Source organism: Tenrec ecaudatus, chromosome 17, assembly GCF_050624435.1.
Source record: "Tenrec ecaudatus isolate mTenEca1 chromosome 17, mTenEca1.hap1, whole genome shotgun sequence".
Classification (NCBI taxonomy): Eukaryota; Metazoa; Chordata; class Mammalia; order Afrosoricida; family Tenrecidae; genus Tenrec; species Tenrec ecaudatus.
Genome location: NC_134546.1, coordinates 31577138 through 31721316, shown reverse-complemented (window position 1 = coordinate 31721316; position 144179 = coordinate 31577138). Strand labels below are relative to the sequence as shown.

At 42.9% G+C, this 144179-nt stretch overlaps 1 protein-coding gene and 1 pseudogene across 3 annotated transcripts; both read left to right on the top strand.

Moving 5' to 3' along the window:
• Nucleotides 1-81420: 81420 nt before the first annotated feature.
• On the top strand, nt 81421-82240 carry LOC142430360 (peroxiredoxin-2 pseudogene; annotated as a pseudogene).
• Nucleotides 82241-89598: 7358 nt separating this feature from the next.
• THUMPD2 (THUMP domain 2 tRNA and snRNA guanosine methyltransferase) lies at nt 89599-138765 on the top strand. 3 transcript variants are annotated; one of them, XM_075535478.1, is made up of 10 exons: nt 89599-89784; nt 96882-97017; nt 99935-100344; nt 101201-101278; nt 102862-102914; nt 111914-112001; nt 120926-120997; nt 121741-121855; nt 134305-134413; nt 137452-138765. In XM_075535478.1, exons 1-10 carry the CDS (start codon nt 89632-89634, stop codon nt 137774-137776), a joined length of 1539 nt encoding a protein of 512 aa, XP_075391593.1. In that variant the 5' UTR covers nt 89599-89631; the 3' UTR covers nt 137777-138765. The 3 variants fall into 3 exon arrangements, with proteins under 3 accessions (XP_075391593.1, XP_075391595.1, XP_075391594.1); XM_075535479.1 differs by lacking the exon at nt 89599-89784 and having other exon boundaries at nt 96887-97017; nt 99898-100344; XM_075535480.1 differs by lacking the exons at nt 121741-121855; nt 137452-138765 and having other exon boundaries at nt 134305-134412.
• Nucleotides 138766-144179: the final 5414 nt, after the last annotated feature.

The window sequence follows — 144179 nt, the reverse complement described above, 5'->3', positions numbered from 1 at the left end:
GGGCCACCAGGTAGTCCTCTGTAGAGCAATTCAGGCAGCAAACAGCAAGGCAGGTCACCAACAGTCAGCAAGGTGACAGGGTTCAATAGTCCCCAGCTCAAGAGATATAAATTCCAATAGTGTCTTGAAGGAAACTCAAATTACAGTGACACAGTCCATGCTCTAGGTGTCCCACAGGTAGTGTAGCTTGCAAATTGAGGCAAAGAACAAGCAAGGCAGCCGCACCCTGGTTTGATGATTAAAGAGCAAGAGACGAGAAAGGTGAGACTTGCCGAACCATTTATCTCTCTGCCCTTCGATTAATCCCACCTGTGTTCATTGGCCAGGTTGACACAATAAACGTTAACTATCTCAGACATATTAACTTTGGACATCCTATCAGGAGGGGCCTCTCCCTGGAAAAGGACATCATGCTTGTTATGGTAGAAGGGCAGCAAAAATGAGGAAGGCCCTCTGCTAGACGGAAGGACACAATGGCTGCAACAATGGGCTCAGACATAAAAGCAACTGTGAGGATGAAGCAGGACCGAGCAGCGTTCTGTTCTGTTGTACATAGGTTCCCTGTGAGTCAGGATGACTCTATGGCGCCTCACAACAACATACAATGGTGGCGGAGACCCCGAATGGTGTGAAGGATCAATTAACTCAGCTGCTAACACAGTGGTTGTGATCAAGTTTACCTAGAGGTCCCTGGGGTTGAAGAAGTCTGACAATTTATGTAAGCCGTTGAAATCTCCCTGATGCCAGTTCACCACTCATCATTGAATAGTCCCATGACTCCATGGCAAATTGTTTGGGTTGATCTATAATAGGAACATGAGCCAGAAGGGAAGCTGCAGGTAAATTCCTCATGGTGCTGTGTATTAGACAGTGGGCTGCAAAACACAAAAATGTCCACTCAAACCCACAATCTTAGCAACTTTGGAAAGCATGACTTTCATTTGGAACGGACTCGACAGCAGTGGCTCGTTTCGTTTTTTAGGTAAGGTGAAAATCAAGGGCGAACAGTGCTGTGGTCAGATCTCCATTAGCAGCTGTTCTGCCATTAAGAAATTAGATCTCAGATTTTCTCTTTCTCAGATATAAAACAATTCAAACATTTTAAAACAAAAGTAACATGCAAACTAAGAACAAAGCAGCAAAAGAGATTCCTAAAAGGCACGAGTCCCGTTATTCTAGAACTTACAGCTCCAAGTACTTCATTTTTATACCTAGGGGTTGGAAGCCAGGGCTGGGTGGGGCAGGGGGAATGACTTCAATGCAAATAAATATATTTTCTACAAAGCAAAACATAAACCCACTGTCATTGTGCTGATTCGGACTCACGGAGATCCTGCGAGGGTTTGCAAGGCTATCAGTCTTTATGTGAGCAGATAGCCTCATTTTTCTCCCTTAGAGTTGCTAGTGTGTTTGAACTGCCACCCTTGTGTCCAGCACTCACCCAGCAACACCGCCACAGAGCCGACGTTGTTTTACAAACTTCTTCATTCAGTCTCAAATAGAACAAACAAAAGACAAACAGGAACTATCCACATGAGAGAAACCGTCAACGTAAGGACAGAATGCACAGATAATGAACAAGGAAAATTATCTCCAATGATGGTTGGTAGCAGACCAGTTCATCACTGGGGCAGGTACACGGAAAAGACCATGATTCAGATATGTATGCAATCACGCACTGGAAAATTCTACAGGATTAGTTCTGGGGCCCTCTGGTTTCCTGGTTCCTTGAGGAATATGACTCTTGCCCACTAGGTCTTGGTACCCTCCCCTCCATTAAGGGACCACCAAGGCAAGTCTCCTGTGGACAAGATTGTCCCTCTCTGGTCTGGCTAGAGAAATTGCAGTCTACTTTCAAACACTGGTGAAGACACAGTTTGTGTTTTGGGTTTTTTAAAATTATTTTATTGGGGGCTCATACAACTCTTATCGCAATCCATCCATCTATCCATTGTATCAAGCACATTTGTATGTTAATTGCCATCATCATTTTCAAAACATTTCGTTCTATTTGAGACCTTGGTATCAGCTCCTCATTTGATCTCCCTCCTTCCCCCACCCTCCCTCCCTCCCAAACCTTTGATAACTTATAGATTTTTTTTCATGGCTTACGCTGACCAATGTATCCCTTTACCCACTTTTCCGCTGTCCATCCTCCAGGGAGGGACTTATATGTAGATCATTGTGATTGGTTTCCCCTTTCTCCCCCAACCTTCCCCTTACCTTCCTGGTATGGCTGCTCTCAATATTAGTCTTTAGGGGTTTATCTTTCCTGGATTCCCTGTGTTTCCAGCTCTTATGTGTACCCATGTGCATGCTTTGGTCTAGCCAGATTTGTAAGGTAGAATTGGGGTCATGATAGTTGGGGGGGTGGTGAGGAAGCATTAAAGAACTAGAGGACAGTTGTATGTTTCATCGGTGCTATAGAGCACCCTGACTGGCTCATCTCCTCCCTGTGACCCTTCTATAAGGGGGTGTCCAATTGTCTACAGATGGGCTTTAGGTCTCCCCTCTGCACTGCCCCTCATCCCCAGTGATGATTTTTTGTTCTGGGTCTTTGATGCTTAAGACCTGATCCTATGGACACCTCGTGATCACACAGGCTGGTGTGCTTCATCCATGTGGGCTTTGATGTTTCTCAGCTAGATGACTGTTTGTTTGTCTTCAAGCCTTTAAAACCCCAAACACTATATCTTTTGATAGGCAAGCACCATCAGCTTTCTTCACCACATTTACTTATTCACCCACTTTTGTCTTCAGTGATCCTATCAGGAAGGTGAGCATCATGGAATGCCAGGTTAATATAACAAAGTGTTCTTGCATTGAGGGAGCACTTGAGTAGAGGCCTAATATCTGTGAGCTACCTTAATACTAAATCTATATGCACATAGATCTATTTCCACATCATCATCTATGAATATATTTACATATATATATGCCTGTATTTAGACCTCTATAAATCCACTTTGCCCCCTAGTTCTTTCCTCTATTTCCTTTTACTTTCCTCTTGTCCCATTATCATTTTCAGCCTTCATTTGGGATCCTCTTATTTAATTCCTCTCAGTTACATTGCCCTTAATCAAGCCCTACCAGGCCTCCTACAAACTCCTTGTCATCAATTTTTTATCACTTGTTGTTCCCTTGTTCCTGGGTTTGTTAACACCTACTTCCTCCCCACCTCCCCTCCTATGCCCCCCTGGAACCATTGTTCCTGTTGTTTTCTCCTCCAGATTGTTTATTCCGCCTATCTTATCCAGATTGACCTGCAGAGATAATAATGTGCACAAAAACAAGACAGAGCAAAAACAAAAGAAAACAACAACAAAACCCAACAGGAAAAAATAGCCTATAAATAGTTCAAGGTCTGTTTGTTGACCTTTAGGAATGTTTTCCAGTGGAGTCTGATGGGGTGTCTTGCTCTGGCCCCACAGTCTGTTTTTGGTATTACCCAGGGAATTCATTGCTCTGCTACCTTTACTGTTCTGTTGCACTCCCTTAGTGTTTCCCCTCAGTGTGGGGGAGTCATATCTATCGGGCACAATTCCCGCACTCTCTCCAGTGTTGTCCTGTAGTGCTATGGGTCAGTGAGGGATGTTGTGTCTCATGGTGGGGCTGGCCCTATGATGTCCTCTTGTGCATTGGCTGCTCTGAACAGGAATATCATCCTCAGAGGTTGGTGGATCAAGATGTGCTCTACTCTCTCCCCCCCTTTCTTCTGCTCCTGTGTACTCTAATCAGACATGTCCCTCTCCCTGAGCTGTAGCTTCAGTGCTGTCCTCTGAAGTGAATTCTTCTTTGGGAGAGGGGGCTATCCACAAAGTTGGAATTGGGGCCAGCCCCTCAGACCTCTCTATTGGTTCCCTGCTTCATGCCAGTATGTCACATTCACGTATTGGAGCACCAGGTTGAAGTCTGGTCCCTCTTTCCCTGTGGAGATATAAACAACACTAAGTTTTTTACATTGCCAATGCATCATCGGAATGAACTCCAAGGAGGCTGAATCGATGTTGAAACTGAAAGCAGAGTTGGAGCTCCCACTGCAAACTACAGTCTCTACAAATCAAGCGCTTTAGATTGGAATGGAAGTGCTAGTACACAGGCAATCCCGGCAGCAATTCCTACAGAGACCTGGCCCATGGATATCGTGTTATCCTCACGAAGATGATTTTAAGTAAATACACCCACGTTTTCAAACAAAGAAGCCAAACCCAAGTGATTTATCCAGCTATTAAGGATTTACCATTTTAAACCAGCTCTTCTGAATACATCCTTTGCTCTTCACATCATTTGCTGCCAAACTTGCTTATGCGTAGAGATCTGCTGAAAGCACATTAAAATAGATTCCAGAGGGGGAGCGTTTTGGAATCTGTGTTTTAGATTAGCGCTCGGTAGCAGCCATTCTCGGGATCTACATGCAGGAACGGCTGTCGTGTGGTATTAAAAATAAACTTTTCACGATAAGAAATTTGTGCAGTTTCAGAGCCAGGGACCATTTGCTGTGCAATGCCCGCGGGCGCAGGACCAGGCAGTGTTCCATTCTGCTGTAAACAGGGTCACTCCCTGTGAGCCTGAATCAATTTGATAGCCCCTAAACTCGGCAGCAGCAGCAATCACCAGCAGAGTGGCTTTTATAATGCAGCCGGTGCAGAGTGGAAACAGTTCAGGTCTCAATTTCTGGGAGAGTTTGGGAGATTGGCTTGGATTTCAGCTCCTTCCTGGGAAAGCCAGCTATTTACCTGAAATGGAAAACCCGGGCTTCACTTTCCTGCCGTGTTGCTCAGCAGGACCTAGCAGCAGCTCCATTTGAGGGCCAGGTTTGTCATCAGTGGACATTTCCCAGACGCTGTCCATGGGGCTGAAAAGTATCCATTACTGAGTCACTCGTTAAATTGGACCTCACTTAAGTTGAGCTTCTTCCCTCTCTGCATGCCCCCCTCCATGTTGGCTTGCCCCCAAATATAAGAAAGCACTAAATTGCAGAGCATCTAATCTTGACAGCTCATCTCAAAAATCAGGTGAGCACAGCCAGAAACATTTCCTGTCACCTCTGAGCACCCGACCTTTGTCCCCAGTTGTCCTCTCAATAGTCTCTCACTAGCCCTGTTTACTTCTTCCTCTAACAGGAGCAGCTTCATCTGTTTGATTTTGAGATGGTTTCAGATCCTGAGGCTCGGAATTCTTATTACTGGAATACATCTAGCCTGGCTTCCTGAATGTCACGTGATCTGGCACGTTGCTTTTACCGCCATCGGACTGAAAGACCAGTCCCTGAGGGGGACTTCATGTTTGGTAAAGTAGAGGGCAATGAAAAGGAAGAAGCCGCTCAACCAGATAGGTTGACACGGTGACTGTGACTATGGCTCAAACATCAGATTAGTTCTGAGGATGGTACAGGACTGGGTGGCTCTTCCGCTCTGTTGTACATGGGGTCACTGTGTGTCAAAAGTGGCTTGATAGCAACACCACAACAGCTGTAAAAGTAAATCTAGTCTCCGTCTCTTTTGTACCTTAATGAAATATGTCCAGTACTAGCCAGGAACACCCAGATGGGAGGTGAGTTCAGCTGTCTGTGGTGGCTACAATTATGTGTCAATTTGGTGGACCAGGACTCTCCGTGGGGTGGCAGTTAGGCCATGCTGTAAGTTGGCAGGTCTGTGATGATACAGTTTGGCAGTTGCTCATTGAGGTTTCCTCCTGTTTGGGGATCTGATACGATCACTTTCCATTTTTGCCTAACAGCGTGGTCTTTGGAATTTAGCCATGTGGGTAAGTGAAAGGAATGGAGGAGGTAGTTGGGGATCACATTTCTTCTTACTTAAATCTCGATGTGTTTCCATTTCACAAAATCCTCAACCCCTGACCAATCCTCAGACTGCACAGCGTAGGAGAGGAGAGTACTTGGCCACACGCTTGGCAGGTCTTTATGTGCCTGTGCTAAACTGGCTGGGACTTCTACCTGTAGGCAGCTTTGGGGTGCTAGCACAGGCCGATATGGTGCTTCTTTAGCTCACTGTGCACCTGTCTGATCCGTGCTCAGGACTCAGTTCCTAGCATTTGGACTTCAGGCCAATGGGTCCCTGAGATGAAAGGTTTTCTATTTCTCCAGTTTTTCTCCAAAGTCCAAGAAGGTAAAAGTGTCGGCTGTAAAAGATGGGTCTCCCCAGATGCCCACGGCATCCGTGCCTCCTCAGGAAATGTTTTGCCACCTTGCCAAGACCCCGTCTGTCAAAGCAACCTTGAAAACAGACGGCTTTCCTCCAAGGGGCTGCCTCGTTGTGCCTTGAGAGCACTCACACTTTCAGACACTGTGACTAAGCAAAGTCTAGAGTCCTGGGTTTCCTCCCCCTCCCTCCTCCCAGCAGAACAATTGGTCTGTGCTTTTCAGAATGCTTGCCAGGAAAATGCCCAAGCTCCCGAGATGCAAATTTATGGCAAATGGAGAGCACCAAAGAGTGGAATTAGAGAAAATTTTCCCTAAATGTAAAATCTCTTTCCATCAGAACGTGAAAATATTAGGCTGCATCTAGTCAATTGCTCAAAAGTATTTAATTTGATGGTTATTTCTATTAATGAGTGCACAATTATGCCCCATTGTACGATGCTAGAATAATGCCCAACTTACTCTTCCAGACGAGAAGAAGTAAAAACAAAGTCATATTTACTGTTCCCTTAAAAATTAGGACTCTCACAGAAAATGCTGGCATGAAAGACATAGGGCTACCAAATTTATAATGATGGACCTCCCACAACAGCTTCCTGAGTAGTCCCAAGCCAACCAAACCCTTTGCCATTGTGTCACAAGTGAGTCATAGCACCGCTGGGGACCGAGTAGATGAACTTTCCATATAATTCCTAAAGCTTCAAGCTTTACAAAGTAAACTCACACCTTTCTCCCTCTGAAGGGCAGATGGTTTGAACTACTGACCTTGTGGTTGGCCCCCAATGTGTAATCAATGACACCAACAGGGCTCCTTAGCATGACTGCTGTACACCATTTACTTAACATCCCCAAAGAAAGGATAAGAATTCTCATCATCTTAAAAAAATCATTTTATTGGGGGCTCATACAACTCTTATCACAATCCATACGTACATCAATTGTGTAAAGCACATTTGTACATTTATTGCCCTCATCATTCTCAAAACATTTACTCTCCACCTAAGTCTCTGGCATCAGCTCCTCATTTTTTTCCTCTCCCCCCAGCCCGCTGAACCCTTGATAATTTATAAATTATTATTTTGTCATATCTTGCCCTGTCCGATATCTCCCTTCACCCACTTTTCTGTTGTCTGTCCCCCAGGGAGGAGGTCACATGTAGATCCTTGTAATCGGTTCCCTCTTTCCAACCCACCCTCCCTGTGCCCTCCCAGTATCACCACTCTCACCACTGGTCCTGAAGGGATCATCTGTCTAGATTCTCTGTGTTTCCAGTTCCTATCTGTACCAGTGTGCATCCTCTGGTTTGCCAGATTTGTAAGATAGAATTGGAATCATGAGGGGAAGTGGAGAAGCACCCAGGAACTAGAGGAAAGTTGTGTTTCATTGTTGCTGCGCTGCACCCTGACTGGCTCGTCTCCCCGCGACCCTTCCTTAAGGGATGTTCAGTTATAATACATCCGAGAGTCATCATAAACACTCTGTCACAACATGATGTACCAGCAAATTTTGGACTCTAACAAACAGTGAAATACATAATGTATGCACACCACACTGTGACAAATCTTAGATAATGTATATGTGGTGATTAATTGTATGTGTCAATTTGGCGAGGCTATGGTTGCCAATGATTTGGCCAAAGACTAGGGTAGGTGCTGTTCCATAATGTAGCCTAATGTAATGTAATACAATCCTTATCCACACGGTAATTTAATCTAATCAATCACTTAGATGAAATCAAAATTCCATTGACTATCATCTGCCCCCAGACAGCTAGGGGATATTTTGGCAGAACGTAAACTCCATAATCTATACTCTTGTCTGAACTATAGATCTTGCCAGCTGGAGTCTCTAGCCTGCCCTCTGACTTAGACACATTGTACTTGCCCACCTCCACCATCCATAGGTCAGTCCCATGCTGTGAATCTCTCTTGCGTGCATTGTTGTTATTAGGTCCCATTGAGTCGATTCCAACCCACAGCAACCCCAAGCACAACAAAACAAAACACTGCCAGGTCCTGAACCATCCTCACAATTGCTCCCATGTTTGAGCCCATTGTTGTGGCCGCTATGTCATTGAAGGGTTTCCTCTTTTTCCATGCTCCTCTACTTTACCTACCATGATGTTCTTCTCCAGGGACAGGTCTCTCTTAATAACAGGTCCAAAGTATGCAGGATGATGTCTTGCTCTCTTAGCCTCTAAGGAGCACTCTGACCATTCTCTTCAGAGACAGACTTGCTTGCTCTTTTGGCGGTCCATGCTTCTTCCAATGTCGTTCACTAGGACCATAAGTCAAACACATCCATCCTTCTTCATTCTTCCTTATCCATCATCCAACTTTTATATAAATATACACAGATATGTAATATGACATCACTAACTTTTCTTAGGTCTCATTTAAACTCATTTAGGTAGCAGCCAATTTACATAACTCAGTAGAAGTGGTTATGTACAAAAATTGCAACATTTCCCCAAAAGTCCTATCATGATTTCACAACTAGAGCTACATTTCTCATGTTGGACCCATAGTGGAGAATTGTTGCATTATCACCATTTACAAAGAAGGAAAATTTTTTAATTCATCAAAAAGAACTTTAAAAAAATTGCTACAGTTCCCCAGTCCTAGCCTTCAAAAGAAGTTGAAAGCCAAGTCTCTGTTTTGTGTGAATTTACTTCATGTGACAAGAAGATCCCCGAGGACTGAAATGCTTAGAAAAGACATTGTGGAGGGCAGGGAGCAGAACTGAAGGTGGGGGAGAAGTTGTTACTGAAACTTGCCCCTCAGGAGCATTCTGGAAATACTTCTTCCAAGACAGAATTTATGGAGTGGAGAAACCATAACGTCCGAATGCTCTGTGCCCAGTACGTGAAGTAGTCCTGAGTTTGAAGCCAATGTCTTCCTTTGTCGCGTTTTATCATAAGAAAAACTGAAAACAGTTCATGTGTGCCTCAGGCTGGGTTCGGTGGGGAAGAAAAAGCACTAAAGTTTCTGAGGGCGTACCCGCCCCCAAAAATGAAGCTCATTTTTGTTTTTAATGTGAGGGGGACAGTGCATTTGGAGTTCATGCCACCAGGTCAGATTGTTAAACAAGTGTTCTATTCAGAGGTTCTGAAAAGATTGTAGAACAGCGTGGGACACAAAAGACCTGATTTGTGGAAGATGCAGGAATGGTTTCGCCACCATGACAATGCACCTGCTCATGCAGCCATCTCAGGGCGCCAGTCTGGGGCGAAAAACAGCATGCCTCTCTTGCCCCAAACACCTTAGTCACCTGACCTCACTCCACTCAACTTCTTTTTGTTTCTGTGAATGAAGAGGGACATGAAAGGACAGGGATTTGAGGAAATAGAAGTGGTGAAGAACAAAATGAGGGAGGTGCTGTCAGCCATCCAAACAGATGAGTTTGAAAAGTGTTTCCAGCAATGGAATCACAGATTTGACAAAAGTATTAGGTGTAATGGAAATAATTTGGGAGGTGATAAGGTTATTTTGTTAAAAAAAATTTAAAGACATGGCTTTTAAAAAATTCCTGTTTCTGGGGGGGGGCGGTTTCCCCCTCATACATATTAAAGAGATAGACTTTTATTTCAAAAGCATGATTCAAGCAGTAGTAATGACTGGGAAGTTCAAAGTCTGTGGGCCAGTTATCCAACTGGAGGCTTCTTCTGACCCCCTAGCTGCAGAGGCCCACGAATCCAAGGTCAGCAGAGAAAATGGCAGATGACTGACCCACAGGCTGCACAAGTTAACAATTCTTAAGATTAGCTGACATTTTGGCAGACTGCTGGCTCAAGTCCAAAGAGCCAAAGCTCAGATGATAACCAGGCAGATGTAGTATTCAATCCAGCCAAAAGCAAAATGACTTTTTCGGTATACACTGTCCATATACATTGAATACATACCACATCCCTAAAGATAAAGTCCCCTTCAATTGATTGGCTGCTCGACATAAATCTCATCATGGAAGTGATTACACAGTAACTGCCAAAACACTGAGCACCATACCCCAGTGGAGATGACACACAACTTTAACCATCACAATTGTTTCACACAAAAAGTAAAACACGGTAAGCAATAGGAGATCATCTAGAAATCTCCATTGATGGTACAACCCAGATATGACCGCCCAAGATCACGGTATTGTACCAATCTGATTTAGAATGAAGACTTGATCATTAGTCATGTTTTTTAAATATCTTCCGAATAGAATAAACAGCACACTCTATTCTGAAACCTTCCTTTCTGTTGAGAGAAAAGGTGTTAATCATCAACACCTTAAATATCTCTGATTTGCTAATTAATTTCATTTTTGTTGAGGATATACACAGAGGAACATACACCAAGTCAACAATGTCTGCGTGTCTAACACAGTGACATTGGTGACATTATTCAAATTGTGCAGCCCCTCTCTGCCCCCCCCTTTTTCTGAGTTGCTCCTAACTCCATTGGCTCGCTGAGTGCCCCCCTAAGCGCCCTATCTGAGTTGCTCCTGATTCCATGACTGGTTGGGTGCCCCCTAGGTGTCCTATCTGAGTTGATGTTGTCAACTTTATCCCATATAAATACTTCTTACAAGAATAAATTCTCAAGACAGACACTCTACTAGTAATTCTAAGAAGACTAAGGGGGGATGCTTTTGGTTGAAGATTCAAGGGTTCATGATTATCTCAGAGCATTTGTTTCAGGGAGTCATTCAGCATGCATGACCCAAGGATAGCTGGGTTTTCAGAAAATTTGAAATTAGGTCCTCTTTCCCCCCTTTTGGTCAGGATTCTGCTACACTATACATTTTACCAAGACATTCCATAAGCGTAGCTGGGTGCAATTTACTTCTTTTGGCCTTGTTGCAAAGAACATAGCTGTTTGTAGAGTAAATGAACCACCCATTCCATTTCTTCCTCCTCTTCCTGTCTCTCCATCCCTTGTTGCTCCAGGAGAATCAGGACCAACAGTTGTACCTTGGACAGTGCTTGCAAATGCCTTAGAACTCAGATCATACAGAAATACATAGTAGGTCAATTAACTGCGATGTCCTATCAAGTCCTGGCCCTAACCTTCTCAACCAGTGTTTCCAATATCACCAGAGCGATGACGCTCTCCGGGAGGCTGCAAAAGCAGATACCCACACTTTGTCCTGGGTTGTGGGCCAAACTGCAAAAAGGAATTTTAGCAGTAGGAAAAATAAATTTCGGGACCCATGCTCTACACCAAAAAAATTAAATCCCTGACGTGTTCAGTTGTACATAAGCAGCCTCAGAAGCTGCTCTTTTTGTCGTGGACTTTGTGGTACTGTGGGATAAGCATTAGACTGCTAGCCACAAGGTTAGTAGTTCAAGCTCATGAGCTGTGCTAAGGAAGAAAGATGGGGCTGTCTGCTCCCATAGAGATACACAGTATCATGTATGTAGGGTTGCAATGAATGAGAATCAGCTCAATGGCGGTAGGTGTGTGGTACATACTACAGCATGGCTAGAATCTGAAGACAGTATTACACTTAGTGAATTAAGTCAAGCATAAAAGGACAAATATTGTTTGGCCTCACTTATATAAAAAGAGAAGAACGGGCAACTATATTGGAGCCAATTTTTTTAGTGGTACCAAGGGTTCCTTAAGAGAGAAGGGGAAAGAAGAGGTTATTGCTTATGGAGTACTGAGTTTCAATGATGCAAATATCACATTGATTAAAAAGTAGGACTGCACAGCCAATTAGGGTAATTGCTGGCAGTAAGTTCTACCGTGTTATTTTCTTAATGACACCATCGTGGTCTTTTTTATGGATGCACAGAAAATCTGTGTCCTTGGTGAAACACCCAATTACTTACCAAAAGGTTAGCCGTTTGAACCCATTCAGAGGTAATTCCGAAACCAGACTTGGTAGTCTGCTTCTGAGAAGACCCCGGAAGAATAGTGCGGCAGCTCGCAAGAACACGCTGAGCTGAACTTGAAGGCTTTTGTTGTTGCTCTATCATTTGATGGGGCAGTTATTTACCATCGGGTACCCTTATCAAGATGACAACTTCCAAAGCTGTTTCTCGGTGCACATTTCTGACTATTCCCTCAAGGTCAACCTTAAAGAGAGATGTCACTAAAAAGATTTATTCCTTCTTTGTGGTTTGCAATTGAACTGATCTCTACATTTCACCGTCTGCCTGAATTGTCAACTTCCTTTTGTGCAAGTGGAGATGTCAGACTATATCTGTCTTTGTGAATCGCCCAAGCATCTAATTCACTAAAGAGTCTGTAAGAAAACGCTTGAACTTGTCTGCTTCACTAACCACACGCAGCACATTTAATGCTGGTTTTCTGTGAGCCCCCAGCACCTGGACAAAGTTTTCTTTACATACAGAGAAGGCCTTGATGGTTCCGCATTAAAGGCCATCTCCCACGGGCTTCCTGGGATCAGTGCTGCTCCCGTTCAGCTTTGCAGAGAGCTGATTAGCTAAATTGAGTCCTGTCACTTGAATCACACAAGAGACTTTCCCCACATTCCTGATGCTCTTTGATGGTTGAATTTCAGCTACTTGGCAGTATTTGAACTTTTCCCTCCCACCTCGGACTAAATGGACCTTTAATCAATTTGCTGCACGTCGAGGCAAAGAGACTCTGGAGTGGATGGTGTTTCTGTGCACTTAACATGGGCCGAGATAGATTGCAGCCATCCAAGGAGCCAGGTTCATAATGGCAGGCATGACAGGCAGTTCATAACCTGCAGCGCTGCGATGACAAGCCCAGTTCCTGCATGGGGCAGGATGGAGAAAGCCCGCACATTCGATAGTCCAACACAGGCAGGCCCCTCATTGGACCACAATCATTTGGTGAAAGCTGCAGAGCCCGCTGCAGTGTGCCGCTCGTGGAGAGGAAATGCACCCCACAGTAAAACTGAACGTGCTCGTTTCTCTCATCAGCACATAGTTGCGTGCAGGCTGGTCCCTGAATCTCCAGTAGGCCCAGGTGGTGCCATTCACCAACTTACCTGGGCTTGAGAAAAATTGTGTTGCTTATGTCCCCAGGTGATCTCTTGATGTGCTGGGTTCCCACTTTGTCCAGTGAGGAAAGACATTGGGATAGACAGAGAAGTGATGTGGCTTAGAGGAGAAGCAGGTGGAGAAAAGGCATGGAGGTGGAGCACACTTCCTCTGCCTTCTTCTCCACTGAGCCCTCAGCATCCACACCTGCGCAGTAGGGACTGGGGGACACGTGGGGGCACTCCGTGTCTTCTGATTGGATGTGCTGAATCAGCAATCCCTTGCCTGTTCTTACTTACCACCTTTGGCCTTAAGAGGACACTGTGTCCTAGAAAAGTTCCTAGAAAAATGTAAAGAATCAAAATCACTGAGAAGAAAGGAAAGGCCTTTCAGCTGTGTTGGATGGTTTCTGTCACGTGGTGACCCCATGCGCGTAAGAGCAGAGCTGTGCCCGGCAGCGTCTTCGATGGCTGGTTTCTGATGAGTGGAACATCAAAGCTTTCTTCTGAGGTGCCTCTGGGTGAGCACCTTCTCTTCGCTTATCAGCTATCTCATTATCCAGCATTTCCCACAGTCACGGTAAAAACTTACACTCCAGCTATTTCATAGATCAGCGATGCAGCTCAGCAGGAAGGAATGGCAGGGTGAGAGACGAGAGTCATGGTGACTCTCCTGGCAAAGGTTATGCATCAACTCGACTGGGCAGGATTCTTAATGATTCTCAGACATTTGGCCGTTCTGAAATGACGTACTCATCCTCCGTTTTGTGAAGTGATGTGGTCCTCCTCCATTTTCACAAAATGATGATGTGTGCAAAACGACCTGTTGTTTGGGAGCTATATATACCAATAATTGAGGAGTGAGTGTGTATCTTCTTTCCCTGGTGGCATCACTGTCACCTACTCCTAAATTCCCTAGATCCCTTTTCAAGATCTAGCCCAATAGCCCCTAAAACCTGCTTCTTCTCTCGTCCTCCAAACAACCCTGCAGCTTTCTAGATTCAGGTGGGCTGGCGTATCGCATATGTTGCTACTGTGTGGTAACATTCCAGATTGTCTCCAATTTTCTCAGAGATAATCACAACATGCTTTCAAAAAGATTCTCAAGGTCATTAATACGCTGTGCTTTGGAGGAGTTTGGAATGAAATGAGTACAAAGAACGCACTACCAGCGAGTCCATTACCACTCATAGCAACCCTGGAGACAGAGTAGAACTGCCCTTGAGGGTGTCCAAGTCTGTAACTCAACATGAGTAGAAAGCCTCACCTTTCTCCCCAGAGTGAGCTGGTAGTTTCAAACTACTGACCTTGTGGTTAGCAGCTCAGTGTATAACTCCACCATCTTGGTGAAATGAGCATAGGTGTGACATTTCTAGAGAACAGGAAATCGCCCACAAGGAAGAAAGGCTCCTCCGGGCACTGAAGTAAATGTCGCTCTTTTAGCACTGGCTTGTCCTGGTGGGGCGGGGCTGAATGGCTTGGCTTCCCCAAGGTTCTCTGCAGTAGCGCACTCTTGGTGTTACTGACCTAACTCCTATACAGTTCTTGCCATTTATTTAATAGAAAAAAAAAACTTTTGTTCTTCCATCAGAGATAAGGTTTGAAATATAAATATTCCCCACGTTTAAATTATCAGCAAGACACAAATGGCTCTTGTCAAATCCTTTACTAGCTCTGAGTTTAATCAAAGAACACTGAAGTGAAAGAGGCAAAACAAAAAACCTAAAGAAGCAAAATGTCCCCATTTGGTAAGAGGGCAGGAGGATGGGATGTCTTACCACTTTTCCTGGCACATCTATTCTAGAATAATGATTAAAACAATTCGCAATAGCATTTACACTTGTAGACTCTACAACCTACAAATAAGACAAAACAATGTTTTCAACTGTATTGCCTTATTTGTTTTCCACGATGGCCCTGTGAAATGGACAGAGGCTTCTCTTGATGTGGTTATAAAAGCTGGTCTCGGTGAGACAAAGGACCTCCGGGCATCACCAGTAGTAAATATCATAACCATGCCTCAGACTTGGTCATCTCAAAATCTAAACTCAAGCTCATTGCCATCGATTTCATTCCAGTACACAGTGACCCTACAGGACAGAGTAAACGTGCCTCCTTTGGGTTTCCCAGGCTGTAAATCTTTATGGGAAAAGACAGCTCATCTTTCTCCATGGGGCCACTGGTGGAATTGAACTGCTAACCTTGTCATAAGCACCCAATAGGTTTCACTAAGAAGCCACCAGGGTTTCTGGTCAAAGGTCATTGATTTAGGAAATAATCATAAAGCCTATTAAAATTAATTTGCAAATGGAAGAAGAGTGACAACACATTTGTCATCAGAGAGAGCATTTTAAGATTTAACTTTATGACAGGGGAGGATGGAGGGACAGGAGATGCTCATAAAAATGGATGCAAGAATGAAGAAAATATTCCAAAATTGATTGTGGTAATGATTGCACAACTCTTTTGGATGTATTTGAAATATTAGTTGTATGCCATGTGAATAAAAAGAGTTAACAATATATCTAACCTAAGTGCCATGCTGTCTGTGATGGGATAATATCCATATACATATTAAGAAGACCCGTTATTTAAATTTACACAACAACCTCTCGTGGCAAGGATAAAGAAACAATAATTTTACCAACTGCTGCATGATTGGAATGTGAAGGTCGGAAACAAAGCAAAAAGAATTAGCAGTTCAAAAATATGACCTCGGTGATAAAAACAACGCCAGAGAACTCAGGATAGAACAATACTTTGGAAATACCCTTTTTCTACAATATAATTGGTGAGTATACATGTGGACCTTGCAAGACAAGCTACCCAAGAATCAAATCTACATTTGTGTAAAGAAAGCTCAATGTCATCAACTAGAGCAAAGCAACTGGCCAACTGCACAACTGAGCATCCATCACACACGTTCAAGCTGAAGAAAATAAAACAAGTCCACAAAAGCCAAAGTACACCAAAAGTACATCCTATCTGAGTTTAGAAGAAGCCCTGGTGGTGTAGTGGTTACGCTTCTGGCTGCTAACCACAAGGTGAGTAGTTTGAAACCACCAGCTACTCTGTTGGAGAAAGAATAGAATTTGGATCTCAGGGCAGTTCTACACTGCCCTACTGGGTCACTGAGAGTTGAAATCTACTCAAGCAGTGAGTTTGAGTTTCAATTTTGACCTGCATTTAGAGATCAGGTCAAGAATAGATTTGATACAATGAACTCTAAATGACATCAGAGAAGGAAACAAAAGGTCATAAAAAGATAGGAAAAAAGGACAAAAAATCGATATCAGAAGAGATTCTCTTGTTTCTGCGTGTAGAGGAACTAGAAAGAAAGGGGAAAAAGAATAAAGTAAAAGCGCGGAAAGCACATTGCCAGGGGCAGCGAGAGGAAAGCATCATAATGAATTGTTCACAGACCTGGAGTTAGCAAAGCAAAAGAGCATGCTCCAAGTGTCTCAAGCTGATTCAACTCCAGCTTCAAATCGCAGCGTGCAAGCTCCTATGGTCAACACGTAGAACAAAGCAAGAAGCCACCAGAGAAAGTAGAAGGACTACACATGGAGTCCCCGTACCCGAAAGAAGTGGATGGCGTTCAACCCTTTCAAGAGGGAGCATAACCCATGCAACATGTCCTCGTTCTGTTCGGAGGACGGTCTTTTCGTCTATGTACAGGTTTCACATGAGCACGGTGAAATGTTTTGGAATTCTCCTTCTTCACAATGTTACCTATAAGTTATTATGATCCGTTCAGTCAGCTCCTTTGCATACTCAATACATTTCCTGGTATTCTCTGCTTTCAGCCAAGACCCATTTGACATCAGCACTCATATTCCTTGTTTCACTTTCTCTTCTAAATCCTACTCGAGTCGCTGGGAGCTCCATGCCAATGTGCTGCTGCAACTATTTGAAGAATTATATTCAACAAAAATTTACTTGGGTGTGATTTTTTTAAAACATTGTGTTGTGAAGTGGGTGAAGGTTTTTAGAACAGATCACCAGTCTTACACTCAACAATTTGGACACATGTTATTGCCTCTCATCCGCTGCAGTCCCCGCAAGAGAAGACCGTTCATCCCACTTCTACCCTGTGTTTCCTGATTCGAACCTCCTTTTTCCCTAACCCTTCTGAATTTTGTGCTGAGGTAGAAATTTCCCTATTAAATCTCAAATGTTTGATTATTCTAAGGTATGCTATATATTTCATGGGTTTGTTTGTGTGTGTTTTTTGTCATATAGGCCTGTTTCCTGAGCCATAAGGGTGAGTTCAATTCCAGATCTGATAATGCCAGTCTTAGAGGTTCCGCCAGTTAAATATATTAATGGAACTTAGAGCCTAAAACTTGAGACAGTTGTTATCAATCATCTTAGCTGCTGCTAGTTGCTGCTAAACAGATTCTGACTTGGGGTGATTTCATCTGTGCAGATTAGAATTGCCTCCATGGAATGTCTAAGGCTGTGACCTTGCAGAAAAAGATACCTTCCCAAGGCACCTGTGGGTGGGATCCAACCACCAACTTTTCAGCTCATAATCCAGCGCTTAACCTCTTGCGCCACTCAGGGCCTCCTCTATCAGCTAATAGCAGAAGTAAATGTAACATTACAGCTCAGACATGGGTAATGGAGGAAGCAGAAAGAAGTGACCTAGACAAGAAAGATTCGGAGTGGGGTGGGGGGAACAGGAAAAGGGGTCTGCACTGGGAGAGGCAACGTAAGAGTTTTCCTGACAGGCATTCAGTGATGCCTGTGAGCATAACATGGAGGTGCCGATGAGGCAGATGGTGTTTGAACAGGTCCGAGAGGGCTGGATCATACAGCATCTGAGTTGCCAAGACATAGACACTGGCCTTTATATATGAACAATCGATGTCACAAAAATATGTTCAAGAAGGAGATGATTCTGGAAAGAATCCAAGGTTAAAGGTCATTTTCTGGACAATGGCATCATGATCCTGCCCCGCAAACATTTTAAATTGATGTGAACATCTACAGGGGTCAGCCTACATCCCATATCTGTCAGAAGCCGGGAACTGTGAACCTGACCGGCACCTCTTTTTCATCACAAATCTCCCGAGAGCCTGCTGTGTAAGGCTCTGTGCTTGGCACTGCCAAAAAGCTCACTGCCATTGGGTTGGTGTCTACTCATAGTGACCCTAAAGGACAGAGTAAAAGCACCCCCTGGGAGTGTCTGAAACTATAACTGTTTATTGGAATAGAAAAGCCTGTTATTCTCTCTCAGAGAGGCTAGTGTTTTCGAACTGAGAACCTTGGAGATTGCAGACCAATGTGTAATCATTATGCATGAGAACTCCCTACACGGCAGGATTGGTATATCAGACTCTGGCTTCCCGCCCAAGAAGCTAGGGTCCTGGTAGACAAGAGGAGCCAGGTCCACAGAGAGATGTCCGACACGAAGTGTGATGCCGACCTCCGGATAAAGGCGATGGAAACACAATGGCAATTGCAGTCCTCCCTCCAGCTTCTGGACACCGGTCCCGCTGTTCGTGGACACTTCTGTAACAGAGGAGCCAGAGGCCTTGCTGGCTGCCCCTAAGAGAATGTTCCTAGGAGTGCCAGAGTGGAAACCAAACCCCAAATAAAAGCAGTTATAAATGTGAAGCCTCAACTAGGAGGTAGGACTCTAGAATCCAGTTCTACCTCTTTGCTCACATCCTTTCTGGAACTATGGGAATTTTCCTTGGGTCTAAACCTTAGGAATATTCATCCATTAAAAAAATATCTAGCAAATCAGCAATTCAACTCGGAGAGAATTCCCATATCACACGCATGCATAATTTGGAAGCAGATAAAGTGTTGAGAGCCCCTAAGACCCTGAGATATCAGCCAGATCTACACTTTTATGGCTTTATGAAAATTGAATCTGGCAAATGGGAGGTAGAGTTCTGGGTGATAATTGATTCCACATCCTGAAGACTCATGACTTCCCCCAAGTTGCCAGAACACGCTTTTGCCAAGATTTCTGAAATCGCTTAGCTCAAGACTACTGCAGGGGCTGGTGTGTACTTTTCTAAGTGGGAAAGCTCCTTAGAGTGCCAAACCAGCTGTGCTGGCTTCAAACAATAACAAGCAATACATGTAAAATCCATTATACCAAATCAGGCAGAAAACAGTTTAGGAAACTGTATGTTGCCCCAGATAAGTGGTTTATTTTCCAATTCCTTGCCAGTAGGACAGGAGAGAAACTCTAGGCCATCTCTTGGATGAAAAGAGGGAATGCCTCCCCCTAGTGGTGCCCTAACACAGTCATTTAACGGACACCATAACAGGGCCCTTCAGGGTTGCAGGTTCATATAGACTATAATGTAAATAGCATTCTCTAGATTATATACCACACATCCTAGACCACCACAGACACCGACCCTGACACATACACCTGTGAGCATCAGTATGGACACACCCAGGATATATATGAATATAACCAACAACAAAAAACCCAACTCACTGACATGGAGTCAATTCTGACACATTGCAACACAACTGGACAAAATGGTGTTTGTGGGTTTACAAGACTTTAAATCTTTACGGGAGCAGAAAGCCTCATCTTTTCCCTACAGAGTGGTTGGTAGTTTGGAACTGCTGACCATGTGGTTAGCAGCCCGAGATATAACCAACTGCATCACCAGAGCTCCAGGGCACACAAATACACATTCATGTTTATGTTTCATGTGCTATAGAATATGCATAACCTCTGGCATTGGTATGTTTGAATCTATAAATAAACACCCACATATCCAAACACTTGTATATTCAATATATGCCCAGGTTTCATACAGAAAAGCACAAATAACACATGTATACATACATAAAAATATGTATACTATTTCACATATGTGTATGTGCACACATACTTTTTTTCAAGTCAGATTTATCATTTTATCTTTTGTTGATCATTTTATTGGGGGGCTCTTAAAAGTCTTATAACAATCCATCATCTAATTGTATTAAGCACACTTATACTTTTGTTGCCATTAACATTTCCAAAATATTTTCTTTCTACTTAAACCCTTGGTATCAGCAACTCTTTTTTTCCCTTCCCGTCCCCACCCTCCCACCCTCATGAATCCTTGATCAAAATATATATTATTGTTGTTATTTCGTGTCTTACACTGTCCATTGTCTCCCTCCACCCACATTTCTGTTATTCATCCCCTGGGGGGCTATATAGATACCTTGTGATGGGTTTCCCCTTCTCCTCCCCCGCCCTCATAGTATAGCTACTCTCACCACTGTTCCTGAGAGTTTTATCTGTTCTGAATTCCCTGTACTAATGTGTGTACTGTGATCTACCAGATTTGTAAGTTAGAACTGGGTTGTTGTTCTTTTGTTGCTTTGTTTTGCTCTGTCTTGTTTTGTGCATTTTATTATCTCTGCATGTCTATCTAGATAAGAGGGGCAGGATAAACACTCCTGAGAAGAAAACAATGGGACCCACAGGGGGACATGGGAAAGGAGGAGGAAGGAAGTGGGTGTTAAAGCCTGGGGGTGTGGAGTCTTAAAGGCATGAAGATAAATAAGCAGCCATCTAGCTGAGAAGCAACAAAGCCCACATGGAAGAAGCACACAAGTCTATGTGATCATGAGGTGTTGATAGGATCAGGTATCAGGCATCAAAGATCCAGAACAAAAAATCATGTCAGTGGGAATGAAGGGGAGTATGGAGTGGAAATCCAAAGTCCATTTGTAGGCAATTGGACATCCCCTTACCAAAGGGTCACAGAGAGGAGATGAGCCAGTCAGGGTGCAGTAGAGCACTGATGAAGCATAAACTTTCCTCTAGTTCTTTAATGTTTCCTCCCTGCCACTATTATGACCCCAATTCTACCTTACAAATCTGGCTAGGCCCGAGTCTATCCATGGGTACAGATAAGAGCTAAAAACACAGAGAATCCAAGACAGATAAACCCCTCAGGATCAATATTGAGAGTAGCCATACCAGGATGGTAAGGGGAAGGTGGGGGGAGAAAAGGGGAACCGATCACAATGATCTACCTATAACCCCTCCCAGGGGGATGGTCAGTAGAAAATTGGGTAAAGGGAGACATCTTTCAGTGTAAGACATGAAAAATTAATAATAATTTATAAATTATCAATGGTTCATGAGGGAAGGAGGACCAAAAAATGAAAAGCTGATACCAAGGGCTCAAGTAGAAAGAAATGTTTTGAAAGTGATGATGGCAACAAAAGTACAAATGTACTAGATACAATGGTTGGATGGATGGATTGTGATAAGAGTTGTATGAGCCCCCCAAAAAATGATTACAAAAGAAAAAAAGAACTGGGTCATGGTAGTGGGGGCAAGCAAGCATTCAACAACTAGAGCAGTGATTCTCAACCTTCCTAATGCCACGACCCTTTAAAACAGTTCCTCATGTTGTGGTGACCCCCGAAACCATAAAATTATTTTTGTTGCTACTTCATAACTGTAATTTTGATACACTTATGAATGAGGCGACCCCTGTGAAAAGGTCATTCGGCTCCCAAAGGGGTTGCGACTCACAGGTTGAGAACCACTGAACTAGAGGAATGATGTGTGTTTCATCGGTGCTATACTGCACCCTGGTTGAATCGTCCCTTCCTTGTAACCCTGCTGTGGCAGAATGTCCAATTGTCTCCAGATGGGCTTTGGATCTACACTCCAACCCCCCTCTTTCACATTGATATAATTGTATGTTTTGGATCTTTTGATACTTGATACTTGATCCCATTGATGCCTCATGATCAAACAGGTTGATGTGCTTCTTCCATGTAGGCTTATTTGCTTTCCTGCTAGATGACTGCTTGTTTAATGTCAAGCTCTTAAGACCCCCAGATGCGATATCTTTTGATAGCCAGGCACCATCTACTTTCTTCTCCACATTTGCTTATGTACCCATTTTGTCTTCAGTGATTGTATCAGGGAGGTGAGTATCAAAGAGTGCCAGGTTATTAGAAGAAAGTGTTCTTGTGTTTAGGGAGGCCTTGAGTAGAGGCCAAAAGTCTGTCTGCTATCTTAATATTAAACAAATAAACATATTACATTGGCCTCTATCCCTTTCATTATAGATGAATATATTTATATACATACATGCCTATAGCTATACCTCTATAATAGCTTTTGCCTTCTACGTCTTTCCACTGTTTTCTTTCACCTTCCTCCTGTCCCACTATCATACTCACCCTCCATTCGGCTCTCAGTTGGATACATTTCACGTGATCAATCCCCACCAGTCATTATATGCCCTCCTCGCCATCACTTTTAGATCTCTTGTTGTTCCCTTATCCCTGAGGTTATTGGCTCCCAGTTCCTCCTCCCTGGCCCCTCCTCTTCCATGTTAGATAGGTCAAGGTCAGTCTGCTGACCCTAATGAGTATTTTCCAATCAGGTCAGATGAGATGTCAAGCCCTGTGCCCTGAGTCAGAAGTCTTATTTTCATGAATCCTCAGGGACTTTGTTACTTTTTTCCCCTTGCTCCCCATTGCATTCCCTTCGCATTTCCCCTTGTTGTGCATGGGGCAGACTGTGCTCACTTTCTGCACAGTGTCTCTAGTGCTGTCCCCCACAGTACTAGGGTCAGTGAGGGAAATTATGTGTCTCGTGGTAGAGCCGGCTCTATGGTCCTCTCTGTGCCTTGGCTGCTCCAAGCAGAGATGTCTTCCCCAGGGGCTTGGCGGGCCATGATCAGGTCCACTCTCTTTCTCTCTCCATTCCCTCTTAGTTTGCATCCATGTGGTCTGGACAGACCCACCACTCTCCCTGAGTTATATCTTCACTGGTGTCTGCATTACATTCTTCTAGGGAGGGGGTCAACATACACAATTTTCACACGGTCACAACAAATGCATATTATATGCATGTATCCATCATAAGAACACCTGTATAAGCATTTATGCACACAGATCTACACAGATATGTGTTCGAGTGAGCTTCAAAGAGCTCATGGAAAAATTCCATTATCTTCTAATTCTATTTTTCCACAAACTTTTTAGACCTCCTTGCACATTTATGATTGATGCCTGATAATAAACTATAATTCATATAGAATAGTAAAAGAGCTAACATTGATTACTTATGTCAGGCCCCTTTCTAACTGCTTTGTATGTGTACCCTCATTTAATTCTCATAAAATTCAATGAGAAAACTGTGGTTTTCTTTGGGCCCATTTTACCAACGAACAAATCATAGCAAGAAAGCTTAGTGACTCTCCTACAGTCATGGAGTGAGTAATGGTTAGAACCATGATGTGGATAGAGCCCCTGTTCCTAGTTTTATGAAAGCTAACTATATCTAAGGCATTAAGGAATATTTCTGTGTGTGAAAGATCTACATCATCTTAGTAAGAAAATGGTTTGTGATGACATCCATAGGAATTCTCTCAATGTGGTAAAGTTGAACTTCAAAGCCCTCTCATTTGCCCTTTTGAAATCTCTTCTTCCTTTCCAGCTGCTTCCTCTATTTCTATCCATGACCCCCTCATACCATTCACACGTCTTACACCCCCCACCCCATCCCCACCCCTACACACACAACAGTGCCCCCTTTGGCAATATTTCTGGTCTTCACCTGATATATTACACACACTGTGTGTAGTTATTTATGCTTTTAACTACTACTTACTGAGTGACTCGCAGTGACCCTATAGGACAAGGTAGAACTGCCCCTTTGGGTTTCAGATAATGTAACTCTTAATGGAAGTAGAAAGTCTCATCATTCTCTCATGGAGCGACTAGTGGTTTCAAACTGTTGACCTTGAAATTAGCAGCCCAATATGTAATCTACTACATCACCAGGTACCCTCTTATTTCATTCTCATAACAGCTCTCAATGGCATTTAGTACTGTCCCCACTTTACAGGAAGACACTGAGGCACAGAAGGGAGAAGTAACCTTTCTTCAGCATCCACAACTAGTACATGGCAGAGCAGGCATGAAGCCTGGCCATTCTGTCTCAAGCTTTCATCACTAAACGACCCTGTTTGCACCTTGTCATCTCATACAAATTTCCTCTTAGTTCCATGCACAGATCATAGAAACTATCAAGGAATGAAAACTAGTGAGCCAAACTATTTTGGGATTTTGAAATACAACTGCTCAATTCAGTTACAGTTAACAGAAATCACAGTGACCATTTTATAGAGAAAGAGAATCTTCAAAGAGGTGATTGCAGGCTTACAAAAGCATTGGCAGGCTTAAAGGAACAGAGACCCAGCTGGTCCTCACTCCAAAGAAACCACTGCAAGGCCAGCCCATCAGGGAACATCTAGTCTGCCCTTGTCACAGTGAGGGACCTGGAATCAAAGATGCTGCCCAGCTGCTGGCCCTGAAACCATACATCACCTGTGACTGGGGGATCAGGAGGGCCTCTGGGAATGGTTGCCTCCTGAGTGATCTGGTGCCTTTGATAAGCAAAATAGTTGCTCCCCACATCAGCACTATCACCCCTTCTCAGCTGATTTCTGAATTTAAGACTACCTCAAGTGGAAGAGAGGCTTTCTACTCCCTTGATAAATTATAGTCTCAGACACCCCAGGGGCAGCTCTACCCTGTCCTATAGGGTGACTGAGAGTCAGAATTGCCAAGGCAGTTTGGAGAATAAGGTCTAAAATATCCCAAGCTCTGCACACAAGAAAGAGATTGAAACAGGTGCGGGGAGAGTCGCACTATAGTGTTCACATCACCATTTGTAGCAGGAATAAAGAGAGTCTCTAAAACTAAACTTTTACAAAGCACATTAGGGAGGTGCACAGATATATTTGGGAATTCCAAGATGACATAAAGGGTTAAGACCTCAGGCTGCAAACTGAAAGGGTGGAAGTTTGGATCTGCCCCGAGGCGTCTCAGCAGAGAAGAAGCCTGACAATCTACTTCTGAAAACTCAGTCACTGAGGACTATAAGGGATGCCTTGCTGCTCGGACACGCGGGAAGGACCATCTGCTGGACAGAAATACTCAAGGACGCTTAGAAATAGATTTAATTGGGGTGGTCTTCAGTCACCTAGAAGAAAAATCCGCAGGGAAAACCCATACCCCTCCAAGTGGTAAAGCCAATCCCCGTGGAAAAGCAAGGTTTATCCTGGAAATGTATAAATATTCCACTCTAAGGTTTGTATCCTAAAAACCATCCAACGAGGAAGAGAGTAGAAACCAGCCTCCTCCCTGTGCCCAGAACTTAAGAATATCTCACTGAGAGAAAACACCTGAAAACCACACTTAGAGCCTTTAAGTAGATTACAAGTCTTCACACCTTAGAGGGCAGTGTAGAGCTCACCCCACTGGGTTTCCAAAGCTGTGAGTCTCTATGGAAGCAGCTGCCTCATCTTCTCCCCAAAGAGTAGCTAGTGAGTTCAAACCGCAGACCTCTTGGTCCGCAGCGCCAGCACTCTTGATGAGACGGCCATATGAGGGGGCGCTTGCCCAGAGCTGTGCTTCGCTGGCCTCTTACCACTGGACCTGATCCAGTGAGCACCTGGCAGCGAGAGATGTCATCAAGTCCAGAACCAACCCCTTCCTTCTCGTGGGCCTGAGGCCCAAAATAAAAGTGTGCATGATGACTTCTCTCCAGAATCACCTTCATTTGAGTCAGTCTGGGTGTCTTTTTTGTTTGTTTGTTTGTTTTCACAGGTTTGAAATGAATGTGTACATCGCTAAAGAGTCCAAGTCACCTTCAGTTCTACCTCTCCTCCATGTTGTAGTCACTTCGACCTATATTTAGGGCCTGAGGGGTAAGGAATCTGGAGGGATTTTCCATTCTAATTGAATGTATTTATTTTCTCATTAATCCTTCATCTTTTTGTCATCTCCCCACTCCCACCGCATCCATCTGTATTTGGCTTTATGTCACGTGACATGCAAAGCGGCTGTGGTGAGACAAGGCAAGTAAACATTAAATTGAATGATGGAATGCATTGTTTGAAAAAATAAGAAAAGGGAAAGAAGTTATTTCCTTTTAATGGCTTCCAGAAACCAGACATTTGATACATCTTCACTCCCCTGGTGGCATCGGGGTTACGCATTGGGCTGTGAACCACAAGGTCAGCAGTTTGAAACTGCCACTGAGGAAAGACGAGGCTTACACGCCCATAAAGAGTCACAGTCTAAGACTCCCACAGGGGCAGTCCTACCGCTCGATAGGCTTGCTATGAGGTGGAATTGATGGCAGTGAGCTTTGAGGTTACGGGACAGTGGTTATTTTCAAAATGTTCCCACTGGCGAAAGTGAAAGTTGGAAGTTAAGGAACTTCCCCTACAGCACACAGCTACTAAGCTGGGGAGGTCGGATTTAGAGATCAATCTCGATGCCACAACACTTGTGGTTTCTCTTCCATGGGTGTTTCTCAGCCCCCTTTCCCCTATGTCCCACTCCAATACGTTAAACATTTCTTTTGGTGGTTTATGGTCACTCACTCACTCCCTCACTCACTTACTCACTCAACTGGTGTGTATAAACTGGTTTCCTTGCAGTTCTCAGTCCAACATGTGATCCACGACACCGTCAGGACTCCTTGTATTTACTCTACTCCTTGAAATTACACACACCCCCCAACTCCCCCGGGGGTTACGGTCATACTGCTCTCCGCCTCCAGCCGAACCAGGCCATAAAGGATTAAAACATCACCCGATGGAAAACAATCCACAAGGAAGTGGAAGCAATTTGCAAACTAACCAAATAGAGCAATCATAAAAAGAAAAAAATTAATCGCCTTAGAATAGATTCTCCCAAATTGAATGTTGGCTCTCTTAGGAGCTGTCTTTCTCTTCGATACTTTGATGCTATGCCACACGTCACGTGACGGTGAGTTGCGAGTTACATGGTAGGCAGCCTTGCTTTGGAAGCTTTGGTCCTTAGGTGTTGCAGGTGGTTAAGTCCCTGGTCTGCTAAAGGAAAGGTTGGCGATGGGAGTCCACCCAAAGGAATGTGGGAAGGAAAGCAAGATGTACTTTAGAAAACTCAATCTTTGAAACCTGTGGCATACAGCTCCCCTCCGACTCACTCAGGATCAACAGGACAGCGATTGATTTATTTGCCAGTGACAATTATGTGAGGCATTATTGGTTCATAATTGTATGACATGTTGGTGATAGAATGCTCCTCTTCCATGAGGAACACTTAGATTTAAATCCTGGCCAATACACTCCATGCTGTGTCAACACCCATCTGTCAGTGGAAACTTGCATGTTGCTATGAGTCTGAATAGGTTTCAGCAGAGCTTCCAGACTAACACAGACTAGGAAGAACGGTGACCTATTTCTGAGAACCAGTTAATCCCTGTGGACCACAAGTGTACGTTTCACAGCCCATCATGGGGATGGTGGAAGACCAGGCAGGATGTCTGGTCATCAGAAATGAGTGGGAAAGACGTGTCTCCAGAAGGGGAGGGGGATGGGCTGGATCAAACACTGCTGCGAGTGTGATCTAGGTGAGTCCTGAGGCGCACCCATAGGATGTGCCGCGAGATGATTGCTCATCTTGATGAGATTTTCTGATACTTAGGGGGAGAGAAAGAGACGTTTTTGACAGGAATTGAAGAAGAGAAAATGATAACTTCACAGAGAAAGTGTTGGGGGTGGGGGAGAATGTGAAAAGTTTTGACATGAATCAAGATACTAAGTGTCCATCTAGTCCAGCCTGGCAGGTTGTCCCTGCCTTTCATTGTCATTGAGTTCTTTTATAATTTTTGTGAGCTCTAGGAATCTGGTGGGAATGCAAACAATTCTTGTCCACAGAGATACCAGTGAAATGTCCTCAGTGGTTGGGCAATTGATTTCCGCACTGTGGGGGGAAAAGATATTTCCAAACAGGGTGTTTGGTTGTGCTGTGGATATTGATGGATTTTATTACTAGCAAATGAATTTCCATATCTCCAATTATCCACACGTGTCTGTTCTTCATATTTTCTTTTAAACAAGCTTTAGCATATATTGGCTCCCTTATTGATTGACTTAAATACAACTCTAGCTGAAGGGTTGGTAGTTTGAATTCACTCATAGGCGACAGAAGAAGCCTGGTGACATGCTACTGAAAGGGCACAGCTTTGGTGGTGGGCGGGGGCGGGGCGGGCGAACACCCCATGGAGTAGCTCTGCTCTACACCCATGGGATTTCCACGAGTCCGAATGGAATAAAAAGCTGCTAACAAAACCACTAAGAGAGTAGTGACACGACCTTTTTGAAATTTATCGTTCAACACGCTTCTTACTCCCCCAGATCACTTGAAATTATGCAAAACATGTTTTAAAAAGAATATCGCATAAAAGTACTACAAAAGTCATCTATCAACAGATGAATTATTAGAGCCAGACGGCTCTTAGAATCAGAATGACAGAGAAACCTAACACACGAAAATCACACCTCTGCTCGCTGAACTCCAAGGTGGAGTCAGAGCTTTGGAGGATGAGGGGTAGTCGACAGGAGCTAGGTGCATTTGTCCTCAGGATAAAATGCAGGAAGCTCTTCTTTGTAAAAAAGCAAACATTTCTGGAGAAGAGAGTGCTCCTAACATCAGTCTTGGGGGATTAGATTGTAAGACCCAGAGAGTCTGGGGGACTTTGGATCTCAAAAAGAGAAAAAGAAGGAAAAAGGAAGCATTGGTAACCCAGGAGTGAAGATAAACTAGCTCAATGTTACCCTTACCTGGGGCAAATGAAAGAGTCACAAGCCTGTGGGAGGACAAGCCTGTGGGAAGCTGTCTCTAGCTGCATCATTTTCAATCAAAGTATGGCTTGAATTGTGTGCTTCCAACATATGCACTGGGATCCTAGCCAATGTCCTTGGGGATGCAATCTTATTTGGGAGATTTCTTTATGTCGTAGGACAGACTTGAGTGGAGGGGATGCGTTCTGCGTCTAACCACTTCTGGTTAATCAAAAGAACATACTGGACTCCGCACATGCTCAGGGGAAAGAAGACACCATCTGAGGTTAACCACGGAGTCAAGGGCTACCAACCAGGAATAGACTCACAGGAAGTAGACTGTAAATTTGAGTTTCTAGAATTAAGAGAAAACAAATTCCCTTCCTTTGTTATCTGCTTGTCATTGTAATTTGATTGGACGTCTGCAGAGCAGATCAATTCTCCACTGAACAGTTCCATGACATGAACGTTCCATGACATGACATGTCATGAACGTTCCAGGACACCTATTGCCATCACCACAATGTAAGGACACTCGCCCTACTTCCTGTATTTCCTGTCTCCATGTGCCCGTCTTTCCTCCTCATTCTGGTTCTCTGCTCTTTGTCTCTAGCAAAGTCTGCCCTGTTGATTTGGAAGGAAGGATTGGTGATTCTAATGAGTGCATACCTCCCTGGTGGTGTTGCTCACCTTATCGGCCTATTTGGCTGAAAGTTAAGCCATGAGGTGAGTTCAGTTCCAGGATTTAAGCACGACTAAGGGCCAACATCTTGGAAGAGGTTCCACTGCCTCCATCTGACTAGAAAGTCTCATCCTTCTTATGTCTGGGTGGGGTTAAAGGGCCAGTCCCCCACAACTAGTCACGGGTTTGATCGGCACAATTGTACAGATAAGATATATAAAGATTACAATAAGGTCATAGAGAGCATGAGATATAGAAGAGAGATTGAAATAATGGAGTCAAACACATTTCATGGTAGCATGCTCACCCCCTGGATGGTCAGGATCTTACCAACCAGGTCCGCGCACAGCGTGGGCTGAGGGCAGAACGAGGTGAGGTGGGGCGGACACCCTGTTTATCACTAATCAAGGCTTATAACTACTTAGGGGGGGACGTGATTAAAGGTAACCACACATCACAGGGAGGGACAGTACAATAGACATGCACATCACAGGAAGGGGATGTACAATAGGCATAAGCGTGACAGGAAGGGGATGAGCTAGGGGTGTGCACATAGGAAGGGGAGGGACTAGGGGGTGTACATGTGACAAGAAGGGACCCTAGATTCATGATGGCGGCCTAACCTTGGTCACCCTTGAGTGGGTTTGACCTCTCAGGGGTCTCCTACAAGGAAACAGTCAACTACTATCCTTATCAGAAGGGAGTGGGTCCTACTTGTTGTGGGATAAACAGTGGTGACTGCTTGATCTGGATGGCTGATAACCCTTAGGGAGAATAACCCCTGACCTACTTCTGTTGACCTCCAAGTGTATAGTCATTTGCCACATGTAGCAAGCGGCTAAGTTTGGCATATATTTGGGGGAGAGAACTTGGTTTGAGGTTTTGTTTTGTTTTTATTAAATACTTTTATTGAGGGCTCTTACATCTCTTATCACAATCCATACCTTCATCCATTGTGTCCAGCACATTTGTACATATTCTGCCATCATCATGTCCAAAGCATTTTCTTTCTACTTGAACCCTTGTTATCAGCTTCTCGTTTTCCTCCTCCCTCCTTTGCCCTCCCTCCTTTATGAACCCTTGATAATTGATAGATTATTATTTTCATATCTTATATCATTCTCTGTCGCCCTTCACCCACTTTTCTGTTGTTCATCCCCCTGACGAGGGGTTATATGTTAATCCTTGTGATTGAGTTTTGTTCCATATTCTCCTCCCATTCTAAGACCTTCTACTGTGAGCCCTTGTTGATCAGGTATGTCTCACCAGGAAACATCTAGATCTTTTGGTCTCAGTGTCCTGGGAACTGAGTTGCATGTGGTCCATTAACCCTTTGAACTAATTGTTTCTGTGCATCTTTGGGTTCTCTTCATCCTCCTTTGCTCTGGAGAGCAAGATGGCAAATACCGTAGTTTCACCGTGGTGTCTCATAAGTTTTGAAGGCCCCATTCAACAACTTATCAAGGCAGAATGTAGAACCACTCAACCATCTGGCACAGTGAGGTGCCATTTTTGATTACGTAGCGTACAAGCTGCACAGCCACACATGGAAGCCGGAAACACTGCCAAGGTGTAATTCAATGACAGATCATGTTACCATTGAGTCATGCTTAGTTCTGACAGAAATAACACTCAAAACACCAACCAGAAGACTCCCCAGCATCCACACATAATATTGTCATAGAATACCTTACTCACTATTTCCTATACCCAAGTTCTTCTTAAAAGATGAATAGCCACCAACTCTAATGTTTTGACACAATGATTAATGTGGTACTTTGGGATGCTGTGATTGTACCCAAATGGAAGGTGTTTGGGAGTATGGCATTGAATGGGGTGGAAATGAGGCTTTCTACTCCTATAAACAATGACAGGCTCAGAAACCCACAGGGGAAGTTTTGTCTTGATCTATAGAGTTGCTATAAATCTGAATCGAGTTGATGGGAGTGAGTGAGTGAGAGAGTGAGCTGAACTATTTCATACATAGGTTTTGTAATTAACCATGATCTTTTCATTTCTAAGGTCATTTCAACAGTGGTAACCAAACCAAACCTAACAAGGCAAATAGAAAAGTGAAAAAAATACTCAATAAAAATATTGCCCCAGAGACCCCTGGAGTCCCAAAGAGCTTGTCCTAAAGACCCCTGGGGTGGGGGAGGAGTGCACAAGGGAAAGGTGAGACTGGGAGGCGTTCTCAGCAATCCGCTACATGCAGCTACAGGCTTCACTGGCATGGAAATGTCGGGATTAAAAACCCCTTGAGCATCTTTGAGACAAGAGAAAGGACACTGAAGGACATCGAAATCCTCTTCCCCTTGCAAAATAAATCAGGCGTTGGGGACATTTTTATGTCACATAATGGAAAGTCGGGCTTCAACCTTGCAGAAGAATAGGTGATTTAAAATTTGAAATCGAGTTTTGGAATTAATAGTATCATTAACATTTTAAAATGCTGTTCTGAACACATTCACTAGAAAATTATAATAACGTGAAGCTCCTGTGTTTAGCAGCTCGCTGCATCTACATGCCCTGCTCTCATTTACAGTAAATGGGGGTAATTGTGGAAGGGACATAGTTGCCTTTGTTTTTCACTATGTGATACATAATCAGTACACTTCTTCCTACAGGCCCAATTCGATCTTAATGATCAATTACGATCCTCCCTATGATTACCGCAAGGAGTGCTTCCTTCTATCTCATCTGGGGGAAAAAAGACAATAATAGAACTTAAATATGGAATCCTTTCCATAAAACCAAGCTCCCTGCCGTGGAGTCAGCCCCAACTCATACCGAGCCTGTGCACAGGGCAGACTGCCCCTGTGGGGTGTTTCCCAGATTGCAACTTTTTACTGGAGGAAATAGCCTCTCTTTTAATCATATGATAAGAAATTGAAATCATTTCCCACATTTTTATGTTGATCAATTAATATCTTCAGCCCTCAGGGAGCAGTTAATTGCAATCTGTTGAAATACAACATGTTAAGAGTTGTTAATATTTAGAAATAAGGAAATGTGAATCCAAATATAAACATGACTCTTACATTTGAAAATATACGTCACGTGAAAAAAGAAAGCATAGATGCACCATGTTTTAGTTTGCATTTTTAGCAATAGTAAAATCCTACTGTAAAGTCACATCTGACCACATTTGCTCAGTCTAGAACTAAACACACAAAAACGGAAACAAAAATGCTTTGAATGTAATCTTGGCTTTGCAAACTAATACTAGTGTGGCCTTGATCTAAAAGCAATTTCTAAAAGCTTTACTTCTCTCATGTACCTGAGACCATTTCTCAAATTTCACATGTGTTAAATCCAACTGCCAGACATCTTCATCTTGAAAACCCCAAAGTACCCCACTCTGATAAAAAACAACTAACTTTTCATCTTCTGCTGTATTACAGTGGTTCTCAATTTTGGAGTCACGACCACTTTGTGGGGGTCAAGCAACCCTTTCACAGGGCTTGCCTGATTCATAACAGTAGCAAAATGACCATGATGAAGTAGCAATGAAAATAATGTTATGGTTGGAGGTCTCCACAACATGAGGACCCGTATTAAAGGGTGGAAGCACTAGGAAGGTGGAGAACCACATTACTATCAATTTGGTTATTTTCCATTATTCTTCATCTGACCAAAATCTAAAGCCCATGTCCAGCCTATTACGGTCATATCCAGCCTATTGCATATCCAGCCTATTACGGTCATGCTAATTTATACCTTTCAGTTCTGCCCTGCACATACCACCTCTACACCCAACACTGATGTCAGCTAAGTAACAGCTCTCACTCCTGCCCACAGGACTCCTGTGAGCAATTTCTCACTGGCCTACCTCTTTCTACACTTGACCCTCCTTGGGACAGTTTTCAAAATGTCAATCTGACCAAATCATTCCTCCACATAAAGTATTATCAGAGACCTATTTTAGCATTTTGAAATCATGAATGTTTTCTGAATTCTTCCGCACAGTCCTTTCAGCTCCGTGGCGACACTGTACTCCCCCATCCTGCAGGCCCTTTGCACATGCTGTTTCCCTGCCTCTCCTCCAGCAAACACCTACTCTTCCACTGGACATCAGCTGAATTCTCACTGATTCAGGAAGGCTATTCTTTCCTTCCCTTATTATATGAATTATTTTTTATAATATGAAATCACAGTATTATTACAGTTGCAAGTTTTCATTTATGTTCTGATTATTTGAATATTACATGCTTTCCCAACAGACTAGATACTCCATAAGAGCAGAAACTGATCAATATTCGCATGCAGTATATGCACAATAAGTAAATAAATAAATAATTTGATACATGGATAAATTAGCATAAATTACTTAATAAAGCTACGAAATCAACTACCTTACAGCACTAAAATCCTTTGGGCCTGTAGACTCCATATCGGCCCACCAAGCCCAGAGGGTGAGGTCCCTCCATGGAGCTGCTAAGGCACAGAGAGGACTGTGGGACTACTAACAATTCAAGAGATGTTGTCCCCTAACTGGAGCATACGGGGTCAGGGGACAATAATGCGGACACATGGCCAGGAGACAGTGTGGAATGGAGCATAACAGATCAGCAATTGGAGTAAAGCCGAGCCACAGAGCCCCTGAGGAGCCCCAAGAATGGACTTAGGGTGAGGAGGAGCAGTCCCCGGATCTTCCTCAGGACCAGAGGGGAAGGTCACATGGGGACCAGCAAAGAGACCTGAACCTATGTGGGGTTGGGTGTTTTTCTTCTTTTTCTTTTCTTTCATCTTTTTCTCTTTCCTTTTCTTTCTTCAACCATATGTTTTCTGGACATGGATGGTTTGCCTAATTATATGGGTAGTACCATGGGAGGAAGCCCAGGGAGAAGGCAATAGGGGCCCAGAAGGTAGAAAGGGAAGGAAGACGTGGGGAGAAGGGTGTGGTGAGCATGGACAGGGGAACAACTAGGGAAGTGGAACCAGCATCTAGGAGAGGGTAGAGATCCTGTGAGCATTAGAGCAACACCAAGCTAGTGGAGAGGAAGCACTAAGATGTGCAAGAAGGGGGAAAGTGATGGCGGGGCAGGAGGAGGCAAAAGGAAACATAGGCAAGCTCTAGGAAGCAAAGGCATAGATTGGGAGATTAACGGAGGTGTGCATCTATGCAAATAACATTTAATCCATAACAATAGTGATATTGGCCTATGCATATATATTTATAAGGCAGTACATTGAAACTGCAGATGGGACTTCGGCCTCAGCTCATACCTTCCCTCAATACAAGAATACTTTGTTCTAACAACTTGGTATTCTGTGATGCTCACCCCCAACCCCTACATGATTATTGAAGACAAAATAGTGCATAAGCAGATGTGGTAAAGACAGAGGATGGTGCTTGGATATTAAAAGATACAGTGTCTGGGGTCTTAAAGGCTTGAAGTTAAACAAGCGGCCATCCAACAGTGAAGCAACAATCCCACATGGAAGAAGCACACCAGTCGGTGTGATTGTGAGGTATCATCGAGACTAGGCAACAGGCATCAGAAGATTCACAGCAAACTGTAAACAAACAAAAATGCATTGGTGAGAATGGAGAGGAGTTGGAGCGGAGACCCACAGCCCATCTATGGACAATGGAACATGCCCCCACAGAGGAGTCACAGTGAGGGGATGAGTCAATCAGCGTGCAGTGGAGCACTAATGGGTCATGCAATGTACCTCTGATCCCTGGAGGCCTCCTCACCCCCCACTATCATGACTCCAGTCCTGCTTCCCAATCTAGACTAGACGGGAGCATGTACATAGGTATAGGCAAGAGATTAAATTCACAACACAGGGAACCCAGGAACAGGAATGGGAATAGAGATACCCAAAGGGTAGGGTGAAGTGGGAAGAGAGGTGGGAAGGGAGGGGGGCACCAATTGCAATGAATGGCACATAACCACACACACACCCATGTAGGGGGTAGAACAACAGAAACAAGAGGGGCAGGGAGACAACAGTCGGTGTGAGATTTGAAAATAATTAATAATCTACAATAGATCAAGGGGCCACAAGTATTGGGGGGGAGGGGTTTGTGAAAAAAGAAGAGCTGATCCCAAGGGCTAAACGGAAAGCAAACATCTAGAAAAGAGCGCTGGAGTGTATGTACGAATATGTTGGATACAATTGCTGTATAGTTTGTAACCAGAGTTGTAAGAGCCCCCAATAAAATGATTTAAAAAACCCCTTTGGGCCTATTACTAACATCTCTGCACAATTATGAACCAAAGTCAAATCCACTCCCATGCAGTTGATTCTGAATTGTCTCTGCCTTACTTGAGGTTTCGGAAAACAAAAAAATTATTACAGGATTTAACAGCTTCATCTTTCTCTTTGGGTTTGAACCGTGTACCTTGAGCTTAGCAGTCCACAGCTTCACTAGTAGTGCCTTAAAATGTAGGCACGTTGAATGACTAAAGTCCAAAATTAGCCTGATGCCATGTACCAGACAGCATCTACCAATAAGTCTAGAATAAGTATCCTAGTAGCAAGATGCTAAGAGAGAGGCGTACAAGAAGAGAGTATTTTGACTGACAGGTTGTCCAGAGAAAGAAAGTAGCCTGCACTAAGGACATTAGGAAGAGGGAAGACAGCTCAGGGGAGTTCAAGGGTGGAGTCGACAAAATAGTGCCACCTGTGTAGGAAGAAGAAAAGACTGGAAATTTTGAAATAATAGAGCTGAGATATTTACTCCATGAACAACCTTGCCAAACGCAGACTCTGATTGAACAAGTGCCCTGTAAAATAGCTTAGATCTAAAAGTGGAATTTTCTTTTGCTTGGAACAGCAATTTTACTGCAGTTCTTTGCTTTTGGCAACCTAAAAAGAAGTCAGAGCAATGATTGTCTCCTGCTAGCAGTATACTATTGTATTGGCTGTGCTTGTGGCAAAACAGTTGGATTCTGGCCGCAAATGCAAGTTTTTTGATTGCCTGTATGGAAACCCCTGGGAAAGCTTCGGTAACCAGTTGCTGGGGAAGGGCAGAGTTAGAGGGGCTGAAGCCACAACGCAGAGGTGATGCTTACCTGGTTTGGGTTTGGTTTGGTTTAGTTTGTTTGTTTGTTTGTTTGTTTGTTTGTTTGTTTGTTTTCACTCAACTAAAAGAACCACCAGTTTCCCATCAGTTTGTCATTCTAGGTGACTTGTGTGTTACTGGGCTGGTGGAAACTCTGCCATCAATATTTTTACTTCCAGCATGGTTATCCATGGCATACAGGTTTCACTAGAGCTCCCAGAGTGAAACAGATGAGGAAGAAGGACCACATGACCTACTTATTTAAGCGGTGGTTAGGGTACAATGATAGAATCAAAATCTACTACAGCTATGAGAAAAGGATATGGAGGAAGTCAATACCATCAGTCAGAACAAAAGCAGGGGCTGAGTACAGAACAAATCATTTGTTACTCAAACATTAAAGCTGAAGAAAATTTAAACAAGCCACAATAGCACAAGTGCAACCTCAGGTAGATTACACTAGAATTTAGAGAGCATATCAAGAATAGATTTGATACATTAAATACTAATGTCTGAAGAACAGACAAATCGTGGATGACATCAAGAATGTCATACATGCAAATGTCTATGTTAGTCTGGGTAGTAAACTGGGGCGGGGGGGATCCACAGAAATTCATGTGTATAAGAGAGAGTTTTATATAAAGGGTAAGTGTACATTAAAAAAGCATCCCAACCCAGTCCAATCAAGCCCATAAGTCCATCATTAGCCCATATGTCCGACACTGATCTACAAAGTGCTCCTCCATCTCACAAAACAGACTCAATGATGCCAACTGCAGGAGGAAAGCTGAATCAGTGAATGTGTAAACACCTCAGCGCTGGCAGGGGTCTCCACATGGGTGCTCCAGAACCCAGAGCTGCATTGGGATAGGTCCATGTGGCTTCTCCTTGGGGATGTCTTGCAGGAAGTGAGCCTTGCCAGCTGAATCAGGGAACTGGCTAAGGCAGCTGCACCCTGGTCCAACTTTCAGAGTCAGAGATCTGAGAACTAGAAAGGCGAGGCTCACTGAGCCATTTCTCTCTCTGCCTTTCTGTTAACCTTATATGTGTTTATCGGCCAGGTGGCACAATAAACCTTAACGATCTCAATGTCAAAATGTCATTAAAAAGACAAGAACTAAAGAAAAGCTCAAGGTAGATGCATTTATATGAAATGTATGGCAATGTGATATTCGAAAGCCAAAAGAGCAGAATAAGCGAAGCATCTCTCAAGTCGAAAGAACGGAAGAAACGTGCAAGGCTAAAGTTGAGATGCTGATGGAATCTGTGGACAAAATATTGAACGATGCAGGGAAATTTTGATCGAGATGTACTTTGGGGTTTAAGACATTCCGGATGCAATCCATGGCATTTTCAGTCACCTTGTATGATGAGACAGTTGGACAACGAATAAGACAGACCACGGAAGAATTGGTGCAATTCAACGATAGTACTGGCAAGGAATATTGAAAGTGCCACCGACGTCCAGAAGAACAACTAAATCTGTCTTGGAAGAAGTACAGTTCGAATTCCCCTTAGAAGCGAGGATGGTGAGACTTCATCTTACTTACTTTGGAAAAGGTATCAAGAGAGTCCAACAAGATTAATGAGGTAAAACAAGAACCATAATATTGAGGGGAGACTATATTAAAGAACCAGAGGTCAGTTGTGTGTTTCATCAGTGCTATACTGGCCCTGGATTTAACTTCGCTTCCACGTGGCCCTTCTGTGAGAGATTGTCCAATTATCTTACAGGCGGGTTTTGGGTCTCCACTACATCCATGCCCCTTCACACTGATTTGATTGTCTGTTTTTGAACTTCTGACACTTTTTCCAGTCGACACCTCATGATCACATAGGCTGGTGTGCTTCTTCCAAATGGACTTTGTTGCTTCCCTGCTACACGGTCACTTGTTTAAATACAAGTCTTAAAGGCTCAAATGTTGTATCTTTTTATAACCAGCACTATTAGCTTTCTTCACCACATTTGCTCTTGCACCCTTTTTGTCTTCAGCAATCCTGCTGGAAAGGTATACGATACTTTATTATTAAAACAAACCATTCTTGTACTGAGGTGAGATTTAAGTAGACACCCAAAGTCCATCTGCTTCTGTGTTGTATATCTATCTATCTTTATGTATTTATATATTTACATAGATACATATCAATATTTATATCTATTTATGCTTTTTATTTTCTTCTTCCTCATCTTTTTCTATTTTCTTTCCTTCTGCCCACCATCATACTTACCCATCATTCACCTCCCAGTAATCCCTTTTGGATACATTTCAATTGATCAAACACAACCAGGAACCCAGGGACACTGCACCCTCCTCACTGTTTGTTTTAGTACCCATGCTATTACACTGTCCCTGTCATTGTTGGCTTACCGCCCCCCACCTCATCCCCTCCCATAACTTCCCCCAGAACCAGCAGTCCCGTCGCTGTCTCCTTGGGCTTACGTATCCTGCCTACTGAAAATAGACACCCAAAACAAAAAAGAAAAGATGAAACATTTTAAAATTTTTTCTTCATTTTTTTTCATTCTTGTACTCATTGTTAATAGCCTCTCATTTTTCCCAACCTCCCCTGCCATATCCCGAAGGAACCCTTAACCCAGTCAGTGTCTCTATAGAGTGACCTCTCCTGGGTTTCATATACAGAAAAACATTTTTAAAGCTAGCAACAATGACAACATAAGCCAGATAAAAAGCTCAGCTGAAAAGAAAGCAGAAACCATTAAAAGGGAGAAGACATTTAAATAGATAATAAGGGGGTGTATATGATGGGGTACTGGATTTTAACCCAAGGTCATCATTTATTTTCAATCTTTATGAAACATAACACATTTTTAAAAACTGTGTTTACCTAAATGAACTGTTCCCAGATTTTCAGAGCCTGTGGAAATGCTATACCAGAACACAAGTGGCCCCACCTAGGAGATAGTTTCTCCTATGGAGAGTCACTTGGCAGTGCAAACCTTCCTTAATTTAAAACTAACATTGTGAGGGTGTGCTTCATTTCAGATTTCGCTACTTGCGATCCATTTAGATTTGAACTTCGGGACCCAAGTCCCAAATTGGATTTCCTAACCCCTAAGAGTCATGTTGGAATTTTACTTAAGAGCAAAACCGCTCTTCCTAGGAGGCATCAGCAGAAGTAGAAAATGGATTTGGCTTCAGTGGGTAACAATATCTGATTCCCCCCGCCCCCTGAATTCCTTAAAATTCAGCAAACTCCTGATGAGTGAAAATAGTCCTTCTTGGCAGAAATTACCCACAGAAAACACTACCAAAAAGCAAAGACAGTGGGGAAGAAAGGCATGTTCAGTAGGACTAATATCCACCCCCTCATGGCAAACACTCAGATGTGCGTGATCCACCAAATGGAAGGAAGCTGCAGGGGCTGTGGGAGGGGCTCCCCAGCACTGCTGGCTCAACATGAGCCGTGCGTCTGCAGTAGCCTACTCTGTCCACTGTTTCCTTTTGCCCTGACGATTTCACCCTAAAGCGAGGTGCTCTTCAGTAAACAGTTACACTGAGTTAATAGACAATCCAAATCTTGATCTGTACAGGGTCTGACCCACACTATGGTCTTTCTAATCACCTCACATTCAGGTAAAAGCTGGCTAGTGACAGAGACAGACCTCAAGAAGAAATGATGCGTTTGAATTGTGGTGTTGCCAAAAAACACTGACTATACTACAGACTGCCAGAAGGACAAATAGACCAGTCTTACAAGAAATACCAGAATCTTCATTGGAAGCAAGGAGGGAGATACTTCAGTTGGCTTACTTTGGACATATCATGAATATCAATCACTAGAAAAGGTTATATTGACTGGTAAATGATCAGTGAAAACCAGCAAATCCCTCAGTGAGATGGTTTGAAACCATAGCCTCAGAATAGACAGAAATATGCAAATGATAACGGGACTGATCTACGCAACATTTAGTTCTGTTTTATGTAATAGTCATCAATGAATTTCATTTTTCTTCCTTTCGGTCTGATCTGAGTTTGAGTACGTGTGCATGACTGTCGGCATGTGACTGCACATCACATGAGTACGCTTGTTAGTGATTGTAGGTGACGCTTACATTCAAGAACTAGCCCGTTCCATTTTGATTTGGAAATTAGGCACATAAAGTCACATCAGAAGAATTTCTCGTGAAGTTACTCGCTCATCATGCAATTGGAGACAAGCTTGGACGTTACCAGCCTCACATTCACAGTCCAGCAGAGGTTGAAAGGGGAGAAAGATGAGGCTTTCTACTCCTGTCAATAGTTAGAGGCTCAGAAACCCACAGGGGCATTTCTACCCTGTCCTATAAGGTTGCTATGTGTCATGATAACTTGATTGAACTGGTTGAGTGAAGTCAAAAGGAAAGGAGAGAGGCACAGAAGGAAAGATGTGCAATCCCGATGGTCATTTGAAGACTGTTTGCTAGGGTTTTCCCAACACTCAACTCCTAAGAAAATTAACATGTGATCCTATAACCTTTTATTGATCCTCTTGATTATCGTCCCAAAATGCTTATGTAGGTTAGTACTCTATGCGTGGAGTAGTAACTGCTCAGAATATTTTTAGCAATGAAAAGTTCTAGTTTATAACTGAATGAATATATATATATATATATATATATATATATATGAATATATTTTTTAAACTTTTAAAAATCATTTTATTAGGGGCTCATACAGCTCTTATCACAATCCATACATACATCAATTGTGTAAAGCACATTTGTACATTTTTAAACCAGCCCACATCCCAGAAACATGCTGAGCACCTTACAAGCCTTCCCCTTCCCCTGGCTTAATGTCTCAATAAATTTTTAGATAAGCAATCATTTTCTCCAAGTTTTACAGATGAAGAAACTGCATAGAGAATCTAAGCACTGTGATCAAGGTCATAAGTAACAGAACCTTAATTTGAATAATCATAAGTAACAGAACCTTAATTTGAATAATCAGTCTTTACCTTGCTCTTAACCACCACGCTATTGTACATTTCTCTTGGGAACAATACCAGAGAAGAGCAAATGAACTGAAGCCAAATTAATGTTTTTTAATTATTCCTCTAATCTAGCCATGAAATGTATTATCACTTTTCTGTGTGTGGATACAGTTCCTCAAAATTATTCTAGGTTCTTCAGATCAAAGGTTAATTATTCAAAAACCACTGACCTTGGAACAATACCTTGGATTCAGAGTTCAGACACATTTTTTCAAATGTGCAAGAGCTCTCGACACTCACCTGTCCTCGGAATGGCTTATGCAAAATCATCATTTCAATTTTGGAATGGTTTCTATAAATTATTTGGTACAATTTCCTTGCCAAAAAAAGAAATCAGCAAGAACCACCTCCCACCAAAAAAAGAAGTTCTACCAACCACCTCCAGTTTCTGCTGAAATAGTCTCAGTTACCTCAAAGTTGCATCCTCCAATACGCTGTTAGGAAGCCCGAATAACCATCCAGGTCTTCTTTATATTGAGAATAAATCTATGTCGTGATGACTCTTATCTTCTTGTACTGTTTTTATGATTACAGAGCACCAAATTACTCCCTTTCCCACCTAACAAACGAAGTGGCCACCCCACACCCTTTTTCTCAGTGCTATCTTCTCCAGAATTCTAGCATCAAGGTCATCTCTTCTCAAGCACTCACTCCACCTTGTCAGCCCTCATCCGAAAAGTCAGCACTCAGTGCTGAACAGTCTGCAGGGGACCGGAACAGTGCACAGTACACCAACAGCTTACTCTCCATGGTCTGCGTTTTATTTCTCTTGGAAATTTTAATCACGGTCAGCTCTGTTCATGTAATCAATTGTCAAGTGACGTTGTCTATATTCTGTATTGGAACAGTTTACTAAAACCCAAAATTTTGAGTAGTCAGTATCATACTAATAGAGTAATATTGTTTTCCGTTGTGTATGGGAATAAGGTAGTAATGGTCACGATCATCATTTCCTTTTATCATTGGACAAGAGGGCCAAGCCAGAGCAAAAGGACAAGCTACAGAAATAAAAGGTGACAGGGCTGTTGTTGCCATCGCTGTTGTGGTGGTGGTTCGGTGCCATCAAGTCGATTCTGACCCACAACAACCCTACACACAATAGACGTAACACCGCCCAATCCTGCACCATCCTTACAATTGTTCCTATCGTTGCAATCATAGTGTCCATCCATCTCCTTGAGGGCCTTCCTCTCCGTTGCTGCCCCTCTACCCTACCTCACAGATGATGCCCTCTCCAGGGACTGATCTGCCCTGACAGTATGCCCAGAGTGTGTAAGACAAAGTCTTGCCTTTCTTCTCTCTAAGGAACACGCTAGCCATACTTCTTCCAAACCAGACTTGTTTGTCCTTCTGGAGCCCATGATACTTAAATATTCTTCTCTAGAACCATAATTCAAGTACATTGATTCTTCTTTGATCTTCCTTATTCAACTTTCACATGCATATGAAGCAACGGAAAATGCCATGGCTTGGGTCAGGTGCACCCTAGTCCTCAAAGCAACATCCTTGCTTTTCAACACTCTAAAGAGTTCTCATGCAGCAGATTTACCCGATCCAATGTGCTCTTTGAGCTCTTGACTGCTGCTTCCATAAGCACCGATTGTGGAGTTAAGATGGACAAAATCCTTGCCAAGTTCAACCTTTTCTCCCATTTATCATGATGTTATCTATTGGTCCATTTGAGAGGTTTGGGTCTTTTATACATTGACTAGTAACCCATACTGAAGGCTTGAATTCTTGCTCTTCATCAGCAAGTGCTTCAAGTCCCCTCACTTGCAGCAAGCAAGGTGTGCCACCTGCATATCACAGTCACAAGGAAGGTTTGCATCACAAGTAACTGTCCTGAGAAAATTCACCTTACTTTTGGAGGCCAGTTATTAAAACCCTGATGAACTCCTCGCTTTATTATGCTCTAGGAGGGGGACAGTTTTTTACAAATAAGGGCACTACAGAAGTGCTGTCCGCCCTAATCCCTGCATGGTGCCAGTGCTGAGCAATCAGCTGCTAACCTGAAGGTTGATAGTTCCTATCCACCGAAGATAATCTGATGATACGCATCTGTGAAGCTTACCGCCAAGAAAACCCTATGGAGCAGTTCACTTCTGTACCAGAAGGGGTCGTCATGGGTTGAATTGGCATGAGGACTTTCCTTGAACTACATTCCTCCCATTATTTTTCTATATTGAAATATGTTTTCACTATGAAGTTAAACTTATAATTCTCCTGAAAGTAGAATTCTCTGGAGCACCGTATTCCCAGTTAGGCTTAAGCTATCTGCCCAGGAGCTTGCCTGTGGGTTGTGAATGGTCGCAAATTTCCCAGTGGCAGCTTAATTTTAATTGGAAGAGCTAGAACTAAGCAGCCAAAGCACTAGAGAGTGCCCTAGTTTGGGGTCTTTATGCACTATATATTTTGCATCATTTTATTTTATTTGTTTGACTTATATCACTGTGGCTGCTATTTCAAAATGAAAGCAAATTATGATTACAATCACACCCTCCTGGGGCCCTCGCCTTGAGTTTTCCCTTCTTTACTTCCTCCCTATGGAGAGCCCTGGTGGTGGTGTGGGCAATGCATTGGGCTGCAAACCATCAAGTGAGCGTTCAAATCCACCAGCTGCCTCATGGGAGAAAGATGAGGCTTTCTGCTCTATTGAAGATTTGCAGTCTTGAACATCCACAGGGGCAGTTTTACTCTGTCTGTCCCATAGGGTCATTTTGAATCAGAATCCTCTCAACGGCAGTGAGGTTTTTGTTTGTTTGTTTGTTCATTTGGGTTTTACTCTCTATGGGCAGCTCTGGTTGGCACAGTGATCAAGAACGTCACTTTAGATTAAACGAGACTGGTTCAAATTCACTTTCTGAGGGAGAAAGACGAGGCAGTCTTGCTTCCATAAATATTTGCAGCCTCCAGAACCCTGTTTGGCCTCTTGTTGCTGTGTACCATAGAACCCATTCTGACTCATAATGACCCGGTGCATAACAGAGCCAAACTCTGCCCACCTGGTCCTGTGCCATCCTCACAATCGTTCCCATGCCGAGCCTGTTGTTACAGCCACCATTCCAATCCATCTTGTCAAGGGACTTTTTTTATTGGCCCTCTAGGTGACCGAGCACGAAGTCCTTCTCCAGGGACCGGTCTCTCCTGACAACCTGTCCAAAGTACAAGAGAGGAAGTCTCAAAATCCTTGCTTCTAAGAAGCATTCTGGTTGTACTTCTTCCAGCATAGGTTTATTGGTTCTTTGGGCAGTCCGTGGCATTTTCAATGTTTTCAACAGCACTATAATCCAAATGAAGCGATTCTTCTTCAGTCTTCCTTATTCGACGTACAATTTTCACATGCTTGCGCAGCAAATTTACCCAATGCAATGTGTCCTTCAATCTCTTGACTTTAGCTTCTGTGAGCATTGAGCATAGATCCAAGGAAGACAAAATCATTGACAATTTCAGACTTTCCCTCATTTACCATGATGTTACCTACTGGGCCGATGGAGTGATTTTGTTTTTCTTTACATCAAATTGCAATCCATTCTGAAAACTTGAATCCTGGATCTTCATCAGCAAGTGCTTCAAGTTCTCCTCACTTTCAGCAAGCAAGGCTGTGTTTTCTGAGCATCACAGGTTGTTAATAAGCCTTCCTCCTCCACTCCTGTTTTCCTGTTCTTCTTTATATAATTCAGTGTCTCTAGTTATTTGAACTACCACCCTCTTTTCAGAAAAATAAATCACTAAGAAGCCCTGAGGCAATAAAACCCTTTTGTTCTATCGTCCATAATATAGGATAAAGTGGAGGCATCTGCTTTGGATCATCCCAGCACCAACTAGGGAAAAACTGGACTAGAGGGTCTTGGTGTCTTAATAGAAAGCAGTCTGGTCTGCTTGGTTAATATATTTCCCTTTCTTCTCAGGGGAAGGTTATTAATAAGTTGAGTATTGAACAGGCCCTTATCACTTGGGCCTGAAATGTTGTAAACCTGTTTCTCATCTCCAACATACCGAGAGAGTGGTACATGGCTAGTTTGTGAGCAGATGTACTCTGCAGTTTCCTCCAATGAGGTAATGTCCATCAGCGATGCATTTAAGAAGCAATCACGTCAGTCCAGCCACAGTAGGAATATATTCATGATGATCAGATTACCCTAGTGACATCCTACCAAGGAATGGAAGACAGGGACAATTATTGGTTACTAAAATAGTTTGCGTTAAGCTGAATTTTTCAAATCCAATTTCCATGCCTGTTATTTTACTACTGGCAGGGAAAACAGAAATAACTTCCGCTCAGAAACTTGAAATATTCTTATAAAGAATTATCTACTTGCAGAACTAATAAGGCATAAAATTGCACCCACATGCATTTTTCCTATCTCCTCTCCTTTTCCAATTTGCACCCCAATTTAACCTGGACTGAGAAAGGGACCTTGGGATTGATTATTCAAGTAGAATTTGGGCAGCTTATCCTCAATGATTCACTAATGTCACCCCTAGGAATTTATAAACTTAACAAAAGGCAAGTACTGGGTACACTTACATCAGGAAAAAGAAGATAAACTAAATATTTAATTATAAAGAAATGCTAAATCTTTTATATGCAACATAAAAGTAGTTAGTATTTCCAGCACAGCTATAGAAATATTGTACATATTAAATGAAAAAGCAGAATACAAAATCCACAAATCTCAAACCCAAAGAGAAAAATGCCCTGTTCAATTTAATTTCAGATACAAACCAAAAACATTTTAGTATAATTAGGACAAATGTGCCATTTAGAATAATCTTCTACTTTTTAGTGTAGTACGGGGATTTATACAATATTTGGCATATATTTAAACTTTTGGAAAATTGTTATTTACTGGAATTCTAATTTAACTAGCTGTCCTGTATTTTATCGTGTCAGCCAGTCCAGGTGCTTCCAAGACATTGAGTTGTGATGAAGAACTGGAAAGGAAGCTTGGTGTTTGAAAGGAAGGGATGTCGAAGCCCTCAACACCTCTCTTCCCTCATGTCTGCTCCAATAGAGAGAGGATGTGTTTGACTCGTCGTCATCCACTGCAATGTGCAGATTCTCACATCAAGGTTCTCCAATGAGTAGCTTATCCTGGAATGAATTTGACTTAGTCATTGGCAGTGAGTGTAGTCAGACAGAGCCAAGGTGGTACAACTATTTTGATTTACCCAACCAACAAAATGTGATCGATAGCATTTTCATACAGAAATCAAATTCTGTACTGCTTTTCTCAGATGGGGGCGATGAGAGAAACTGGCACTTAGGTAAATACACTACTACTTCTGTAACACCAGCCTGAGAAAATTAGTCTCTCTGTGCACAGCCATGCTTGCTGTAGCCAAAGGATGAGGACAGTGCTTCAGCATTCAGAATGGTCTATGGGAAGAAGATGAGATGGATAGCATCGGAAATCAATGTCAGTATTGATAGTCCCTCAGATTCCCAATGTTTTCTTTTATTAACCTTAACAGTGAGGGCAGTGTTAGCCCTGTGGTAGAAATCTCACCTTACCTGCAGAAGTCCTGAGCTTGAGTCCTTAAGCATGGCTTCTTAAGCATGGCTACCACCTGTCTGTCAGCAGAGGCTGTGTGGTGTTATGATGCTAGACAGGTTTCAGCAGACCCTGCAGATTAAGGTGGATATAGATGAAAGGCCTGCCCATCTACTTTCAAAATCAGCCAGTAAAAGCCCCAACTACCCCGATTTCATATCACTGTTTGTGGGGTAACCTTGACTATGGGCCAACTCCATAGCAGCTCTCAGAAACCACCACCACACCAGAGGTCACAGGACATCAGAATTTTAATGAGGGAGACTCATAAAAATGTCCTGAAAACAGTCATTTAACAGATACTCAGACCAATGGAAAATAACAGAAAATCCAGAAATAAAACCTCAGCATATAGACAACTGATCTTTGACAAGGGCCCCAAAAGCATCAAGTGGAAGGCGGATGCCCTTTTTAACAAGTGGTGCTGGAAACAATGGATATCCACATGTAGAAAAATGAAACAAGATGTTTATCTCACTCCATGCACAAGAACAAACTCAAGGTGTATCACAGACCTAGAAGTAAAACCCCAAACTGTCAGGACCATCAGTGAAGGAACTGGGACAAACCTATGAACCTTGGCCTAAGGAATCCATAGGCTAACTGCAATAGGGACGGGTACACACACAGATGAACCTGAAATCAACAAGTGGGATCCACTAACAATAAAACACCTGTGTGCATAGAAAGACTTCACCAAGAGAGTAACAAGGCAACCCACAGACCGGGAGAGGATTTTTAGCAATGACACACCAGGCAAAGGGCTTATTACTAAAATCTACAATACCCTCATGGCTTGCAAAAGAGGAAAGCAGTTAACTCCCCGTTTAACAGGAAGTGGGCAAAAGAACTGAAAAGAAGCTTCACTAGGTAGGAAAACCATATGGTCAATAAACCTATGAAAAAACGTTCCTGATCATTAGCTATCAGAGAAATTCAAATTAAAACAACCATGAATATCATCGAACACCCTAGATGTTATCCAAAATCAGAAAATCAGACAGCAACAAATGTTGGAGGGGATGTGGCAAGACAGGAACTCTCATCCACTGCTGGTGGTTGTGTAGATGTGTACAGCCTCTGTGGAACGCCATCTAGCTATATATAAAGAAAATGGAAATGATCTACCTATGACCCAGCTATTACTGGCCATATACCCAGAAGAAGTAAGAAATAAAACACGACCAGTTGTCTGCACTACAATGCTTATTGTAGTGCAATTCACGATCACAAAGAGTTGGAAACAACCTTAATTTCCATCAACAGACAAATGGATTAGTAACCTCCTGCACATACACACAATGGACTATTACACATCACTCAAAAGCACTAATGATCACATGAAACATGTAGTTTCATGGGAAGAATTGGGAAAAAATTATGCTAAATAAAGTCAGCCAGTCACAAAAAGGTCAAGTACAACCTGAGTGCCCCAGGTAAGTATAAGTGGCACAGTAGGGATAGAAGAAAAGCCACTTATCTCACAATATACGGATTGAGGAACAGGCAGTTGGGTGGAGGTCCGACCAAACCCAAGGAGGTTCATGTTAATCCAGCACAAAGAAGGGAAAGGGAGAGGGAGAAAGTGTGGGGGGAGGACACGATAATGAGATGATGGCATGGGGGGAGCAGGCACTAACCCACCCAGGGGGGTGAGTATTGGTTACATCACAGAATCGAGAGTGTGCATACAAACCCCAACATGGTGCACCAAACCATGAGGCCAGCATAACCACGTGGAGGAATGAAAAGATTAGGCTATAGGGCCAGCCCCAACCAGAGCCAAACTGAGCCCCTCCCTAGAAGTATGTGTGACACAGACCAACAGTAAACCTACAGGTTGGATTGAGGGGCCGGCATATCATGCCCACAGAGAAGCAAACTAAGAAGGAAAAAGAGACGGTTGGTCTAGACACATATTGGCACACCCAGCCTGGAGGACAACATCCGTGCATGGAGCTGCTAAGGTACAGAGAGGACTGTAGGGCTGACAACAGCTCATGACATGTTGTCCCCTCACTGGCGTAATCTGCCATAGAGGACAATACTGGGGGGACACGGTTGGGAGGTAGTGCAATCTGAACCCCCTACAGCGGGGCAATCCAAGAAGGGAACATAACAGATCAGCAACTGGAGCAAAGCCAAACCAGAAAACCCCTAAAGAGACCCCCAAATAGATTTCAGGCTAGGAGGTGGTAGATTCCTGAATTCCCCCAGGACCAATGAGGAGAGAGTCATTGAGGTCAGTGGACAGACCTAGAATTATGTATATTTTTCTCTCTTTTTTTCTTTTCTTTTTTCCAATCTTTTGTTTTCTATTTGTTTGGTCTATGCCATTGTTGGTATTCCTACTTACATAATACAAGTATGGGAAGCCAGCTCGAGGCAAAAATAATGGGACCACCAGTCCTATAGGGACTTGGGGGGGAAGGGAGTGGGGAAAGGATGTGATGAACAAGCAATGCCATAGACAGGGGAACAACTAGGGAATTAAAATCAACAACAAGGAGGATATAGAGATCCTGAGGATTGCTGGAGCAACAGCAATCTAGCTGAGAGGAAGTACTATGAGGCAGAAGTAGGGTGAGCATGATGGTGGGTCAGAAGGAAGGTAAAAGGAAACAGGAGAATGATCTAGGGAAAAAAATCTATGGAAAGAATTGTAAGCATAGGTGTGTCCATATGTTTACACTAATCCATAAAAATAGAGGTATTAGCCTGTGTACATATATTTATATGGAAATACACTGAGGTAGTAGACAGACTTCAAGCCCCTGCTCATACCCTCCCTCAATACAAGAATGCTTTGTTCTAATAAACTGTCATTCTGTGATACCCACCCTCCTGGTACAATCACTGAAGACAAAATGGGTGCATAAGAAAATGTGGTGAAGACGGCTGATGGTACCCGGCTATTAAGAAATATAGTCTCTGGAGTCTTAAAGGCTTGAAGTGAAACAAACAGCCATCCAGCAGAGAAACAACAAGCCCACATGGAAGAAGCACACCAGCTTGTGCGATCATGAGGTGTCATTGGGACCAGATAACAAGCATCAGAAGACCTATAACAAACAAAAACATATCATTGAAAACCATGGGGTTCGGAGCAGAGACCAAAAATCCATCTGTAGACAATGAAACACCCGCTCACAGAGGGGTCACAAGGAAGGAATAAGTCAACTGGGGCACAGTAGAGCATTGATGAAACACACAATATTCCTCTGGTTCCTTGGGGCCTCCTCACCGCCCACCAACATGACCCCAGTGCTGCTTCTCACTTCAGACTAGACCAGAGCATGTACACAGGTATAGATAAGGGCTCACAACACATGAATCTAGGAGCAGAAATGGGAATAGCAATACCAGAAGGGTAGGGAGAAGGGGGGAAAGGGGGAGCTGATCATAATGGTTGACATGGAACCACACACCCCCATCCAGGAGAAATAACAACAGAAACCATGGGGAAAGGGAGACAGAGGTTGGCGTGAGATATCAAAATCATAATAACTTATCATCTATCAAGGGGTCATGGGGTGGGGGATAGGAGTTGATATCAAGGGCACAGTAGAAAGTGTCTAGAAAAGAATGATGGCAACCTATGTATAAATATGCCTGATTTAATTGATGCATGGATTGTAATAAGAGTTGTAAGAGCCCCCAATAAAATCATATTTTAATTGAAAAAAAACTCATTTAAAATGCCACATTGTATAAGTGAAAATGGAGGCACAGACAGGTTACATAAGCTATTCAAGGTCGCATCTGCTTTAACATCTCTTCAGGAAGATTAATTGAAAACAGGCCACTTTTCTCCACTCTGGAGAAGGACATTGATCTCCTACCATGGACAGCAGCTGATGATCAGCTCGCGTAGGAGGTCCCAGGAAGTGAACAACAAACACAGGGCAGCAACAGTGACGCCTGATATTTAGCGCACAGCTCAGAGAGCAATTAGAAACCATTATTAAAATATGGACTGAGGTCAGCTAAGAATAGAAAGAATATTGGTAATTACAGTGATGTCCCCTTTACAAGCCCGTGCCGTTTTGCTATGGTAGCTGCCTTAGCTAAGAGCGAATGCTTTAAACCGGGCATTCAGGTGACGGTTGATGGCTGTTGACAGGAGTGGAGTTTTCTCTAGAACGATCCCATCAAAAAAAAATCATTCCAAACAAATCCCATGTCTATATATTTTGAGAGGGGGCTTCCACAGACACCTCTGTACTTCTTTCCTGGACAAATTGGAAGCTTAAAATTGTGGAGCGTGACAATATGCTATTTTGTGTCCTTTCACAACAGCTTGACGAGGCTAACACCAAGAACCCAGAGTCATCAAGCCCTCACACAGTGTCATAAGCCGTTGTCAGATGAACGGGAAGAGGAATCCTTCCAGAGCCGCGTAAAAGAGTTTGGGAAATGGCTCACAAAGAAATACAGTTAAACCTCTGAAAGCCAGAGCCTAGGTAAGACGGAAACCTGTCAGAGCAGGAAAGCTCAGATGCTTTTCAGCCAAACGTGGGAAGAGAAGGGGAAAGGCAGAAAACATGTGAGACCTGGGGCAGCAAGGCAGTTCTGTCTCGTTCTGGCTCTCACCGTGTTCACTGTATTTTCTTTCTTCGTGCCCAGACGCTGCGGTATAAACTGTGGCCGCCATTCCTTCAATAAATGATATGGACGCGGGTGAGAGAGGCTCACAAAAACACTTGCCTTTTATTTGGTTTTCTTCGCTCTCTTCTTTTCAAGGGAAGGGTGGCATCTTGTGGCACAAAACACCACTTGCTTCAGCAAGCTCACTGCTCCTATGAGCAAAACCATTTGGAAAATGACATCTGGTTCTAAGCCACGCTGCATATTTTTACATTTCTTTTCCCAAGCCCGGGATCAGCCCCTCTCCTGCCCTTCAGGGCTGCCAGTTGCTGGCAGGGGAGGAAAGGCAGTGGGTGGAAGGTGCTCGCTTTGTGAAGCACAATCTGCTAACTAAACTACTGAAAGGAGATGCTAGCTGCATTCACCTCTCCCCCACCCTGTCCCACGGAGGGGCACCCGGGTCTTCAAGTTCCCCCTCCTGGCTTACTTGGTCCACTTGGTTCACTCTTCACTCGACGAAGGCACGGGGATTCTTAAGCCCTTGACCAACATTCTGGAGTGGACCTGTGAATTCAGAGCAGTTCCGTGTGACAGGTCAACCGGTACAGGTTGATGGTAGATCCAAGTAACCTGAAATTCTTGACAAATTCAATCTTTTCTTTGTTTATCATAATGTTTGTGGGCCCAGTTGTAAGGATCTCTGTTCTTTCCATGGAGTTACAATCCATATGGGAGATTGCCATCTTAAACATGTCATCAGTGAGCACATCATGTCCTCCTGGCTGTCAGCAAGCAAGGTGTGACATCTGCATACTACAAGCTGTGAATAAGCCTTCCTCTAATCCCGTTCCCATTTACTGTGTCCTTCTAAATACAGTGCAGCTTCTCTGATTATCGGGTTGGCGCAGACTGAATAAATAGCACGGAAAGGCACAGCCCTGAAGCAAACCTTTCCAGATTTTAAACCGCCCCGCATCCCTTCCTGATGCTTGAACAATTGCCTTGGTTTATGTGTAGGTTCCGCATGAGCACAATCAAGGGCCTGGCATTCCCACTCTTCTTAGTATCACGCACGGTTTGTCACAATCTGCATAGTCAAATGCCTTTCTATAGTGAATAAAACACAAGGATGTCAACAATGTGTCCTTCATTCCACAGCCTCTTCTGAATCTGATCTGAACTTCTGGCAACTCTCTACTGAAGTACTGCTACGTCTGCTGTTGAATCATCTTTAGGAAAAGATTACTTGCATATTATATTAATGATAGTATGATTAAGCAATCAATGAGGTTAATTAACTAATTGTAATTCTTAACTAGTTGATGACAATTTGCATGCATTGGACATGAGAATGGATCTACTCAAGGTAGCTAGCTTCCAAACCTCTTAGTATAAACTTCCAGTGCAGCATCAGTTATTGAAATATTTCAACTGGTGTTCCATCAATTCTTGGAGTCTTTTTTTACTAATGCCTTTAGTGAAGCTTGGACTTCTCCACTCAATATCGTTAGTTTTTTTTAAAAAATAGCTTCATTGTCATATCCTTTACTTATACTTTAATTGTTCAATGGTGCAATCATCACAAAATAGCAGAACATTTTCTTCTCCTATTGTTGTTAGCTCCCCATTTCCCATCATGCTCCCTTTCCATGCCCCTAGGCAATTTTCTTTTTTTTCTTTCAAGATTTTATTTTTTATTTATTACTATTTTTAATCATTTTATTGAGGGCTTATCCAACTCTCATCACAATCCATCATCCATTGTGTCAAGCACTTTTGTACATTTGTTTCCCTCATCATTCTCAAAACACCTGCTACTTGAGCCCTTGGTATCAGCTCCTCCCCTAGCCCCCATCCCCCACCCCCCTAACCCCCCTTATAATTTATAAATTATCATTATTTTTTTATATCTCACACTGTCTGACGTCTCCCTTCACCCACTTCTCCACTATCCGTCCCCAGGGAGGAGGTTGTACGTAGATCCCTGTTGTGTGTCCCCACCCCCTTCTCCCTCACCTTCCCTCCACCCTCCTGCCTAGGCAATTTTCAATTCAGTTTCAGTGTCTATAGATCTACCTAGCCTTGATTTCATATACAGAAAACGGTGCAAAATACAAACAGGAAGCAAGCAAGCAGACTAAACAAAAAACAACGATTAGACAAAACAGAGAAACCTCAATCAAAAAGCTGAAAATATTAAAAGCTGAAACCACTTTAAAATAGGTCGACAGGGAGTGCAGTGATAAGGTATTACATTTTAACCTCACTACATTCCCCATAATCCACTTTACATGCTCTCTGTCTCACAGCTAGGGTACTCACATAACTGGACTGTGTTCCGAGGGGATTAATCCATGGGGGGGGGCATACCAAGGGCAAGCTGCTGCTCTAAGAACAATTAATCCTTATGACATACACCTGCTAATTGTTTGCCTTCATGAAAAAAGCATTGAAGATAAGAGTGCTATATAACAAAGTGTGGTGAAGAAACCAAATGGTGTCTGTCTTTCAGCAAGAATATAGCTTGGGAATTTACTAAATTAGAAATATATATAATGCAGTGTCCAAAATTACTCTAAATACAATCCAAATAAACATGATGAGCTCAGTTCAATTACTTAAAGAGATTTATTAAATTGGGTTTTTTAAACTTATTCTTGGGTGAAGAGCAGATTGGTTTCTGTTCAACTTTCACATATATTTTGTTTCATCTTATTGATTACCCTCCCAACAATATAACCACTTAGCCCACTTCCTATCTGTTTACTGTTTTTATTCTTCCTTTTTGATGAAAGTGAGGAGGATTTGAAGCACTTGCTGTGGAAGATCAAGGATTGCAGCCTTCAGTATGAATTACAACTCATGGAAAAAAGATCAAAATCCTCACAACTAGCCTGATAAGAAAGATCATGATAATTTCATATTTTCTATAAAATACAGTGCAGGAGAAAAGTATAATAGTTCTGGCATTGAAGCTTCTGAAATAACTGACAATATGGAGTGCAAAATTTACAATGCAAACACAGAGATTCAAAAAGAAGTTGACAAGTTCATAATTATTAAACAAAAATTTAAATGCTTCTTCCAGGACAGAAAAAAATAGTAGGAAGATAAACTATATTTGAATTATGCAACAAATCAAACTCATCTAATCAGATGCAGACAACTATGTATTCAACACACAATAACTATACATTCTCTTCTAACCAGCAGGCTATGAAATTAGTTTTTATTTTCTTGCTTCATTCATAGCTCCATATTGCAGAGGCTCTTTTGCTTCTCTGCACTGCACAATACAAAGATTTGCAAAGCCATGTTTTCAAAACATGAGAAAAGTACTGTTTTATGTAAATTGAAATACAAAATGAAAATAAAAATCTTTCACTTGGAAATTTCCCTTATAAACTTCCCTTCTAGGTAGCCCTGGGGTTATAAAGTAAGCAATATTTAAATGATGACAAGGGAGCTAATACGACTTTACAGGTATTCATTAAAATATAATATAGGTTGATGCACAATTAAACCAGAACAAGAATGATAAGGTTAGCCAAAGGCAGAATTAGCAGATATAAGCACAAATCAATAAAACAGATAGTCAAAAGTCAAACTGATCAATAAAACCAAAATCTATTAATTTAACTCCCTTAAGTTAACAGCTAATATGTGTGTGTGTTATCTCAACAGGTGCAGGAAAAAACACGACACAATATTTGAGAAAATAATTGCAGCAAACAGGAGAAAAGGAAATAATTGTTCTAATTGGATAAGGAGTATTTACCAGAACATCATTTCTGATGATAATGCTGTCGAAGCATTTTGTTTAGTTAGGGATTAAATAAAGACATTTACTCTCATCTGGATTCATACTGCAAGTACCAGTAATGACAAAGAACAAGCAGAGGACACCTGGTGTACTTTTTAGAAGAGACCAATGGCTTCTTCCACTGTCAAAGGTATCTACATAGAAATGATTAGAAAATAAACTAGCCAACTGGTAAAACTAATAGGGAGCTATCTTTTTAAATTAACTCCAAGAACTGGATTGTCAAGATCTTCCTTGCTATCAAGCTTTCCTAATAAATGATACAAGCAATCCTGAGGCTCAGGTGAAGAAGAGAGCCCTGGGATGTGAAGTGTGATGTTCATGTCCATTCACTCTGCACTAGATAAAGGTTGTCTAACTCGAAGCACAGAGGTATCAAGAGTAGTCTTTCAGAGTGGGGAGCAGGCTTAGTATTTTATATCCTAGTTTAGTAGTTTATATACCAGCCTTGCACAACATTTTTCAAGGAGTCATGTCTCATATCCACAGATTCTGAGTTTATTTCCAATAATCAGGGACACCCCAAACCAAACTCATTCCCATCAAGCCGATTCTCACTCACAGTGACCCGCTAGTTAAAGTAGAAGCTGCTCCATAGGGCTTTCATGACCACAATCTTCAGAGATGTTGACTGCCTCCTCTTTTCCCCCCCAGAATAGGTAGGGTGCAAATCGCCAGCCTTTAAGTTAGCGGTTTGGGGCTTTAACCACTGCACCACCAGGGCTCCTTAGCTAGGGATGCCAAAACAAAACAAAACAAAACCCACTGCCTCTGAGATGTTTCCAGCATAGTGAACCTATAGGACAGAGTAAAACTGCTCCTTTGTGTTTCTGATGATAGAAATCTTTATGGGAGCCTCGTCCTTCTCATGAGGAGCAACGGGCGGAGTTGAACAGCTGAACATATGGCTAATAACCCATTGGATTGTTTCAAAACCAACTTGTTATTGATGCCAAGTGAAACCACTGTTACACGATGACCTTATTGGAAAAAATAACATGAACTCTTTACCAAGATTCCCTCGCAGACCTCAGCGCAGTGGCTTGCCCCAGGAAAGAGGGGAGCACAGCAGACCAAAGGGGTCTCCCATTCACAGGGAGGAGAGGCTGTCAAAGGATGCTGACCGGATTGGCATATGCCAGCAACAACGGCCCATCACACCGCAAATTCAGGTAAAATATTCTTCTCAGTAGATGCCAGCATGGCCCATCTTAGCCGAGGAAAAGATGCCCTTACAAATGGCCAAGGGGCTGGGGACTGAGAACCAGCCTAAAATGGATAAAAAAGACACTGTCGTCATGCATCTCTGAATCAACCTAGTCTGCCGTGATTAAACTCAGGCTGAGAGAACGGAGCCACTCTGAGCTGGAAACATTCATTTTCAGAAGCAATTCGACTTGGGACACAAGTCAGCAAACAATTTGAACTAGAGGGAACCAAAGATAACATTTTAATGCAGCTGAAATGGAATCTCTTTTTAAAATCAGGTTTACTTCACGTCATACACAGTAAACTAATTAATTGAAATACTAATTGGTATTTGACTTTGTTGACATGTGAGCATTTAATTTTTCTGTGAAGAACATAATTTGAATTTTGTTTTGTGGATTTTCCCTCTTGTTCCTAAAAATCTTTTGTCTGATGGCCTCAGGGACGTTGGTGTGGCACCAAGGAAACCTTTCTTCCTGGTTTCCCTGAAAAGCTACACTCTTCGAGCCACGTAGCTGGGCTTTCCAGAAGCAGGGGAGTGAAGATGCTGGGTGGCAGCGTGCAGAAGTGCCAAGCAGGAGACAATTCTGTTCAGAACAGAACAGAATTAGGAGTCGTGATGACAATCTGCATAGTCTCTAGCCGAGCCAAGAGAGGCAGAGGCCTCAAGAAGGGACTAACGGCCCAGCTCACCACAGAAGGCTGGCTCCTGGCGGCCCAGTCAACCAGACTCAGCACAGAATTAGGTTCACAAGCTACAGGTTTAGGTGGGTAAGCTCCTACATCTATCCTCTTTCACTTTTGAGTTTTATATTCTCCCTAATATTAATTAGGACTAACATTGAGAAATCAGAAATGACCTACCGAAAAAGAGAAATTGTTTCATCAACTAGAACATATCTATACTTTTGATCACATGCATGATTTGTTTGTCTTATAAGATAGGTGGAGGTATAACTGACCAGGCAAGGAGTAATAATTATTTTGACAAAGAACACTAGCTTAGGTGCAAGTGGTAAGAAGTGGCCAGATTTGGGATATATTCTGAAGAGCCAATGGCATCACGGATGGTAGGTAAGGGGGGCGGGGCTATGGGCTGGGCAGGGGCAGGGAAGGCGATGAGGACAGTACCAAGTGATGCTGCCAGAAAGCGTGACACCAAAATGACTGCCTATAAAACACTTGTGTAGTGTTTCAGCCGAAATGTATTACTTGATATAAAAAGAAAACATACGAATGATGACTGCATAGGAAAAGATCTCAAAACCTTTAGAAATCATGGAACTGTACATCCAACCATAGTCAGATAGCATATTTCCATACAGTATTAGCTATATAGATAAGCCTAGTGTACATGTACGCATATACCCACATGGCTAAGATCCCTACGTCAATTGGCTTTTTGAAATGGTAATGCAGTTCAGTCAGAACTGTCGTTAGGGCCCAGTGACAAGTAAGGCTACCTGAGTGGATTTGTCTGCAGGGCACAGACGCACATTGTGATTTCTTGCTTCCAGGGTTCGGATGTGCCCTGGTGGGGCTCCGTCTATCTTGTAAGACAAACAAGTGATGCATTGGTATCAGGTGTGCGTTGGACTGCTGAGCGCAGGATCAGTCGTTCAAAACCACCTCTCCTGTGAGGGACAAAGGTGAAATGTCTGCTCCCAGAATGATTTACAGCCTTGGAAACCTCATAGAGGTTCAATGTGATGTAGAAGCAATTCATGGGCAGTGGACTTAGCTTTGGTTTTTTTGAATTGTGTCAAATTTGGGGGTGCTCTCACTACAATAATTTGATATTGAGTATGTATGAATTTATATCAACAATTATTTGAAACTGAAGTAGTAATTAAGCTGCTGACCTTGCAGTTAGTAGCCCAATGCTTAATAAGAAAAAAGAGGAGAGAAATCAGATCAGATGTTTACTTAGATATTAATAATGTTGTAATTCATTGTAGAAAGATTTTACAAAGCTGTTTTCTGTTAGTATTTATATGCTCTAAGAAATATGATATTTAAGTAGTGCGCAACAATACTCACCACATATTACTCAATGCGTACAATAGAAAATAAACGAGAGAGCATTCTGTATGACCTGGAAAGGGTGAGGTTCATGGAGGAGTCAGGGGAGGGGGGTGTGCGACACCATGAGGTACCACGCTGGTCAACACCGGCTCAGGTCATGCTCTTTTTAGAGCCAATGGGATCTAAAACTAGATTTGGATTTAAGACAAAGATATTAATATGGGTTGGGGCCTGAGGAGAGCATATCACAGAGTCATTTCCCGAGATTGGGACGATGGCAAGAGGAGCCGTTGAGATTGGCAGGAACCAAGAATTGTCCTTTGGTCAGCTTGCGTCTGAGACATCTGCTTGACATCCACAGTGACGTATGTTGTGGACAGTAGGAAAATTTCAAAGCATTCTTTTTAACTCGCTATCTCACACATTCGGATTAGACCAATAACTTAGCTTTGTTTTGCTTTTTAAGGATCCAGTAACTTTAATGGGTAGTTTTTTAAAAAGTCTTTTAACATTAAAAGCAAATGAGCACCATATGTAAATATGATCTTTGAGTTAATTTTGCGTTTTAATGTGTTGGCCACCTGTGTACAATGAGTCACTCATACTTTAATAAGACTAGAATAGAGTGAAATCACTTATAATGCAAAATGGAATGGTCACATTTGGTGATTATCAAGACTGCAAGCTGAATAAAATGAGACAGTCCATCTGTTACTACCTACCTTTCACCCCAGTGGGGGAAGCAGAAAAGGGAGGAGAGGTACACAAGATGACGTAAGGAAAGTCCCACTTGGCAAGAACAGCAAATTACTCCTTTTTGCTTCACCCACAGTGGCTAGTGGGTGTCCAATTAACGTTGGTGGCGTTTAATCAGAGAGCCCAGTCAGCTGTAAAGGAAATGTCAGAGTCCTGGTGCAGTACATGTGCGCAAGCATTTATTATGAAATGGTCACACATGCAGACACAAGCTTGACTTGTGGCAACCTAGCCCCAGCCCAGCGAATACATGAAAAGCGATTAGCAACTGGAACAATTGTACTTGATTGTTCACGAAGTCAGTTTTCACCTTTCAATTACAGAGGGACTGAGAAGTATAGGGAAATTATAATTTCTTGATTGAATAATTTAGCATGTAAAACTAGAAGCAGCAGAGAGGTGCAGCTACTTTAACAGAAAGAAGAACACACAAGCAGCCAAGGAATGGATTCGGACCATGAACCACTCTGCAGACAGAGTGGACTTTCTCTGTAGCATTTCTGAGACTGTACAGCTTGACGGGAGCAGATGGCCTCAGATTTCTCCCCTTGGAGCGATTGATGAGTTTAAACTGCTGACCTTGCCGTTAGTAACGCAATGCTTAACTGAGTACTCCACCAGGGCTTCTGCACTTCAACTGGATCATTCTGGCAAGTGATAACTGTGAACGAGGAAGAAAGCCGGATTAAAAACTATAAAGTCAATCTAAAGATGCATTAACTGAAAAGGTTCTTCTCTTATAACAAAGTTCTATAACTGATGTGAATAGATTCAACTCAATGACTATACCAATAGACAACACATAATGTGATGTCACAATGGACTCAAACATGAATAAGACATGGACTCCCTCCAAACCCACTGTGCCATCAAATCGATTCCAACCCATAGCCATCCTCAAGGACAGCGTAGACCTGCCCCAAAGAGTTTCCAAGGCTGGAATCTTTACAGAAGCTGACTGCTGTATCTTTCCCACAGGAGGTGCTCTGGTGGCGTAATGGTGCTGAGAATCATGCTGCCAGCCACACGGTCTCTAGTTTGAATCCAGCAGCTGTCCTGTGGTACAGAGATGAGGCTGTCCGCTCCCATAAAGACTTAAAGGCTCCGAAACCAAAAGGGTTGCTGTGTGTTGGAATCAACTCGATAGCAGTGAGTTTTGCTTTGTTGCCTTTCTTTTGGAGATGCTTCCATGAGTGTTGATTATAGATTCAAGTAAAATAAAGCATTGCTAACTTCCAGCTCTTCTTTCTTTATTAGAATGCTGTATAGTTGGGCCAGTTGTGAGCATTTGTCTTCTTTACATTGTGTTGTGGCCCATCCTGAAGATTATAGTCCTTGATCTTCAAAAGCAAGTACTTCAAGTCCTCCTCCTTTCAGCAAGCAGGCTTGTGTCATTGACAGATTTCAGACTTCTTCCAAATATGGTGCTAGGTTTTTCTTGATAAAATCCAGCTTTTTAAATTATTTGCTCAGTTTCTGGATTGTATAAGTATGGGGACAGCCTTGGCGCAGACCTGATTTGAGAGCATGCAGTGTCACCATGCTCTGTCTGAATGATTGTCATCTGCAGATCCTGAATAGGCACAGTTAAATGTTTGGGAATCCCATTCTTTGAAATGTTATCCATATGTATTTTGATCCATAAAGCCCAATATGTCTGTGTAATCAATAAAAAACAAGTGAACATCTTTCAGGCATAGAAAGTATATATAATAAAATTAAAAATTTTTTAAAGATATTAATGGTGAGCATATAAGGGTCATGCAAAGAGCAGGCAAAATAATATGATACGCATTTTGGTAGTGATAAGATTAAAAACAAAACAATTAAATCCATTGTCATCAAGTTGATTCCAACTCTTTGTGACCCTGAAGGACATAGTAAAACTAATTGCCCTTTAGAGTGTCTTGGGCTGTAAATCTTTTTTTTTTTTTTCATTTTTTTCTCTTTTCTTCTTTTACATTTTATTAGGGACTCATACAACTCTTACCACAATCCATACATATACATACATCAATTGTATAAAGCACATCCATACATTCCCTGCCCCAATCATTCTCAAGGCATTTGCTTTCCACTTAAGCCCCTTGCATCAGGTCCTCTTTTTTTTCCCCTCCTCCCTCCCCATTCCCCCCTCCCTCATATGCCCTTGGTAATTTATACATCGTTGTTTTGTCATATCTTGCCCTATCCGGAGTCTCCCTTCCCCCCTTCTCTGCTGTCCCTCTCCCAGGGAAGAGGTCACATGTGGATCCTTGTAATCAGTTCCCCCTTTCCAACCCACTCACCCTCCACTCTCCCAGCATCGTCCCTCACACCCTTGGTCCTGAAGGTATCATCCACCCTGGATTCCCTGTACCTCCAACCCTCATATGCACCAGTGTACAGCCTCTGTCCTATCCAGCCCTGCAAGGTAGAATTCGGATCATGGTAGTTGGGGGGAGGAAGCATCAGGATCCGGGGGAAAGCTGTGTTCTTCATCGATACTACCTCACACCCTAATTAACCCATCTCCTCTCCTAAACCCCTCTATGAGGGGATCTCCATTGGTCGACACTTGGGCCTTGGGTCTCCACTCTGCACCTCCCCCTTCATTTAATATGATATATATATATATACATATATATACATACATATATACATATACACATATATACACATACATACACACACTTATATCTTTTTTTTTTTTGCATGATGCCTTATACCTGGTCCCTTGGGCACCTCGTGATCGCCCTGGCCGGTGTGCTTCTTCCATGTGGGCTTATTTGCTTCTGAGCTAGATGGCCGCTTGTTCACCTTCAAGCCTTTAAGACCCCAGACACTATCTCTTTTGATAGCCGGGCACCATCAGCTTTCTTCACCACATTTGCTTATGCACCCATTTGTCTTCAGCGATCCTATCATGGAGGTGTGCAGTCAATGATATGATTTTTTGTTCTTTGATGCCTGGTAACTGATCCCTTTGGGACCACTCGCTCACTCAGGCTGGTGTGTTCTTCCATGTGGACTTTGTTGCTTCTGAGCTAGATGGCCGCTTGTTTATCTTCAAGCCTTTAAGACCCCAGTCACTATCTCTTTTGATAGCCGGGCACCATCAGCTTTCTTCACCACATTTACTTGTTCACACACTTTGGCTCCAGCCGTTGTGTCGGGAGAGTGAGCATTATAGAGTTCCAATTTAATAAAAGAAGGTATTCATGCATTGAGGGAGTGTTTGAGTAGAGGCCCAAGGTCCTTCCGCCACCTTAATACTTGACCTATAAGTATAGACACATAGATCTATTTCCCCATCCTCCTATATATATTTGCATGTACATGTCTTTGTCTAGACCTCCATGAATGCCCTTTGACTCCTAGCTCTTTCCTCCATCTCCCTTGACTTTCCTCCTGCCCTACTACCATGCTTCATCGCCACCTGGGCTAGAGTATACCTCTTCTCTAAGCAACCTTACCCTTGATGGGCTGTAAATCTTTATGGACGTGAACTGTTTACGTTTTTCCTGCAGCTGGGTTGGTGAATCGAACTGCCAACTTTTTGGGTGGGGGCTGAACTCGTAACCACTGTGACACCATGTCCCCTTGTGTGAACATTAACCTAATATTGTTACATAGAACTAGCTACTTGATGTGTGGTCCCCGGTGTAGCGGCATGGAGACCACCTGGAAGCATGTTAGAATTACAGGGCCTCAGGTCCCATCTCACATCTAATGACCCATGATCTGAATGGTACAAGATCCCAGCCAGATATGCTACGCATTCATGACTTAGACGCACTGGTATAAAACCGTTTGGAAGGTTAACAATTCTGAAAATTGAAAATCGATTAAGATTTTATTACAATTAGATGATCAAGAGGTAAAGCAATATAGAATGCCCTTACTGTCAAGTCCTACTTATGTGTCAGGAAGAGTATATCATCAATTGGTGATGCTCTTTGATGTTTACAGACTTTCTGGTTCCTTCTTCTTGAAGCCCTAACTACAATTCTCAGTTTGACTCAATTCCATTATCTCCTTCTTAGCTGCATGCTGAGGCCCTGTCTTTCCCTAAATCAAACTGTGAAGAGGCTTCATCCTGTGCTTGATGGCATGACCACACCTTCTGTCTGTTCTAAGGAACATTGTGAAGTGGTGTGCTAAGTTACCCTCTCAAGCATGACTCAGAACCTGGATCTCAGATATTTTAGGGGCCAAGTTTTCTTCTTAAAGATTTTATTTTATTTAAAGTATCATGATGCATTCGGAACCACTTTCCTCTTGAAGTGTTTGACTTTATTTATGAGTAGGCACTGACTCCCAGGACACAAATTCCCTAAATGTAACGACTCATTGCTTTTGCATGCCTTTGCATTCACTCAGACTGATTCCACCTGAAAAACTGTTGTTCCGAGGTGACGCGCAAATGTTTACTCTTCTTTCTACAGTTAGATGAGCCGCCCTCTCTGTCCCACCCTACCCAGGCAGGGCCATTGAATAAGTGAGCTAAACAACCTGCTCAAGAGTTTCTTCTGGTTCCTAGAATAAGGTTCTCTCTGTAATCTGTAGTCCGTAACACAGCTCGAGGTGCACACATTAGTGTAAAGGAAAAGAGGAAGAAAGGAAAAGAGAAAAAAATCCCTTAACTTCAACATCTTAGCAATGCTCTGTGTCTAGTTCAGGCCATTCTTGAGTTGTGAATGCCTGGTTCACACATAACTTGTTATAAATCAACTCCTATGAAACTTATTATATTAAAATGTCAACTACAGACAATGATTCATAACAAACGGATGCTATTTTGCAACATGCATGAACACATTACTACTATTGTATTATTATTAACATCCGATCACATGATCATTTGAAAATGGAGTTGGATTATATATCCTTTGGTTCTCTAACTAGTTAAACAATAGCCTCTAACATTAATCACAGTGGCTGGTATTTATAAAAGTTTCTAGCAGCCTATAATGCTTTGAAACTTTATTTTAAAAATGTATTCACTTTCCAGAGGTCTTTCTGGTATACTTAATGGTCTCATTATATACACTTTTAAAATAATTTTGTGTTTGATTGCATTTAAAGCAGCTGTTGAAATTGCAACACAAATTTCATCAGAGAATGCAAACTAATCAACAGAAATAATTGCATTTCAAACCAACCTCTAACTGGATTGGAATACAGGCAGTCTCAGATTACAAACAAATTCCGTTCCTAAATCTGCCTTTAAGTTGAATTTGTAAGCCGAGACTGTTAGGTATGGTTCATATGTAATATTGTGGTAGTTAAACAATCTGTTGTCAATTTGAGACTTAAGAGTGAAGGGGTGGAGTTTAGCCTGTCAATCAGGTCACAGTTTGGGGATCTCATTTGGAAGCACTAAGGAGTTAAATAACTTGTTGAGGGCAGGACACACACTCACTCCCTGTAAGACATTCTCGGGGACAAGGCACATGGAGCTGAAGGACCACATGGAGACCCCTGCCAGCCCTGAAATGCTTAATGTGCCACTGGATCCACAAGACTTCCCACCCACTGACCTGTGATCTTCCTGCATTCAGCATCATTGCATGTGTTTCTTCAGTCTGAAGAGAACTTTATAGATTGATATTGGACATGTGGGCTAATAGCAGATTTATGAACTGAATCTGGACTGGGATGAAATGTTTTCTTAATGCCCAATTACTCTTTATGTTAAGCTCATTGTTATACACATATGAGTGTCTATGAATTTGTTTCTTTAGTCTACCCAGACTAACACATTATGGTCCCAGGAGTGGGGTACTAGAGAAACAAATCATAAAGATGGAGAGTGTATGTTTGACTTCTGCCTCATGGTAGTGTTTCTTCTTTGGCTAGCCAGGTTTGAAAGAATATGGGAAGTTAAAGTTTTGAATATTTTGTTTGGTTGTAGTCCTTGGTTATTTCTGTGTGAAATAGCAAAAATGAATGTTGTTATATATATTTTGAGCTCAGGGGACAAAATCGCCCCTTGAATTTCTCAGAGCTGCTTAGAGAAAATGGCTGACAGAAAGTCTGGTTCTTGCCTGAAGCAAGGTCTAGGCCCATATTTTGTATCAATAGAATAGTTTACATAAGGATTAAGATAAATTAGATAAGAAATGAACTTGACTGTATTAAGAATTGAGATTAGTATCTGATTCTACTTTGCTTACATTGATTTCTTCTGCTTATTATTGTTGATATAATGATTGATAAAATGATTACTGGGAAGTATAAAAATAGAGAGTTTGTAAGCTTTGTCTTAAGCCATTAAAATTTAATCTTTAAATGGGTTAGGACACACCTGCAAAGAAGGCTCTGGAAAGATAAGCCCCACCTAGTGCTTTAGAGTACTCAGGATATTTGCATTCCAAGAGACTTGCCTAGGGAGCTGTTGACAGATTGAAGAAAAAACTGGAACTCTTTGGGTTTTTTTAAATTTTGAAATATTGGCTTGTGTCAGAAACTGGAAAAATATGTGGAACTCTGAAGAAACTCCTGTCAAGGACTGAACGTTAAAAGGAGTCTGTGGGCAGGCTGAAATGCTGACTAGGTGACCACCTGGATCCACTTATTGAGTGGAACTGGGAGAAATGCAGCAATAAAGAGACAGGTTTGGTCTGGCGACTGACACACATGGACATGACTTACAGGAACTAGAGGAGAAGATGCGAGCCGGCTTGACTGGTCTGAACCTAGCACAAGGGGCAAAGGGTTGTTGAGCATTTGTGATGGGGCCATGGTCCAAAGGCAAGGCAACCAATGGACACCCTGGGGGTGCTAAGTGAGGCAGCGCACATTAAGTTGACTAGAACCCAACCAGATGAAGAGAAGATATTTTAGCCTATGAACTGGAGCATATTCCTACAGACTTTAAGGATGGCCTGTCCTGGTTTGACTTTGCTTATGGATGTGGGTTTCACAAGGTTCCAACTTGAATGAATATTCATCACGTCAAAAACTATGATGGTCTCTTCAGAGCACTGGGGTGATGTAAGTAGGCAGTATAGAAATTGGATACCCAAAATAGAAGGATAAAGATATGAAGTGGTTGGCTTACAAACTCTCATAGGTGCTGGAATATAGCTATAGGATTATAGAATTAAGGTATAGGTGTTCACATAAGTATAGGATATTTTTGTTTTGTTCACTTATATAATGCTATATTTAAATGAAGGTGGCACATATTGAATTGCATGCATTTTAGTTTTATCCTATTAGGTACAGATGTGATTTTATTATTATTTGTTTGAAAATTATATATGGCCAAAGAGTTATGTGAAAATGTCAAATTGACAAGGCATGGTCTGTGGTTGTTACATAATCTGTTGTCAATTTGAGACTTAGGAGTGAAGGGGTAGAATTTAAGCCCGTCAATCAGATCACAGGTTGATGACCTCATTAGGAGCCGCTAATGAGATAAATAACTCGTTGGATGAGGGACCCATGGTCACTCCCTGTGAGACATTCCTGTGCACAAGACATATGGAGCTATGCTAGAGACCTGGAGTTCAGGGAGCCACGTGGAGATGACTGCCAGCGTTGAGATGTTTACCCCACCACTGGATCCACAAGACTTTCTACCCACTGGCCTATGATATTCCTGTATTTGTGGTCATTGCATATGTTTTGCAAGTCTGAAAAGGACTTTATAGATTGGTACTGGACATATCAACTAATATCAGACTTATGGCCTTGATCTGGACTGGGCTGGGATGTTTTCTTAATGTACAATTGCTCTTTAGATAAAGTTCTTTCTTAAACACATCGGAGTGTCTATGAATTTTTCTAGTCTACCCAGACTAACACGCATATCAATTAGTCAAATGGTTACCTTTGTGTATAGTGTAGTTTTCTAAATATAAAGACATCAGAGAAACACTTCCAATTACCTTAAAACATCTTCAAAGTAATAATACAGAAGTTGTAATGTTTTGATGCATGTTGTGAAATAGCACTAATTTATATGAGCCACTGTCTATATTTCAGATTTGTAATATAAAAAGGCTTACAGAGGTTGATTTATAGCAACAAATCATATGTAAACCAGGTATTTTTGACTCAAAGGTAGACTGTACTAGGCACAGAGCTTTGGAAAAAAAACCCATTGCTAGATCTACAAAATATCTTGAATTCTCAACTTTTTAAACTGCAAAGTATTGAGGAAAAAATAAACTAGTTCTTTGTAGCAATGCCTGAAATATTGATGTTTAGAACAGATTATGCTTCTGGGATAGTTGAGATGTACTACCCCTTCTTTCAAACTTCACATGTGCCAGTAACTGCAGGACAGCTAACTGCTGAAAGGCATGGATCATAGCCCACATTCCCTGAGGGGCCTCCTATGAGTGCTTCAGGGCGCTCTTTCCCCAACATCTTCCCCGAAATAGCATTTAAGTACAAAGAATTTGCTCGCCATTCAAAAAGAGCTTCGCGTTCACACAACATGAAAGTATGACTTAAGAAAGCACACACACTCGCATACACACAGAGAACTGGATGTATCCCTTTGTGGAGAAAGACAAAATGTACACACCTTGCAAAAATAATCCCCCTTCCTATAAAGCTTTATTCTCTCTGATGGAGGGAAATGTTGACAAGCCTAAACAGAACCGATGGCACATGTGTATCTAAAAAGAAAATTGAGCGTGAAATAAATGGGGTTGAGGCATTGCTAACATTTCTTGAAATTTGGAGACCAGCTCTTCTGAATCCTTTTCAGGTTCAGAGTTACAGAGACCCGTGTTTTTCCATATAATTTTATCCTCCATATTCACTCTTGGCTCCAAGATCCTCTTCAAAATGCTTATATCTATTGTTCATTTTTATGTCAGAACAGTTTTGATTCTTAGTAAAAGAAAGAAATGGGAGGATTTCAAATATGGGCAATGACTCCTATTTCTCCCACAATGAGTATTTGTTCAATACTCAGTGAGTTCTCTACTGAAGCATCAAGGGATTGTATTTTATGCAAGTATAGACAATGATACCATGACAGCTGTTTTCTAAAAATAATTGAGAGATATCACTGAAGGTAAGCCTCATTTTTATTTCAGAGCTAAAATGTGAGAAGCATTGTGTATAATAATTGTCCAAATATATTGGGGGAAAAAACAAGGTACTGTATACTGTGATCTACACTTGTATAAAATAGGAATAAGTCATGCCTATACTGCTTATTCTGAGGATCCCTGATGGTAGAGTGGTCATGTGTTGGGTTGTGACCCAAAGGTCACCTGTTTGAAAGCACCCCGGGAGAAAGACAGGGCATTCTACTCCCATAAAGAGTTACGGTCTCAGAAACTCATAAGGTCAATTTGATCCTGTCCTATAGGGTCGATGTGCATTAGAACTGACTCAATGGTAGAGATACATGCTAATTAATTCATAAACTATCTCTGCATGGAAGAACACACACACGTACACTTGTTTCTTAGCAGATGGCGGTTGAATGACTGAGGATCAGGTGGAAAGGAGAATTTCATGATATAGCCTTTGGTGTCTCTTAATTTTATTTAACCAATCAAAACAAAATTATATAGACATCTTTAAGTAGTTACTTTTATTGTTTTGAAGACAAAGTTGGATATGATATGCCACTTTTATTCTTATCACAAATTAAAACAACCACATTCAAGGTGAGATAAAATGTGTTTGCATAAGAAATATCTCAAGTCATTACTTGATGCTGTTACTTCAAGAGCAAAGAGACCCCAGAGGATACATTCCCATAAGCAAAATCTAAATGAATGTACAAATTAGACGGCAAATCACTCCTGGATTGCCAAGTATGTCCTTGCTGCTTGGGTTCAAAAAAGAGATTTAGCTGGATGGCAATTGGGAAAAATGCCATTTGTTTTGAGTTGTGTGTAGAAATATAAAAGAGAGACCTGTTGCTTAGTAAACTAGTGAGTGCCTATTATTATGGGACAGCAAGACCAATGCTCTGAACTCAAAGACTTCAGATTCCATTGAAGGTGGAAAGTAAGTACGGTTAAGCTATGTCCAACTTATCTTCAAAGAACCAAGAGACTGAGTATTCCGACTGGCACTCAGTCTGGATTGTAAGTTCCTACACACATGCACACGGGAGCAAACAATCTCCATGGATGATGCATTCAAACCATGGTCTGGGGACCAACCCAACTTTTCCCTTGATAATTAATGGAACTAATAATTCTATTATTTATCCATCTGTCAGATCCTTAGCCCCTCTCTTTCTCCTCAGATACAAACTTGCCCCTCTCTTCTGTTGTTATGTGATCTTTTGTCTCAGTACCCTTGCAGGCTACTGCTCTTCTTCTTGCCTTTCCTTAATAATCAAGATTTTATGTAACATGCTAAGTTGTTTTATTACTACTTTATCAGTAATTATTCATTCTCTGTGGCTTTTTTTTTTTCTTTAACACCCTACTGATAATCACTCTTGCCCAGGTAACAAATGTTCCCTTGCCTGCAAAATCCAACCAACATCATACCATGTCTATCTGTCTTCTCATTCTCCCTCTTTAGCTTCTCAAATCTTTCAAGGATTCCTCTTTAGCATTTACTATAAAATCCTGTGCCACCAGCATAACATATCAGAACTTACCTGGCTTCAGAAATCTAGTTTCATTTGAGAGGAGAAAAACAGACAAAGAGATGTTACAGAAGAGTAAAAAAAAAATAGGTATGGGTGTGTGTGGGTTTATCACATTTAATGAAGCAATCTATTGACAACTATATCTTAAGGTTATCAAGAAAAAATATGACCAATATGTAGAACTATAAACAATATGTAGGAGGCAAGTGATTCCAACATCTGCATATCAGGAGATTGCTACAGTCTTATGTCCCAAAGGCCACAGGCCAAGAGATGGGAACAGAGCATGAGAGGCCTGGAAAAATGTGTATTCATAGTCCGGGGGCAGAGCGCACCTTGGTACAACTCCCTACGTTCTCTAAAAGCCTTCAATTGACCTGAGGCCCATCCCGCTGTGAAAGTTAATCTGATTTATATACAGTCAACTTATCTAATTAGCTGTAACTTCTTCTTAACAGCAACTAGACCAGTGTTTGACCAAACCACAGGACACCGTAGCCTAGCCACGCTGACGTAGAAAGTCACATAGTAGAGCTTGCAAGGCTAAACTGAGAAAATAACTGCCCAGAAAGGTAAACGCAGTCACTCAAAGCTACTTTGGCTTCAAAGACATTGCCCCCCACAAAAAAAGAAGGAAATTATAAAACTCATCTGTAGTTTAGAGCGTTCTTTAGAATAAGAAGACAGAAATTAATGTTTGGGAACTGTTGACAATGAATGGGACTCTGATAGCTTATTCTCACTTTTGATTAGAATCATAAAAAGCAGATCTTTAGGAAGGAGTAAAGTGAAATTATATAAGCCATTGAAGGAATGAGTAATCTAATTTACCATTGCTTAACTAGGAGCCTCAGGTTTGAACCAAGATTAAGGAGCTAACAGAAGGTTAGTATCCCAAAATACCTACCAGGACCAACCAAAAACCTCTCCAGGCATCAATAATTGTATTTTCAGCACAATAGCCAGCATAGACGGAAAGATAATGAAGCAATACAGGAAGCAGAGGATCCTAAGAAAAAGCAACGTAAAGTACTTACAACAGAAACATACTGATGTGTTGAAAAGATCAGGCACAGATTAATTAAAAAGTACACACATAAACTGTACGTACAATGCTTGAAGAAAGAAAAGACCAGATCTACAATTTAGGTATGAAGCTCAAAACTATTAAAAATAGCATAGAATACTAAAGAAAAACGAACCAAATTCCTGCACTAAGAAGAATACCTGAAATTAAGAAATGAGTGAATGGTTTGGGGAAAAAATAGATAAGGAGAAAAGTATAAAATTAAAGGTCAAGTCAAAAGAAACTGTCCACAATGAAGTACATAAATTCAGGAAAAAGAAAGATATTTAGAGAATGTGTAGTGATATTACATTGGAATCCCAGAAGGGAAGGAGCGATTGTACAAGTCAGGTGCACTACTTAAAAGACAGTAGCGGAGAATTAATGCATGGAAACAAGCAGTCAAAAAAAATCACACACACCAAAAAAAATGCCCAAAAAGAAATCCACACCTTGACACATCATATTTTAAAAATTCAGAAAACTAAGAGTAGGAAGAAATTTTAGAACAGTCAGAGTGGGAAGATCAACGACCTTCAGTGATCAAACTTTAGAATTCCTACTGCCCCCCTCCCGCCCCCGCAGCGATGACAGCCAAGAACCAGCAGACTGCCTGGGGAGAAAAACTATCAATCTGGAATTCGATTCCCAGTGAAGACATTTTTTTTTAATGAAGACAAAAAACAAACAATCTACCCTAATCAGATTTTGAAAAACTGAAATATCATCAGGCGATTCATATTAAAGAGAAACCACAAAATGAGGAGGTCATGTCAGCAGCTTAGGTGGAGAGCAAAGGTTTTGAGAATGATGAGGGCAATGAATGTACAAATGTGCTTGACACAATGGATGTATGGATGGATTGTGATAAGAGTTGTATGGGCCCCTAATAAAATAATTTAAAAAATAAAATAAAGAACTGCAGGCAAAAAAATAATAAAAAAGAAACCAATCTTAAGACAAGAAAAAATTCTGAGATAAAAGCTTCAAAAGGAATGGATAATAGGGGACAAAAAATGCTAAACATATGAGTAAATATATATATAACATAGACTGTATAACATAAAAAGGGCCATACCTTATGATATTTAAAACACACTAAAAAAATAAAGGTAAACATTCATTAACAAAAAAAAGTAGAACAACATTGCCTAGCAACAATACCATGTTAGTTAGAAGGGGAACAAATGGAGATTAAAGTACTCTTTCTTATATTACCTGGGAAGAGAAAGAGTCTTGATAAACAGTACACTGATAAATTACTAACAGATACTGTGCATAAAATTTAAATACACGTCATTTTGAGGGTATTCGCTAAAAGAATAGAAATAAAATAAAACTGGTAGATTTTTAAAGAAGTTAATTACAATTAAATACAAAAGAAGACAATCGAGGAAAGAAAAAAAGAAACCGAGAGGGGGCAAATAGAAGGCACTGGTGCAGAAAGCAAACTGAAATGCAAACACCTCTGGAATTGCAGTGAATGGCTGGGACCCACACTTGGAAGGCTTTCGTCCCTCAGTGCTAGGAGATGCTGAAGACTCACTAGGCCCCACCTGGACAGACAGAAAGAACCTGCCCGTGTGCGTTTTGTAGCATGAATGAACGAAATACAGGGATGCTTTCTCTTTCTTGGGCAACTGAGTCCTGTGAGAAAAGGGAAGGAAAGAGTCTGAGCCCCGCAGGGTGGCTTTTTGTCCTCAAGTTTTCCAGATAAAGAATTCACTTCTCTGAGAGAAATGTGTGAGAGGGGAGAGCGATGTCAAAGAGGTTACACTGATTGATGGAACTGGGGGAAAGTGATCACCCTCCTGGAAATTCTTATTGTTCTAGTTTAAGCAACTGGAACATGTCTGTTGGAGGGGGCGGGAGAAAGGGGAGCTTAGGAAGGAAGATAAGAAATGTCCAGGCAAGGCAACTTTAAGAAAGCTATCAAATGCTAGGGTTAAAGTGGACGAAGAAAGTGTCTCAGGTATTTCCAGGAGTATTGGGGCGGCGGGCGGGGTGGGGGTAGATTAAAGAGCAATAGAGGGAGATACGAATGGTTGGGGGAACCTGAGAAGAAGAATTGCCAAGTGAAAAATCTGAATGAAATGTAATTCCCTCAAGGCTATATGTCTGTCTTTACCTTCAGCTCCCTGAAAAATACCAGTTGCTCCAAAGCACTTTTTAAAGGTGTGCATTTTTCAGCTAAAATTGGAAAGCAGTTTCAATCAAAGGGCTCAAATGAGTTAAAAAAGATATCTCAATTTTTCCATCTTTAGACATACCCCAAAGCCAACCACTTCAGGAAGATAAAAATACAGCTTGTATTTAGAGAACTCCAGAGATAGATTTTACACGAATTTCAACACTTAAAACAAACTCTTTTTATCAACTAAATTAACCATCGTTCTGACCTTCACAACATGTCTTTACATTTTTTAAAAAACTGTTAATTTTTACTTTTGATTCCTTTAAAGCCTCCTAAATCTCATCACAAGGAGACATATAAAAGTGGGAAGTTGCACAAAAAATAAAAAGAACAGAAAGGGCATCGCTCTTCATCAATGTCGACTGACGGAGCTGGTGAAGGTGCAGGATTTATAATGCTGGAGTGAATTGATTGACTTTGTAAAAATCGATGAAAGTAAAATTCAATTTAAACTTTTTATTAAAATAACATAAAATTTAAGATGTGACTTTTCTGTCACTGTAAATCATCAGCCCTGGTAAGGATTATTAGAGGCAGAACCAGAAGGTCATCATTCAGGGACATGAATTATGCCCAGGAAAGAAGTCTTCGCCCTTTCAGACCTACCAAGAGAAGAGACTGAGCTGAGGCTACACGGCTACACATTATGTTCCTTGCGGCAGTGCTCAGAGATACCAACCAGTCTGGCCAAGTCAATTAAACAAGATTATGCATCAATTATTGAAATAACTGGAATTTGGGCAGCAGCCATATGATATACTGTCCTTTTCAGACAGGATACAGCTTAAGAATTGGCAATCATATAAAGAATGCAGACTTGTGGCATGACAGGTCCAGGCTGCCAGGTTGCTTCCCTCAGTCAAACTCAGGGAACAAGAACAAAACAAAAGCAAAGAAAGAAAAAGGAAAGAAAAAAAAACCCAGCCAAGAGGGAATTGCATACATTTAAATAGCTAACATAACCACCAAGAGACCCCTGGGAAGCCAGAAGTTTGAGTGGAGAGAAAACCTTCACTAAACTCACCAGAAGGTTTGCAACCCCTTGAGCTTTGGCTTTCCTCCCTGAACACTCATTACAAGGCAAGGAAGCAGAGACCTCCAGGGGAACATAAGCTCAGGAGAAAAAATTATATTTAAAGGGCATGTGCTATAAAGCAAAAGACAACAAACAACATATAACCAACACAGCGGAGCAAATGGAACAAAGAGATGGAGAATTAAAAGAAAAGTCTTGATTACTTGATTCTGAAATAAGAATGGCAAAGAAGACATAAATAGAAATATGCATTTGAAAAGTATAATAGTGTTATGAATGATCCCAAGCAATAGGATGAAAAGAAGCATGGATATATCCGAAAACTGACAATGAAGTGGGAGACTAAGTAGAAGAGCCATTTCAGAAAGATTCAGAAGCAGATAAACATGGAATATCCTACCCAAACCCAGTTACTCCAGTTCTGACTCTCTCCTAAATGGTTATAGTTTCAGGAACCCACAGGGGGTCACTATGAGTGAACTTTGACTCGATGACAATAAGTCTGGTTTGGTTTTTGAGACTTCGGTAAGTTTATATAGCTGCTAAATAAATACAAATAAAATCAACCAACTGCAGGAAAATTCCAGACATTCAATGAGAGGACAGAAAGGAGAATATATTAACCAAATGAAGCTATGGTAAATAACAGAGAATTATATGGCTATAATAATTTAAAATAACAGTAATTTTAAGAAATGTAAATGAATTCAATTCATCTAGAAAAATAAGTAATATATCAGGTTAGCTTAAAAACTAAGATGTGATCATGAACAGCCTGGGAAGCTATCTATTTGGACGACGGAGTCAGAATTGAGTCAACAGTGGAATGGTTGGTTGATTTGCTTGTTTGTTTCGGTTGGGCTTTGGAAGTAGACCAGCAGACCTGATTAGCTATTACAAACACTGTACGGTTTATGAAATCTAAAATAGCTACTATCTGTTTCCTTAAAAATAGTTTGCCAACACCAGCTACACAAAATTTAAACAACAAAATGAATGATCTTAGTACCTATATATAATTTGTACCCAAAGAAGAGATAACACATGTATCATATTTATACATATGCATCTTATTTAACTATAGAGTTCTATTACCACCCTCCTGGCATAATAACAAAACTGGCCAAAGTGTTGCCTTATTCTCAATATTAGAGACCAGAACAATTTTAAGGAACAGGAAAAGAAAGTGAAAAGAAAAGCTCTTTGAATTGGGCAGTTGAACTCACCAACCTTTATTCTTGCTGAAAGGAGTTTACAGGTCTAGCTTAACAATCCTTCTCAATGCAATTGTGACTGGTAATACAATTTTAATAAATATTTATTTTCCATCTACTTGAAACATCTACTGGCCATCTTTTTGAAAGAGAGCAAAGTATCTAGCACATAAGAACTTTGTGGACTCTGAATTCTAGCAGCAGGAATTCAATTCTCAGCTCTTTTGTACCTGAGTCAATTCCCACGTCTAGCTACCCTGCAGTAGGTGTTCAAATATAACAAAGGGATCATGCATGGTTGAAAATCCGGAAAGGTGTGCCACGGTTGTGTTCTTTCACCATACATATTGTGTTCTTTCACCATACAGCGTGTGGCTGGAAGATTGCCGCTTCAGAGTGGGAGGAAGACTCATGAACAACCTGCAATATGCAGATAACACAGCCGGACTAGCTGACAGTAGAGAGCTGGAGGCGCTTACTGCGAAGACAAAGAATACTGCGCCTTAACATAATGAACTGAAAGTCTCACAACTGGACAAACAAGCATATCATGGTCAATGGAGACAAGATTGGAATTTTTGAGGATGTTGTTTTCCTGGGACACATACTCAAGGGCAATGTAAGTAGCAATCATTAAATCAACTGATAGATTACACTTGCAAAACCTACTGCACAAAACCTCTACCGTGTTGAAGAGAAATGCTGTGATTTTGAAGACAAAGATACACCCGATCTAAAGCCTGGTATTTTTGGTCACTTTCTGTGTCTATGAAAGCTGGACGATGAATAAGGAAGATGGTGGGGGAAGGGGGGAGATTGATTTTTTGCATTGGGGTGTTGGCAAGAATGTTGAATATACACTATAGATTGCCTGAAGAACGAACGAATCTTGGCAGAACTAGAACTGGCACGCTCCTGAGAAAAAAAGGGTGATGAGACTTCATTTCACATACTTTAGACATATAATCAGGAGGCAGCAATCCCTGAGTTTGTGAAAACGGGGAAGGGCCTTGATAGGATGAATATGCTCCATGGCTGCAGCAATGGCTCAAGCACCATCACAGCTGTGAGGTGGGTGGGGGGGGGGGTTCCAGGAGTACAGTGTTTCACTCTGTTCTGTTCAGGCAGGATCACAAAGCATCACAACCGACTTAATGGCACCTAGCCACAGGGACCGAACTGCCTGATAAGGTTTCCAAGACAGAAGAAGAATTGATGCCTTCCAAAGTATAGCACTGGTGAAGACTATTGACTGTACCGTTGTTGGGCACTAAGAACACTAACTACCATCTGGACAGAAGTGGACTGCCGGATCTTCCTCTAGGGCAGCCGCTGGTGCGTTCAAACAATGGGCCCTCTGGTTAGCACCCAGCGCGTAGGCCTTGCATCGTAGGTCTCTTTAGATTTGTATGCGTCACCATCATTACCGTCATGAAAGATGGAGGCAGAACGGTTTCTATACTCAGCAGCCCAGAAAGCAGTGTGAGAGCTAAGGTCTTCTTTGATGGGAAATCAATTTTAAAAACACGAGTGGGAAGTACAAAGGATATTTGCTCTTAAGTCTAACTATAGCCACGATGCGGTGGGTCTGAAAGCTATACCTCATTCTGGCTGTGCTTCCAGAGACGGGAAAGAAGAAAACACTGGCATGATTGTAGAGGGTCCGTTTCTCATTAGACAGGCACCTGGAGACAGAGCAGAGCAAGCGTCACAGACCCAGCACAGACTCAGGGCCCTAGATTCTGAGCAGATTGTGGACCCGGCTTATACAAATAATGATTTGGGGAGTGAGATATAAAGAGGGCACCCTCACTTTCCATTCCTCTTGTTAAAAATATTCATTTGCACATTTACTCCAAAGGGCAACCATGGCCTCTGTAAGAAGAATCCCAGAGAGGAAGACGCAGCTTTCCGGGTGGTGTTTCTTACAAGGTTGGATGTCTCTTGTGGTAGATCTCTGGCAATAGGCTCATCTATAAATAGAAGGCTATTTGACTCCTGACTGAAACCCACTGTACATCAAGGGCTTCATGTAATCTGATTGTTAGGTAGCCAGAAGAGGGACTAAGGGGGCTTGTCTCCCCATACCTGCACGGGACCACAACAAAGGGGTTGGAAAGAAATCAGACACATTCATTAGACACCTATGGAAAGATCCATAGGGAACACCCACAGACACAAGCCCCCAGGCCCAGGTGGGAGGTCCAGGTGGGAGGTGCGCAGATGAGGCCCAGCCACATGACATCACACAGGTGTGCTTCAACTCAGCCAATGAGGTCGGCCAATACCTTCATCCACGCCTCCCAGCCAGAGAGGTCAGATCCTGCCACCGGAAGGCCAAGGCTCTTGGACTCTTCTTTGACACTTGTTCTGTGCGCTCTCGCAGGTCGGAGAACAGGAGCGCACGTGCACCACCCCGGGCGGACCGGGCCAGGGTCAAGCTAACCTCTCAGGTTTCTCAGGGTCCTCTTTTGGAATTTCCAACTCCTGAGCCCTGGGATTCTCTGTGAATACCTGAAACTTCCCCTTTCCTCATAAAAGTCACTGGGATCACAAACGTGCTTCTGCCACGTAAATTCTTTCAGCGTTGTGACGCAAGGACCGAGGTATAAACCACGCCCCAAACCTAACATGATGAGATCCTTTATGCAAAAAGTGGGGATCTCCTATCCCATTGTGGGAAACTTTTAAATCTGCTTTTTTTCTAAAGCCTTTATTTTTCCTACTGTGCTTAAACACCCTCCAAAAGCATCTTGATGAGCTCATCAATAATTGTATCGATCTCCTTAATCAAACCGTTAGAATTTTGTAGTGTCCCCAAAATAAATGACTCTGAAGAACCGGTTGTTTGAATTGTATTACTGATCTTATCAAATGTTGGCCTGGTTATATATAATATTTATATTTCAATAAATTATATTACCAAATCCAAAGGAGACATAACAAGAAGTAATTCAATAACACCCCATCTGTTAATCTGTCTTTTCACAAAGTATACAAGGAAAAGATTTTCTTTGAATTCTCAACTTCATTGTATTATGCCTGCTGTGAGTTGATGATGATTCCATTCTGACTTAGCTAGCCCCCAAACCTAGCTGTGTTCAGCTGAGAAATGACAAGAGCAACATGAAGCCAGTGTGACTTTAATATAGAACTTCTGGATTTTCGACCATTTACTTACTGAACATTTTTTGAACAGCAAGAAAGAAAAGAAGACAGAGAATGCCACATCACAAAAATCTCGTACCTGGAGGCAATGGTGGTGCTAACGCAATCAATAAGAATAATCAGATAAAGCTTCTAAAATTGCTCGCCAGCGGTGATTACTATTTTTTAAACTCATTCCTAAGATTGTATTTTATCACACTCCTGTTTACACTTAATCCAGGCAAGGAGATGGAATGATTTAACACTGTCAGAGGATGAAGCCTGGGTACGGTAAACATTTCTCATCTTGTGCCATAAAACTTCAGACCAGAAGGTCCCCACGGTAACTCAGGGAGGGAAAGAGAGCATCATTGTGCGTGTGTCTGTTTATTTCATAAAGCCAAGCCAGTCTCAAGGCACAAAATCATAAAACATCCATAGCCGTAGACCACATTCCTTAAAGGCCCTGACCTACAGAGACTTCTGTTTGTGCTGTTTGATTTTTTTTAACAGCATGAGCAAAATCTTATAATTATCATTCACCTTAAGAAAATAGAGGGCCCCGTCATATATCAGTGTGGTTTGGCTGAACATGAAGGTTGTTCTTGTTGGTGGACATTATTTTCAGAGACCAGCCTTTTCCTTGGGTTTCTGTGTTTATTCCATTCTCTACTCTCCATATATATTTTTTAAAAGATTTTTTCTGTAGAGGGAGAAGCCAAGGGGTAACTAAACAAGAATCTTCCCCATTAAGATCTCTCCAAGAATGCTTGAGTTTAGTTGATAATAATTAAATAACTATAATATTCTAACCAAAATAAGGTATTTTCTGCCACTGTCTCCAGCATTTTAAGAATTTTAAAAATGCTTTATATGAAAATGAATAATTTATACACATAATTTTATAAATTGCTCAAACAATTCATAGAAGAACGATCCAGTAAAGACTCTAAGTAAGGCTTTTGAGATATGTAGATATGGAGGTAGAATTTCTCATATTTTGCACTTATGACTGATGAAATTTCATCCAGAATGCACAAATCAGCCTTTAAGTTAATCAAAGCAAGCCTGACAGCCAGAGGAGCAAGTGTGGCAGTCTCAGCCGCCATAGATCCGACATGAATTCCTACTACAAGGCATAGCCGTTCTCTGTTCCCCAAAAGAACCACATCCTGCCGTGACCCTTCCTGCCACACTTACTAAATGGAGGGAGGAGCCAAGGGAACCCGGAATGCTCACATTTCCATCAGCCTAGAGAGCTACTTCCTCCTGTTGTCGGGAGGTGAGCTCAAGGAACACACGCATTCCCAAGCCTGTCCACTGACATGTTCCCCCGCACCTAGAACAGACACGGTATGTGCTGAAAATTTTAATTTGAAATAACATCTTTTGTGATCTAGTCACTTTCAATTTTCTCCTCTTGCTTTGCCATGCACTTTCTCAACTGTCTGTATTACCCTGCTTGCGAATCCTCAACAAGTCACTCAAACTTCCTTAGTCTTTGCACAAGCCGTCCCCTCTGCCTGTCCAGCTTCTCCCCTCGAGAGCTCAATCACTTTCCCTCTCACTCTGGGTTAGTCCGGGTAGACTAGAGAAACAAATCCATAAACACTCATATGTGTATAAGAAAGCTTTATATAAAGAGTAATTGTACCTTAAGGAAACATCCCAGCCCAGTCCCGATCAAGTCCATAAGACTGATATTAGCCAGTATGTCGTGTGCCAGTCTGTAAATTCCTCTTCAGACTCATGCAACACATGCAATGACAAGTGCAGGAAGATCATAGGCCAGTGGGTGGAAAGTATTGTGGATCCAATGGCGGTGGAGCATCTTAGCGCTGGTGTGGGTCTCCATGTGGCTCCTCCAGCTCCAAGGCTCTGGCTGCCATGAACATAGCTCCATCTGGCTCGTCGTCAGTAATATCCCACTGGGAGTGAGCACATCTGGCCTCCAATGAGCTATTCATCCCCATGGCACCTCCAGATGAGGTCATCAAGCTGTGACCTGATTAACAGGCTAGACTCTACCCCTTCACAAGTTGATACCAGATTATGTAACTACCACACACACTCTTCAAGCCATTGTACACATATTACTCTCTCAAGGAAGCCTGCACTCACTACCCTATTTAAAATTGGTAGGTGCTTGTCCCCACTCCCACAAAAACCAGCCTTCCTCAATTTTTTTTCAAAAATATTCATCACATTCTAACTTTCAATATAGGAAGCTTGGTGGCGTTGTGGTTATGTATTGGGCTTCTAACTACAGGGTCAGTAGTTTGAAACCACCAGCTGTTCTGTAGAAGAATGGTGAGGCTTTCCACTCCCGTAAAGAGATACAGTTTTGGAACCAGTGAAGCAGTTCTATCCTGTCCTATAGAAGCACTATGACTTAGAATAGACTCAATGGCAATGAGTTTGGATTGAACTTCCTACATATTTGATTGTTTATGGATAATACTTTTATAGTTTAACAAGTAGCTTAATGCCATAGAATCTGAGTTCCATGTGGGCTTGGACTTTCCCCATTTTAATTCCCTCGAGAGGTGGCTGGCAGAAAGTATGAATTCCACAAGCTCTTAGTGAAGAAAGGAGTAAGCGAAGAAACAAACAAATGCAAAGGTACTCAGAACTGCAGTTATCTGCCAAGTTATTTTTGAATATATTAATATTATATTCAGCTGTTAGATTCTGAAATTCTGACCCAAATTCTTTTAACTCCCTCCCTCACCAAAAAAAAAAAAAAGAATTAAGATAAGAATCATCGAGAGGCTGACGCAGAGAACAGGAGTCCGCGCTTCTGCCTGTCCGTACGTCTGGCCCTAGCCTACGCAGCTTTTAGTGATGGCCTCCGGCAACGCACACATCGGAAAGCCCGCCCCCAACTTCCAGGCCACTGCCATGGTGGACGGCGCCTTCAAGGAGGTGAAGCTTTCGGACTACAGAGGGAAGGAAGTACGTGGTGCTCTTTTTCTACCCTCTGGACTTCACCTTCGTGTGCCCCACGGAGATAATTGCTTTCAGCGAGCGCCCCGACGACTTCCGAAAGCTGGGCTGCGAGGTGCTGGGGGTCTCTGTGGACTCTCAGTTCACCCACCTGGCTTGGAACAACACTCCCCGGAAGGAGGGAGGCTTGGGTCCCCTGAACATCCCCCTGCTGGCTGATGTGACCAGAAGTTTGTCCCATGACTATGGTGTGCTGAAGGAAGATGAAGGCATCGCTTACAGGGGCCTCTTTATCATCGATGGCAAGGGTGTCCTTCGTCAGATCACGGTCAATGACTTGCCTGTGGGGCGTTCCGTGGACGAGGCCCTGAGGCTGGTCCAGGCTTTCCAGTACACGGATGAGCACGGGGAAGTGTGTCCCGCTGGCTGGAAGCCAGGCAGCGACACAATCAAGCCCTATGTGGACGACAGCAAGGAATACTTCTCCAAGCACAACTAGACCTGTGGACGCGACGGGACAAGTTTGGGTCTTCTCTTCCCACCTGTGCTGACCCAGGAAAGGCCAGCCTGTCCCCTTGAAACTCCCTCATCTGGGACCTTGGAGGACTGGGCTAAGGTCTTCTCATGCCACTGGTAGCTAATGAATGGTGACCCCACCCCCCTTTCCAGATGTCTACCCACCGGGGTACGGGCCTAAGGCGACCAATAAAAATATTAGGAACAACAAAAAAAAAGAATCATCGAGATGAAGGAAACACCATCTAACTAAAATGCTATAATTATATTTTAAAGGTCTTATTAAGGAAGGGCTTTAGTGAAAGGTCCTTGGTGGTGTAATGGATTCCATGTTGGGCTGCTAACCACAAGGTCAGCAGTTCAAAACCACTCCATGGAAGAAAGATAAGGCTTTCTATTCCTGTGAAGATTTATAGTGCCCCAAACCCAGAGGGATAGCTCCACTCTGTCCCATAGGTAATTATGAGTCCAAGTCTACTCAAGGGCAGGGAGGATGGGTTGATGTTTGTTTCAGTGTTGGTGGCTCAGTTAAATAGCTATTCTTTCTATAGCTGAAAGAGACGTATTCTGAAGAAAAACATGATAATTTTTTCCAATGATGTCCTTTATCCAATAGTTATCATTTTACTATGGGCTCTTACAGCTCTTACAGCAATTCATACATCAATTGTATCAATCATATTTGTACATATGTTGCCATCATCATTTTCTAAACATTTACGTTCTATTGGAGCCTTTGGCATCAGTTCCTCTTTTTTCCTTCCTTCCTCACCCACCCTCGTGACCCCTTGATAAATTAAAAATTATTATTATTATTTTCCTATCTTACACCAACTGCTGTCTCTTTTCACCCATGCTACCCATGTTGTTGTCCCCCTCATGGGTGGGGGTGAATTGACAAATTTAATGTCAATATTTGGTTTCCAAAAATTAAAAATAAACAACAACCAAACAAAACTACAGCGTTTCCACAGCTGTATATCTAAATCTCAGCAAATGACCACATCTCTCTCCAGTTTAGTGACTGGTGGGTTTGAACTACCAACATTTTGGCTAGCAGCCCAGCAGTTTAACCACTGTACCACCGTGGATCCTTTCAAAGACTAAATGAAGCCGCTTCGAAAAGTTAGTGAAAGAATTCCATTTTCCTACTAACTTTTAGAAGCCCCCTCATACATCCTAAAATGATACTATAGAATGGGGATACCAGGTCAACATAATCCAGAAGCAACCAGTTTCTGCTTGTTAGTGGTTAACTTCACTTGCCCTTTAAAGAACAAATCTAATCAGTAAGCAAATTGAGTCTATATTATCTCACGCTTTTGTCTAATTATTTAAACATGTATCAAGTGTCAAAAATAAACTCTTGGCCATCCAAGATACAATTATTACTCTCTACTCATCTGGAGCAAAAGAGGAAGGAAGAAACCAAAGACTTAGAGAAAACAACTAATCTGCAGGATGAACAATCAACTCTACAAGAACCACAGCCTCACCGACCCTGGGCCCAGAGAGAGCACTTCTATTTTCCTTCTCCTGACATTTATCACCTTCTGACAGTCCCTGTATTCTACAGACCTGCTGATCATTCATTTTCGGGCCTTCATTATCCCAACCAGAACCTAAGTGTCTACAGAAGTATTTTGTGTTCAATGATGTTGACAATATACTTAGCTAACGTTGATGGTCAATGCGTTAGTCTGGGTACTTTAGAGAAGCAAATCTACAGAAACTCATATATATAAGGGAGAGTTTTATATAAAAGTTAAGTGCACATCAAGAAAGCATCCCAACCCAGTGCTGCCCAAGCCCACGAGTCCAACATTAACCCATATGTCCGACACCAATCCACAAAGTCCTCCTCCATATCACAAAACACATACTATGATGCCGACTGCAGGAGGAAAGCCGAGTCAGTGAATGTGTAAGCATCTCAGCGCTGGCAGGGGTCTCCACACGGCTGCTCCAGCACCCAGGGCTGCATCGGAGTAGGTCCATGTGGCTTCTCCTCAGGGAGGTCTTTCAGGAAGTGAGCCTTGCCAGCTGAAGCAGGGAACTGGCTAAGGTAGTTACACTTGGTCTGACCATCACAAAGCAAGAGGCCTGAGAATTAGAAAGGTGAGGCTCACCAAGCCATTTATCCCTCCGCCCTTCAATTAACCCCACATGTATTTATCGCCCAGGTTGGCACAATAAACTAACTACCTCAGCCAATAACTATTTGTCCAACATGTTCTTTCTTTAAGAATAATAGATATGTCATTCTACAGGGATAAAGTGAATAACTACCAATAAAACTATGAGCACAAAACCCAGTAAGAATCATTGTACATCCAACCCTGGTCTGTGGTAAAAGCAGCGGTGAGGGTTTTATAGGAAATATGATGGAGTTTTGTAATAACAGTTATTTATGCAAATAATGTTAGAATTTAACCAGGTGTTCTGAGACCTCCTCTATCCTTGAGCTTTCTCAGCATCTCGTTTATCAGTTTGGTTTAGGGTACGCTTTGTTTCCACTCGGAATGCTTGTGTAAGCTGGCAATAATAGCCGAGGGAGCCCTGGCAGTACAGCGCTTAGGCACTTGGATGCCAGATGAAAGGCTGGCAGTTCAAGCTCCCTCAGCAGTTCTGCAGCAGAAAGACCTGGTGAGCTCCAGCATAAAACTTTAAAGAAGGAAAAAGAAAGCAGCCAACCTTTGAAATAGTCCTATTCTGTCACGCAGCTTACTACGAGTCAGAACGGGCTCGGTAACAGCAATAACAGGGGAGCCATTTTAGGGGGGTAAACCATGCATATCATTCCGTTTACTTAACGAGAAAAGGCTGCCAATCCCACGGCTTACCAATATCGTTAAGGATCCAGGCTCTTTCCAACTTTCTTTTTCTCCATTCTCAATTTGTGGGGTTTGTTCACATGCTTGGGTGCAAGACTGCTATTCTGGCATAAGACATCACAATGGTACTCAAAGTCCCCCGGCCCCTCCAAAAAGAGGAAGGGGGGCACTACTGAGTCCCTGACATCGCTCCCTTTTATCAGGGAACAAGAGGCCCCAACACTCTTTGGCCCAAATGAGGTCACATGGCCAACCCCAAGGATTAAATAGATGAAGACAGCATATATGTAGCAAAGAAAACCGTACTACTTAGCAATGGGTCGCTACTTGGTGGTCATTGCTAGGTGCTGTCAAGTTGGTTTGGGCCCATAGAAACCCTGTGGGCACAACAGAACAGAGCACAGTGGTCCAGTGGCGAGGATTTGAGTTTTCTTGGTCTTGAATTGCCATCCATAAGGAAGGCTGGTGTCTTTGATCTGCAGGTCTCCTCTCCTTTAAGGAAGCAAGGTTATGTCATCTGTCATCTCACATTGTTAATGAGCCTTTCTCCAATCCTGTAGCTGTATTCCCCTTCACATAGTCAGGCTTCTCTGATTATTTGCTCAATATAAACCTTGAGTGAGTATGGTAAAAGGATACAACATTCATACACGCCTTTCCTACTTTGCTCTACTCTGATAACTGCCTCTTGGTCTATGTACAGATTTGGCCTGAGCCCAACAAATGGAATTCCCATTCTACGCAATGTTTACCACCAGAGGCCCCAAGGTTGAAAAACAAGGCTCTCTACTCCTGTAAAATACTTCATTTCATACTCTACGCTGTTCCACAGGGTTCCCATACGTTGGATTTCACTCAAAGACAGCGAGTTTTGTTTTCACTATGTATAATATCGTCACAATGTAGATGGCTTAAAACAACCGAAACCTACTGTCTAACAGTTCCGAAGGCCAAAAGTCCAAATGCAGAGTGCAGGCAGGGCCACGTTTTCCCTGAGGGTCTGGGGACACGTCCTTTCTTCTCTGTCCTGGCACCTGGCCTTCTTCATTCTCAGCAGTAGAACTCCCATCTCCGTCTGTGACAGAAGCAACCCACCACTCTCTCCATGGGAGAAAGGCCGGGCAATCGGCTCCTGTAAAGATTTCAGCCCATCCATGAAACCCTACCGGGTGCTTCTCCTCAGTCAAAAACAACTCAATGGCAGCATGTTCGATTCGGAAGACATTTTATGAAAGAAGCGAATGATTGCCCGTGTTGGTACTTCAGGCTCCATGCCTTCGTTCTGAATGTATTTTGATCTTTTCCTTTTAGGCAGGTCAGTCATACTCAATTTTGAAAGAGTCTACCATTAAGTATAGCTTGTTCATTGTGAATTATTAAATTCACAACTTTCAAAAACAAAGTCGATAACAGACAAGCTAAAATCTTTTTTAATGGTGCCAAAATCTGTTTTCAAAACAGCACAAAATGTCTGTGGGCAGCACAAAATTATCACACTTCGACAAGCAGGCAAACCGAAAGATGAACGCATGCAAGCAAGCTTGCTGGACTCTCAGTCCCCTCAACGCCTCGTGCCAACAATGGAAGAAGAGTTCGTGGAAGTCAGTCAACATTGTAAGTGCTTCGGGCTCTGCTCTGCCAAAAAGTATTCACATTAAAATGTGCAACTCTGTTTTTGAGAACATGAAATCTGTCCCGTGGTTGTTTGTTGCAGATGCTTTGTTTCTCTTTTAATCTGCAACTCCCATCCATCTACGTTTTAATGGAACGTTCTGTGGTTACCAGGGAGAAAACGTGAAAATTAAATGACCACAAAGTGATTAAATGGTGAAGCCAAAGAGAACAAGCAGAGAGAGAAGTAGCGTGATGTGGACATACTCAGTTTGGGTATTTGTGGGGGTTTCTTTGGATGAAGAAATAGAAGAGGAAAAAAAACGGTAGTAGCAAATCTCTAAAGGAAAATAACCCAGTAAATGTACGCATATTGGCAGCAATAGAAAAGGACTCTTAAGACATAGAATGAGTGAGGTGAACACAACCTCGAAATAGAAATGGCTCTGTTTTCTTTAGGTACTATAGTTCCTTTAAATCTACTGCAGAAATTACAGATTCGGTCATTCATGCATCCACTGAATGTAGTTCAGTCAATGAATTTAGTGAAGAAATAATTTCCATGCCGTCTTCCCACTGGGGCATAATATGGTTCTATCAGATATTGCTATAGTTCAGTAGTCTCTAAATAAACTTTAATAAATAAAATTCACATCAACTAGGCTAATGTTTTGAAACATGTATTAAATACCTAGAAGACTCTTTTGGGGGGAGGGAAATCTCTGACTACTCTGGACCGCTTAATTTTATGTCCTGCAAAGTCTAAAAAATAAAATGAAAAATAATTGTTGCTCTAGATCTGAGAACAGAGCTCACCCTTTTTGAGTTTTGATGCTTCACTAAAGCTGCCGTGGTATAAGCACTCATGAACAAATCACATTATAAAGTCCGTGTTTACATATACTATATATCATGGATTAAATGGTATCTCCCTCCCAAAGCACGTGTCAACTTGGTGAGCTGTGAATTATCCTTCATTTTGTGATCTGACATAATTGCACTCCATTTTGTGAGCATTCTAAGTCTTAATTAATCTCTATATGTTCACCAGGTGGGATCAGTGCAGGCAGGTGTGTCTTGAATTAGAGTGTGACTCAACTCTCACTCTTACTCAAGTCCCACCCTTTCTTAAGTCACTTCCTTCCTCAAGTTAAAGAGAGGGGAAGGGCCTCGCTGCGACTAGGCAACAGCTGGGAGCAGAGCATATCCCTTTGGGTGTGCATTCCTGGATGTAGAAACTTCTAGACCTAGAGGAAGATCAATAAAGCTAAGACACATGGCGATGTCTAAGAACGCCGGACTCAGATGTTGAAAGGAAACAAGGGCCGTCCCCTAGAGCTGGGGTCCTGGATTCAAACATCTAGCCTCCTGCAGAGTAAGACAATGAACTTCTGTTGTTAACTAAGATGCTCTGCGACTACTTTGTGTTAAATAGCCTCGTTTTTGTCCTACATGATTATTATGTGCACATATGTGATTTTGTTGTTGTTCTCATCGCATGAAGCCACGCGACAGGTCAGAGTAGAACAGCCCTTGTGAGGTTTTAAGACTGGAAATCTTTCTCCCCTGGAGAGGTTGATGGTTTTGAACTGCCGACCTTGTGTTGACCTTAACTCACTATGTCCTCAGAGTTCCTTTTTCAGTAGTCGTTTATCATCAAGTCAGTCAGTCATTGCTGTGCTTGGGCCTATGGTGGCCGCTTTGTAATTTGAATGTCTTCAAGCTAGGGGCCCATCTTTTACTCTAGTGGTTTTCAACTTTCCTCATGCCGTGACCCTTTAATATAGTTCCTCATGTGATGGTGACCCCCCCTCCCCCCAACCATAAAATGATTTTCGTGGCTACTTCATCACGGTCATTTTGCTACTGTTATGAATCAGGTGACCCTTGTGAGGGAGTCATTCGACCCCAAAGGGGTCGTGACCCACAGGTTGAGAACTGCTGCTCTACAGTGTCAATTTTCATGTGCGTCTCCCAGCAATGGGGCCCTATTGCCATCATCTTTTATTAAGCTGCAAGTTTCTCAAAGGCGGGGCAGGCCCCTGCCGTATTAATGGACACACTGCAATGTACTCACAAATGTTTAATACCGAACTGACAAAGGGAGGAAATGCTACGGAAGTTAAACGTTGTAAGGTAGGCAAGAGAGAACAACATGAGAGATAATCCAGTTCACACACACACATACACACAAACACACACACACACACACACACACACGAAGACCACCCCAGGCAGAGAGAACATCAGTTAAACGTTGTAAGGTAGGCAAGAGAGAACAGCATGAGAGATGTGGCAATCTAGTTTACACACGCGCACATATACACACAGAGAGAGAGAGAGAGACAGAGAGAGAGACAGAGAGACAGAGAGAGAGACAGAAGACCATCCCAGGCAGAGAGAACAGCATCAGCAAAGGCAGCAGATGGGAAACAGTGGGCATTTGGGGCAAGTTGGCTGTGGGTAGGTTTCTGTTTCCTGAGGAAACAGGGTAATGCGTATCAGCAACTCTGCTCAACTGTTTACGAAAGCATGGTGGGGCATAATGAATTTATGCAGGAGTAGACTTAATGAAGGTAAATGGAGGCAAATTTCAGACTCGGCCATTCGTTTGCTCAGTGACTGTGTCAGATACATCATTTCCACGCCGCCTTCCTGCAGAGCTGTTGGGTGGGCGTAGATGGGGTTGGCCAGACCCCCAGGTGATCCTGATTCACATGCCAGGTGCCGAAGCGTCCTTCCCACGTGCCTGGGGGAATGCAGAGAGGATGATGCGGACAGGACGGTGCATCCTCTTTGGGCCTCTTTTCGGGATACACGTCGCAATCCGAAAACCAGACAGGCGGATTTCGATCCACCATAGCCGGGTCCACCGGCTGCGAGCCGAGAAGTGCTGACACTCAGCTCCCCAAGGAGACCCTCCAAGGCCACTCTTCAAGGGCCACTCCGCAGGGATTCCACCCTCCCAGGGCTGCCCTTCCTAAAGACCTTCCCAGGGCCGCCGGGGCCCTCTGCGCGCCGCCGCCCGGAGCGCGGGGACGAGCCGCGCGCGCCCGCGGGCCACGTGACCCGGGCAGCGGGGCCGCGCCCAAGCCGCCATGAACAGGGACCCGGCAGATTCCGGGCCTCCGGGCCCGGGGCCCGGGCGGGGGTCGCCGATGGCGGAGGGCACCAGGTTCTTCTGCACCGCGGGCCGCGGCCTGGAGCCCTTCCTGATGCAAGAGGTGCGGGCACGGCTGGCAGCCACGCAGGTGAGTCTCGCCGGGCGCCTGGAAGGGGGTGGCGGGGGCGACCCTGCCACCTCCCCGCGCGCCGGGCTGGGGTCCCGCTCGCCCCCAGGCCCGATTGGGATCCGCCCCGCGGCGCCGGGCCCGCCCACCTGAGCTCAGGAGCAGCTATTAAATTACAGCTGGGAAAACTTCCAGTCGCAGATCATCGGTCACGGGCAAAGTTTTAAAGACGAGGATTGAGGCTTAATGTGCTTCCTACACATTTTAGGAACTCTCCGAGGATGCTCAGAATTAGCATTAGGCCTCCCTCCGCACTTGGATCCCGGCGAAGTCTTCAGGTTCGCTTACTTGACGCTTGGTTTTCAGTTTCCTGACAGTTCCTGGGAGATACTTGTGAAGATTGTAATGTAGGCAATACTTAAACATCAGGTACATTTTATACACCCAGTCAGTGGTATTCAGAGACTACTGGAAAGATGTTTACTTGTATTCTATTGTCAATGCAAAGGCATTCGACTCTGTGGGTCATAACTACTTCTAGATAGCGTTTTAGAAAATGAGAGCTCCAGAGCAGTTCATTGTGCCTGGGAGAGGCGAGGCATTCCACTCCAGTACAGGCCTGGTCACTGAACCCCGCGGTGGCAGTTCCACCTTGTCCTCCAAGGTCGCTGAGTTGAATCGCTCATAGCAGTGCGTTTGGTTTTGTTGTTCCTTGCGCTCCTGTGGAATCTGCACATGACCAAGCAAGAGGTCGTCGTTTGAACTAAACAGGGGAGGAGTGAGTGGTTTAACATCAGGACAGGCATCTGTTAGATTTGTATCCTCTCGCCGTACTTACTCCATCTGTATCCTGAGCGAATAATCTGAGCAAGTAGACTACATGCAGAAGAATTCAGCATCAGGTGTGGAGGAAGGCTTATGAACAATAGAATATGCAGATGAAGGTGAGGAGGACTTGAAGTACTTGCTGATAAAGATCAAGGAGTGCAGTTTTCCGTATGGATTATAGCTCAATCAATATAAAGATAGCCAGCATCCTCACAACTGGTCCAATGGGGAGCATCGGGCTAAATGGAGAAGAGATTGAACGTGCCAAGGATTTCATGTTGCTTGGTTCCACAGTCAATGATCATGGAAGCAGCAGGCAAGATCTCAAATGACGTAGTGCATGAGGTAAATCAGTAGCACAAGACCTCTTTCAAAATGTTGAGGATCCAGGATGGCACTTTGAAGACGAAGATGCTCCTGAGCCAAGTGAGGGTATTTTCAGTTGCCTCTTAATGCATGTGATAGTCGGACCATGAATAAGGTAGATTGAGGAAAAATCGATGCATTCGAATTACGGTGTTGGCAAAGAATATTCAAAGTGCCATGAACTGCCAGAAGAACAAACATCTGTCTTGGAAGACGTACAGCCAAAAATCTCCTTAGAAGCAAATCTGGCAAGACGTCTCAAGTACTTTGGGCGTGTTATCAGGAGAGACCAATCTCTGGGAAAGGACGTCGTGCAAGGAAAGTAGACGGACAATGAAAAAGATGACTGGCACGGGCCTGGGTGGTGTTCTATTCCATTGCCCATTGAGTTGCTCTGAGTCAGAATCGACTTGGTGGCACCTGTCAACAACACATAGTCATTGGAATCACAGTGTGCTCATAGTCTGACACCTGCGGAAAGTTACCAATTGCTGAGTATATTTCTCTCTTGTTAATTTCAATGGAATGATCAAGATTTTAGACATTAAGTTAGGTTTTAGAATTTAATGAATCGATTTTTTGAAAGTACTGAGAAATTTAATAGAAAAGACTCAAGTATGATGATGTCTCACTGGGAAAGGAAAACTCAGATGAAATTGACAACTGTCCTTGGGATGCCTAGTTTATTCCCCCAAATAGCAGCTGCAGTGGGGATTGTGGGGTTGGATATAGGAATTTTTGAAGAATTACTCAAATTCTACATCTGCTATTTTGACTTGAGAGGAATTTTTGAAGAATACTTCAATTATAGTTGGCTGTATACAAATAGTTTGAGTCACAGAATTTAATAGTGGTGAGTGTAGCTACTTTTAAAAAGTAATATATCATAATAACCGTGGACATTTATTAACACTAAGATACTCCTGAAACAATAACGATAGGAACTGACATTCAGTGGGCATTTAAAATGTCTCAGAACTTTATGTATATCCTGTGACTTCACCCGCCAAAGAATCCTATCAGCTGAATCATTTTTCCCTTTACAGTGAAGTGGAAAACAATAGCTAAGTGGTGGAGCTGCGACTTGCATCTGATTCTCTCTAGTGCCAAAGCTTATGCTTTTTCTGCTCAGGACAGCAAAAGGCACGGGCTTGACTATGCATTCTCATATCTTCCTTTCATAGATTACAGCTTCAGTGAAGTTATATAGCTTCCGATCTATGCTGTTCCTAGATGTAAAGCAGACATGACAATACCTACTGTAAAGGATTAAGTGATGAGAGAGAGAGAGAAAGAGAGCGAGAGCGAGAGCAGATGGAGCATGTTGTTGTCATAAGCTCCTGTGGAGTCCGCCCCAATGCATGGGGACCTCATGCACAGTGGAAACAAACACTCCCCAGTCCTGGGTCATTCGTGATTAGCTGCCAATCAGACATTTATGATCCGCAGGGTTTTCATCAAGCCCCTTTTCCTAGTCTATCTTAATCTGGAAGCTCTGATGAAACTTGTTCAGCATCATTCACTGCCATCGAGTCAATGCTGACTCCGAGCGACCCAATAGGGCATGGCAGGTTAGAACTGCCCCTGTGAGTTTCTGAGACAGTAACCATATGGGAGTAGTAAGGCAAGTCTTCCTCCCACAGAACTGCTGGTGGTTTCGATCAGCTGGCATTATGGTTAACAGCCAAACTCATATTCACTATGCCACCAGGACACAGGCCCAGCATTGCAGCAACATGTAAGTCTCCACTGCCTGAAAGATTGAGTAGAACTGCTCCTTGGAGATCCTTTGGCTGTACAGAAGCAAATTGCTGTGCAGAGCTTGTAGAAGAGTTTGAACCACCAATCTTTTGGTTAGTGGCTGAGTACTTACCATTGCTCTACCAGGTCTCCTTCCAAATAGCATTTCACTGCCATCCATTCTGTTCTGACACTTGGAGACCCTGTGAATATTTATGGGCCCATACAGCCTCATCTTTCCCCCACAGAACAGCTGGTGGGTTTGAACTGCTGACCTTGTGGTTAGCAGTCCAGTGTCTAACCCCCAATACCACCAGCACCCCTTTCCATGTCGTATTGTTTCATGCCAGCAAGTCAGTTCTGACTCAGTTCTGACTCTTATATGTAACAGAACAAAACACTTCTTGGCCTGCACCATCCCCGCAATTGTGATGTTGGAGTCCGCTGTTGTAGCCCCTGTGTCAGCCCATCTTGTTAAGGGTCCTCTTTTCTCCGACCTTGTACTTTACCCAGAATGCTCTAACGTAATACCAAACCCACTGCCATCCGGTCCATTCTGACTCACAGTGACCCACTGTAGGGTTTTCAAGACTAAATCTTTATAGAAGCAGAAAGCCTCATCTTTCTCTTCAGAGTAGCTGGTGGCTTTGAACTGCTGACATCATGGCTCACAGTCCAGTGCTTCCCAACAGTGACACTAGGGCACCTTGTGATGTAGCCCAGTATCTGGCAAGTGGTAGGTCCTCAATAAATGCTAGTTCTCATAAAGTGAATTGTACAGGACGGCATAAAAGCCATTCTGGCAACAATGAAAGAGTCCACTAGAAACTTGATGTGGTTCGCAGTGAAAGAAAATCTACATCTGAATTAATTCAGAAGTGATTGTTTGCTTTTAGGAAATAATTATTGGAACCAGTGTGTTTTTTTTAGTGTTAGTGAGCGTGTGGATCACATGGGGTGATTGGGGATATGGGGGAATGGGGGTCTGCTGAAAATGCATATCCCTGGGTGCCAGCCCCCAAAGCTGTTCAGCTGAGTTGACAGTAAGCCCAGGTGTGTAATAGCAAATCTTTCCCCTCCCAGATTACTCTGAAGTAAGTGCTTCCTCCAATACACAGCTCACGGTAGAAACCTCCTGTATACTCTTTTGAGCTGAATGTCATGGATAAATTCAAAGACACAGTGAAGTAGACAGCGTAGCGTGACAAAACTGGCTTGCTCATCAAGCAGATGCGGCAGCGCTTGTCAGCGCATTGGTGAAGTCTGCTCCACGCATGACTTCATCCGCTCTCATCTCATTATTTTGAAGCTAATTCCAGATACCATTTTTATTTATAAATATTTTCCAATGGACCTATAAAGTATAAGGGCTTTTTAAAATTATGTAGCATCATGTGAAAATAATAATATATATTATGCCAAGACTTCTTCATGCCATAAACCACAAAACTACTTTTGCATGTAAAATTTAATAACGGTCCGTGTTCGAATCACAACCTGTTTCATAAGTCTCATGTTTGTTTTAAGTTTGTGTATTTAAATCAAGTACAGTTGGCTAAGGGGCAGTCTCTTACAACATGGAAGTCTTCTTCTCCGTCTCCCTTGCTTTCCCGTGTAGGTTATTTGCTAAAGAAGCCGAGCTGTCTTCCCCATTGCCGAGCACAAGGGTCGGCAAATGTTCTCTGTAAGGAGCCACTTACTAAATGTTTTAGACTTTTTGCATCACTGAGGAAATGGCATGGGGGCAAGTTTTCAGCTGCACAGGGGGAAGAAGACTACATTTTCACACCAGCCGAAGGCTGATTTCTATGAGGCCAAGGTCAGACATGCCTCCACTCTCCTTTTTTCTGTTCTGACACCAGCTATTCGTCCCAGGACACCACTTCCCTGCTAGGTTCCCTAACCCATTTCAATGGCCTCGCAGCTCTTAGGCAATACTCACGACGATGGGGGTTGGTTATGGAAGTTAACAGTTAAGGAAGTTAACAAGTCAGGATCAGAAGACATTCAGGCTGCAGTTCATTTGTCCATCGTGTCTCTTCTCAGCCATGTTGGCAAGCATGTCTCTCTCTGATCCTTGGCGTCTCAGCCACGCAGCCCCTCAGCCTCTGCCTTGAGCAGGTGGTACAAAGCTCCTTTAGCGTTTGATAAACACCCAAAGGCCACCCCCTCCACCCAAAGGCCACCCCCCTCCAAGCCAGCCTCCTGCCCACAGGCATTGAGCTTTCATCACTGTGGATTGACCTGGAAGCCTGGCTTTCTACCTCATGTTGCCGTCACTCTTCCACTTCTCCATGTCTTTCCAGAGCAGACAGCCACAGCTTTCTGTAATCATCAGTGGCTCCTGGGTTTGAACTAGCAACCTTTCAGTTCCCAGTCAAGAACTTAGCTATTTTGTCACCATGGTTTCATGGTGACCTGGCACTCACTCTCACTGCTACTGAGTCAATGCTAACTCATAGCGACCCCCCTGTGGGTTCCTGAGACTGCATCTGCTTACAAGAGTAGAAAGCCCAGCCTTTCTACCGAGAAGATGCTGGTGGATTTGAACTGCTGGCCATGAGGATCGCAGCCCAACACGTAACCACTCCATCACCAGGGCTAAATTAAATGTTTGGGATCCTCTCGATTAACTTAATGCTCAGTCGTGTTTCCTATTGGAAGTCTTCCTTCTCCTCCCCAAACAAAAGAAATTGTACTTTTAGAGAGAACTTATTTGATAAAATATTTCTTTTTATGGTTGGTAAGGAAGAAAGTATTTTTGTACACTTCAGTAACTATGGATTAAGTGCGAATCTCGGATGAAGTTAAAATCACTCATCTACGTGTTTGCATTTGTTGGGTTGTTTAGAGGACTTGACTCTTCAAACCGTACCTTTTTAGTCAGATAAGTTTGTTCAATTCTCCGAGAATGTTGGCAAGGCATTGCATGTGTGTTAAAGTGCTTTGTGATGGCTTTAATACCAGCTAGAGTTTTATGTTAGTTAAAGAAACCTGGATTTTTTTAAAAAGGCATTTGTTTTACTCTAATTTTCCCCTTAGTGGGAAAATATTGACTTTGTAATCGGAAAGAGAATGCTCGAAACCTAGAGTCATTGTGGCTCCTTCATTGCTCCATTTACGTGTTTGTTTTTTCACACATTCTTCAAGGTCCCTACGTGACTCAAACCAAAAGCCCAAAGCATGGTGGCTTCAACCCCACCAGGAGTCACCTGGAGCGAAAGACCTCCCTTGGACCACATCCCCATCCCGCCTCAAGGCCTGCTTCTGCTGGGGGCCCGTTTCTTGCTGCTCCATTTGCCAGTTCCCACAGCCAAGTGCCCATCATTTCTACCTGGGTACTCTTGGTCTCCCTCTGGCCTCGTATTCTCCACTCGCTCCTTTAGGCCTTTTCCAAAGTAATTTTTTTCTCCCGGCTAGGAGGAGAGGGGGAAGGTGAGGAAGAGGGGAAAGGGGGAACCAATTGCAAAGATCTGCACATAACCACACTCCCCACATCCCAGGGGGATGAACAACAGAAATCGTGGTGGAAGTGAGACACCAGTCAGTGTAAGATATGAAAATAATAATACTTTATAATTTGTCATTGGTCATGAGTGGGGAAGGGAGGGAGGGGAAAAAAAGAGCTGATACCAAGGGCTCAATAGATAGTAAAAGTTTAGAAAATGATGATGGTAACATATGTACAAATACGCTTGATACAATTGATGTATGGATTGTTATAAAAACTGTAAAAGCCCCCAATAAAATGGTCTTTTACTACAATTTTTTTTAAGTTGCCATCAAGTCAGTTCTGACCCCTGATGGCCCTCTGCGTGTCAAAGTAGAACTGTTTTCCGTAGGGGTTTCAGTGACTGATTTTAGGGAAGCCAATAGCCAGGCCTTTCTTCTGAGGCACGTCTGGTGAGACTTGAATCTTCCACCTTTGGGTTAGCTGCCAAGTATATGAACTGTACCCCTCAGGAGCTCCATAAACGCCATGATACTCAGCCGTATAAAGGATCTGTACGAGGGTCCGGGGGAGTCTTTAGAATACTTAGGGCACGGCACGTCTGACAAATAGAGACTTAAGAAATGGCCCTTTTTATTACTGTTCATCCCGATGGTATTGGCTCAAAGGGGGAACACAGGAAATGCTCAAGATAGTGGACCATGTTAATCTCGATTTTCCTTTTTATCTCCAGGTTGAATATATTTCTGGAAAGGTTTTTTTCACCACCTGTTCTGACTTGAATATGCTGAAGAAGTTAAAATCTGCAGAAAGGTTATTTCTATTGATTAAACAACAGCGCCCACTTACTGTTTCTTCTGTGAGTAGAGGTATGGTGGATGCCCATTGCTTTTAGTACGTGATCGATTACCCTCCAGAGTCTTCCGCTTGGCAGTAAATATTTAGCCATCTCACACTTTTAGGATTCATTTATGCCTGTAGGTTCATTAATCATGTCCTTTTTAACTGTGTTTCCCGAATATTAGTCTCCCCCTAATTGGGTGGGTCAGATGAGCTCGATGGCACTGAAGATTGTTTTGGTAGTAAGGGAGAAGTATTGGTGATGTCGGGTAAGCACTGGGCTGTTGAAATGCACCAGCCTCTCCATGGGAGAAAGAGGCGGCTGTCTGCTCCCTTGAAGACTTACAGCCTCGCAGACCCTGTGTCAGGTCTCGGTGATGGTGCATAGACCCTTGGCGGTGGGTGTGGGCTTGAGAATTGTAGCCGTTTGTCTGCAGTCTGTCTCATCTCTGTACAGTCTGCTTTCTCTCCATGGTTTTAGCGCTCTGAGCCAATTTTTTTCCTTTGGGACACATGATCAGGCATCTTTTTTAGAGATTTATGTAGTCTTTGATATGTCTATGGATTTAGAAGTTCAAAGTACATTATTTATATTGATCAGAACTACACCCTTATGGGGGTTGGAGCAGCGATTCAAAGCCCATCTGGAGACAATGTAACAATTTACCCAAGAGGGGTCATGGGGAAGGGATGAGTCAACCAGGGTACAGTAAAGCATCAGTGAAACACACTATATTCCTCTTGTTCCTTGAAGCTTTCTCACCCCCCACTACCATGACCCCAGTGCTGCTTCTCAATTCAGACTAGACTGGAACATGTACACAGGCATAGATAAGAAATGGGAGCTCACAGAATCACACACAGAATCCAGGAACAAGAGTGGGAATAGTGATACCAGAAGGGTAGAGGGAAGAGGAGGAGAGGAAGGGAGAAAGGGGGAACCAATCGCAATGATCGACACATAACCATACTCCCCTCCCCAGGGGAAGAACAACAGAACACATAGGGGAAGTGGTCGGTGTGAGATATGAAAATAATAACAATTTATAATCCATCAAGGGGTTATGAGGGTGGGGAGAATGGAGGGGTGAAAAAAAGAGGAGCTGATCCAAGGGCCCAATAGAAAGTAAATGTCTAGAATAGAATGACGGCAATGTATATACAGATTTGCCTGATGCACGCGATGTATGGATTGTAACAAGAGTTGTAAGAGCCCTCAATTAAATGATCTTTTAATAATAATTTTAAAAAACTACCACCATTAGTCAATAAGTTGTAAAATTGAGAAAATGCTGCAAATTTCACATGACTGGGACCTTAAATGTTTTGAATACATTTTATATCCATTTATAAAACACCAGAGCTAAACAGGCCTTCAGGGAATCCTGTCCACCCCTAAATTGACAAATTATTCTGCCAGAGTCATTTTAAAAGCTCGGCTAAGGCAGCAGAGAAATGTCTGGCACCGCAGGAGGAAACTGCTTCCCCTTCTACTGGACTGCACATTGTGCACCACCGTAGTGTCTGCACAAAGCTAAATCCAAGATAGAGAGGGCAGAGAATCAAGGCAGCGGAGGAAACTTGTTTTAAAGTGTATGCCAAGGTATTAACTCTGGGGAAGGCATACCCTGTACCTGTGTGCATCCATCGAAAATCTGTAAGACAAGAATCTTGCTCAGATAGGGTGTGATAATTCCTTAGGAATTTAAAAGCTTTAAATATCTTCTGTAGCATTTTTACACTGAATTCCTGCATTTTATGAAAGCTTTCATATTCTTTAGTACTTAAAGTTATATATCCTCGATAAGTAGAGATTTCCTCACATGCTTTACCTGTCTCAATAGGATTTGGTGAAATAGACATGAAACCATGGCCATCCGGGTGATTCTGGCCCTAAGGGACCGGGTAGAGTTGTCCCTATGGGTTTCGGAGATGGTAACTCTTTACAGAAGTAGAAGGCCTCTTCTTTATCCCTTGGAGCCACTGGTAATTTTGAACTGCTGACCTTGAGGTTAGCAGGCCAATGCGTTACCCACTTATACTACCCGGGCATACTGACTATCTAAATATTTCCGATTCTTAAATGTTTATAGTCTCAAGAAATCAGTGCATGTTTCATTCATTCAGCCCACAAATATTTACTGAGTGCCTGCCATGGCGAAGGCATTCTTCCAACATATAAACACTCCTCCCCCACCAGCTGCATTACCTGAGATAGACAACACACAACAAAAACATATAAAATGCAGTCAGTGCTGTGGATGTTTTATAAAGGAAAAGGATATCTAAGACTTGCCATTCACGGTCCGGGGGCGGTGTTTTGATATGCCTGGGCAGGGAGGACCTTGCTGAGTGACTACTAAGGGGGAGAGAGAAGGAGCCATGCTGGTAACTAGACAAGCGTACTCGGCACAAAAGGGAACAGTGGACTTGCAGGCCCTGGGATGGGACCAGGGAGAAAGACGAGGCTTTGGACTTCTGGAAAGAGTTAGCGTCTCGGAACCTCCCAGGGGCAGTTCTACCCCGTCCTGCAGGGCCACTGTGATTGGGCATCCACTCAGTGGCAGTGGCTTGGGTTGGGCGTGGAGTTAAGAGCATGCCTGCCGTGAGCTGCGAGAAAGCCAGTGTGGCTGGAAATGGAGTGCCAGTAGGAGTGGCATTCAAAGTGAGTGTAATCAATTTCCAGACATTTAATTATTTTAGGGGCTGTATCCCAGAAGAAAATGAGTTTGGGTGATATGTATACCATATGAAAATGAACCTCCTTTGGGGGGAAAAATCCTACTACACATTCTATAAATTGCAGATTAAAGTCACTACTTAGTAGTGATTTCATAATTGTTTTTAAATCAGTAAAGGTAACAGGATGTGGAGGGGATGCGTGTAATTAATGTAGGCTGTCTTTCAAGCCCAGACAGAGGATAAACTGAGATCTGACTTCTCCAGGAAAAATAGCCAATGAGATGCAAAGACTTATACATGATGATCCGGGAAGTTGGTCCAATGCCATTGCAGTTTGGGGAAGTCTTCTTGAACTTGATGCTGAAAACGAACAGCTTGCTCAAGCGACTTCTAAACCCCGAAAGAGAAACGTGGCAGGTGAGGAAATGATCACTGCTAAGAAATTAAAAGCCGGCCCCATGCAGGAGCGACACGCGAACGACTGCCCGCCGGACCAATGCACAGGAGAAGAGACAATACAGCAAGAAGGCGTCCTCGCTAAACAAGATCTTCTTAAAGAGGCAGACGTTCAGAATGATGCACAGAAAGCAGCTGTGGGTCCGAACCAGAAAGGCTTGACATTTCGAGTGTCTTGTCGCTGCAGCGGGGCTCTCGGAAAGACCTTTACTCCACAGGTATGTTCAGTCCTCCGCCCTCTCCCCCTTCCACTCCTCCCCCAACTCCAGGCCAGAGTAGTTTCCTATTTCTTAAAAGAAGTACTTAAAAGGGCTAAGGGGCTGAAAAAGATAACTATAATTTATTCTCTTTAAGAATTCATCTTCCTCCTTGACCTTGGGTGTTTGAGAAAGAAAGGGCATGCCATTCTGCGGAACGACTCTCTTAATTTCTGCCCAATGGTTTGCCATTGGGAGTCCCTAATATCGCAGTCCTCCGCTTCTTCTCAGCTCGCTCGGTGTACTGAAAGGCTGCCGAGCGCCAGGCCCTCTGGACCCAGGGCTAGGATTGCATAAATAACTCAAGGCATCCAGAATCTAGAGGAGAACACCAAACACCACAATGGTTTGCAGTCAAACTCATGGAAAGTTAGCCCTCCACAAGGTTCAGTGATTGAAACAAGGGGAAGGTGGCGACAGTCTTGGAGTCCAAGGGCAGGACCCTCAAGCTTGCACATGAAGCCCCTGCTGTGGGTATTTTCAAACATGTCCATGTGTGTGGAGCTAGAAGCTTCCTTTCAGCTTGCAGATCTGCTTGTTCCATGTAATGCCACTTGCCTAAAATCCATAGGACACGGGCACAGTCTTATTGCCCTGGGCTGTGTTTGGGGCAGGGAGCATAGGGATGGACGGGCAGCCCCGTGGGCCTTCGATGCGGAATACGTTGGTGTAGTACGGTAATACTGCAGCCCTGGGTTACCATTGAACTTGACTTCTCAGGGGCTTGAGACATTTTTGCTTATTTTCAATCTTTTCACATTTTCATGTTTAGCTTAGCTTTTAAAAGCATCTTTTCTATTACATCCCGCCTTTCCAGGAAGTAGGCAGAGTAATTGGGATCGCTCTGATGAAACAATTTGGATGGAAAGCAGATTTGAGGAATCCAAATCTAGAGGTAATGAATGAATGGTTTGTTTCATATTCTTCAAGAAAATACTGTCATAGTCTGTAAAGACGGCATCAGCTCATGTCACTATCCTTCTAAATTTCACGGTATATTTTTTCGAAAGCCTACCCAAATGGATACAAAAGCCTATTTTCTTTTTAGCAGTAGAATAGTGCAGATAGTTTTATCTAATCTCCAGTGTGAAAATGTCTTGGCCAAATAGAATATTTTTTTTAAGAGGGGAGCGGCTTAGAGTTGAAGAAAGGAGAACACTTATCCTGCGGTGACAAAGAAGGTGGTCTCTATCATCGCTATAATCCGTAATCAGTCTCCAGCATCTACAACAAGATAGACCTGCCAAAAATATTCAATAAGCCACTAATAGTTGTTTTGTTAAGGCTTTGGGATTTTGTGTTGGTTTTTTTTCCTTGTTCCCCTTTTTCCAGATTATTTTAATGAGTTTATACTACTTTGATAATGACATTAAAACAAAAAGAAAGAATGGTGGTAGGGTGACAGATAGGATGCTATCTATAAAAATAGTCTTCTATTTTTTTCAAAACTCTCTCAGAAATTTGACAAGTATTTAGTTGTGTTTGTGAACATTAATTCCCAAAATGATTAGTTGCCACCTACCTTCAAAGGGAGCATTAGCTGGCCAAAAATGTCAGGGCACCTTGTGCTGCTTAATTTTCATTTTCTTCATATGATGCTTCTAAGTTTAAGAAGCAAAATAATGCAGGTGTGGCAGCACGTGAAATAAGACATTGCAAAGACTTAGGGAAGTGAGCCTGATTGGAGACCTTTGCTTCCTCTCTTGCACTTCCTGTGTTCATGGGCCCCTTTGCTTTTCAACCAAGTATGTAGTCCCAAGGATGGTTTGGCATCAGGGCGGTTTCCTCTCACCTTCCTTTTCCACTTCTCGTATTCTTTCTTTTCCTCCCTCCCCCTCCCCGAATCTCTCTCTGAAATACTCATAAGTTTTCTGCAGATGAGCGCCGTAAGTGAACAAAAGTAGCTGATGTGCTTTCTGTCAGCCCTCCGCCATAGTTAGCGATAGCTATGACCAGTGGAAATAATCAACGCAAAACCAAACTGTAACAGTCAAAGAATGCACAGTAGAATCCCTGGCTAAAAACTGACAGAAGAATCAAATGTTAAATTTTGCTATATGACATTTATGGAGAAACAGGAGCACAAACAAATTTTATAGGGAGAGAAGTTCGCTGTATCTTTTATGACTTAATAGCTAAAAACAAGTTCAATGTATCAAATCTCTAGTGTACATTTTAAATAGAAAGCCCCAGTAAACAAAAATTTAACAAGCTATGATGTAGCACTTGGTTGAGTAAATATAATCCACAAGATAATTCTGTTCTGGATAAAAATTTCATTTTCCAGACATGATTAAGGCCTTGGCGTTTGTTACTGAAATGTAGTTTAGGATGGGCGGGGAGGTTCCCAGAGTTGGTGGGGAAATTCCGTGATCCTTCTGTCCCATCTTCCCAGGAGCTTTGAAACCCCTCAGTTAGGTTCACAATTGGAGCTTACAATTAATTTGTTAATGGCATGTCTTATATTCATTCTAACAGATCTTTATGCATCTAAATGACATTTACTCTGTGGTGGGGATTCCAATTTTCAAGTAAGTACATATATTCTATGCTTCGAGATTGTCCTTTAGAGATTACAATATTAAGAACTTTATTGTTTTCATTTGGATTATGAAACAGTGATATACTACCCTTGCCCCCTGTCCCCCCCAAAAATAAAAAACCCAGTTGTCAGGCCTCTTACAACCCAGTGACCTTATGCAGACTTTAGAAGGTTGTACGTCTTTAGGGGACCAGAAAGCCTCATCTTTCACCTGCCAAGTGGCTGGAGAGCCTGAACCACTGACCTTGCAGTTATCAGTCCAGTGCTTACCAGATACCACCACCAACACTCCTTCTTGATAGAGCAGAAGGAGATAAAGGCATAGGGGTTGCATTCTTTCCTCATAGTAGTAAAATGTTGTCATGCCACTGGGTGGGTATGACTTCAACTATTTTGAGCTGTGTAAGATTTGATCATAATAATACACTGATTACATGCTTCCATTCTGAAAACTACGCCTCAATATTTCCAGTAGAGCCTATGTTTTAGGACCATATTTAAGCTAAACATTTTAGTTTGTTTGGCATCTTGGGGCTTTTCATTAAAAATGGAAAATAGAATATAATTTTTTAAAATAAATATTTTGTGTATATTGCCCAAATTTCATCACCATATTGTTACCGGTTTTAATATATCCAAGTGCTTCCTTATAGAATGATACATGTTAGGTCATACATTTCTCTGCCAGGACACACATAATTTTCCAGGCACTTTGGTAAAATAGAGCCAGTTAGACCCAAAGGGATTTCACTTTCTTGGGAATGTGTACCTAATGTGAGTATCTACAAAAGGTTTTATGTGTATAGTACTATATATGTAAAACAAAATGATTTAGCTATTCTTTTTCCAGGTGATTTTAGTAATACACCTTTTTAAAAAATCATTTTATTGGGGGCTCATACAATTCTTATCACAATCCATACCTACGTCCATTGTGTCAAGAACATATGTACATTTGTTGCCATCATCATTCTCAAAACATTTGCCTTCTACTTGAGCCCTTAATATCTGCTGATCATTTTCCCCCTCCCTCCCCACTCCCACCACCTCATGAAACCTTCATTCATAAATTATTATTTTGTCATATGTTACACTGTCTGATGTCTTCTCCCCCCCTCCCCACCTTCTTTTCTGCTGTCCATCCCCCAGGGAGGAGGCTATATGTAGATTCTTGTAATCAGTTCCCCCTTTCTATCCCATGTTCCCTCTACCCTCCAGGCATCACCACTCGCACCACTGGTCCTGAAGGAGTCATCTGTCCTAGATTCCCTGTGTTTCCAGTTGCTATCTGTGCACCTTTTTTTTTTAAGATCATAAAGTTCTGTGTGTTTTTAAAGCTCAGGAATTGCTTCATTTGCCCTAAGCTCACACAGATGCATCTGCGAGCTAAAAGCAGGATGTAAACATAACTGCCTTAAGGTGATTGCCATGGCTCTCATCTGGTGATGAGCGATAGCAGCCGATGAGCAGTGTCAATAAAGGTTGAAGGATGGCGTGCTTCCTGTGCGCTGATCATCAGGCAGGCCCTACCAGCCTCTAGATGACAAAGACCATGCCCTGAAAAAACGTTTTCCTCACCATAGCACCTGTGAGCTCATTACCTGCCTCAATGTCGTGTTCATTTCCCTAGGCCCCCAGATAGCTCAACACCTTAGAAATTCTCCCAGACCAAGCCTAACCCCCTCCGAGATCTTCACCCCAAATGTTTCCAGGTTGCCCTGCTCCACTGCCGATGGAGTGCCGGCCTTAGCCCATGCGAAGTATTTGTAAACAGTCTTTCATTTGAATAATGCGGCCAATCTGACCTTTCATGGCATCGTCATCTTCCAGTGTAGCATGTTAAACAAAGGAGGAAAGGGAGGTGAGCAAACCTAGGCAACCACCTTCTGGGATCCCACTGTCACTACTGATGCTCATGAAGGTAAGGGTCAGGAAGAATAGCAGAACAGAAAAATAGGAAAATTATTTTTTAAACAGTTCAATAAATCATTTAACAATTTACTTTTTAATCTTTGGCCCCTAGAAGGCTGAGCTTCAGGCTCTACAAGATTGACGTATGAGGAACGCCTCATCCCCAGCAGCGCTGAGTCGGACACGGATTTAATTTCCTAGCAGTAAATAAAAGAACACCTTTTTTTTCAAAACCATTTTATTAAATTTTTTTCAAAATAATTTTATTAATACAAAACCATTTTATTAATTATGATTTTATTAATCATATGCCATCATTCAGTCACATCAAGCAGTCTTGTACAATTGCTTCCATTGTTAGTTTCAACACATGCTTTCCCTTCTTGAACGCATGACGTCAGCTTCCTTTGACCCACCCCCACCACCACTGTGCACCCCCACAAGAACAACTATTCGACTTGCTTCCCCAATAGGTTCATCAGTCCTGAGTTTCATCTACCGATAAACAGAAACACATGCAACAAAAACTCAAGAGGGTAACCCCCAGTGACATAACATCTGAGATAAACCCCAATAGGTACAAATAAAAATACAGAAAATGTTGAAAACTATTTCAGGCCTAACATGCATCAGAGCAGGGAATCAACTGACAAGGTTTTAACCAAAAGTAAAAGAACATGTTTTTAATTATTACTATTGATAAGCTGATTTTCATGTTATTTTATTATTCATGAATATGTATGCATTTTTTCTATGTGAAGAAAAAGCATTAAATCTTATTATTTAAAATTATTTGAATACTTGCTAGAAGCACTGAAGAAGTCGTGCTCATGGAGTTTCAAATACTAATTGGTAACAACCTAAACATTTACAAATTAAAGGCATGTATCCAAAAATTAAGACTCATACCGAATGAGCAGTGGTTGAAAATAAGATTATATAGATGTCCTGCAATTACGGTAATTAGTTTGACTCAGCAGCGGAAGAAAGCCATCTCTGTGATCCATGTCTGTCAAGGGAACCGTTTGCTGAGGCCTGAGGGAAAGGAGGGCTTCAACGGCGGGTGGCAGTGGGTGAGAAGAGTGGGCCTGGGTAGCGGAAAGCACAGCCTCATGAGCCAGATGGCAGTCAGAGTCAGAGTCATGACACAGGATAGAGTAACCCTGAAGTGTGAAAATCACATGAAAATGTTTATCTCAGGAGTTCCTAAAGACACTGATCACAATAGAGCACTGTTTTCTTGGCAGAAAAGAACTCCGAAGGGCATTCACTATACATCTGTCCACACTGTACCCTCACCTAGTACTGAATAGTGGATTTGAATTTGATCTTCTCCACAAATTAGTTATTTGGGCCAACTATCTTGTATAAAGTTAGAAAAAAATAACAGTAACTACGTCAGTGGTTGGTTTCTGTTCTGAGTCAGCAGCCAGGAATGCTGTAGCCTGAAGCACACACTGCCTGGTCCTGCGCCATCCTGAAACTAGTGCTGCGTTTGAGCCCAGTGTTGCAGCCTCTGGGGCCTTCCATCCCATTGGGGTTCTTCCCTGACTGTACCAGTTCTGTCCTTTATCAAGCAGAATGCCCTTCTTCAATAACCCATCTCTCCGACAAGTCCGAAGTAGCTGAGACAGAGTCTTGCCGCCCTCGCTTCTCAGGAGCATCCGAGCCGCGTTCCTCAGCAGACGTTGTTATTCTGGAAGTGCCTGGCATAGTCCCTATTCTTCACCAACACCGTAATCCACATGCATCAGTTCTGCTTCAGGCTTACTCATTTCACGAACATATGAGTCGTTTGCTTGGGTCAGGTATACCTGCATCTTTGAAATGACATCTTTTTCTTTTTTTAATGCTTCAAAGAGGTCTTTTGCAGCCATGTGCCCAATAAAAGCCTTGTTTGATTTTCTTCCTTCCATGGATAGTAATTGTGGAGCCAAGTAACCTGAAATCCTAACAGCTTCAGTGTTTTCTGCTTACCACGGCATTGTTGGTTGGTCCAGGTGTGAGGACTCCTGCTGTTTTTTCTTTTTTCCTTTCAATAGTTTGAGCTATAATGAACGTACCATACAATTCAATCATTTAATCCTAATAAGAGAAGGATTGTGCAATCATGACCACAGTCCACTTTGGAACATTTTCCTCCTCCTTGTCCCTATTACTTCTTGACTCCCCATCTCCCCTAGTCTCCCCTTTGTGCCCCTGAGTAAGTATTAGTCCAGTTGCTGTCTTCGTAGATCCACCCACCCTGACTTCCCTATACAGAAAAACAATGAAATAAAGAGAGGAGAAAGAAAAGGGGCATCCTCCTGGTTTGGATTTTTTTCTTTACAATCCTTAGATAATATAGGCTGATGTGCTTCTTCTAAGTAGACTTAACTAACTCTTCACTTAGATGGCTGCTTGTTTTGAAACAAGACTTTAAGACCCCAGACAGTGATTTTTTTTTTATAGGGGCACCATCTGATTTCTTCATCACACTTTGCTGTAGCACTCATGTATTCAGTGATCCCACGAGGGCAAGTACCAAGCAGGGCCATGTGACAAAAAGTAATTGTTCTTGTATTATGGCTACAATCAATTGTGAGCTCAGCATGCATTCATATACCTATGGTTGATATATGTCCCTGGTTTGTTTCAGAGACGTCATTGACATTTTATTAGGGTACACCATAAATCATCTTCATGAGGCTTAAGGTAATTCTGCTGATAGTAACATTGTTTTAGTCAGTGGTATAGAATCTAAAACACTGTTGAGAAAAGGAATTTGCACATATGTAGGACATCTTATTGGATGACACTGAATTGTTAACATATGCAACTTTGATAGTTAGGTGACTGGATACTAGTTACACAAGCCATGAGGGTGGGAGATATTGCAAAGGCAGAAAACTATACCTGGTAGACATCTCACAAAAAAAACAAAGCTCAGTGTCAAAGCAACAAATATATGTTGGTTCCAGGTCACCATTCTTTGAGCACTCTCAAAGCAATAGGTCAGAACCACACCAAAGTCTAGTGACCACCTGTGATCCAGAATAAAGGCTATGTAGTCTTTGGTCTTTAGTAATTATTTCAACTCTTCACGTTCAGGAAGTAGCACTTGTAGTGAAGGTTAAATGAGATAAATCAAGAAAATCCTTGATACTGCTTCTAGTAAACAATAAGTACTGAATAAATGTCAACTATTACACGTTTTAATCAGTTCAACAACTAAGGAAAAAACCCATTTACTAGAGTAAATTGGATTAATTTGTTCAGTTACCTTCAACAGAAATATCTGTTGAGTACTTATTTTATGGTAAGGATATATGCCCAGAGTTCTAAGATGAAGAAAATGCTCTTTGAATTCAATGGATTTAGTGTAGTGATAAAACAAATACACAGAGGTTTGTTAGGAGTCAGAATTGGTTTGAGGGCAGTGACTTTTTGGGTTCCTTGGGAGAGCACAGTACTTGGGGACCATGTCTTCGCTCTCGGACTACACGGGGGAGGAGAATCCCATTCCACGACTTGACTCCAAGGCCGATTTCCACACGGCAGAGGTCAGACCTGCCTCCACCTTCCATCCTCTTTTATCCTCCTGACTCCTTCCTTCCCTCCTAGGGAACTTTACTTTTCTCCAAAACCAAACCCACGGCCGTCAAGTCCATTCCGGTTCATAATGACCCTATGCGACAGAGAAGAACTTCCCCTGCAGGTTTCCAGGATCATAACTCTTTCTCAGAGTAGAAAGCTTCATCTTCCTCAGAATGGTTTCGAACTACAGACTTTTACCAACGGGCTGTCTGGGCTCTCAACTTTTCTGCTGGTTTTGATGATTCCTTGATGTGGCCACACGGAACTCTCAGGCAGTTCTCACCATTATGGACATTTATTCGAGTAGCTAACAGGGTACAAAACAGTAAGGATAAAGGTCCGCCCACCACTCCCCAATACCTCTTCTCAGCCTTGCTGGTGGCTATTTCTCTGGTCGCCAGCCTCTCAGAGTCCCTTGGTCTCTGCCTCTGGGGACCATAAAGTCCGCTGCTTGTCTGCCTCACTGCCTCATGATCTCAGCCTGGCTCCTCTGCTCTGTGTCAGCCTGACACCTGTTTGTCTCGTGGTCTCCAGGCCTCTGGTGCCTCTACCTCTGAGCTGAGCATAAGATTGTCCATGCTCCATGGTGTCTCCTCTTTCTCGTGGGCTGCAGGAATCTCTCCTGCTTCTGAGTTGGCCTTCAAGTCATTTCCAGCTCCTAGTGATCCCATAGGACAGAGTGGAACTGCCCTATATTGTCTGCTAGGCCCTACATCCTTCCAGCAGCAGACTGCCTGTCTTTGTCCTAAAAAACAACCCCCTGACCTTTTGATTCATAGCTGATTGTTTGGCCCTGGCACCACCAGGGCTCTGGAAGAAGAGCTAACCTGTGGCAAAATTAGGGGTAACGGGAAGGAGGCCCTGGGCCCCAGAAGCAAGTAAGCAGTCTGGAAAACATTCCTGGTCTCTGGTTTGGGGAGCTCGTAGACCCAGATGCCAGTCGCTGTAAAATGCAGAGAAAGGCAGCAGTGTGCTCAGTGAAAGGTGACCAGGGAGATGTTGAAAGAGACAAACCTGGAGTTGAGGTGGCACAGGTAGCCCTGGGGATGTGCAGCAGGAGCTCTGCTGATAAGAAAATAAAGAAGAAATGTGCCAAGATATGAAACCCAGAAAGGGAAGATGTTTTCAGTTAAGCTTGGTGAATGTGTGGCATCTTCAGGTGATTCAATGTCCAAGCACCCACTTGCGGAGAAATACCTGCCAAGCATCGGCAAGGGATCTCGATTAGGGTGTCTTCAGTGTGATGCTGGATGGCATATAGGAAAATAAGGAGAAATATACACTGGGGATGGAATGAATAGATCATGGAATTTTTCCAAGAATTTCTTGGAGCTTCCTTGCATGTGAGAAAAAGAACCACAAGCATTTTTATACTTTGTAAAGGCCAGCTGATTTCTGATAAAAAGAATCAATAACCAGATTCTATGACAGTAGAGAATTATTTTTAATTTTAAGAAGTTTATTTCTGAATACAACCTGTCCCCTGAATCACTTCATCATATGGTATGGTGGGGCTTCTTTGTTAAAGTGTAGATTAGCTTGCTCAGGTTTAAGCAAAACAAGAGCACACTTATTTTTGTCTTGTGGTTAGCCCCCATAAAATAAAAATTCTATTAGAAGAAAAATAGTGTGTGTGTGTGTGTGTGTGTGTGTGTGTACGTGTGTTTGGGGATGGCAGGTGTGTGTACGTCTGTTTGGGGATGGCAGGTGTGTGTACATGTGTAGCCATTCATTACTAAAGCACTTTGAAACATACATTCCTAAGTGGGCAAAGAGAGCTCTGGTGGTGTCGCGGGCTATGTGCTGAACTGCTAACCTCAAGTCAGTGGTTCAAAACTACCCATTGCTCCCTGGAAGAAAGATGAAGCTGTCTACTTCCATAAATATTTTTTAAAGTCCCGGAAACCCAAACAGACAGTTGTACTGTGCCCCGTCAGCTTGCTGTGAGTTGGAATTGACTTGATGGCAGTGAGTTTGACACTGAGATAGGCAAATACAGTTTGTATTAGCGATCTCCTCTCTCTCCCCCCCCCCTTTTTTCTTCCTTTGATACCTGGACTAAAAAATAATTTAGCAATGTTGGCTTTATCAAATATGTTTTATAGCACAATAGTAGAACTTAATCTGTGGAAGGCAAGATTGGTAATCAAAATATTTTACGGTCTTTTCATCTGTAGTTTGCCTACTGGATTACAAATCAGTAGATACAGTATTAGTTGCATCTAATATGAATTGTTATTTCCTGAAGAAATGCTATTAAAAAGTGAAATACCCAAGTGTTTATCATGTAAGGCTTCTCTATTATAGCGGTAAGTTTGCAATTATGCTATTTCATATAAAAGGGATATGTCATCTAATACGAAGATTTGAGTGGATTTGCAGTAAATACACCTCAAAGAGGATAACTGGAGATATAGACCAAGAAAGGTGAGGAACAAACTGGCATAAGAAAGAAATTTTCAATGTTTATACGCCTGAAATTCTCTTGAAAGTCTGTAAGGAGAGTTTAGAGAACATCTTGGCTTTGCATAATACCTGGGAAAGAAAGAGCCCTCTGAGTGGTTATGGACAAGCCTTCCCCCAGATAATGGACCAGACAGTGACATCACATTGTGCAATCTCACCAGCACACAGTACAAGGGAAAACAACAAGCCTGTTGAAGTTTCCTAGGAGATGCTTTTTTGTTTATTGTTTTACAAAAGTAGAAATGATGCTCGGTGGTATTTGAATTCTTTGTAACAAATCTGGAGATACTGAAAGTGGCCACCCCACAGTGGCAGAGTAAGAAACGATGAGCCCCTTGGGTAAAGCGTGCCTTCCCCAAATGCAGTCATTCAGTGTGGACATCTTCAGTGTCCATTTTCACGGGCTCCTTTTGGGGAAATATGCAAATGAGCCAAATGCAAATTACGAAAGGCACTTCATTATAGAAAGCAGATTTCAAGTGCTAGTACCTATTCAGTCTCACTTTCCACACCTGTGTCCCCAAACACTGTGCCCTTTGTGGGGACTCTGCCTCAGCAGGAAAAGGCCTATTCTATGGGAGGACAGGGAGGATACAAATCTTCTAGAAGGGTTTTCCTCGTGCCTGGTCACATTTTAAAAAATCCAGACACATGAAAATGTACATTTCAATTGTCTTTTTTGAAATTGCCTTTTGGAAATCCAGGCTGGTTAGACAAGACATGTTTAGAATAAAGTTAAAATATTTTCTAGCTTAAGGGATACTCTGCGTCTGTCGAATGAATATGTTGAAGTGACTCACAGGGAGAGACAGGTGAGTCACTTGTATTAGTTGAACCGCATTCTTCTTTTATTTAGAGTAATTCGATGTATCATCAAGGTGGCTGTAATACAGATTCAAACATAGCAAAGGTTGAGACCCATATGCAAGGCTGAGCAGTGTTTCGTTCTGTTCCACATAATGTGGCCGGGAGTCGGAGATGAGCCCACACAACGGCAACAGCATCTGATATGTAATCAGCTTCATCTCTCTGCAGGGTTCCGTTAGCCAGCAGAACTTACATCAGGACAGCAGGACTGCGATCCACCATTGCGTGGGCCATGGCATCTCTCGCTGAAATTAAAGTAAGGAAGATGTTTTCGTTCTTGTCAACAGCAACACTGTTTCCATAATTTAGTTACCCGGGCTCTTGTAGACACCATCTGCTTTCCTTTGCTTCCCCAGCTACGTTCACAGTCCTTGCAGTTACACTTAGAAGCTGCTGGGTTGATACACTTCTATAGATTGTTAAACTTCTGACAGTACTGCGGGGAGAGAAATGCTAAGTCAAAAGATTACTGCCTTGTACTATTTGTTCTTTTCTGAGATCAAATTCTGGATCAAGTTCTGTAAATGATCTGTGGACCTAGGTACTTTACAAAAATGTATCCACTCAAGGAATATCCTCCATGTGGCTACTATTGATCGTCCATAGTCCTGTTCAATTCTGAAAGGCGCAATGCACAGTCTCCTACTCTTTCTATACTTCCCATTATGTTTTTTGAAAAATTATTGCATTATTCACTGACTTGGTAATATACATGTTCATGAGTTTAATTGAGAATTTTTATGACTAAGTCTATCCTGATTAATGAGTTTAAACTTAAATTTCACTATGATTTTATTAATGTGTACGTGCTTTTCTTTTTGTATCCATTTGCCTAGTAATTCTTTACTTTTCACATTTACCACATTGTTTCATGGGTGTTTTATTTAAATGTATTTCTTATATACATCAGACACAGATCTGTTTGTGTCCCCTACTAGTTTCGGTCTCTCAGTGGAAGAATTCCGTTTAAGTGTTAAGACAGAGATCCTGAATTAGGTTCTTTCTACTTTACTGTTACATCTTATACTGCTTCATCCTTAGTTCTTATACTGCTTACTTGTTGTCTTTTTGCTCAAGTTTTGATTAAGTTACTTCTTCCTTCTTGTTTTCCTTCAAGCTGGAGGTTTTGTTTACTTTTCTGTTCCAGGATTGGTTCCGTCCCCAGCTCCCTTGACACCCATCCCTCTACTTCCAGTTTAAAAGATGGAACGGGCTCTGTGATCTGCTGAAATGCACTGACACTAAGATGCTCTCATGCCTCCAGCTTCCCCTGTACCAGTAATTAGAGGAGATCTCCGGAGTACTGTTTTATTTTCCTCTCCCCACATTTACCTCCCCTTACAACGAGACCTTTGGAATATTTTAATCTCCTTACTTCCCTCCACCCCCATTCCCCAACTACTGGAAGACTTTATTGAACAAAATAATTTATTATGTGTTAGTTTCCCTTAGTGTATGTCCCTCTCCTTTCAGAAGTTTTTATTTAGCAATTATACTTTCCTTAATTATCAAGAAGCACTTGTGGAACACTCCCACATTTTTTAATATGCACACAAAGATACATTGAGGAAGACATTGTTTCTCTACTTGTCTCTCCCTATCTGATACAGCTACTCTGGTGTATTTGCTGCTTGATCAAAGTTCATTCTTAAATATTTTCCTCGGATGTTGTACTTGAACCCTGGATCCCCCTCACACTCCTCCCTTGCATTCTGGCTGAGGTTTGATATCTTAGCTAGGTATAAGATTCAGAGCTGCAATCCTTTTCTCTCAGAGTTCCATAGATGTGATTCCATTATCTCTTAACCCCCACCGTTATAGGAGACAGATCCAATTCCAGACTGTTTTCTTATCCTTTACAGCCTCTTCGTTCCTTCTGCCTGGATACTAATAATATCTTTTCATTTTCAACTGAAATTTAGGAACATTATATACTAACATAGCATTTACATGCATACGGTGTATATATCATAGAGGCATGTGAAGGTTAGATGAACTAATATCTATAAAATGATTGCAATGGTGCCTTGGCTTATATATAGGAAGTTTATGTATATCATTTGCTATTATTGATTTTTTTCCTCTTCAGCTCAGGACTTCTTTTATACATTATTTAATTCTTACGGCCTAGATAGCTCCACTTTGCGGAGGACAGTACCACTAACAGTGGCAGTGATACATAGGGAGTTTAGATACGAAGTTTTCTATAAACATACCATAACATGTAAGGAGGAACAGCATGTTCTGTAGTTCCTAATTGGTGTTACAAGTGCCCAGGAATAAACACCTCTCTACTCTGCCTGTGAGCACAAATGTCAATACTAGAAATACCCTGAGGGAAAACAAAGTAAATTTAGAACCATCTCTAATGAACACCGTGAGCCTTTTATTAGGTCAGGTCCTGTATGGCTCTGGCTGACTCCTGACTGCCCACTGAGGACTCTGCTTCCTCTATAGCCATATCAGGTGATGAATGGTTTTGCTCCCACACTCTATGTACTGCGGGTCCTGGAGGTGGGGTAGGTGCCCTGCTTGTTCTTCATTGCCCCATCCAAATCATGGTTTCCTCCCTTTCATGGAAAACCTCTCACTGCCTTTGTGGAAGAACAGACTAACAGATTATCTCAGTCACACACACATCTTCTTAAGGAATCCTATTAGTCTAGTAGGCAAAGTCAGCAGTTCAAACCCACCAGCTGCTCCGTGGGTGAAAGGTGAGGCTTTCTACTCCTGGAAAGATTTATAGCTTAGAAACCCAAAGGAGCAGTTCTACTCTGTTCTCCAGGGTGGTTGTGAGTCATAGTTGACTCGATAACACTAAGATGCACACAACTTCCTCATCATGTCTACAAGAGTGTCATGATGCTTTGTTACCTGGCCTCTTAGTTTGTTGGCTTCCCTGACTCTAATGGTCTGCATCAGTCATATACTACACCTTATCCGGATCTCTACAAGGGCATCTCTTCCAACAATCCCAGTGTCAAAAATCTTGCTTTTAATCACTTCTCTATTTCTTCTTGTTCCCCTCCTCTAGTATCCTAACAATTATTTGACCCTCCACACCTCCCACCCCCTTGATGGATTAATGGTCATGGACCATGGTCCATTTCTCACTGCTTGTGCTTATCTCTCATTCATAGTTTGGACTTTATATCTTTCATTGAATTAATTCCCTTACCAGCGCTTTCAACACTCTTACTTCTGGCTTTATTTAAATATTAGAATCCAAATAGAACTTTAACATGCTACTAATCTCTCAGAATCTAGGCTCATGTAATCTGATTTATCCTCTTTACAATAAGTTCACTGTCCTTTTAAAACTCTGTAGCCAGCAGTAATGTTTGTATACTAGATTCTATCCCACTCACCTACATAGAGACTTCTGTCTCTACTGACCCTTTCACATCCGTAAACGAAGGTAAATCAGAAAGCGTTGCTTCCAGGGTTCCAGTTCGTACCCGCACTGGTTTATTCAAGTAAAACAGGTTCACATTTGTCTCTGTATGGAGTGAATGGCTGTGCTCAGTTCAGCACTGTCTTCATCTCCTTGGGGTGCCATCAAGCAGTGATTCTGTTTGTGCTATGGGAAAAAATGATTTTTTATAAAACTCAAATGGACAACTTCCCAAGTCATTGAAGCTTTGAAACAAGTGCATGGGAATGCTCCTGAAGCACAGTGGATTATTGAACATGGCTCTTCTAGTCATAGATTCTGAAGAACATATAGGAAAGGGATCTTATTGCTGATGTCCAGTGGATCTTTGCTGAAAGCAGAGACTATCAGAAAGATGTTTACTTATCTTTTATTGACTCCATCAATGCCTTAGACTGTGTATCATAACAAACTGTGGATAACCTTGAGGAGAACGGGAATTCCAGAACACTTCATTGTGCTCATTTGGACCTCGTACAAGGATCAAGAAGCAGTGTTGTGAACAGAATAAGGGAATACTGCATGGCTTAAAATCAAGACAGGAGAGCATCAGGGTTGTGTCGTCTCGCCATACTTATTCAATCTGTATGCTGAGCAAATCATGAGAAGCTGGATTATATGAAATAGAATGTGGCATCGGGATTGGAGCAGGTTTATTAACAACCTATAATATGCAGATAGGACAAGCCTGCTTGTTAAAAGTGAGGACTTGAAGCACTTGCCGATAAAGATCAGCCTTCAGTATGAATGACAAGCCGGCATAAAGAAGACCACAATCTTCACAACTGGTAACACCATGACAAATGGAGGGAAGGTTGAAGTTGTCATGGAGTTTGGCTTACTTGGATGTCATAGAAGCAGCGTCGAGAGATAAAAACACTCATTGCATTGGTAAATCTGCTGCACAAGACCCCTTTAGAGTGCTGGAAAGCAAGGAGGTTACTTTGAGGACTAAGTTGGGCCTGACCCAAGCCATGGTACTTTGAACTGCCCCATAGGCATATGAAAATTGGACACTGAATGAAGAAGAATGGGTGCATTTCCATATGGTCCTGGTGAAGAACACTGAATGCACAAATCTGTCTTGGAAGAAGTACAGCCAGAGTGCTCCTTGTGTTTACTGAACAGAGGCAAGTATGGCAAGACTTCATCTCACGTACTTTGGACATATTGTCAGGAGAGAGCATTCCCTGGAGAAGGACAACATGCTTGGTAAAGTAGAGGAGCAACAAAGAAGGGGGAGACCTCAAAGAGATGGATGGACAAGTGGCCGCAACAATGGGCTCAAGCACAGGAACAATTGTGAGGCTGCTGCAGGACCAGGCAGGGTTTTGTTCCGTGGTGCCTTGTGTCCCTATTGGTTGGAACTGACTCAAAGGGACCTAACAACAACAGCAACGACAACTTCTAGTCATAACGGCTGTAATGCTGATAGAATTGTATGATTCAGCCGTGAGTGACTGTTACACCGCGTTCATTGTCATTGCCACCAGCTGAGCATGAACTGAGCCATTTCAGAAGCAGAGAGAGGCAGTGTCACCACCAGCATGAGAGAGAGAAGATCAGGGAGCGGAGTGCTGGGAAGAGTCAGCTGCTGTGAGAATTGGTAAGGAAAGGTGGAAGAGGTCTTGTCTGACCCTAATCTCATAGGGATTGGCTTTGAGCAGCTGGTGATGATCATGGTGATTTTCCTCCCCTCTTGTGTAGTTGGAGGAGGTTAGATGTCACCCCCGCATCATTGGTCCTTTTACAGCTGCCCTCCGTAAACCAGTGTTTAGATAGATCAACCATTTCATTTAAAGGAAGGTCAGGTAGACTTTGGTGGAGGCAAGACTGCCTACCTGGCTGAATGAAGAAACGATGGCTGATGTCCAGAAACTGGTGGACGAAGACCATAGAGTTACCATTGATTTGATAGCGACAAGTGAACATCTTGACGTCGAGCTTTGGGCTTGACGAATCCCATGCATTCAGCTCAAAGAGCTGATCTTTTCATCACTCTTAAGCAAGATCAAAGCTCAGGAAGGCAATGTTATAGAAAAAATGGTAACTGGAGATGAGTTTGGAACTTAGGAATGTGATCCAAAGAGCAAGATGCGATGAAAGCAGTGGCCCCGCTGAATTGTTCTTAGCAGAGGTCAGTTCATATGGCTATGGTGACAGGTTTTGAGTGATCTTAAGAGAAAATCTTAATAGATTTCCTCAAAGGACATGGGACAATCACAGGAACGTCTTATGAAGAAATTTTGAGAATATGGAAAACTGCATTGATGAGAAAAGGGCCAGGAAATGTGCACCAAGGATTATTTTTTTCCATTGTGGAAACGCGCCTGCGCATTCTTCAGGGGAGCAAAAGCTGTCCTACAGGAATTTCACTGGGAAAACCTTATTCCATCCACAGTGCAGCCCAGCTCCTGCTCAGTTAGACTTACTTTGATTCCCCACACTCAAAGAACACGTTAAGAGAACATGGTTTGAGGCCATTTTGATGTGATATAAACTGTAGAGTCCACAATTCTTTGGGAGGAAGGACAGAGAGCTGGAAGCAGCCTTCAGCAGTATGCAGATCTAGCAAGAGGATGTGTTTAGAAGCAGCCTCGCCATTGGATACTATTATTTAATAAAAGTGTTTATGATTTTGTACCAGTGCTTTTTTACTTGCCTTGTACTAACATCTTGCGACCTAAAATCTCAAAGTCCTCTCAGACTTACGTTCTCCTTCAACTATCACCACTTCCTTGGCTTCCATGTACATCCGAACTCATAAAATTGCTGTCTGCATTTGGGGTCCCTGCGTTCTCTCTGCCCATTCTCTCATCTGTCCATGCCCATCTGGATTTCCTTCCCAGCACCCTGTTGAAACTGCTCTTTCTGAGCTTGCCCGTCGCCCCCAGCTTCCCAGCCCCAAGAGGCAATCTTAAGTGGTCGTCACTCGGACGTAATGAGGACTCACCTTCTTCAAACAGTTGCTTGTGTTTTCCTCCCACTTTATTTTGGGAACACCAGTCTCCCTAGGTTCTCCCGCTACACGCTTCTCGGCAGGCTTTACTGGTCCCTCATCTTCCAGAGAGCTGTGCTTTGGTCAGTGTCAGGGCACAATCCACAGACGTCGCCCTCTTACCTTTGCTTGCTTGCCATTCTGATACTTCCCATACCTTTGATAAGCTGATGGACGCTAAGGGTTCCTGCTTGATATCCATAGCCTCCCCCCCACCCCGGTCCAGGGACTCCAGACGCATATCTCCAGGGACCCACATGACACTAGGACTTGGAAATCTCATCGGATTCCAAACTCAATGCATCCAGGATCCCAAACGTTTTGTTTGTTTGTTTTTTTTAACATTTTATTAGGGGCTCATACAACTCTTATTACAATCCACACATACATCAATTGTGTAAAGCACATGTGTACATTCTTTGCCCTCATCATTTTCAAAGCATTTGCTCTCCACTTAAGCCCGTTGCATCAGGTCCTCTTTTTTTAACCCCTCCCTCCCCGCTCCCCTCTCCCTCATGAGCCCTTGATAATTTATAAATTATTATGTTGTCATAGCTTGCCCTGTCCGACATCTCCCTTCACCCCCTTTTCTGTTGTCCATCCCACAGGGAGGAGGTCACATGTAGATCCTTGTAATCGCTTCCCTCTTTCCAACTCACTCACTCTCTACCCTCCCAGTATCACCCCTTACACCCCTGGTCCTGAAGGGATCATCCGGGCCTCCAGCTCCTATCTGCACCAGTGTACATCTTCTGCTCTATCCAGACTTGCAAGGTAGAATTCTGAATCATGATAGTTGGCAGACGTGGGGGGAGAGGGAGGAAGCATTTAGGAACTGGAGGAAAGCTGTATTCTTCATCGGTGCTACATCGCATCCTGACTGACTCATCTCCTCCCCTAGAACCCTCTGCAAGGGGATCTCCAGTGGCCGACAAATGGGCTTTGGGTCTCCACTCTGCACTTCCCCCTTCATTCACTCTGGTAAGATTTTTTTTGTTCTGATGATGATGCCTTATACCTGATCCCTTCGACACCTCATGATCGCACAGGCTGGTGTGCTTCTTCCATGTGGGCTTTGTTGCTTCTGAGCTAGATGGCCGCTTGTTTACCTTCAAGCCTTTTAAGACCCCAGATGCTATCTCTTTTGATAGCCAGGCACCATCAGCTTTCTTCGCCACATTTGCTTATGCACCCATTAGTCTTCAGCGATCATATCCTGGAGGTGTGCACCCAATGATATGATTTTTTGTTCTTTGATGCCTGATAACCAATCCCTTTGGAACCACGTGATCACACAGGCTGGTATGTTCTTCCATGTGGGCTTTGTTGCTTCTGAGCTAGATGGCCACTTGTTTTCCTTCAAGCCTTTAAGACCCCAGATGCTATATCTTTTGATAGCCGGGCACCATAAGCTTTCTTCACCACATTTGCTTGTTCACCCGCTTTGTCTTCAGCAGTTGTGTCGGGACAGTGAGCATCATAGAATGCCAATTTAATAGAAGAAAGTATTCTTGCATTGAGGGAGTACTTGAGTGGAGGCCCAATGTCTTTCCGCCACCTTATACTAAACCTATAAATATAGGCACATAGATCTATTTCCCCAATCTCATATATATATCTGCATATGTACATGTCTTTGTCTAGACCTCTATAAATGCCCTTTGCCTCCCAGCTCTTTCCTCTATTTCCCTTGACTTTCCTCCTGTCCCACTACAGGATCCCAAACTGAATGTATTCTCTCCACCCCCAACCATCTCAGGACGAGGCAGCTCTGTTCTTCTGGATGCTTTTGTCAAGACCTGCAGTCATCCCACGTCATGACCTTTCTTTCACATTCCACATCCAAATCATCGACATACCTTGTTGACTCTGCCTTGGAAACATATCCAACATCCACACTCTTCTGACCTCGACCACCACCACTGTTCATTTCAACCATTATTTCTCCTCCCCTAGCATCCTTCCTAGCCTCCCCATTAACACTCAGAGCAGCCAAGGGGATCCCTTTGAAATGTACCACCATGTTAAGGGCTCTGCCAAGAACCCTTCAGCAGTTACCCATTTCCTCCAGGACAGATTCTAGAGTCTTAAAGGACCTACAAGATCTAGCAGGATCTATGGTGCATAGCAGGAGAAATTCATTTTGTCCTCCATATTTCCTTTCCTCCTCCCAAATTCGAGTGGAAGACGACCTCCCTGATCCCTTGGAATTGTATGTGGCCATGTGACTGACATGCATTAACCAGTTCAATGGAGCAACGGGTGTCACTTCTGGCCGGCAGCATAAGAGCCAGTGCTGTGCTGTCCTGCCCCACCACCGTGATGGCACTGTCCCATCTGAATGGTGACCACTTCCTCAGCTTGGGTCCCAGAGTGAGGAGCTGAAGGCCCACGTGACCTATCGTGGGCACATAGCATGCACTACATGTAGCTTTAAACCTCTGAAATTCAGGCGTGATTACTACATGCAGCAAAGCCCAGCTCATCTGGACAGAAGTACCTCATTTCTGCACTATGACTGTCACTGTTCCTTCTCCTAAAGGTGTTTTTGCCAAGCCAGCCTCCTGGCTGTTCTGCAGACACAGCACGCTGACTCCTGCCTTAGGCGTTCAAGTACCTGAAGTTCCTAATAAAGTGTAACAAGCAAACTTGACTGTTAAAATATTGATTCCTCAAGTTTTAGGCTCTAGTTATTAAACCTTTCTTGGTCGACTTACTCACGCGCCCATCAATATTTGTCTGTCTGTAGGCTGGAACAGTTGTTTTAGATCCAATGTGTGGACTTGGAACAATACTTCTGGAAGCTGCGAAAGAATGGCCAGTAAGTGCTACACTTTGGGGGACCAAGTAATGTACATGTTTTGACAGACACTAGGAGGCATGCGTTTCTTACAAGTAGACCGAAGTGTTTAATTATGGGATTTGCTATTTAAGTACACTCACTCCTCACTGTGCACATGGTTAGGTTCCAAAGACCACTTCAGTTTATGAAACTGGAGGATGACTACAGCAGGTCATACAGTGGAAGAAGACATCATCATGATTTCACCACCACGCACAGAGAATCATGACCTAGCCAAACTAACATGTGACCTTAACTGTCTCTCTCCCCTCACCCCTCAGTTTGTTACTGTCAAATGTACGGCACCCAGGTGTCAAATGAAGCACACACACCCAAAGATTCTTACCATTGTTATAAATGCAAGCTGTTGGACAATGAGACAGTGCATACGTGCTGAGTATGTAGATTTCCTCAAAGTAGATAATGAAGGGCAAAGTATATTTGTTGTTTCCTAAAATACCACCGGAAATTTAGAAAAGCATAACAGCCTAACTAAGTCATCATGACCTAGATTATACAAATCTCTTTAAGTCCTTAAAATATTTCATTGTGAAATCTTTCCAGACTTTAAAACTGGTCATGCAACTTTTCATTTTTGCCAGTCATTATACTCGAATAGTCTAAATGCGTCGTAGATGGAATTAACAAATGTATTAATTTCATTTCATCCTTTGAAAAGAAAGTTTTGTGTATACTTAAAATATGAATTTCTCTCCCTGTAGGATGTGTACTATGTGGGTGCTGACGTCAGTGACTCGCAGCTACTGGGAGCGCGTGACAATCTGCAAGCTGCAGGCCTTAATGATAAAATTGAACTCCTCAAAGTCTCTGTTATAGGTAAGATATGAAAACATGGGACAATCTGGAGCGGGGGGGGGGGTGACTGTGTTAATAGGTACGAAGGGAAGTAGAGAAAGTATTGCTGCTAGAGTCCCTGTGCGGACATGCGTGAGCTTATTCCAAACAAAAGGTGCCTCAGCATGCCTCTGCCCTCCAGGGTTGGCTGCAGAACCTCTCCGGTGGGGGAGGGGGGGGACCATCCTCCAAGTCCTGACAAAGGGCCTTTAGAGAAAAGTGCCAATGGAGAGAGTGCCTTGAGGGACTCTGCTGGGCTAATTAAGTTCAAGGCAGAGAGGACCGTTCACAAGCTTAAGGTGACTCTTCTTTGAGAGTCCAAAGGGATCATCTTGATTCTCCTGAAGGACACGGGATGGTCACAGGGGCTTATTAAGAAGACATTTGAAGAGAATGGAAAGCTGCCTTTGTGAGACAGAAGGCCATGGAAGTTCCACCGAGGCATTTTTCCCCATCATGACAGTGCGCCTCTTTCTTTGAGAGCGGCAGGCTGCCCTCCCGGAATTGCTGTGGGCTCTCCTATCCAGTCTGCCCTGCAGCCCTGGTCTTGCCCTTTCGGACTTCTTTCTGTTCCCCATGCTAAAAGGAACAGGATGTGAGTCCCTGGACTATTCCGAGCTGTCCGTTTGGACAAGGTGTAAATCACAAAGTTCCGAATTCCTTGGGGAAGGGTTAGAGAAACGGAAATGCTGCCCTCAGAAGTGTGTAAACACACGTGAGGACATGTCAGGAAATAGCTCACATTTTAGTATGTTTGTTCACTAAAACTTGACGATTTTTGTATCAATACTGTTTTGACTTACCGTTGCGGAGAATCATGACATACTCCATTTAATTCCAGTGTGATAACTGGAATTTTAGAAAGCTCATTCCTGAGAAGCAGCATTTAGATCGATTCCCTAAGCATTTAAGTAACACACACCTTTTAAGGTGTGTTAATGCAGTGGTTCTCAACCGTCCTAATGCTGGGACACTTTAATACAGTTCCTCATGTGTGGTGATCCCCCCCAGCCATAAATTTATTTTCATTGCTACTTCGTAACTGTCATTTTGCTACCATTACGAGTCGTAATGTAATGTACATATGTGATATGCAGGATGTATTTTCATTGTTACAAATTGAATATAATTAAAGCATAGTGATTAATCCCAAAACAGTATGTAATTATATATTGTGAAATATTTATTTCTAATTACAAGTAAATGAAATGTTGTCTTGAAGCATGGTGTAGCATGGGTAACACTCTTCACGCCGAGCCGAGTACTCGTATGTGGGCGTATCTGCATGTGGAAACACCTGGAGATGGATAGAGGAGCGGTGTCTCAGTTCCTAAGACCATCTGAAATATGTGTTTTCCGATGGTCTTGGGCGACCCCTGTGCAAGGGTCGTTCGACCTCCAAAGGGGTTGCGACCCGCAGGTTGAGAACCAACCACTGGTTTAATGCATTTGAGTTGTTTCTCTAACTGTAACAATGGATGACTTAATGTAGACATTAAACAAAAAGCAGTTTCATAGAACCCCTGATTTTTTTCTGCCAATCTAATGAAATGTTCGGAATTATCTTAGCTCCTTCCTTCTGCCCCACTTAGACAAACAATAGCCTTGCTAAACTCAAGACTTTCAAAGTTTCCCAGGCCCTCTAGGACATCTGTCACCCTATGAAGTTGCAGGAAAACATCACCCCGTATTAACTGGTGGGGAACAAGTGTGGCGTGGAATCATGTCTACTGAGGCCAGTCCAGGCAATATTTCCCTGGGATCCATGGCATTTAGACTGCCTTAGTGAAGTCTCACATTTCTTGTTTCTTTCTTAGTATAGTCTCTCTGTCTTAACCCTATAATGCCTGAATTTTTCATTTCAGGGGGAAAATATTTTTTTGGTTTTTATTCTTTACTTTTATATTTATCAATATATATTAATATATACATCTAATTAAATGTTATGAAAATATCACACTCAGCATTATAGGGTTAAAAAAAAGAAATTTCATTCTCAATTGAAAAAAAGATATTCCCCTGCTACTAAATAGGTAGTGGATAAGACCTGGCATTTAGCTTATAATTAGAAAAAATAAAATTTACAAAAATATTTATTACACTGGAAAAGGAGGAAAGATGAGTTTCAACAAGTAGAAAATATTAGGAGTATGTCTCCATGCAAGCTAGTAAAACAGCCCCGGGGAGGAAGTTGTATTATTGATTGACCCTATCGCTGTGTGTTACTAACAATTATCTCTGACCTTTCCTCCACACGTTGTTGGGGCATTAGTTATCTATTTATTTATTTTCCCCCAACAGTCTTATTGGCATATAATTCACATATCATCCGCCAAGGTTTTTCATAGGGCTCTTTATATGTAAGCCATTGCTCTATTCCCAGAGTTCTTGAGACTTAGCACCAAATCTTCACGGGCCCTCGTATGTCTGAGCATGCTGCTTTTGACATTGCAAAGACAGCAGTTGTTGCAGAGCACGCCTGTGTCATGTCTGGCACCGCCTCTGAAGGGTGCGGGGCATGAAGAAGGGGCATGGGTCTGGCGGGGCTTGACTCAGGCCAACTGAGTCCCCCTTTATCTATTTTAACTTTGGTGAGTGTTTCCATAAGATTTCACTTCAAACAATTTACAGAAGATGGGGGATGGGGGCGACTCTCTAGAGCACTAGGGAGCTAAATAAATTCTAGTTTTTGAAAGATTACCTTCACTGCCATGTTAAGAATAAACTGTCACAGGTCAAAGATAGAGTAGGCCAGACACTGCTGCAGTCATCCAGGTAAGAAGTGATGGTTACTTTGGGCAAAGGAGTGCTCGTGGAGGAGGTTGGATTTGACATCGATTCTGAAGGTTGGACCAACAGGACTTGTTTGTTGGAATGGGTCTGGGGGATAAGAGGGAAAAAAGGAACGACTGAGCTTTTTGTAGCAGCTAGAGCAGCGGTTCTCAATCTGTGGGTCTCGACCCCTTTGGAGGTTTAATGACCCTTTCATCAGAAAACACATATTTCCCATGGTCTTAGGAACCAAGACACTGCTCCTGTATCCGACTGCAGGCAGGTCCGCGCACCTGCAGATACGCCCACATAAGTGTCTGCGACGTGAAGAGTTACCCATGCTGCACCATGCTTTAAGACAAAACTTCATTAATTAGTAATTAAAAAGAAATATTTCATAATATATTATTACATATTGTTTTGTGATTAATCACTATGCTTTAATTATGTTCAATTGCATCAATGAAAATACACCCTGTATATCGGATATTTACATTACGACTCATAACAGTAGCAAAATCACAGTTATGAAGTAGCAATGAAAATAACTTTATGGTTGGGGGATCTCTGCCACATGAGGAACTGCATGAAAGGGCCATCGCATTAGGAAGGTGGAGAACCACTCAGCTAGAGGATGGGGTTGCCATTAATGCAGTTGGGGAGGATTACAGGGAAATTTTGGACATCTTAACTCTCATGAGAAAATACATTATGATGCCCTAAGAGACGAAGACATCAAGTTGGTAGCTACATATTCCTATGTGAATCTGAAGCCTGGGGGCATGGTCCTGGCTCACTATATAGATTTGGGTCCTACCAGTAAAAATAGTACTTCAATACATGAGGCCATCTAAAGAACAGGTCTAGAGAAGAATGGGAGGCCTGAAGACTTGGGTCCTGTAGCACTCGGGTGTTACAGTTCCAGGAGAGGTGGCTCTATTCAAAGAACAGCCAGTGATGGGGGCGAATATGAAGGAGCAGCTGCATCGGGTGGTCAAGTCAGGTGAGGACGGTGAGGTGGTTTCCTAAGTGCAGAGCAGGCTCCGTGGAGCAATAGGAGCAAGGCCTACCTGGAGTGGTTTCCACGGGCGCTCCTTATTTCCATGTTGGGGGTGGGCCTTCTAGCTAGGCTCAAGCATCTATTTTCTTCGTTACTATGCCTTTACCTGTAAGAACTCTAAGCAACGACTTATCCTCAACTGATACGGGTGGTCCCTTATTTGTTGGCAAAGGACATCCCTGAAGGACAATAGCAAGTGACACATTGTGTGCGCAGCCCGCCAGCAGGAGAAAGCCCAACGTGTCTCTTGTTGGAAGAGGGGATGATGGGGCTCACCATGTCAGCAACCAAAATTCTTCCCCGTCTTCAGCTTTGTGACCTAGCACAGAAGAAATGCAGCCACCAAAAGAGAGTTTGAAGAGTGGGGGTGGTGGGGCTGCATGTGTGTGAACGCACACCAGTACATGCGGAAGGGAGCTGTGTGTGTTATTTCATTTCACACCCAAACTGCTGCTATTTTAAAGAAGTTGCTATCACCAAAAACTAAAAGAGAAGAAAAAGAAATTTTTAAAGAAACGGAGCTTAAATAGCAAATACAACTTAGAAGGATGCTATCCGTGACTTCCTTATTCGACATTGACAGGTTTGCGGATTCCACGTCTTTCTGCTGCGTGTAATTAAGCCCATACATGTCCATTAGAGGCAAAGAGTCACAAGCACAAACCCTGCCCCCACAGCAGCTTACTCAAACTGCGTGACTTAGCGAAATGCTGAAGCGCTCCATTGTCCCATCTTTAATACAAGCGTAATACCTACTTCATTAGGCCGCAGTGAGGAGGTATGGTACACTTTTATGAGGTAGAGTGCCAAACGGACACCCTGAAACAGACCTAAGTAAGCAAGTCTAGAAGATTAGTAATATTCCTAATCATGATTTAGGTCTCTGAAAAATCATTCTCACTATTCCCCTTGGACGCAAGACTTATTTATACTTATTACCAACATCCGTTCTACTTAATGACTTCCTCCTAGTACAAACTGAGACGATCACATTGAACACGCAGAACTCGCATGTGTTTATCCCTAAATTTTAAACAGCATGATAATGGAGTCAAATGAACATCAGGTTGCAAGTTTGCTTAAGACATAGAAAGCAGCCACTGGTTAGGCATTTTTTAAAAATCTTCAGATATATTTTCATTGTTCTTACAAAACAGAGTATTTCCTATTGTGCATTCAGAGTTGGGGGGAGGATCTGATTCAATTTTATTTATGCTGAGGCTGCTGGAATCTTTTCACTCCGGCATTCTGTAGCCTGCCTCACCCGGGGAGCTCTGTGGCTACCTGTTTACTGCTAACTGAAAGAAAGCTAAGCAGGTCAAATCTACAGCTGCCGCCACGAGAGAAAACCCGGCAACTGGCTCCGTAAAACTTTCAGCTTAGAACAAAGCTGCTTTCACTGTCGGTTGCCACCCATCTACGGTTGCATAACTGAATGGAGGAGGGGCAAAAAATGGGTTTCTGAATGCACAATGACCAGAAATTAATTCAAAATCAAACTCCTTATGCATCTGAGTTTCAACAGGGCTTGCTCATGTTGTAAGTTTCTCCAGCAAAAGGGGGTCTCAAGTAGAAACAAATTGGAGAGGCCCTGGGAGCCATGTGGGGCGGTTCTCTGTTCTCTAGGGGCGCTGTGGGTCAGAACTGACTCCGTGGCACAAAGCAGCAGGGCAGGCATGCATCACTTCAAGGGAACCTTTGATCACATGACTGGTGGCACTTCTGCCTTATTCTCGGGTCACTTCCACCACAGGAGTTCAACAGGGTTTTTCACGACACCCAACAGTTACCCCGGGCCCTGGCGGTTCAGGCAGTTATTCTGTCCAAGAAGTATCACTCATTTTTTTGAATGTTATTAAAGCCCCAGTCTCAGAGGTAAGCATTGCCCATGTGTCTATGCATCGAATGACTGGGTGGACTGCGGCATCATGGTAAAAAATAATGGCCTTACTAAAGTTACCTCTAGAGCAGCATGTACTTGGAATTCAGAAGATGCCCACATAATTCACAAGTACTTTCAAACAAGCTGCAAAATGCTAATTTTAAAAATGTATATACAGCCAGAAAAACGGAAATGTAAACATTCTGTGATGAAGATGGTTGGGTGAAAGCAAACTCTTCCGAATGGCGGAATCTACTTCCTTGCTCACGGACCATCCCATAAACTCCATTTTGAAATGTTTAAGCCTTCAAGAAACGACACCCCCAAATCAGCCAGAAAGAGTCCTCCTTACAAGCTTTTTATAAACACATTGCCTAATGGCAGCTTCATTTTGTTCAACTCCATGAGAAATCTGCTCAAGAGTCAAAAAAAGGATCAGCAAACAGCTTTATCTTTTGAATTTTGGAGTTAACTGTAGTTAACTTTGTTCTATTAAACTGACATTCCATGATGCTCACCTTCCCAGTATGATCACTGAAGACAAATGGGTGCATAAGCAGATGTGGTGAAGAAAGCTGATGGTGCCCGGCTATCAAAAGATAGAGCCTCTGGGGTCTTAAAAGCTTGAAGGTAAACAAGTGGCCATTTAACTGAGAAGCAGCAAAGCCCACATGGAAGAAGCACGCCAGCCGTATGATCACAAGGTGTCGATAGGATCAGGTATCTGGCATCAGAGACCCAGAACAACAACAAAAACAAAACATCATTGTGAATTAGCGGGAGTATGAAGTGTAGACCCAAAACCTGTCTGTAGGCAATTGGATACCCCCTTACAGAAGGGTCGTGGGGAGGAGGGTGTCAGGGTGGAGTATATAGCAATGATGAAACAAACAACTTTCTTCTAGATTTTTAATGCTTCCTCCCCCACAACTATCATGATCCCAATTCTATCTTACAAATCCAGCTAGGCCAGAGGATGTACACTGGTACAGATAATGACTGGAAACACAGGGAATCCAGGACCGATAAACACCCTCAGGACCAATAATGAGAGTAGCGATACCAGGAGGGTAACGGAAAGGTGGGAAGAGAAAGGGGAAACCAATCACAAGGATTTCCATATAACCCCCTCCCTGGGGGACAGATAACAGAAAAGTGGGTGAAGGGAGACATTAGACAGTGTAAGACATGACAAAATAATAATAATTTATAAGTTATCAAGGGTTTGTGAGGGAGGGAAGGAAGGGGAAAGGTGAGCTGAAAGGGCTCAAGTAGAGAGAAAGTGTTTTGAGAATGATGATGGCAACAAATGTACAAATGTGCTTGATACAATGGATGGATGGTGATCAGAGTTGAACGAGCCCCCAATGAAATTATTTTTTAAAATAAATAAATAAAAGCAGCAGGACATAGCTAAAATGCCAAGGAAACACTAATCACAAATTAAATGGTGAGAACCCAATAATTACTCTAAAACCAAAAAGATTCTGATACCTTTAGAACTCAGGAGATTTAATGTCAGAATTCGGCAAGTCCACTGTGGCTATCTGAAGGGAAGAGACACTCTCTTTTGATTGTGTAGATCAAGGTATTCGTCATAGTCTTCAACGCTCTGAAAGATCTGACCTTCCTACGGGTTAGCTTCCACCTCTTTAACCTGCTCGCCCCCCATTCCTCCCTGTGGGCCCCCACCCCAGTCACTCTACTCCCTGCTATTCCTCAGAGGCCTCAAGCGCACTCCAGCCTTAGGCTCTCTCTCCTCGCTCAACCTTACAGGAGTCCCAGTGGTGCTGTCTGGTAAGTGTTGGCCTGCACACCTCAAGGTTGGTCATTCAAACCCAGCAGCCGTTTGCAGGGAGAAATGTGAGGCTCTCTGCTCCTAGAAAGGTTTGAAAGACCTTGAAAACCCTAAGCAGGGTCACTGTGAGTTGGAATCAGCTCCATGTCAGTATGTTTGGGTTGGTATTTTCCACCTGGAACACTGTTCTAGCTCCTTTCATATTTTTTATATCTCAAATTCTCAATGAGGCCTGGCCTATTTAAAAAGGCAAAAATATCCCCACCCTCCTGTGGTCCTCAGCCACTGTACTCTGCTTTCTCCTGGATGGTTCATGGGGTGTGTGCTCGGTTAATCGCTGCAAGTCCGCAGTTTGAACCCGCCCAGCTGCGCGGCAAAGGCAGTGGGGGAAGCCAAGACGAAGGAATAGTCATACGGAGTGAATCTGTTGACGTGCAGAACTGATTCACCACGACTGCAGAAATTACGACTTCAAGACAGTAGGAATGTTTTAAACCTGAGCAGTGAAAAGACCAGGAAAGGTAATGGCAGGCTAGTCCCAATTTTACAAAAGCACGCCATCTCCCTAATGTTGTGTGAGGTACTGCATGCACAAAAGACATTTTGAAGACCCTTCATCAGCTACTGGTAAAATATCTTAGGGCTGTAATCTTGAGCTGTAACCAATTCTTACCCATTTTTCTCCTGGAACAAGGAAAGGATAGTTTCTGCTTTTGTTTAAAACCCACCAGTAGTTTTAAATTGAAATATATTTTGTTCCTGTCCTTGAATCATCTGGCAGAGAGGTGAAAACAAGATGATTTTGTTTGTTTGTTTTGAGCTACATGTTTCTATTTCAGAATCCTATCTCCTTTGTTGAAAGCCAACTCTTTGTTTGCAAGCACATCAAAACATTTAATAAATGAAAAAGATTTTACTGTGTGCTGAATTTTATGGGTCAGTTGCTCGGTTGTTTTTTTTAAGGGGCTTCTGCTTCAGAAACTCAGGTGATAGGACCAACATTCTCTTTTAATAAATTCCTTCAGTTGATTCTGACGCATACTAAATAGGCCCACCGTGACACCCAATCATTTGTATGTCTAACAGATTCCTTGGTGTTGCTAATGCGCATGGTCTGAGGACCACACTTTGAGAACCCCTGCTAGAGAAGGATAGGAGGGAAAGATGCCCAACTAGAAACGGCTGCCCTGTCTTGGCCTCTAAGAAGCTAAGAGAAGAAAACGCTGTGCTCTGTAAAGCCCCCGTGGGGGGCCTGGCCTCCAGGCTCTCCAGCTGCCTGCTATCTCCCTACCACAAAGGGAAAACACCCGCAAACTCCAATTGATTCCAACTCCCAGAGCGACCCTATAGGGCAGGGCAGAGATGCCCCGGTGGCTTTCTAAGACTGTAACTCTTCACAGGAGTAGAAACCTCCTGCTTCTCCCACAAGGCAGCTGGTGATTTCAAACTGCTGGCCTTGTGGTTAGCTGTCCAATGTGTGCCCACTATGCCACCGGGGCGATACATTGTTAGGGCAGTATCAGTATTTACCACCGTAACAGCTAACATTTATTGAGTGTTCACTATGTAGTCGGCACAGTTCTAAATGCGTTCCTTACATTGCTTTGTTTATTAAGCTTTATTTCTAAGGGAGCTGCCCTTTCATGTTACAGATGAGGAAACGAAAGCAGCAATTTATCAAAGTTCCAGAACAAGTGACAGCCCCAAACTCAAACGGCCTTTGGGGCCCCATTCCTAAGGACTTGCTAGAAAATAGCACAGCTTCATTTGGAAACTTACACACTCTCTCTCTCTCTCTCTCTCTCTCTCTCTCTCTCTCTCTCTCTCTCTGAATTGGGTGAAGGTGTTCAGAGCAGAGCATCAGTTTTACATGCAGCAGTTCATACACATTTTGTTTCAACTCATCCGGTGCCATCCCCTCAGTGTATCTTTACTTGTCCCACATCCTCCCTGTTCCCTTCCTCTTTCCCCCCTCAACCCCAAAGACAGCAGGTTGGATCTCAGACGTTGGCTGAATGCTGCCCTTTGGGTTTTAAAGAGTTGATTCATCTAACACAGAGGTGCATTCCAGACCTGAAGGCCCAGTGGGGGACACACCAATCTCTATCCAGCCGCTAAGCCTAGTCTCTTGATTTTGAGTTTTGTGACACGTTTCTTCCCCACTCCATCTGGAACCTTCTGTTGGGATCCTATCCAGAGATAGTGGTAGTCACACTCCGCGTAGTTCTGCAGGTGTGGAGAACGATGTTGTGCATGGCCCCTTAGCCCGCTGAATTCATTATTCCCATGTGACTTTCCATTTCCATCACGCTTGTTAGTTTAGAATTTTGGGAAAATGTCACTGCTTCCACCTCTATGTCAAGTACTTATCCTTCCAACTTGTAAAATTATTTAAAGTGGTTTTAGCAAATCACACAACCTGGATTAGGAAAGGTGTGGGTAAAAAAATGGAGGCAAATTTCGGAATACCATTAACAAATTTAAGTTGCTTGTAGCTAATTCACGGAGTAATGCGTATTTGTATATTTTAAGGCAAATGAGACTTGGGCTTAACTCAAGTACATTTGCTGCATGGTTCCATATGCCGGGGGCTTCAAACATTACGGAAAAGTTCCATTTGAATTTCATTTTTCCCAGTTTTTGGTGCTCCCTCAAATGTATATCAGCATTTGAGCATCTCATTTGCATTTAGTATTCAGTGTTTATAGTAGTTTTGTGAAAAAACATCTAAATTGTTCAAATGTATGAGTCTTCTGTAAACACCTTAAAACTAAGTACATGCAAGAATCAGTTGCCAAAGATTATTGCCTTGTTAATTTTTGCTAGCTACTCTTTTTCCCTCTCTCGACAATGCTCAGGTAAAGCGGCCGGGTGGCATAGAGGTTATTAGTGGGGCTGTTACGAGCAATGTCAGCAGTTCCAACCTCCCTGCCGCTCCAAGGAAGAAAGACACAGTTCTCTGCTTTCATGAAGATTGACAGCTTTGAAAACCCAGGGGGGCAGTTCTACTCTGCCCTCTAGGCTCCCTCTGAAGTGGAATCAACTCAATGGCCCGGCGGGGTTCATCTCAGGTAGCATGATAACAAAGAGAAATCTAGAAAGTAGTCGTGAGACTTCATGTTCTCAGTCACAAAGGATTGTTTTTCTATTTCCAGTCAGCAAAAATGTATATATTATCTAGTTTCTCTGAAACAAAAAATTCAAACCCATTGGCATCCAGTCACTCACAGTGAGCTACATCAGATTTCCTAGACTGTAAGTCTTTATGGTGGCAGACAGCCTCCTCTTTGTCGCTCAGAGTGACTACTGGGTTTGAACTGCCGGTCTGGCAGTTAGCAGCCCAGTGCTTGACATGTTGCACCACTGAGGTTCCTTCCTTTAGTGTAGTAAAGGTTTAAATTTTAATACATCGCTATAAATTTAGAGGGTTAGTCAAAATGGAAATTAAGCTACTTCTACCTTATGAGCATCTAACTTGATTCAGCTGACAGGTAAGAAACCCACCTGCAAGTTAATTGGACAGTCCTCAGAATGGATAGTAGATCCAGGGTGTGGTAGAGCACTAATGGAGCTCATAACTATCCTCTGCTGCTTTAATATTCCTCCCCTTACTATGGTTTTTATTTGTTTTACGTCATCAATCATGTTAGACTTGCGTCTGTTCATTTGTATAGTTAAGGTAGTTGTATACATGAAAGCCAGGATAGATGACCCTTCAGAAACAGTAACAGGAGTAACGGTCTCCTGAGGGAATGGGAAGTGGGGGGGCGGGGTAAGGAGGAGCAGCTGGTAGCCCTGATGACTGTGTAACCCCACTCGAGGGTGCGAACGGCAGAATTGTATGTAAATGGCGATATTGGATGGTGTAAGATACAGCAATAAAATAATAATATTAAAAATAAGGGTTCCTGAAGGGGTGGGATGGGGAAAGGGGGAGCTGATGTCAAGGAGTTCACAGAAGAAAGAGAATGTTTTGAAACTGACTGTGGTAGCAACTGTGCGCTACTGCTTGATGTGATTGAACTATGGAATGTTTATATATATATATATATATATATATATATATATATATATATATATATATATATATATATATATATATATATATATATATATATAAAATGTTTAAAAAGAAAAGGGGCCCCAGTGACTCAGTGGTTATGAGTTGGGCTGTGATCCAAAAGATCGCTGGTTTGAAACCACCAGCCACTCTGCTGGAAGAGGGCAGGGCTTCTTACTCATGTGAAATTGCCGTCTCGGGACCTCACGGGGCACTTCTGTCCTGGCCTATCGGGCTGCTGGGAGTCAGCCTCAACTCCGCGGCAGTAAAGTTTTTGTTTTTTAGCATTTTATCTTCAGATAAGTGATGTGCTGAGATTAAGTCTATTACTTTTTTATGTTAATCAGTCTCTGAGAAGACTATGCTGAGATGAGAGTGATCTGATAATGAGATCATTATGTTATTTGGTGACAATATTTATTCTTTTGACTTATCAATTATGTAGCTTTTTCTCTGGCCCCAGAACATGTTCTCAATACCTGTCAATTCCTTTTAAAATGTAATGAAAGAAGTTAATTTTTTTTTTAGATATACTCAGGTTACATGTATTTAGAGAATTGGGTTCCCTGGTTAATAAAAAATTCTGTTTTTAAAAGAAAATCTGTATACCATATGTCTCATTTTATCTTACTTGGGAAAAAAATCATTTTCAAGAAACAGAATTAAGCAACTGGACCCTTTCAATCTATAGTGATTCTGAAAGCATTTTAGGATCTTGTTAGTTCCTTAGAACCAATATTAATCATCTTAAATTTTATTAAATATGCAAAAATAATTCTGTGTCCTTCAATTTTCTCATTACTTGGATTGTACATATTTGAAGTTACTATAATAGAATTCCCTGGTTTCCCTATTTCAGAATTGCCGTTGCCTTCAGAAAGTGTCGATATTATTATTTCTGACATTCCATTTGGGAAAAAGTTTAAGTTAGGAAAAGACATCAAAAGCATCCTACAAGAAATGGAAAGGTAAGATGTTGAATACATTTCCATAATTTTTGAGCTGCTGGGCTTTTGAACAAAATATATCACAACTCTTCATTTAAAGCTTGACTGCATTATAGGAATTCCCCAGAGATTTCGCAGCTTAATTTTCTAAAGGTTTCAAATCAGAACTCTATCATTGAAATAGTAAGTCCTGATCATCTAACACTGAATTTTCTTCAGAAAAGAAGCATTGATTTCTCTTGTAGTGCTGTCTGAAATTTGATTCTCTATAATGTTTTATACTTTGCTACATAATTTCCTTATTTGCTTCTAAGCCAACCAAAACTCCTGCCTGGAATATGTCATTGCTCCTACTTTATAGATGAGGAACCCAGGACCCAGATGATTGACCTCCTCAAGGTCACTTAACTGCTAAACAGCCGTACAGAGCTTTCATACGGGGCACTCAGTAACCCAACATGGATCACAGCTGCATGATTGGTATGAAAGTGTTGTTGTTGTTGTTGTTGTTAGGTGCCATCAGGTGAGTTCCCACTCACAGCGACCCTGTGCATGACAATGAAACACTGCCCAGCCCTGCAACATCCACAGCATGCCTCACGTCTCTGCTGGATCCCATCATTTGTTTCATTGACCACATACCCGCACAAACCATGCTCACGATTATGGTATTTATTTGGGAAGTAACAGCGTCAGCTTGTAGGCAACAGGAGCAACTCAGGATGCACCAGGGCAGCTTCCTCACCGCCGTGCCCACAGGCAGGCCTCTCTTTGAGCCCTTGGCCCTCAGCTCGCACCTCTTGCTCTGGGTCAGTTCGACAATTCTCCCAAAGCCTTCAGCTGTGCGTGTAGGCCCACACTCCTTCAGGAAGCCTCCTGCCCAGGATGCGCTGCTCTCTTTGTCCTTAGACTCAGGAGCTTCACCTGGCGGCCCAAGCTCCGACTCTCTCGAGTGTTACAGCTTTCTGTCTCCTTGACCTAGGCGGCTCGTGGAACCCTCGTAGGGATCACTACTCCGTTTTGTCATCCTGCGTGGCTGAAAGAGTGCCCACCCCAGAGATGGGAGAGGGGCCTTCGTACCAGGGGGTGGGACCATGTCCCTCTATAACCTCCGCGTGGTCCCACCCCCGTAAGGTTCCGTGCACCGTTTCCTTTAGCGAAACTGTGAAATCCCCCTGGGGACCAATCCTCCCCAGACATTTTATGGACGTCACAGCACTGTGTTTAAAAGCTCACTGCCATTGAGTCCGTTGAGATTCATAACCACCCTACAGGACAAAGTAGAACTTCTCCTCTGTGTTTCTGAGACTCTTAACATTTAACAAGAGTTAAAGAGCAGTGATGTGCATGGTGGGCTCTTTCTAGAACCTGAGGAAGAAGTGTGAAGAACAACAAGAATGGGAAGGAGACCTGGTCAGGGGATTGAGACAGTGACCCAGGCAAAATATGAACATGGGAAGAAGCAGATTAATTTATGAAATAGTTTGAAGGGAGAACTAGCCAAATTTGGTAATGGATTACGTGAAGGAACGCGTCTGCCTTCTTTCTTGGGCGCAGGAAGAATCCCTGTCACTGGATGCTCTAGGCATCCCCCAGTTTCCTTGTGTATCCACGGAACTTTGCGGAAGAGTGGTCTGCACTTGACTCCTGATTTCTGCTTCCAGTCCGCCAGCGTCTTTTCCTCAGTGCGCCAGTGACTACGCCTGCCCTCAACTGAGATCACTGTCCCAGGGTCACTTGTTTTAAACTGTCTATTTATTGTTGGCAATAGACACAGCCAGACCTACACCAATTCAGTTAACAGTGATTACCTTCTTTACCCTGTTCTTCTGGGCTGCGCACCCCCAGGTGTCCACCTTCATCATGAATCATGCGGTTCTTTGTGAGACCTACAGCTTTTTGCCCTGTTGAACCCATTCCCTTCCTGAAGCATCGATGCTTTGTCCTCCTAGACATCCCTAGTGCCCAGATTATCTTTGGGGATATATATATATATCCCTCCTCTTTATTTATCTATATGTTTATCTGTTTGTTTGTTTATGGCCTTTCCCCCTTCTCATTCAGGCTGTCACCCCAGATGATCTCATGGTTCTGCCTCCCATTTCCTATTGAAAATTCTTGGTCTCCCTCTGCAATCCTGGCCTTTCTCACGACCTCCAGGCTGTGTCTCCAGCCGTCTTCCAGTCCCTCACCCCATTCCAAGCTGAATCCCCTCCATTCCCTCCCTCCTCGAGCATCACCGGCTGTGATTCATCCTTACGCCCCATCCCTGCGGGAGCCTTGGGTGCTACATCCTCTGCCTCCCCCAGCCCCACCCCTCACTTTGCCAGGCGAACTCCCGCCTGTCCTTGAGCACTTAGAATTGGCGGCACATCCTCCTGAAAATGTTCCCCTCTCTCCTGTGTGGGGTCTGGACTCCAGCTAACGCATTCCTGTGAGCCTCAGACTGGCCTGGATTGTGGTGGCTCCTTTAACTCATTAACTCTTTCCGTACTTCTCTCTCCCACTGAGCTGTAATCCCTGAGCAGCTACACATTATTCACTGCTTCTCCACCTCCGTGCAACTTTGGTTGAGTGGTGGAATGAATTATTTCTCCTCACAAAGCTGACATTTCAAGGGCATCTCTTCATCTTCAGATCTTCCTTGTGGCCGTTCCTTTGTTCCTGGCCTTGCTTTTCAGGAGACTTGCGCCCGCTTTAGCCCCCTACTCACGTGGAGATGAGCATTTGCTGGATTGCTAGGATTCTGTCGTTTCCCTCTGCTTCGTCCAATCTTTTGTAGACTGTGACTGCCAATTACTTTGAGGCTTGCTGCCTTTTAAGTACTGTTGAGTAAAAATAGATAATTAAACCAGATTTTTAGTATTGATTCTATAATTACGATAATGACTGTGCATTGTGGACGGTGCTAGCTAATTAGCAGGATCCTTGTATTTCAATAGACAAAATTAAATTTCAAATTAAAAATACAGCAGAAAGTTCGAGTCAGAAGTATGAGGTTTAATCTTTGAAAAAGAAATAAATATTAATTAACCCCCCCCCTTTTTTTTTAATCACAGAGTGCTTCATGTTGGTGGAATCCTTGTATTGCTTCTAAGTGAATATCACCAGAGGCGGCTCAAAGATTGTGACGAGAGCAGCCTCCCCTTGAGTTCCAAGAGCAGCCGCACACCTGAAAGTGGACTTCAGCAGTGCTTGCCTCCTGAGAGGAAAGAAGACCTATCAGAGACAGTGTTGTCTCCAGTTCAAGCCAGCGACCAGGGGAGCCTAGACAGTATGTCCCCATTTGGCTCTTTGGTGCCAGTGGAGTGCTACAAAGTTAGCCTTGGGAAAACAGATGCATTTATCTCGAAATACAGGAAGTCACACGCTCCTGGACAGTAGCAGGCTCGCTGGAGCCACGTGCCGGTCCTTACATCGTAGATAGTGCAGTAGAAGATGATCTTTAAGATTGTCCACCATGACAGTGAGTCAGTCCGAACCCACAGCCCCCTTGGGTTCAACAGAAGGAAACACCTCCTGGTCCCACGCCATCCTCACAGTGGTCGTGTGTGAGCTTCTTCTTGCGGCCCCGGGGTCAGTCCGACTCTTCAAGGCTCTTCCTCTCTTCTAGTGACCCTCTGCTTGACTACACACGATGTCCTTTTCCAAGGACCGGTCTCTCCTAGCATGCCTAAAGGACATGCGATGCAGTCTTGCCATCCTCCCCACCAAGACCATCATCCACAGAGGGCAGCTCTTCTCAAGAGGTCCTTATTCATTGTCCAGCCTCCACTTCCTTATGAGGTGACTGAAAATACCACGGCGTGGTCGCTCTCTAACACTTAAGTCTTGTGCAGCAGGTTTAGCCATTGTGATATGTTCTTGGATGATGTGACTGCTGCTTCCATGAGCATTGATGATGGTTTCATGCCAAAGAGTTAGTTCCAGGTAATTACCGTGTATACGCCAGTATAAGCCAACCCGAATATCAGCCAAGCCACCTAATTTTGCCACCAAAACTGCATTTAAAATGTGCTGAAAAACTCAGCAGACATATAGTGTATTCCCCTGAAGGCAGGAGGCGTGGCTGCTGGATGTTCTTAGGCCTTTCTCCTTTATAATGAAAAGGGATGAATGTTTCTTACACAGAGCAGTTAACGAATATTTATACCAAAAGACTCTGAACTATTTGTATTTTGTCAGAATGTGAGAGGACCTGTTTGGTCATGTATTATTTCTAAGCAGAAACTTCCAAAGAAAACTTTTCCTAAGTTCACATCAAATGGAGCAGACAACATAAGCTAGTTATAATGTTAGCCACCAGTTTTTTAGAACATGTAAGAAACTTTGTTTATAAATACTTTTGATATTAAATGAAAATTTTTAATCAATTATATTTTTGTCTCCATTGGTATGAAATCAGTGTTACTTGCAGGACACTGTTTATGCCCCACGCACATTCAACGTGAAAGGGAATAATAGCAATATGAATGAAGTCAATATTAATCACCTTGACAGACAACGTTTCCTTTTTTTCCTAAAAGCATGAGTAAATCATAGGGGATAAAGGGGTGTATACCTGAGAAGAAGACACAGGAAGTTGATGATAATATAGGTTCCAGTTTAATTTCTTTTTCAGTCGCTTGATAACCGTGACTTAGCTTTTTAGCTGCTTTAGTATGAGCCCAGTGGTGCTTTCAGGTAAGTGTGAAGGATGGGGCTGTTCAAACCCATTAGCCACCCTGAGGGACGAAAATGAGGCTGTCTGCTCCTACAAAGATTTACAGCCTGGTGAGACCCTATAGAAACCGGGTTGCTATGAGTCAGCATGGACTCTGTGGCAGTGACTGTCATTTGACTAGCCATCCTACAACGCCCTTCCTTGGTAGACACCAGCTAGAACTCTGACGCAGAACTCAGGGCGTTGCAGGCATCCGACGCTCAGAAATGACTGCCTGCCTGACCTGGTTACGTTAAAAACGATGCAGCTAGTATAAAAGGAAGCATAAAGCAATAATGAAACAATTCGTCACCTTTGTGCTTACCTTCAGGTGGCTTAGTGGGCCACATGCGTGGGGCTGCCAAGGGCAAAGTAGCTGTTCAAAGTCACCAGCTGCGCCAACGGAGAAGGATGAGGCTTTCTACTCCCTTAAGATTTACAGTCTCTGAAACTCACAGGGGCCGTTGTACGCAGCCCTGTGAGGTCACTGTGGGTCAGAATTCATTTGCCAGCAATGAGTTTTGCTAGTTTGGTTTGTTAAGGTGTTTACCCGGTGCTGCAGAAAATAGCAAGCACCTGAGAAAAGGCAACACAGAAGATGGGGTAGGTCATGTGCTGTAGCAGACTTCACTGCTGCAAGGAGAAAGCAAGTTTCCTTAGGCTGACGCAATGGTTCTCAGCCGGTAGTTTTGCTCCCCAGAGGGCATTTGCCAAGGTCTTCAGACATCTTGGTTGTCACATCTTGGGGAGGTGCTACTGACATCTAGTGGGTAGACCAGGAATATGGCTTACTTAGATTGGGTTCACTAGAGCAGGTCAATGACTTTCACAGGGGTCGCCTAAGACCATTGGAAAACATAAATATTTCACAATATATAATTACATATTGTTTTGTGATTAATCACTATGCATTAATTATGTTCAATTTGTAACAATGAAAATACATCCTGCATATCAGATACTTACATGACGATTCATAACAGTAGCAAAATTGTAGTTAAATGAGGATGGTTGGGGGTCCCCACCACATGAACTGTATGAAAGGGCCGCGGCATTAGGAAGGTTGGGGACCACTGCTCTCGAGGATGGAAACCAATGAAATAAGTGAATGAGAAAGAGATTTCAAGGAAATGGCTCGTGCCATTGTAGAGATTGGCAAGTCCCAGATCTGCGGGTCAGACCGCAGGCTAGGTGTTTCTCCCGACGTACATGCTCACAGGGGTGATGAGCTGAAAACCTGGAAGAACCAGTAGTCAGGGAAGGACGAGGCCTGCGGGATCCAGAGAGTGAGCTCGGCCACAATATTACATCACGGGCACAGACCACACCCCCAAGGGAACTCCTCTTCTGACTCATTGGCTGCTCACATCAGACCACAAAATCGAGATGCTTACCTAGTGTGTGCCAAACTATTGAGAACTGAAGCCTCGCCACGTAGACACACAGCCAACACCCCTTCAAACAAAGACCTGTCGGGCACAACATGTTAATGGTTCCAAAGTTGCAAACCCTCAGCTGGTGGCATGGTAGGACATAGCAGGAATTCTGACGGTTCTAAGAAGGAGGCCTGGGGGTATCGTGGTTAGTTGCTCCGCTGCTGAAAGGCCTATCATTTGAACTTACAAGTTACTCTGCTGAGAAAGATACGGCACTCTGCTTCCATGAAGATTCCAGCCTTGGAATCATGTTAGTGGGGCAGTCCTACTCTGTCCTATAGGCTTGCTATGCGTCAAGGTCAACTTGAAGGCAGTACAGTTGGGTTGGGCTGGGCTGTGCTTGCTCTGAGAGAGCCTTGTGTCCTGACGGTGCAGTGGTTATGTGTTGGTCTGCTAACCTAAAGGTCAGCAGTTTGAAACTACCAGCAGCTCCTTGGGAGAAAGATGAGGCTTTCTGCTCCCATTAAGAATCACAGTCTGGGACTGCCACATGACCAGTTCTACACTGTCTTACAGGGCTGTTATGATTCAGAATCCTCAATGGCAAGAAAAGCGAACCTCCCATCTGGAGTAGCCACTGGACGGTGGTAGCTGAAAAGAAAACTCAATGACTTAATCTTCTAGGGTGTAGTTATGAATCAAATTCTACCCCTGTCCACCCACCCCCCAAATACATGTTACCATATTGTGAATGTGTGAATGTAACCTTGTATGAAAATAGGATTTTTCTTCTTTTCAACAGTTAAAATATTTGACTGGCTGGCACATAATAGCACATTCTGAAGTGGTGTCTTATAAAAGGATGCCATGGTGAAGGAGGCAGGTGCATCCTTAAGGAGCAAAGGCATTCTGAGGATTGCCGTCAGACATCGGGAACTAGGGGCGAGGCCCAGAGAAGGAGTGGGCATGGCCAAGACTGACTTGAACTTAGAGCCATCAGAGCTATGAAAACACAAATGTCTGCTCTTTAAAGCCCCTGTGTTTGTGGTGTTTTGCTAGGCCAGCCCACACGTAGCTAAGACAAATGAATGAGGTCAGGTGAAAGGACACTGTATCTAGATCTCCAGGTGCAAGTTTTGGAGACTCGGGAAATGATTCGGGTCACTCAGACCCCACTGGGCCTCCTTTGCCAGCAGAAGCTGCTCCAGGGGCCCTCGTAAGACTTGAGGTAGTCATGCCGCTCACGTGGAAACCAGTTTTCCTCTTGCCCTAGCCCTCCCACCTCGTGCTGCTTCTAGAACTGTCACTAAAGACTGCCTCAAGGGCCTCAGCCAGGAAGAAAAGGTCTGGCACCTTAGAAAGAATTCCAAATGTTGCTAACATATTTAACAATCCTAGAGGATGGGAGAAGGTATCCTGTCACACCGTGAGAGAAAGACAACTACGACTTTCAAACTGAATTGGTTGACCTGGGTACACTTGACCAAAGGTTCTAGATGTCACACATTGTATTAGACAGGGGTCTCTCTATAGAAACAAAACCAGGACACTTATGATTTTATATATGTATATATAAAGATAGATATGTATAGCATGAAGGAATATAACAGCTAGTTAGTACACACAGCAGTACAGAGGGCTCAGTTCAACTCACTCCCATGGAACAGTTAATATACTGGAAGTCCTTCAACTCTCCAGGGCTGCTGGGTCCAAGATCAAGGAAACAGACAGCTGAGTCTTCCATAGAGCAATACAGGTAGTTCAGCCACAGGCAGCAAACAGCAGGGCAGGTCACCAACAGTCAGCCAGATGACAGGATTCGACAGTCCCAAGCTTAAGCGATGTATACACCAGCAGTGTGGCGAAGCAGGTCTCGAAGGAACCTCAAGCTCTAGTGACACAGTCCACGAGTTGGGTGTCCCACAGGTAGTGTAACTCTGAAGTTGAGGCAGATAACTAGTCAAGGCAGCTGCACACTGGTCCTATCACCAGAGAGCAAAAGAGAGTGAGGTAGGGCTCGCCGAGCTATTTATCTCTTTGCTCTCCAATCAAACTGTGACCTTAATAATCCCACATGTACTTACTGGCCAGATTCGCACAATAAACTTACCTATCACACACATAGTATGACTTTCCTAGGGCCAGTGTGACAAGTCATCACAATTTTGGTATCTTAAAGCAGCGGTTCTCATACTGTTCCGCTCATAACCGGGTGCCTGCCAGCAGAGCTGTGCTCTGCCTGAAGACTTACAAGAAAACCTGCGGGTGTCTGTCTCCAACTTGGCCTCTGGGGTTGCCACCTTGGACCTTCCTTGGTTGGTGGATACATCACTTCCCTCTGTATCTATCTTTGTCTCTCTATGTCTCTTCTGCCCTTCTAGGGGCTCAAATCAGATTGGAAGGAGCCCTGGTGGCACGGTGGATTAAGCATGTGGGCCAGTAACCACGTGATTGTCGTTCCAGCCCACCAGCTGCTCCGTGGGAGAAAGAACAGGTTGCCTGCTCCCATAAGATTTACAATCTCAGAAACCCTACTCTGCCCTATAGTGTCACTGTTAGATGGAAGCAACCTGATGCCGTGGGGGGGTGTGTGTGAGGGGGTACTGTGTTTTATTTTTTAATCACATTAGATTTAGGGCTCACTCCACAACTATGACCTCAACCTGAACTATTTACGTCTCAACATACCCTATTTCCAAGTAAGGTCTCAGGCTGTGGTTCTAGGTCAGTGGGTCTCACCTTCCTTTAAAACAGTTCCTCATGTTGTGGTGACCCCAACCATGAAATTATTTTCATCGCTACTTCATAACTGTAATTTTGCTACAGATATGAATCATCATGTAAATATCTGATATGCAGGATGTATTTTCATTGTTACAAATTGAACATAATTAAAGCATAGTGATTAATCACAAAACAATATGTAATTATACATTGTGAAATATTTATGTGTTTTCCGATGGTCTTAGGCGACCCCTGTGAAAGAGTCGTTCAACACCCAAAGGGGTTGCAACCCACAGGTTGAGAACCGCTATTCTAGGTGGACATTACTCAGCCCCACTGCCTGGGCAATTAAAACTTTTCTGTACTGTAGCCCATAATCCAGGATAAAGTAGAGATACCTGCCTTTGCAGCTGCCGTATCTCCCACTTTGGAAGACACACACCAAAAAACCAAAGTCACTGCCATTGAGTCAATGCCCACTCACAGCAATGGCATAGTAGTTTCTCATTGTGCTGCCACCCTTAAGGTCGGCAGTTTGACACCACCAGCCACTCCTTGGGAGATAGACTGGGTTTTCTACTTCTGGAAACAGTTACAGCCTCTGAAACTCACAAGGGCAGTTCTACCCTGTCTTTTCAGGGCCAGGAGAGAATGGCCCTAGAAAACTAGTTTGAGTACTTTGACTTTGACTCCAAACCACTCCAGAGTTTTGAACAAGTGACACAATGTAACAGATGTCTTATAGAATCCTGTGAGTCCTGGACCGTCAGCTGGTTGTACCGAGGCAAGGGTGGTAGAGAGATCTGTAGAACTTTTTGCAATAATACAGGCAGGGACAATGTGTTAGTCTGGGTAGACTAGAGAAACAAATCCATGGACACACATATGTGTATAAGAAAGAGATTTAGATACAAGAGCAACTGAACATTGAAAAAACATCCCAGCCCAGTCCATAAGTCCGATATTAATCCATATGCCAGATACC

Coding starts and splice junctions, on each gene's coding strand:
- THUMPD2 (XM_075535478.1), top strand. CDS start 89,632: ATGAACAGGGACCCGGCAGATTCCGGGCCTCCGGGCCCGGGGCCCGGG. Junction 102,915..111,913: donor GTGGGGATTCCAATTTTCAA/GTAAGTACATAT, acceptor ATCTCTCTGCAG/GGTTCCGTTAGCCAGCAGAA. Junction 121,856..134,304: donor CCTCAAAGTCTCTGTTATAG/GTAAGATATGAA, acceptor TCCCTATTTCAG/AATTGCCGTTGCCTTCAGAA.